Source organism: Nuphar pumila, chromosome 13, assembly GCF_984573655.1.
Source record: "Nuphar pumila chromosome 13, dmNupPumi1.hap1.1, whole genome shotgun sequence".
Lineage (NCBI taxonomy): Eukaryota > Viridiplantae > Streptophyta > Magnoliopsida > Nymphaeales > Nymphaeaceae > Nuphar > Nuphar pumila.
Window position 1 is genome coordinate 66930846 of NC_143261.1, and position 111540 is coordinate 67042385.

The following is a 111540-nucleotide window of genomic DNA, read 5'->3' on the forward strand; positions in this document are numbered from 1 at the left end:
TATGTAATCTGAGCTCACTTCGATCTAAATTTTTTACTGAAACTTCATTCATATGTCTTTATGCTCTCCACTAAAAATCAGATCATTCTGAATTTGTTTGACCGACTTTAAAAATCGAGGTTCAGAACCTATTACTTTGCATCGTCAGGATTTTAGCAGAATCAGGACCAACGCGCGAGAGTGATTTCTCCCTAACCAAAGATGATCTTTCCAATCCGTAAAAAGGGTTGTTTTTTAAATTGAATCTAATTTGTTCATACCAAATTTCAGCGATTTCTATGGTGTTTCCATAACAGTTTTGGGTCAAAACCACAACCCTGTCACCGTGTGTCATTTTAACGACTCAGATTTTGATCCATTTTGTCAGAATTTTATTTCGCTAATGAGAGATCTTTTTTCAATTTCGTAAAACGGGTTCTCTTTGTTTATGTGTCTAGTTCATCTCTGTAAATGTTCAGAATTTTTCATGATCAATTGCTATTTTATTTTGATTTAATACCAGAACCCTGTATCCAGATTTTGTAAATATTCTGATTTTGGCCCCCATATCATGACTGTTGTAGCCCTCCTTCAACAAATCGCTATTTGATTGACAATATTCTTTAGCAAATCGCTGTTATGATTTTTTTGGGTCTCTAATGTGTCCCTACTATGATTTGTAGTGTTTTCGGGTCTCCAACGACCCCTACAATGATTTATAGTGTTGTCTGGTCTTTTAACAACGATTTGTAGTATTTTTGGGTCTCCAACGACTCCTACAACAATTTATAGTGTTTTCCGGTCTTTTAACTACGATTTGTAGTATTTTTGGGTCTCCAACGACCCCTACAACGATTTATAATTTTGTCTGGTCTTTTAACTATGATTTATAGTATTTTCGGGTCTCCAACGACCCCTACAACGATTTATAGTGTTGTTAAGTCTTTTAACTACAATTTATAGTGTTTTCGGGTCTCTAACGAGACCCACAGTGATTTATAGTGTTGTTGGACCTCGCTATAGCGATTTATAGTGTTTTCCGCTAAACACTACAGCGATTTGCGACACAAATCGTTGTATATCGCTACCAAAATTAGGACCAACTTGTTAGGGCTATATCTCCCTAACTAGACATCGGATTTCAAATCCGTAAAAAGTGTTGTCTTTGTTATAAAGTATAGTTTATTCCTGTAAATTTTCAGCGATTTATATGGTAATTTGATACTCCATATGGATAAAAAACTAGACCCCTATCAGTTTGCCTTATTTGAATGACACAGTTTTTAGTTCATTTTGTAAGAGTCATATCTCCCTAACGGGAGATCATTTTTTAAATCCGTAAAAAGGGTTTTTTCCTCTATGTGTCTAGTTTATATCTGGAAAATTTCATAACTTTCTATGCTCATTTGATATTTCAAACCTGTTAAAAACTGAGACTAGTTACAGAATTTTAAATTCTGTAACAGGTTTATTTTCTGTTTGGAAACAGTGACTTCTCGAAGTCACCATTTTCAAACCAAAATTGATTTTCAATTCTGTAAATTGGGTTGGTTTCTTGATTGAGTTAAGCAACTTCTCCCTCAAATTTGGGATAAATCAAGTCTGTTTAGCCTCTGCAACATTCCGTTTACTGAAACCTGTCTGTTAAAATCCATATTTTTGTTTCTGAAATTAATGCTCTGATGTTTGGATTATAACTCTAGTTTGAGAAATGATTTTAATATTTTATAAAAAAGGAGTGCTTCCTTGCTGAGCTGTGAGTCCATGAATTCATTTTAAGCTAAACTTCGATTGTTTAAGACTCCCATCTATCTAAAAATGATCTTTCAAATGCTTTTACAAAATCATGCATCATATATGTTTATTTTGTTTAATTTTCTTTATCTGTGAGGCATGAAAGGCTAATTTTGGATGTATTCTTCAATTTTTCAAGAATTGAGGAAAAATCCATAAAGGCCTACACTTATTTCTAACAAGTTTGCTCATTTTGCAGGATTTTCTATTTTTGTTATTTCTTTTTCAATTGTTGTATCAATTCAAATGTTGTAATAAATCAATTAATGAGAAGTTTACTTTATGCTTAGATTAGAATGAATGAGCATGTAGTTTAATTTTTCATTTTTCATAATCAATATGTTGCATTTTTATTTTTATTTTCAATAATACTATAGTGAAACACGAATGGCACAAGCACCATTCTAATAAAAGGTGATTAAATCCTAAGTTGACGATACCAAATTTTGGGTCAAAAACCACAACCCTATCACCACAACAGGGTGACAAGTTGATCTTTCGCAAATCGCTATAGCGATTTATAGTATTTTTGAATCTCACTATAGCGATTTGTAGTGTCTTTCGCAAATCGCTATATCGACTTATAGTGTTATTCAGTAAGCAAATCGCTGTAAATCGCTACCCGAATTAGGACCGCTTGTTAAATTTTATAATTATTTATACATATTTGATATTTTAAATTTCTTAAAATTCAGGAGTGGTTACAGATTAATCTTATTTAACCATGATTAAACAAAATAGTTCCGGTTTTTTATATATTTGAAATATCAAATAAATATATAAAGTTATAAAAATTTCCAGATATAAACTAGACAAATAAAGCAAAAAAACGCTTTTTACAGATTTGAAAAATGATCTCTCGTTAGGAGATATGACTCTTGCAAAATGAACTAAAAACATGAGTAACTCAAACAATATAGAGTGTGATAGGGTCTTGGTTTTCGACCAAAAATAGGTATGAAATGACCATAAAAAATGCTGAAAATTGACAGAAATAAAATAGACTCAATAAGAAAGACACCACTTTTTACGGATTTGAAATCCGATCTCCGGTTAGGGAGATACGCCCCGACAAGTTGGTCTTGATTCAAGTAGCGATTTACGAATGACGGCTATAGCGATTTGTAGTGTTAATCGCTATAGCCAAGACGCATAAATCGCTATTTGAATTTAAACCAACTTGTCAGGGGCGTATCTCCCTAACCGGAGATCGGATTTCAAATCCGTAAAAAGCGGTGTCTTTCTTATTGAGTCTAGTTTATTTCTGTCAATTTTCAGCAATTTTTATGGTCATTTGTTTTCCCATTTTGATTAAAAATCATACCCCTATTATTCTGCATTATTTAAGTTGCACATATTTTTAGTTCATTTTGCGAGAGTCATATATCCACAATGAAATATCATTTTCCAAAAATGTAAAAAGGGTTTTATTTTTTTAGGTGTCTAGTTTATATCTATAAATTTTTATAACTGTTTATACATATTTTATATTTTAAATTTGTTAAAATTCAGGACTGATTACAAATAAATCTTATTTAACCATAATTAAACAAAATAGTTTCAGTTTTTTATATGTTTGAAATATCAAATAAATATATAAAGTTATAAAATTTCTAGATATAAACTAGACAAATGAAGCAAAAAAACCTTTTTTACAGATTTGAAAAATGATCTCCCGTTGGGGAGATATGACTCTTGCCAAATGAACTAAAAACATGAGTAACTCAAACGATATAGAGTATGATAGAGTCTTGGTTTTCAACCAAAAATAGGTATGAAATGACCATAAAAATTACTGAAAATTAACAGGAATAAACAAGACTCAATAAGAAAGACACTGTTTTTTACGGACTTGAAATCCGATCTCCAGTTAGGGAAATACGCCCCCGACAAGTTGGTCTTGATTCAAATAGCGATTTACGTGTGACGGCTATAGCGATTAACACTACAAATCGCTATAGCCATCACACGTAAATCACTATTTGAAACAAGACCAACTTGTCGGGGGCGTATCTCCCTAACCAAAGATTAAATTTCAAATCCGTAAAAAGCGGTGTCTTTCTTATTGAGTCTAGTTTATTCTTGTAAATTTTTAGCAATTTTTATGGTCATTTGTTTTTCCATTTTGATTAAAAACCAGACCCCTATTATTCTGCATTATTTAATTTGCACATATTTTTAGTTCATTTTACGAGAGTCATATCTCCCCAATGAAATATCATTTTCTAAATCGGTATAAAGGGTTTTCTTTTTTTATGATTCAAATAGCGATTTACGCGTGACGGCTATAGCGATTAACACTACAAATCGCTATAGCCATCACGCGTAAATCACTATTTGAATTAAGACCAACTTGTCGGGGGCGTATCTTCCTAACCGAAGATCGGATTTCAAATCCGTAAAAAGTGGTGTCTTTCTTATTGAGTCTATTTTATTACTATCAATTTTCAGCATTTTTTATGATCATTTAATACCTATTTTTGGTCAAAAAATAAGACCCTATCACACTCTATATCGTTTGAGTTACTCATGTTTTTAATTCATTTTGCAAGAGTCATATCTCCTCAATGAGAGATCATTTTTTAAATCTGTAAAAAGTATTTTTTTGCTTTATTTGTCTAGTTTATATCTGGAAATTTTTATAACTTTATATATTTATTTGATATTTCAAATATATAAAAAATCGAAACTATTTTGTTTAATCATGGTTAAATAAGATTAATATGTAACCAGTCCTGAATTTTAACAAATTTAAAATATCAAATATGTATAAACAGTTATAAATTTTAACAAGTTGGTCCTAATTCGGGTAGCGATTTACAGCGATTTGCTTACTGAATAACACTATAAATCGATATAGCGATTTGCGGAAGACACTACAAATCGCTATAGTGAGATTCAAAAACACTATAAATTGCTATAGCGATTTGCGGAAGACCAACTTGTCACCCTGTTGTGGTGACAGGGTTGTGGTTTTTGACCCAAAATTTGGTATCGTCAACTTAGGATTTAATCACCTTTTATTAGAATGGTGCTTGTGCCATTCGTATTTCACTATAGTGTTATTGAAAATAAAAATAAAAATGCAACATATTGATTATGAAAAATAAAAAATTAAACTACATGCTCATTCATTCTAATCTAAGCATAAAGTAAATTTCTCATTAATTGATTTATTACAACATTTGAATTGATACAACAATTGAAAAAGAAATAACAAAAATAGAAAATCCTGCAAAATGAGCAAACTTGTTAGAAATAAGTGTAGGCCTTTATGGATTTTTCCTCAATTATTGAAAAATTGAAGAATACATCCAAAATTAGCCTTTCATGCCTCACAGATAAAGAAAATTAAACAAAATAAACATATATGATGCATGATTTTGTGAAAGCATTTGAAAGATCATTTTTAGATAGATGGGAGTCTTAAACAACCGAAGTTTAGCTTAAAATGAATTCATGGACTCACACCTCAAAAAGAAAGCACTCCTTTTTTACAAAATATTAAAATTAATTCTAAAACTAGAGTTATAATCCAAACATCACAGCATTAATTTCAAAAACAGAAAATTGGATTTTAACAGACAGGTTTCAGTAAACTGAATGTTGCAGAAGCTAAACAGACTTGATTTATCCCAAATTTGAGGGAGAAGTTGCTTAACTCAATCAAGAAACCAACCCAATTTATAAAATTAAAAAATCAATTTTGGTTTGAAAATGGCGACTTTGAGAAGTCGCTGTTTCCAAACAGAAAATAAACCTGTTACAGAATTTAAAATTCTGTAACCAGTCTAGGTTTTTAACAAATTTGAAATATTAAACGAGCATAGAAAGTTATGAAATTTTTCAAATATAAACTAGACACATAGAGGAAGAAAACCCTTTTTACGGATTTGGAAAATGATTTTTTGTTAGAGAGATATGACTCTTATAAAATAAACTAAAAACTGTGTCATTCAAATAAGGCAAACTGATAGAGGTCTAGTTTTTTATCCAAATAGAGTATTAAATGACCATATAAATCGCTGAAAATTTACAGGAATAAACTAGACTTCATAACAAAGACACCATTTTTTACGGATTTGAAATCCAATCTTTGGTTAGGGAGATATGGCCCTGACACATTGGTCCTAATTTTGGTGGCGATATACAGCGATTTGTATCGCAAATCGCTGTAGTGTTTAGCGGAAAACACTACAAATCGCTATAGCGAGGTCCAACAACACTATAAATCATTGTGGGTCTCGTTAGAGACCCAGAAACACTATAAATCGTAGTTAAAAGACCGGACAACACTATAAATCGTTGTAGGGGTCGTTGGAGACCCGAAAATACTATAAATCGTAGTTAAAAGACCGAACAACATTATAAATCGTTGTAGGGGTCGTTGGAGACCCAAAAATACTACAAATCGTAGTTAAAAGATCGGACAACACTATAAATCGTTGTAGGGGTCATTGAAGACCCGAAAATACTACAAATCGTTGTTAAAAGACCAGACAACGATATAAATCATTGTAGGAGTCGTTGGAGACCCAAAAACACTACAAATCGTAGTAGGGACACATTAGAGACCCAAAAAAATTATAACAGCGATTTGCTGAAGAATATTGTCAATCAAATAGCGATTTGTTGAAGGAGGGCTACAACAGTCATGATATGGAGGCCAAAATCAGAACATTTACAAAATCTGGATACAGGGTTCTGGTATTAAATCAAAATAAAATAGCAATTGATCATGAAAAATTCTGAACATTTATAGAGATGAACTAGACACATAACAAAGAGAATCCGTTTTACGAAATTGAAAAATAATCTCTCATTAAAGAAATAAAATTCTGACAAAATGGATCAAAATATGAGATGACAGGGTTGTGGTTTTTGACCCAAAACTGTTATGAAAACACCATAGAAATCTCTAAAATTTGGTATGAACAAACTAGATTCAATTTAAAAAACAACCTTTTTTACGGATTGGAAAGATCATCTCTGGTTAGGGAGAAATCACTCCCGCAAGTTGGTCCTGATTCTGCTAAAATCTTGACGGTGCAAAATAACAGGTTCTCAACCTCGATTTTTAAAGTGGGTCAAACAAACTCAAAATGATTTGATTTTTGGTGGAAAGCATGAAGACATATGAATGAAGTTGCAGTAAAAATTTCAGATTGAAATGAGCTTCGATTACATATAAATTAATGGATTTAAAATACACCAGAATTGAAAGTACAATCTAAAAAACAACTGAAAATGATAAGAGCCAACTGCACATTGAAAAAGAAATAACAGGTTCCAATGAATCCGAGAAACATCTTTGTATTCTCCTATACATATCAACTCTTCAAGTTAAACGATGCTACAGTTAGTGTGCAGGTCAGTCGGTGTTTGATGAAGCAATGCAGGATCATTTGTTGGATGTGCACAGAAGTAGAGAGAGAAGGGAGAGAGAGTAAGAGGGTTGATGTTCATGGCTTTCTCCAGGGAGAACTCTTTGCCTCAAGACCCCCCTCATGTAAGGGCAAAATTTCTGAATCAGGCTCCACAACTCATCAAGTTGAGCCTTGCTACAGTCAGTGTGCAGGTCAGTCGATGCTTGATGGAGCAATGTAGGATTGTCTGCTAGATGTGCACAAAAGTAGAAAGAGAAGGGAGAGAGAGAGGGTTGATGTTCATGGCCTTCTTCAGGGGGGATTCCTTTCTCTGATAATCCTGCAGTGCATCAAGTTGAATGATGCTACCCATGCTGGGAAGAGCCCCGATACCCCCCTCCTGTAAGGGCAAAAACTATGCTACCCACGCTGGGAGGAACCCCCAAACCCCCCCTCCTATAATGGCAAATACTCTGAATCATGTTCCACAACTCATCAAGTTGAATGATGCTACTCACGCTGGGAGGAGCCTTCAGACCCCCCCTTCTGTAAGGGTAAAAACTCTGAATTAGGCTCCACAACTCTTCAAGTTGAATGATGCTACCCACGCTGGGAGGAGCCCCCAGACCTCTCTCCTGTAAGGATAAAAACTCTGAATCAGGATCCAGAACTCATTTAGTTGAATGATGCTACCCACGCTGGGAGAAGCCCCCAAACCCTCCTCCTGTAAGGGTAAAAACTCTGAATCAGGCTCCACAACAGTCAATATGCAGGTCAGCCGATGCTTGATGGAGCAATGTAGGATCTTCTGCTGGATGTGCACAAAAGCAGAAAGAGAAGGGAGAGAGAGAGTGAGAGGGTTGATGTTCATGGCCTCCTCTAGGGGAGATTTATTTCTCGGATAATCTTACAGTGCAGAGACTGGGTCTTAAATAATCATCTTCGGGGCACTTAAGTCTTTACAACCACTCCTTTTCTAGAATCACCATTTTTTTTGGCACCAATGGAGGAGAGGGTACTTAAGTCTTTGCAATCGCATCAAACTCCAACGCTAATTAATGCTGACAAACATGGGGATACGAGACGCACATGCTTACATACGTGGTGCTCTTTGGCCCCCCCGAACATGAGATGTAGCTAACTGCCCTGTTCGGGGGGGGGGGGGGGACATATAACCTGCTTGGTTTGAAGTATACCCACAACCTTGGATTCAAGAGGTTCCGGATAGCTCTAGCTATTTTTGATATGGGGCATCTGATTCAAGGGTTGGCTGAAGACTGGTTGAGAGTTATCCCAACACCACTCCCTGCTAGAAGAGGACAGCACAACCTAATATTTGTGAAACTCACCAGTTCTACCATCAAGGTGTGCGAGCAGTTTGAGGGAGAGCAAAGACTAGATGTCAGCTGAGAGAGGAGATGGACTTAGAACATGAGCCTGCTCTACCGTTCCACCGAAGTGCACGAGTACTCCACATGTCTTGTGCAAGTTACTAAGCTGAGAGTACCAAGCCGAGCGGAGTTGGTAGCCCGAGCAATGGAGCTGCAGGCTGAAGAAAGGAGAATGTCAGCAACACTGGTAGTTATGCCTCTTCTACCTACTTTTGTTCCCTTATCAGGCACAACAGCTACAGCCTAGGCTGAGGTGCACGCCATGGAATGTGGTCCTGTACCATCTCGAGTAATGGTGAACCCAGAGGAACTCGTTAAGGGAACCAAGAGATGAAATCCTACACTCCAAATTCTTTCATCTATACTCCAAAGTCTCCCACTTACACTCTAGCTTCACCCACCTACAGTGCGAATTAGATCTTTAGTGCTACACCCTCAGCCGATACATAAAAAAAAAATTAGTTTTAGTTTATTTCATATCACTACAAGAAAAACGTGAATTAGAGACAAAAATTTGTGACGGATTTTTTTCGTCGCAAATTTATGACGGATTAGCTAGAGAAAACCAATCGTCGCTAAAATTAGAAATAAAAGCGGGATTAGCGACGGAAAAAATTGCATCGCAAAATCCATCGCTAATTAGTCATGATGAATTAACAACGAACAAATTTCATCGCAAACTACGTTGCAACGTAGTGACAGAATTTTTCTGTCGCTAAGTGCAACGGATTTTATGACGGAAATCTTTGTCGCAAATTCGTCGCTCATTTTCGATAAAAACTGTTCGTCCAGGGCGCAAAATTCTTCCTCCCTTTCTCTCTCTCTCTGATTACCTCCAAGTCGGCTTCCTGACTGCCACCGTGACACCTCCTCCTTTCCCCATCCGCAGTCGGCTGGAGCCAGGTGCTATCACTGTAACCACCACCGCCTCCGCCTCTTTCTCTTCTTCTCCTCCCCCTTCTCTTTTTCCTTTCCCCGTCTGTGGCCTCGTTGGAGCAGCGTCGTCGCTAACACCCCCAGTCGACCCCTCTGCTCACCTTCTTCTCCGACGACGACAATGGCTTCATCTACAAGAGGCGAAAGAGGGACTACAACGACGAGGATGTCGTCCGGCTCGTTGCTTTGGATTCCTTCCTTTTTTTCTTCCGTTTCTAAGATCGATGTAAGACCAGGGGAGATCTGCTTTTTCTGGCATGGTTTTCTTGTGGCGAGGGCGGATAAGGTTGGGATTTCTCTTGAAAAAGTGTTGGGGGTTCATTGCAGATCTATTGTGTTCTCTCTTCCTCTGGCTCCTTTTTCTGTGTTGTTCCCTGATTGTTGAGGTGGTTTAGGATGTGCGTTTTAGGTTTTCGGAGGAAGCGTGGGTGAGCCGATGAGCCCGGGCGTTGGTAGCATGGAGGACGTCAAGCCATCCATCTCGTTGACGAGTAATTCGCAGCCGGATGATGCCGGGATGGAGGCTCGCCTTGTTGATTTCTGCAAGGTTTTTCTCAAAATTCTCTCTCTCTCTTTCCCTTTCTATTTATCTATAAGACTTCTGATCTGTAGAATCAGTGCCTTAAGTTGGTGTATTTGTGTTCCAGGGTGGATTGTCGCTTGATGAGAGCATGACGGGGCACGCGATAGCGTTGTTTCGGGAGAGCAAGCATCTTCTTCTGTCAAACATGTCTGCTCTTGGAAGCGGAAGCGTGCGTCTCTTATTTCTTGATTTGATATTGATATAACGATCTTTTGTTGTAAATCCATCAAATTTTTTAGTGTTAATCGTTGGATTTTGTGTGCGAGAGTGTTTGGAACATTTTTTTGTGCAGTGCTTCTCTCTGATCGCTCGATGTGCTTTTTTGTTGATCTCAGCCTGATGAAACGGAAAAATTATGGTTTTCGATCATTTTGTACATTGTAAAGAGGCTTAGCAGTGGGAGTTCTGCCCAGACAATTAAAACCGAAGCGATTGATGCTGGTTTTACTTTATACCAGTTGTTAAAAGCTGCTAGGATCAAGTAAAAATTCATCTGTTGCACTCTTTTTTTCAATCTTAGTCGAGTTTGATTTGCTTCATCTTGTAAGTTTATGTAATTTTCATGATCTGTTCATCCAATGTCGTTGATTTCTTTAAAGCGATGTCTCAATTTTGCCTCAAAGTTGGCCCTGCTTTAATCAATCTTTATGGATCTGACTGGAAGAAGAGACTACAGGTATTGATATCACTAGGGTCCCTTGTTGTTGATTGTTTTCTATTTAGCTTTAAATTTTGGCCAATTGGGCTTATTGATTGATGAATTAGGTAAAGGACTTGGTGACCTATACAAATGGAATAATTTCAATATTGGTTCGTTATTAAAAACTACAAACTTGCTTCTCTTTTCTTTAGCTTTTGATATTTTTTTCAAAGTTCTTTTTCAAATCAAATCTACTGAAAGAAACCATTATTTTCCATGTTGTTTTCACAGTACCAGGATAAGCGCTAAATTGTGTTAACGATATTTCAGGCTATTCTCATAATTCATGTTCCTGTTCAATTCAGAAAATTTTCCCTTCATGATACTTCACGCTTTGGTAATCATCCTTAAACTCCTTGCATTTGTGTTGTAACTTTTCTAATTCTTGGTTAAAAGTTTTTTAGGGTTCAACCAAAACTTATGTTGTGGTCTATTAATTGCAGTGAGGAAGTATGACAAGGGTGTGAATCTTCTTGCCTCTCTATGTAATACTTATCATACCTCAGAGGATGATATGAAGAAAACCATGGAGAAAGTTAATAATTTAATATTTGAAATTTTGAAAAAAAAAATTGTCCTGCTTTAGAATGCAATGCAGAGTCTCTTGATGATATTGTTACTGGTATATTATACTTTGCCTTATTATTTCTTAAGCACATATGTGTCTTGGGTAGAAATCTTTTAAATGGTGATTTGTTCTTCAGATGGTTTCACCTATTTTGAAGATTTTAATGGAGGATCACTTGTTGTCATCAAGTATGCAAATTCTAGAAAAAGATTATGAAGAGTCAATTCGTGATACTGGTGAGATAGATGAGCGTGTGTTTGTGGATGAGGAGGACAGTTTATTTGGAACTGAAAGTTTGTCAGGATGTGGTATGAACATAAGTTGGTCCAAGGTCTGTTGCTTTGAACTAATTCTTGCTTCCAGGGTTCGATCATGGCTTTGTGCATTTGAATCTCAGTTATCTTTGGGTGTTGTGCCTTACACATCTATTGTCTTGGTATAACTATAAAATTTAGTTATGCTTTTAGATCATGGTTTGTTCAGGTGTGTGCTTTTGAATTTATGTTTGTTTAGTAACTCTTAGATTCCAAATGTTACAGGAAACAAGAAGAAGAAAAAGAGACTCAGAACACCTTCTAATTGTAAGTCGCTAATACAGAAGAAGATGCAGTTGGTCAGGCAGAGATGGGTATTTGTGCTTTAGGTTCAAGTGTATCATGTGCTCCAGAACTGCATATGGATGAACAAATTGTAGTAGCTAATAAGAGCCTGGATTTGGAACTTCAATCTACTGGTGGGTTATGCACGCATGCAATGAATGGAAAAGAAAATGGTTTCAGTGATTGTCATGCCTCATTCGGGCTAACAGAGGTTGTGAGCCTTGATTCTTTAAGCATTGTTGATAAAAGTGGAGAAGCAACTGCACTTTCTTTTGTATTCACTTGTAGCTCTATATGTTTTTGTGATCTAGCTGGCACTCTTTTGTCATGTTAATTGCTTGGTCTTTATTGATTTCTTTTTTTACCCCACTGCACCCCCAAAACCAATCGACATTTTTTTTTTTTAAATTTTGTGACGGATTAGCGACGGATAATATTCGTCGCTAATATTTAGTTTTGCGATGAAATATAATCTGTCACTAAAATAGTGATGTATTAGCGACAGATTACATATCGTCGCATAACTAAATTCGTGCTTATTTAGCGATGGACATGATCCATCGCTAATCCATCATAAATTAGCGATAGATCTGTTCGATCTCCAATTAGCGACCAGGATTATGCAACAGACACTATCCATCGCTAATTTGTCTTCAATTCATCGCTAATTTGTTTAGCAACGGATAGCGTCTGTCGCTAATCTACGTTTTTCTTGTAGTGTATATAAATAAACCTAAGTGATGTTGGTATTATCCAGTTAGTGTTTTGATGCTTCTACCAATGTGCTGCATTAAAATTTTAATAAAATGCTTGATTAAAAAAATCTTTATGATGTTGTATGTGCATGTTGTATGAATCTTCTAGTATAAATACAACTAAATAGTTTAATAAAGTGAACTTATAACAAATTTCAATGCAATATGTAATGGTTACTCATAGAGGGAATTCGTATTTGTCAAAAGAGACATATGCTGCTATACGCGAGTCGGTATAATAGGATGTGGTACAAAGGTGTAGAAAGCATGGAGATGCACCATTCAGGAGAGCACCCTCTTCATCTCTCACATCTAGTAGTCGTGTTTCGCATTGTTACAGAGTAGTGAGTATTGAATCTCCATCAGTCTTTTCATAGAGGAGTCCTGCAGAAGTGAACACAAGAGTACCTCCTGAGTATACCACTAACTAGATCCTGTATGAGTTGTTGCAGGCCACACGTGCACAACAAGGTCAGCCACAAATTGTGAATATGAGTGTTACTTTTTGGGCCGAAAGGTTCAAGAATATGCAACCCCCACTGTTCGATGGCACCCCAGATGGTGTTATGGTAGAAATTTGGTTGTTATAAGTAGAGAAAGCATTGGATGTCATTCAGTGCCCGGAGGAGCAGCGAGTCTGTGTGGCTATGTTCAACCTTACGAGTGACGTTGAACACCTTAGAACTACACTTGTTTTGATCCATTTTTATGAGAAAGTTCAACATGCAATTCGTCTCAAGGAGCAAGAAAATAGAGAAAGATGAGGAATTTAGGAAGTTGCGCCAAGGGAGCATGACAGTGACGCAATACATGACCTGATTCAATTCTTTCTTTTGCTTCACAAAGTCATTGGTGGCGGTAGAGAAGGAGAAGTGCAAACGTTACGAGAGGGGCTTGAGGCCCAAACTTTTGTGGTTGGTAGGGTCATTGCAAGTCAATAAGTTCAGTCGACTTGTGGATCTTGCATCGAGGTATGAGTTTTGGGACCAAAAAACAAAGGAGAAGCCCAAGATGGAGGAAAAGCCCAAGAACATCACCCACGGTGTGCCCGAGACTTCTCACGAAAAGTCTCAATATGGTGGATGTTACCATCAAAAGCACAAAAAGTCTTATGGAGGTCAGAATAGTGGGCATGACAACAAATAAAAGGATAACACTTCTGGTGAATATCATACAAAGAGGCAGAGGGTGCAAGACTAGAGTCATCCTAGTGACAAGTGCATGACTGATGGCCTGCGAAAGCATGAAGGGTCATGTGAAGTAAAGAATGTCAGATGTTATAATTGCAATCCAATAGGTCAATGTGCCAGCAAATATCCTCAACCTGACTGAAAGGACAACGAAACCTATAAGCAGAAGTCAGCAGTTTCTGGTCGAGTTTATATTGCCACCTTTCAAGAAGCCCTTGATAGTCTTGATGTGGTGGAAGGTATACTCTTTATCTCTGGAGTTTTTACACGTGTATTGTTTGATTCTAGAGCCACAGATAGTTTCACCACCTCATTTTTTGTAAAACTGTTACCAGTTGCACCATCACAATTAGACATTCCTTATCAAATAGAAACACATATAAAAGATTCTAACATGTAAACATTGAGAATAAGAACTGTGTTGTGTGTATAGACAAACATGAGTTGTCTGTGAACCTTCTCCAATTAGAATTCAAGGATATAGATATGGTTTTAGGAATGGAGTGATTGTCCAACCATCATGCCACTATTGACAGTAGAAGATAGTGTGTGAGTTTTTAAAAACCCCAAACTCTAACTTTCACATTTTAGGTTTTAGAAAATTAGCTAAACCAATAATCATATCATACATTCGAGAATGATGTGTTGGAATTTTGGCCTACATGAAGACTGAGGAAAGAGACAACCTCACAGTAAAGGACGTAGAGGTAGTGCAAGAGTATGCAGATGTATTTCCAGTGGAACTTTCAAGTCTTCCTCCTGACCTAGAGATTGAGTTCCAGATCAATCTTATTCTGAGAACAACACCTATCTCCAAGGCCTCGTACCGGGTGGGACCTATAGAACTTTAAAAACTCAATAAACAACTTCAAGATATATTAGACCCTTTGAGATAATTACAAGGGTTGGACCGATAGCATACCGTTTAGCTTTGCCACTTTCTTTGTCTAGAATTCATAAATGCGTTTTATGCCTCCATGTTGTGAAAGTATGTGCTAGATCCCTCGCACACATTTGATACATTTGAGTCAGTGTTAGAAATCCAAGATGACTTGAGCATTAGTGAAAGACCCATTAAGATTTTTTACTCGAATAAACAAATATTAAAAAACAAAGTCATACCACTAGTGCTAGTTAGATGAAAATGTCACAACAGGAATGAGGCCACTTGGGAGCGTGAGACAAACATCCGAGAACAGTTTTCACATCTGTTATTAGGTAAGATTCAGGATGAATCTTCTTTTAAGAAGGGGTAGAATTATAAAACCTATATCGTGGAAAAAAATGGTTAAAGATTTAAAAAAAATAATAGAGATAAAGATGGAGATGAGGAAACCATTTCTCATATTGAGGAATGATTTCTAATTACCATTGTGAGGGGAAAATCATGGGAGCCTTCCCATGATTTTGAATGAGTGGGGAAAATGGGGGACTCCCACAATTGTGAGATCCCTATTTAAGGGATTTCACAACCCTCTCCACCCCACCATATTCTAAAAAAAAGGAGAAGAAAATTTGCAGAGAGAAAGGGAGTTGCATAGAGGAAGAGAAGTGAAGGAGAGAGAGGCGTTGTTCGACGGGGAAGAAACCACAAGTAAAACCCCTCCCCACCTTTTCTGCTATTCTTTTTAGAAGGAGAGAAAGAGGGTGAGAGATAGAGGTCGTCACCCACTGTCTCCACCGCTGACAACCAGGGGGTTGCCGACATTCTCTATTATAGAAAAAAAAGACACCAGCAACCATGGTTGCCGGTGTTGGTGGATTCAGGAAGAGAGGAAGAGAAACTGACAACCATGGGTTACCAATGTTAGTGGAGCCATTGAGAGAGGAAGAGAATCGACAACCAGTGGTTGCCGGATTTTGTGAAAAAAAAAGAGAACAACCATCTCGATCGTTCTCAGTTGGGAGTCTGACCGACTTGGTATAGACTGAACCAAGCTGAGTCAACCCAACCCGAACCAGTCTAGGTGTAAACCCACACCAGGTCAAGCTAGGTTGATGATCGACTCAGTCTGGGTGCAGCCCAGACCGAGTGTGGTTAGAGAATAAAAAAATGGCTCTTTCGATCATATGTCGGCCGACTTGGTCTGGGCTGAACCTGGCCAAGATGGCCTCACCGAACCGGTCTGGGTGATTGAGGACCGACTCGGTCCAAGTTCAACTAGACTGATTCTGGTCATAGAATAAAAAAAGAAAAAGAAAAATGAGAGAGGAAATGTGCCTTGTCTCAGTTTTATATGTTGAACCGGACCCAGACCAAACTAGGTCTGGGTTAAGCTTTTGTGAGCCTGCGAGACAGAGTCTGGACCCTCTATCTCAGGTCCAGATCCAAACTGAAATAAGTCTAATCCAGTCTATGTCAATAAAGACTAGATCTTTGTTTTAATCTAGTTGATTCAAACCCAAGTTAAATTGAATCTGGATTAATTGAAGCATAATTGGATCTGAGTTCAGTTGGTACCAAACCCATTTTGAATTGGATACGGTCCAGTTGTATCAAATTGGATCCAAACCTAGTTTGTTTACTTGAGAGTGAGGTAGAGAGTGGATCTCTGTCTCATGTCCAGTTTGAATCCAAACCGGGCCGAACTAGATTTAGTTCGATTTGTATCAAACTGGATCTGGATCCAGTTCACTTAACTAAAGAGAGAAAGACTAGGACTAAAACTAGATTGAGCTCAGACTAGACCTGGACTGAGTCAAGTCAAACTCGCAAGACAATAAAAAGATCAAAATACCCTTATGTCATGGAATTAGTAAAACAATCATAACTTCTCACTTAAAACTCAGAATCGGGTGAAGTTTGGTTTATTGAAATCGATATGCAGAGAGGAATCTATCTATTCTGATCTCATGACTAAACACATAGCACAAAAATCAAGGTCTACAAACCACTTTAAGAGGGGTAGTTTGGTAATTTTATAAAATATAAGAAATGTGGTTTAATAATTAAATGAGTCTTTGGGTGGTGTATAAACTCGACTACTACTGTGAGAGACTCAACTGCAGGTTAGAGTTCAACGCTTGCGTTTGAGGTAAGGGATATTATAAGTATGCCTAGTTAATAATAAGCAAATATTTTTATTTGCATATATGTGATAGTTGCATGAAATTATATATGTTTAAGAATGTAGTTTTTACCTTGCATGTTATGTAGTTGTATTTCTAGAAATTATGTATCTTTGAGAGATAGAATGAATGCATACAAGTTAGCTACCATGCAGAAGATGATTTCATGTATTTTTGAGCTTCAATATGATATGCATGATTAGAGAAATGTTATATTTTAGATAAAAATACATATTCTGAGCTTGAGAATATAAAAATATATGCATGAAAAAATAACTGAGTATTTGAGAGATTTTTTTGAGTCCCTTTTTTCAATTATATTTATTGCGAGATTCGAGTTATCTTAGCATGTTAGACTTAATCCCATGAATTTTAGAAGAGGCGATAGATGAAAATGGCTACCTTATTGCCATCAGAGTGAGAGCCACCATAAGCGTGGGACAATAGTGATTTATTGATATAGAGACACTTCATCTTCTGCATGCTTAGATATTTATGAATATCAAAACCCTAGAAATATTCTGAGAAATTTACTTGAAATAGAGAGCAAATGAACTTGAGGTAGTTCATGTGGGAACGAGAGAGTTGCATAAAAATATCTCTGGGGTTATTTTTACATAGTGAGTGGAACTCTAGGAAAATCATAATGTAGGATGAACCATGCACCTTAGGAGCAAGTATAGCTCCTCAATCTGACTTTCCGGCTAGCTACCAGTGGGTCATCTTTCACTGCATTGCCTAGTGATCCTAGTCAGGATCGCTCATAATGGTTCATAGTCTAGCCAACATCATAAAATTGAGGTATTCTACATGGTTTACTATGCCTATAATAGGCTATTGCCGATATATCTAATCTAGTGTAGTAGTTAGCATTGAATAAATGCTAACTTGTGAGTTTGAGAAAGTTAGTGGAGGAATTTAAAGGAGACAAACTTGTGTGTTCTATGATAAAAATGAAACTAAGACTAGGGGCTTAGAGTCCACTACAGTTACTCACCTCCTTAATAATTACAAATATAGGTTTCAGAAGATCTAATTGAGGTAGGTTGGCGTAGCTGCTTTCGTCTACAGGTATTTGCAAATGATCAAAGACTTTTACTTTACTGTTTTTATTTATTGAACCTTATGAAAATATGTGTTTTTAAGTTGGATGATGTAGATGATATGACCATGGTTATAAGATTATAATGTTTTAATTTTGAAAAAAAAACATTATGCCATGTTTTCTCTGCACTCACTTTGTACTTTTCCCTCTGGAAAGTAATACTCACAAACCCGAACACGAGAGGTCCTGGATCAAGTGTTACAGAAAAATACTTGATTACCCTTATCCAAAGGAGAGGGGCACTGCCCACAAGGGCTCCCCTCATCTGGTAGGGGTAACTTGTGAACGTCACTAAGTAGATGGGATGTCACAAGTTCCAAACCCACAAGTTGTCAAAATTGAGTGTGATCCCTAAATGTGCATAGTTGATTAGGGGTTTGCCCTTGGCCTAGTCAGAGAGAGAGAGAGAGAGAGAGAGAGAGAGAGAGAGAGAGAGAGAGAGAGAGAGAGAGAGGTGTATTATTAGTTGGTTCAACAAAACTGAAATTTGACGAGTTAGTGGACAATGGTAAGCATAGGTACTTGTTTGGCAATTTTCAAAAAATGACAGGCCTATATCAAGATAGGTGATGCCCAATTTTGAAATTAGGAGAAAAAAATGATTCAATTTAAAGAAAATATTATAGAACATGTTTTTTTTCCTACAGTATAAGATACTATTGCAACCAATATTATCCTTATTTGAAAATTTGAAATACTATATTGGATATCATCAACAAAAGTTTGTCAAGTGTATGAAAATGAGAGTGGATCAGGTTAGAAGTGAGGTGCTTTATGTTGGAAAAAATTCAATCAGTGGGCATGTCAACTGAGCTTGAACTAGGTATGCTCAAAAGCAAGTGTTAGATGCTCTATTTTCATGCGATAGTTGGCTCACTTAGGATCAAGTCCTTGGTGAAATGTGTATTCGTACAACTTCGCTCTTAGGATATAATTGAGTTTTTGCCTACTCATAGAGGTTAACCCATGCCTTTCATTGGATAATACCAAGCAACTTGATATGACCACCTTGAACCTGTTCACTAGGTTAGATAGACCTATGCTCAACTTTCGGCTACACCTTTGGCTTGACTTAGGTAGAGCCTTGACTAGTCAAAGTTTGAACCCACTATAAAGATGAATAAGATGAGCTAGATAGCATAGGGGAGTAGAGAGCTCATGGAAGAGAGGTCTCTAGCTTGAGAGCTGATGGAGGAGAAGAATGAGAGAGGGTTGGGTATATATAAATATTGGCTACTAATGAGTAAAAATCACTTTTTTCTTCAAAAATTTTCAATTTTTTGTAAATCAAAATGTTACGGATGTGATCTACATGGTTTTTTTTATTAAGAAACTTGTTTTGAATCAGGTGATTATGACAAGTAATTAGGTTTTTAAAATGGTCTAAATCAATGGTCCACAATGTGCCAAAATTTCATAACTCAAAAGATTACATCTTTACATTAGAAAAACATGATCAAAAGCTTGATCCTTAGTAAACAAACCATGTTGAACACATCTATGTTGTTAGATCGAGTTGGTACAACTTACACCTATGATTTTTTACTCCGTAAATAGCAAATATTTTACATATATATACATATATATCCAGCTCAACAATTACAAATAAAGAGGTCAAGGCTGGTTAAACAACTAGCAATAAATGACTTAAATGGTTAGGAGGGGCCATGCATGGACCAAAGGTAGAAAATCTGGTCACAGGACAAAAATGGCCCAACCAAGGTCAAGAACATTGGAGCAAGGTCAATGGTCAACAAGACTGAAGTAAAGAGGGTGGTTGGGAACATATATAGGACTATAAAAGCAAAAGCGTCGAAGGACGTTGGACAATTCCATATCAAAGTAAAAATGGTTCTAACGGGTAGGATGACTAGGTCAAGGTCTAAATTGGTTTGGTCAAAGCTCATAAAAGGTCAGTCAATGACTAATTTTGGTCTTGGGGATAAAACCATCCAAAGTAAAAAAATAATGGTAAAAAACCAAAACCAAACCAAACCGCGTTAGGTTGAGTCGGGCTGGACTGAACCTAAATACAAAATCCAAGGTCCAAAGTTCAATTGATGTCTCTAATGAGAAAGATTGGGTCAAGGTCGAATTGGTTTGGTCAAAGCTCAAAAAGGGTCGGTGAAAGATTGGTTTTGATCTTAGGGATAAAATTATTTGAAGTACAAAAAAGAATGATCAAAGATCATGACCAAACAACATCAAGTCTAGTAGAGTCAAGCAAAACCAAACCTGAACCTAAACCCAAATCAAGCCCAAATCCCAAGTCTAAAATTCAAAATTCAGTTGATATGTCCCCATTAACCCTTGTCCCTTTTCCACAATATAAACACAAGTCTTGAATGTGAGACTAAACTATATAGGAATTAATGAAACCTACTAAGACCCAAGGGGTTGTCTATTATGGGGCTTAGAACGTTTGATGAGCAGTCTAGGTTCAAATCCTATGGGTGTCACCCCCTGCATAAGCAGAAGCTTTGTGACGAGGGTTAAGCCTTAAAAATTTTGGAAGCAGATCACGTCATGCTAAAAATGAGCATTTTTGCTCATGCGGACATCGTGACCGTCTGTTTGCAGGATGAGCCAGCGCTGTTAAGTCACTGTAAAAATACAAAAAATAAATGAAACCTACTAGCTTAAGTAAATGTAAAGTAATGGGTAGGCAAACCTAGGTTCTAAACAAAACCCAACAACTTGAAATGCCCTTCATGATAACAGCTGTCATTCATCCGTTTTAAACCCCTCCAATGCCGTTCATCCAAAGCATAAACGACATCTTTAAAACGGTGGAGCCCATCCAAAAAATGGGCATCCCACCCGTGATGAATTGGATGCGGGTCATTTTAAGATTAACGGCATCCAAGGGGCCCCTCACGGTATTACCCTCTGGGGCGCTCCTACCTGATCCCCGGCTCTAGGAAAATTGGCCAGATATTTTTAGCCGTTACATAGACCACCGGCAGTCGGCAAATGTGCTCCACTGTCTGCAGACTGCACAATGTGAAAGCCCCACTCTGTAAGTTCGCTGGAGTGGGACCCACCACCCCAGCTAAGTGAAAATAAAAAATAAAATCCAAATTAATTCAGGGAGTGGAATCCGGTCAGACCTCACTAAGTCTCATTATTGTAGTGTGATTCTTTCTTCTCATAGTTAAGCTGTCATCTCTCGAGACAGAGAAACACTCACACCCACTTCAACCAGTCTCTCTCTCTCTCTCTCTCTCTCTCTCTCTCCAGGAGAGGCCGTTTCTCTTTGATTCTGTTGCAGAGAAGAGGTCTCTGAAGATGGCAACCTTCGCTGGTACAACCCAGAAATGCAAGGCCTGTGACAAGACCGTTTACTTGGTGGATCAGCTCACTGCAGACAACAGGGTCTACCACAAGGCCTGCTTCCGTTGCCATCATTGTAACGGCACTCTCAAGGTATATATACCCACCCATTTTTTCCATTGTTATTCGTATATATCATGTATAGATCTCTGCTTTGGTGATCATGGTAATTGATGTTTCTTTTGGGTAGATTCTTAGTGATTTTGGTTTTTGGTATCTGATGTGATTATGGTCTAATAGTTTTTTAGTTCATTTGTTTGGTTTGTGCATTTTGTGTATCTGATGGGTTCTTCTTGGATATGGTTTCAATTGGTATTGTGATATCATTTTCCTTGGGTACTTGTTGTGGTTCATGGCTGTAGATGGTGCTACTAGATTTTGCTTTTTGGGCACCTGATATGTTGTTGTGAATTGCCTTTTTTCTGTTGGGTTTGGTAATTGCCCTTGATCTGTGGTGCATGAGAAATCGTTTTGAATGGTGTTTTTCTCTTTTAACTGATAACTTTTTCTTGTTCCAATTATTTATGGATTTCTCTTTGCATATATTCTTATTGCTTTCACCAAACAAATTCCGGGTGCCTGACAGATAGACGGTTTGGTAGTGTATGTTCTTTGATGTATTAGTGTTGAATTGCTCTCTTTCGGATCAGCGACAGTGGAGTGTGTTAATTCCTTATCTGACTAGAAATATGTCCTGGGATTCCTTTGCTTTTAGGATCTGGGTACCTTACTTTTGAAATGTATTTTTTTCCTTACTTTTGCAGTGTCTTCAGGTTACGTCTTTTATTGTGACACAGATCATGATATATCATGTTCTTCAATTTTGTTCCAACACAGTGAGAATGAATTGGAGTGTAATGTTCTTTGTTTTCTCTTACTTCTGTCTTTGTGCTTCTTATTCGTGAGAAGTTTTTGCCATAGAGAATCCCTTAAGCATCCCATATAAGTCTTCGTTACATTGTGAAATGCTACTCTGCCATGATGTGATATGCTTCCAATGCCAATAAAAATTAACCCATCTGATGGTAACTGCCAAAGAAAGTTCCAAGCTAAAATCTCACAAGTAATACTTTGCCCTGGATCATTTCAGGTTTTTCTTTTTTCTTTTATAATGCATGAAAAGGAACCATGTACATTAGTTTGTCATTTATGCATGTTTTCACTTCATGAATGGAATCCTAGAGCCTTTATTTTTGGTGATTTTTATTTTCTTGGATGTAAATCATTGTTGATTCAGTGTCTGGAGGCTACAAATGTGTTTTTTCCCTTTCGTATCATCTTTCTGTCATTCTTCATAAATTATAGCTTAAAGAAAATGAAAGAACTTTGTAAATCTTGTGATCTTTTTTTTTACAAATAATAGAATTCTTCATAAATTTTATGATCTTTTGATTTTTCTATTAGAATTGTAGTTAGAGATGCAGATGGCATGAAATATATCAACCAAAAACTGCATTAGTTTTTTTACTAGCTCATCTAAGAATATTAGTTTCAATTGGTACTCGCCTGAACTCAACCAGATTAATCAATTTTTGGTATGATCAACAATTAAGCACATACCATTTCAAAAATTCGTGGAAGTTTTCATTTATGAAAAACTGATCAATCATATTGTATTGTTTGTATCTCATGTGATTATATGTATTATGTATACCATGTGAAAAGAATTCCACTAGAAATGCAGTTAATCTCGAGAGTAAATACCCTCAGACTGCCTGATGGATGTTTACCTTTTATATATAGTGATCTCATCAACTTGAGTCATAAATATCATTAGCATGGAGAATATGTGTAGAATTTTATATACATTAACAAGAGCCGTGATCGGCTCTGAAATTAGTCATGTTTATGATAAAACAATCTGGCCCTGTTGAGCAAACTGTTCAATTGGAAGCATGATGGAATTGTTAAAATGTATTATATATATATATACACTTTTCTGTGTATGTAAACTGAAATACCCATCAGGGATATTTTAGTCATTTCATCATTGTAATAGGCGTCACTCCCCTAGAGACTGACGACTTCTTTTTTATTTTGTTCTCTTTTCTCTTTATTTATTTTTTTACTGTTATAAAAGTGTTGTTCGGAGCTGGTCTAACTAGCTGTAAACCTGCCCCCAACTGCTAGAAATCTAGCTATTGGGTCTGGCCCAACTAGGGAGTGCCTATTTAAAGACACTCCCTCCTTTGTATTATGTTATGCTTTTTTCTAAGCATATTTAAATAAAGCCCTATTATTTTTACTTGTGTTTGCTCTATTTTGAGAGATTGTGTGTTAGCCCTTAGTGACTCTGTGTATTTAGCCCATTAGAGGCTTTTGTACTTGTGTGTGTGCACCTTTGTAGCCACTTTGTGGCTTTGTAGTTGTACACTTGTTGTTTAATTACATTGTATCAAAGCTTTTGGTGCTCTTGGGTGAAAGCTTGAACGTAAGGAGGAGGATCGTGAGATTGGTGGAGCATTGGTTTGTTGGCTTGTTGCCTCGAGAAGTGTGCCATCAAACTTCTTCAACATTTTTTTCTTGCTATCTTCTCCTCTTCTTTCTTCTTTTTCTTATTTCTTTTCTTTCTTCCATTATAGCCGATAGAGAAATTGTGACGGTTGTTCCCATCAAATTTGATGGGAAAAACTACAACATGTTGGCCGCGGCGGTAAAAAAGGGTCCTCATGGGTAAAGATTTGTAGCACTTTGTTGATGGATCCGCATTGGAACCACAACCAATTCTCACAAAATTAGTTGTTGGAACCGATGGTGAATCTAAAGAAGAAAGCCTTAAGGGGATTGAAAGAGAAAAGGCTATGCTTGAATACAAAAAGGCCTATAAAGAGTTGGAAGTAGGCCATGCGAAGATTATTTTTCTCTTTATGTGTAGTATGCAAGAGGAGCTTTTCTCCGATATGCTTGAGTTTAAAAGAGTCCATGAGGCTTATGAATATGTTAGATAAACATATACCCAAAAAGATGTGGCACACAAATAGGACCTCAAAGACAAAATACATAGTTTCAAACAAGGTGTTAAAATCGTGAGGGAATACTATATAGTACCCGTGTGATGCCCTGAAATTTTACTGAAAATTTTTCTTTTTAAATATTGACAGCAGAAAATGATTTAATATTGAGTCCAGATTTGAAAATTTTGAGCGAGCCATATAGGTCAAAGAAGATAAAGTTATTATCAGAGTAAAAATAAAAATATTATTTATATCATTTTTGACAAAATGTACAGATAGTTCAAAACTTGGGAATACAAAATATTATGAACAAAAGTCCCAAGTTGGACCCTGGATCCTCCGAAGAGTACTAGTCCTCGATGTTGCTCCTACCCCGCTGCATTCAGTGATTTATACCTAAACAAAACCCATTAAAGGGTCAGACTTAAGTCTATACCAATTCTGGTAATTCAGAATATTAAACATAATCAATTTAGATGAAGCTTTTCATCGAAACATAATGCATATGCTTGTATTGTTTTGTTCAAAGAATGATTATTTTATTTGAGGCTTGATACACACACACACACACACACACACACACACACATATATATATATATATAATTTTATTTGAAAGGGATATACGCAACGACTATTTATTTTATTTGAAATATAATTCTTTTTCTCAAAGTATGGTACGTACCAAAACTATTATTTTATTTGAAATATGATTATTTTATTCCAAGTATGATACATACCAAAACCTATTATTTTATTTGAAATACTTGTTTTATTCAAAATATGATACGTACCAAAAAACTACTTTATTCAAAATCCAATGCGTGTATATATAAGTTATTTTATTTGAAGTACCCTGTATATATATATATACATATACATATACATATACATATACATATACATATACATATACATATACATATACATATACATATACATATACATATACATATACATATACATATACATATACATATACATATACATATACATATACATATATATATATATTATAATGATTCAAATATAAATGAACATATATGTCTCGAATATACATTTAAATATTCAGAGATCACACGCATTTGGTGGTAGAACTTACTTCATAGAGTGCGGTGATAAGAAACGGAAAATTCCCAAAAATCCTGGGGTAATTTTGCTCCAAATAAAATTCTAGCGTGTGATGGTGATAATAACGACCGAATCAGGAAGTGCGAGGAACCCGAGTCGGTAACTTGGTCAAACTAGACTAGGGTTAGTTCGAGCACGCCAACCGGTGGACAGAATTGGGTTAGTGAAGGTGGTGCTGGTACTGAATTGGGGACACCTAGATGAACTGATTACGAGGAGTGTGATCGTGGTCAGTCTTAGGTGTAGCGAACAAGTGAACCGGGCCTAGGTTAGGCTGGGTCGAATTAGTGAGGAGGTACGGTGGCTGGGTTAGGTGGTTGTAAGTGGTGGTGGTTCAGCTACCACCAATGGTAGTGATAGAAGAAAGAAGAGGGTGGCTGCTGGGTTAGCCACCAGCAATAGTGGTTTAAGGAGGCTAGGTGGTGAAAGGGAGGGGGTGAAGAAGAGTGGGTGAGAGAGTGTGAAGTAGATTGGTGAGAATGAATTCAGATAGTGGGACTGACCCCTATTTATAGGGAAGAGAGGAGGGACTTGTGAGTTTTGGTGTTGCCAAATGGCAACACCAAAGACCTCACGTTAAGGCCTTAGATATTACAAGTGTTGAACTTAGTTCAACACTTGTAATATACCAAATACTATTGGCTGAAAATGATGTGCGCCCCTTGCTAGGCCTATATGGTCCTTGGGTTTGATCTAAGGTGATCCTGCCTAAAGTCCAAGGCCCCTGCCAGTTCAGTTGGTTGAACTGAACTGGCCAAGCTACTTAGTTATATTAACTAAGTTCTAACCTATGTATTCAAAGATATATATATATATATATATTCATTATTTTACTTTATTTTATTTTTTTTATCAAGCCATAATTATAGTTGACTGGCTTAGTCAACCCATGGATGGACGAATATGACTGTACTGGTCATAAATATCCCTGTGATATTTATAAAATGACTATTTTAGCCTTGAAACTTGTCGAGCATGTTCTGAATGCATTACAACTCTGATTTCAACAAAATCAAGATCAACTTTCTTAGAATTTTGATACGAACGAAATGTGTTCGAAACCTATAAAATAGATCTTAAAAATTATGATTTTGCCCTTGGGATTGCCAGGCATGTTTTGCGAGCGTACGAGCTTCCATTTCGACGAAATCACTTGCGTTCTTTTCAGATTTTTGATGTGGTCACAATCGTGATATCTAAAATCATAAAATAGGTTGCCAAAAATATTTATATTCAAACAAAAATCTCTGAAAAATTATCAGGTATTACAACCCACAAAAGGCTTTGGGATCAATTGGCTAAACTTGAGCCTATATGGGAGACTCCTAATGATGCTAAAGAATGAAAGAAATACAAGCATGAGGAACAATTGTTCTAATCTTTTAGAGGTCTTAGATCCGAATTTGAACAAGTTCGGGTCAATATTATTCATAGAAAAAAACCTCTTCCCTTACATAAAGTCTTGGCTCAAGTATGCATGGAGGAAACTAGATTAAAATCTATGTTTAAATCTAAGGAGATAAAAGGATAATGTGTTGGCCGTCTCAAAACCGGGTGCCAATACAAATGTTTATAAACCACCTCTTTTTTCAAAACCTTACCATGAGAAGTATAAATATGATGACAACAAGAAGAGAACTATATTGACTTGTCATAATTGTGGAGAACCAGGCTATATTATACCATTTTGCCCCAAGTTCAAAGAAAGAGAAGACAAAAATGTGGCATCTGTGGGAGCGTCTCACGAAGAAAGAAGTGAAACCAATGAAGATTCAAAATTTATTGTAACCATGTTCTCTCAAACATAGTGGCAATTCATCTACTAATAAAAAGCTCCTCTTTTCGGTGCCGCGGTCTCTATATCATCACCTTCCGGTAAGGTTTCATGGCTTTTGGATTCGGAAGCCTCATTTGATATGACTCCACATTCTTTTTTACTTTCCAAATATTGCACTAATTCAACACAAAATAATGCTTTTACCGCCGATGGTTCTTCTCTTAGCATAAAAAGCATTGAAAATTTTGAAAGTACTTCAAAATTCTCTATTCCAAACTCTTTTTTGTTTCACAAATTACCGATCATGGATGTAGTGTCTCCTTCTCATCCAAAAGGTGTTTTGTGCAGGATCTCCAGTCCAGGAAGTAGATTGAAGGACATCTAGAAGGATACCTTTACTATATGGATCGTTTTCTTCTTCCAAAAAGTAATTTTTGTTATAATGTTCAAAAATGTAAATTTAGCTTTATGACATCAAAGATTAGGATATCCTAGTTTATCAAAGTTATCTCATGTACCCCATTTAAACAAATTTTGTAATGAAAAATTCTACTGTAAGGATTGTGTTCTTTGCAAAATAAAGGCTCTATCCTTTCCAAAAAGAACTTTTTTCTCCTCTAAACTATTTGAATTAGTATAGTCGGATGTATAGGGACCTTCTCCTATTTTATCTAAAGGTTTCGCTTATTATGTAATATTTATTGATGATTATACTATATACTCATGAATATACTTTCTTAGGCACAAAAATGAAGCTTTTGAGAACTTTAAAAAATACCATAACTTCATCAAAAACCAATTTAAGACCAAAATTTCTATCTTCCGCTCCGACTCGGGGGGAGAATTTATGTCAAACGATTTTAAAACTTATTTTAAAAATAAATGAAATTATTCATCAAAGATCATGTGCCTATACTTAACAAAATGGATTAGCTAAAAGAAAATATAGGTACATAATTGAAACTACTAGAACTCTTTTAATCGCAAAAAATGTTCCAAAACATTTTTGTGTTGAATCATACTTGACTGCTGTATATCTCATCAACCAACACTTTCGTTATCAAAGCTTCAAAATATTTCTCTTTATGAAAAACTTTTCAAAATCTCTCCCGATTATCTTAGACTAAGACCTTTTGGATATAAGTGCTTTGTTCTCACCGACAAAAATGATAAACTCTCTTAAAGCCATACCGTGCACTTTCTTTGGATATGAAAAGACTAAAAAAGGGTTTAGATGTTTTGACTTCAACAAGGAAAAACTATATATATATATATATACATGAATGTTCGTTTTCTAGAAAATAAAAGTTTTTTTCAAAATGTGCCTAAGAAAGACTCTGAGTATTCTTTTTTGCTTGAATTATTGCCTCAAAATAAGGATAATTCTTTATTTAAGAATAATAGAAATGAAGAGATTCAATCAAATTAGGTTGATGAAAATATTGAAACTGGAAGACCTAGCACAATTCATTATAGAAACGAGAAAATGATAGTCAACCAAATGCATTAGAAATATATTCCACCTTAGAAAATCAACAATTTGAAGGAGTTAGAAGATCATATAGGACTTCTAGACCCCTTGATAGATTTGTCTCATATGAGTCTTAATTTCATGAAGGGATTGTTATTCTTCTCCTTTATATTAATGGCAGGATCATTACAGGTTAAGACAAACATGGAGTAAAGTATATTAAATGTATTCTTAAAAAATATTTTGAAATGACTAATCTTGGATTTCTTAGATTTTTTCTTAGAATTGAGGTTGCCTACTCTCCTAGAGGATACTTGCTTTCTCAAACCAAGTTTGCTAATGATATTATTGACAAGTCAGATATTACTAATGAAAAAAGGGTGGACATATTTGAAGTTATTAATGCCAAGATGAAGATTAATGATGAGACACATCTGGATGATCCTACTCCATATCGCCAAATGATTGGCGCCCTGACTTATTTAACTATTACTAGGCATGATATTACGCATGCAGTTCATACTGCTAGCGAATTCTAACCTTCTCCCACCACAGTTCACATGAGTATTGTGATGAGAATTGTTAGATATTTACAAACCTCTACTTCTAGAGGTCTTGTGTTATCCTTCTCTTCCTCTCTTGAGTTGAATGCTTATTCTGACTTAGATTGGAAGGAGATTCAAATGATTGATGTTCAACTATTGGTTTTTGTACTTTTTTAGGTAATTCTCTGGTGTCGTGGAAGTGCAAAAAACAACAAAAAATATTTTTATCATCGACTGAAGCCGAGTACTGTGCAATGACTATGACAACATTTTGTAAAGATTACTTGAAGACATTAGCGTTCATCTTCAGACACCTTCCTATTGTGATAATAAAAGTGAAATATACATAATTGAGAATCATACGTTTCATAAAAGAACCAAGTATATAGAAATGGGTTGCCATTGTATGCATGAAGAATTTCTGAGGCAGACCTTTACCCTACCTTATGTTACTTCTAAGGATCAACTAGCATACTTCTTCACTAAGGCACTTTCATCGTTTCGATTTTATTTTCTTGTCAAACTTTTGGTTATCACACCGTAAGTTTGAGGGGGTGTTAAAATGTATTATATATATCCTTTCTATGTATGTAAACTGAAAAACCCATTAGGGATATTTCAGACATTTCAGCATTGTAATAGGCATCAGTCCACTAGATTGACTTCTTTTTTATTTTATTCCCTTTTTTTTTACTGTTGTAAAAGTGTTGTTGGGAGCTGGTCCAACTAGCTGTTGGACCAGCTCAACAGCTAGAAATCTAGCCATTGGGGCTGGCCAAGGGCCAGCCCCTTGTGTATGGGAGTGCCTATTAAAGGGCACTCCCTCCTTTGTATTATGTTATGCTTGTTTCTAAGCATATTTGAATAAATCTCTATTATTTTTACTTGTGTTTGCTCTCTTTTAAGAGATTGTGTGTTAGCCTTTAGTGGCTCTTTGTATTTGGCCCATTAGAGGCTTTTGTACTTGTGTGTGCACCTTTGTTGTAATACTCGTAAATTTTATCAGATAAATAGACTTAAAATTTACATCCTTAGGTTGTTACAAGGATATTGTAATGTTTTAATTGTTTATTTGTATTTAGACCTCGGATATCCTATTTGGAACTTTAATGTCAGATCCATAAATATCCTGTTTGGATCTTCGATAATCCGATACGATCATTAGATATCGAATCACGAACCTTAATTTGAAAATTTAATAATCAATTTTCAGTTACCCGTAAATTTTATCAGATAAATAGACTTAAAATTTACATCCTTAGGTTGTTACAAGGATATTGTAATGTTTTAATTGTTTATTTGTATTTAGACCTCGGATATCCTATTTGGAACTTTAATGTCAGATCCATAAATATCCTGTTTGGATCTTCGATAATCCGATACGATCATTAGATATCGAATCACGAACCTTAATTTGAAAATTTAATAATCAATTTTCAGTCAAGGTGATCGGATTTGTGGTTTTGGATCCGCAAAATCCTGGACATAGAAGATTTAAATTGGTTTGGATCCAATTAGAATTTCTAATTGGATCTGAGATTCGCTGATTGAAGTCCATAATAGTTGTCTTGGACTCGTAAATATTAAATTTAAAGCCATGGTTCCAAGTCATGGTACGATGAAAACTTTGGATCTTTGGATCCAGATTTATTTAAAGGGTGTATGAAGCATAATGGACCCCAGATTCATAGTAAGTCAGTAGATATTTATAATAATGTAATTGGATCCACAACATTTTTAATTTGTGTTATACTCAATATTTAATAAGTTAAATATTTAGATGTGGGTCTGGATCCTCAGATGGATCCGGATATGCCCAGGACATGGACCCAGCTGTGGCGGGTTCGGGTTCAGCCGAACCAAACATGCACCCGACAGCACGTTCAAACCAAGTTAAAAAAAACAAAAAAACAAAAACAAATGCCCTACCCGATAAAAACGAGTGTTAGGGTTCGTTTTTGAACCCTAACACAGCGTGGAAGTGAGGAAGCTGAGGAAGGGGAGGGTGAGCAGCCGCCGGGTGAAGGGGAGGATAACGGATCCCCTTCCGATTTTCGTGGCACCCTTCCACATCTCGCCTCCTTCCTCTCCCATTTAGCCGAATCTCTCTCCTCCTCCTTCACTTTCTCTCTCGTCCCCCTCCTTGTTGCATCTCCAACGAGCCTTGCACGATCCTTCCTCGACAGCCGCCGCCGCCGACGACAATCCCCATCGGCGACCCGCGACCAAGTATCACTGTTGGCCAACGTTCCCTTCTCCGGTAGCCTTGCCAGCGACCCCCAACAGCATCAGCCTCCTCCCTCTCGCCGGACAAGGTAGGAACTCCGTAGCTTTTCCTGTTGGGTTATGGATTGGGTTTGGCTGGGAATTGGGTTTGTCATGGGGGTGAAGAGAAAACCTATTATCGTAGGTTCAGTTGATCCTGATGGGGCTCTTGGCTGCCGGAAAACCCAAGTAGGTGAGTGGGATTTTCGGCAGCTGCAACATTTTGATTTGGGGAAACTTCTTGGTAACCCCAGATTTTTGGGGGGGTTTCCGATGGTAGCATTAGATAACTTAGATCTGAGGATTTTCAGTTGTAGCATTCGGATAATCCCAAATTTTGGGGGGGGGGGTTACTTCTAGTTTTGGTGGAAGGGAATGCGTATTTATGTCAACAAAGCATGTTGTGTCTGTTCTATTTTGTAAATTGTAACCTGAGTATGATAAATCGATGTTGGCCAATAACATATGTTTTGTTCTGAAAAATATAATATGGTTATATTAATTCCCATTAGCCGATTTTTTACTGTTTCATTTTGCAAAACATAGCATGTTTAGGTTGGCCGATTGTGTCTATCTCATTCTGAAAGAAATCGTAACGTGGTTATGGAAAATAAAAATTATTGTTAACAACATGCCTAGTTAATCAGTTAGTGTTAACTGAATACCTTGGTACATGCTGATTAGTTCATGTTAATGGATTACCAGGTTATGTGCTGATCCGTTAATATTACATGTATACCCTATTATATTCTGATTATTATACCCTGTGATACATTGACTAGCATACCTTGTTATTCTCTGGTGTCGTGACAGATCTACATGAAATACCATATGCTTAAACTGTTTTTTTTGTTGTTGTCAGAAAATGTATTATTTGAACTGCTGGAATGTTGTATGTTAGTTGGGTTGAGGAATGGGGTTGTTAAATTGGTTTCACACATACGATGGAGTATCTAGTGATATATGAATATGTGCTTTGCCTAAGAGGGCAATATATGAATGAGTTACCCGACGTGGGTACTTGAGTTATTGGCTTGCGTGCTATGTTAATAAGAGTGATAAAAACCTATTTGTAATTAGTGTGCTAAGTATGGCTCTGAAAATGTAGACTTCTCTCAATTGTTGATTCCTGTAAAATGGTCATACTAGCTATACTAGTATTGGATCTCAAAGGAGGATCAATGTTAATATATTTTGTTGTTTCATCATAGGATTCTGAAAACTTTAGTTTAACTAGCCCTGTATGTGATATCAGTGATCTCTGTTAAATGAAATCTATAGGTTCACAACATCATGTGATAGGATTAGGAATCAACATGCTTATTTTATGGGATCGTTAAAATTGTTTAGAAATGGATTGAAACAATTGCTATTTCTGAATATACATACCTGGTAATCTGTTGTGGGAGAAATCTTGGAAGCAAGTATACATGAGAATCTAGTTGGATTCATGTTAAGTTGAAATTTAAGTTAACATTTACATGCATATTCAGTTGATATGCAAATTCCTATTTAGATGCTTATAGGTGGATGCCCGGGTCCATATGAAGCTGCATATTAGTTAGATGCTCAATGCCTATGTAACTGCATAGTAAATGTATGTTCAATTTCGTACAAAGCTGCATATCAAGTTGATATTCAATGCAAACTTAACTGCATATTAGGTTGTTATTCACTGTTACATGAAGCGGTATATTAAACTAATGCTCAAATGCTTATTTAGCTCAAATGATTGTTTAGCTGCATAGTAAAATAATATTCAATTTTATATACTAAGCTGCATAAGTTAGTATGTTTAAATGCATATTTCTTAAAATAAGCAAAATGCCATTAAGTGTATATCATCTAGAAGGTTCAAATGGCCAGGAAGATGTTTATTCTCCAATGTTCATATGCATGTTAAACTGTATATTTTTCTGAAGTACTATTGCTTAACACTACATATTTGCTGAAAGTATCAAATGCTAACTAAGCTGTATATCTTGTGGAATGTTCAAATGAGAATGTGTTTGGAGAAATGTATATAGTTGTATTACCAAATCTCTAAGATTACACTGCATGCTCAATAAAGGACACCAACAGTGTCTCTACTTGTATAGCAGAGCTTTTAATACATGCCACCCTGTATTGGGATGTCACAAGTCAAAACCTAATGGTACGTTGAGGCAATTTGTTGTCGAAGAATAAATAAATAATAATAATGGTGATGAATGATGATCTGGTAACAGAACCTATGGGTCAGTTGGTTGTGGACATATGAATGTCAAGCCAGTGTGTTGAGGGTCATGCATAGACCATCAAAGTTATGATGTGAATCCATATGAAAATGAAAATATAATATTGTTGCCCGACTGGTTTAAAGGCACCGGGGCATTCGTGCTCAACTGGTTTAAAGGCACCGAAGCACTTTGGGTAATAACCATAACATTGATGAGAAACTTAAATTTAATTTCTATGACCTGACTGGTTTAAAGGTATCGAGGCTTGTGTGCTTGACTGGTTTTAAGGCACCGGAGCACTTTGAGTGGGTTTAAGCAATCAATATGGGAAAATGATTTGGATGGTTTATTCACCTTGGTAAAATGACTAAGGTTGGGATTCTATTGCTATGAAAGTAGAAGGAAGTTGGGGAAATGCCTCATACTTCGGGAAAATAATTAAATGAAAAGATTAACCCACTCAGATTCGGGCTTACCTTGGAGAGGGTAGGTGGTACAAAACTCCGGGGACATGTGTTTAACTGTTTCGAGCTAAAGTGACTCGATGGTCCCCAGTCCTCGGAGTTGGGGGGGGACCCGGACTACCAATATGTCCTAGGTGGTAGCACTTTGTTCTTCTGCAGAAGTTAGGGATGCATCCTGTTTTGGTTTTGGCCTTTGGGAGGTTCTCTCGGTCACTGGCCGCTCCCTTTGGATTTCAGTCACAGTTAGAATGTTCGGGTTAATAAAACAACTTTGAATAATATACCCCCGAACGTTCTCTTCTGTGATGGTTGCCTCGACCCGTATGTACCCGCGGGATAAGAAAATATAAACATCAATTAGAACATTTAGGTATCACAGTGATGGAGTCATTAAAGAGAAAATTTCATGTTCTTTCTAACATGCTTTATGTGCTGAGCGTGTGATGAAATGCAAATACTGAAATGTGTGGATATGAAGTAATTGAATTCGTATTGTGACTATTACCTGAAAGATATGCATGTTACTGTTATTGCTGTTGCATAACCTGCTTACTTACTTAGATATATGTCTGTTGCATAATCTGCTTTATGTGCTTTGGTATATGCTAAAGATTCACACTTGACACTCACGTCGCATGCGAGATTCATGATATACCCGCATTAAGAGTTACGGTTTTCCTACTTAGACGTAGTAGTCTAATTCCAATCAATTTACTATTTTTCAGGTAAAGACTAGGATTTGTGAGCGGCTGCTGGATGAGGCATCGGATCGAGATTTTTGGATTTATTGTTCCAGGGATCGCTTGGGTTATTGAAATTTTTAACTGTTCATATCATTTAAAACTCTGATGATTTTCATTGATATTGAAATGAAATAAATGTCTTGGGTTTTCTCTCCACCGTAATGTCTCGAAATGCTTAACCCTATTTTATTTCTTGTTTCCGCTGTTAAAAAAAAAAAAAATTTCCTCTTAAATTTTGGGGCGTTACATTTGTAGCCACTTTGTGCACTTGTTGTTTCATTACAGGAATCATACTTCTTCGTTGTGATCTATTATTTTTCTTATAACTTGAGCACCACTGCAAAATCATAGATTCTTGCTTCCAGCCTTGTGATGTTGATAGTTTCTTTCAATAACATGGAAAATTATCTAACAAGGCATGGGACCTATAGATGCCTTGTCTTCTGCGTAGAAGCTATTGTTTTGCACACTAGTGAGATATATGAACATGGACAGATTCATATATGCAAACAATACTATGGAACACTATCTTTACTTGCATGATTTGGGAACTTCTGGTAGCTTTCTGATAATTTGTAGTTTAATATGAAGTTTCTTTTGTTATGGTTACTTGTGTAATTGATTTGCTTGATATATTGTGGAATGTAATAAATTTGGGAAGATAAAGTATATGGTTTGAATAATATTGTTATTTTTCTCTGGTCAGATCATAAGATCTACTGTTCAGTTTTTTTCATTTTCATCAGTTTTTCTGATCATTTTTCAATATGCTTTTGACTCCATTTGCAGCTCAGCAACTACTCTTCCTTTGAGGGTGTTCTGTACTGCAAGCCACACTTTGATCAACTTTTTAAGAGAACAGGCAGCTTGGACAAAAGTTTCGAAGGTGAGGAACATTAGATAATTGATTTATGTTGCTTTTATCATGCAGTAAATTGACAGAGCTATTTACATCTGGATTCATCTAGGTACCCCAAAGGTTGTTAAAGCATCCAATGATCATGAGGTACTTAAAAGGACCAACTTTTATTACATATGCTAATGATATATGTAGTATTGGCACTCTTGGAAAAATATTTTATTTACACTTAATCCTAATGTTAATATTAATTCCACTCTAGAATATAATCCACCTTTGACTTTGATTTTTATAGGGACATTCCAGCAAAGTATCAAGTTTGTTTGCTGGAACTCAAGAGAAATGTGTTGCTTGTAAGAAGACTGTGTACCCCATTGAGAAGGCAAGAGCAGATAACATTACCTTGTGCTTACTTGAAGTGATTTAATTTTATTTTGATATCTGGCAAACATACATCAGGCATGTCTTGGATGGTTGTTGGAGTTACTTGCCATACAGTAGCCTATTATCTGCATTTTTTGTTTGAAAAATATTTATTTTGTCAGTGCATATTTTTTTAGGCATTATCATTGCCTCTTTACTGTGCTTAATGTAGCTCAAGTGTTCAGACTCTTACTTTGCTGGGTGCTGGGTTGTGCTAAATTATAGTTCTATGTTACCACCAAGGTGGTATCCCATGTGGTAAGTGGGGTCCTTTGTCAAGCTGAAGACCCAGGATCGAATCCCTCTGCCACATGGGGCGGCTGTTGTTCTGGTAGGGGTCCGCCTAACCCCAGCTTGCCTTTCAAAAAAAAATTCTAGTTCTATGTTGACACTGAAATTTTGCAGAATCATGCATCTTCTTTGTTGCATGCGCTATGTTGGATCTTATATGTCTTGTCACATCATTATGTAAAAGATGATGTGGCTTAGATCTCCATGGTGTTTGCTGATTTGTAATTGTATATCTTAGATCTCCACTAAGATGGGTTATACTGATTAGGTGATGAAGGTCATATTGAAAATTAAATTGAGCACATCTTAAGGCAAATTAGCTGGTTGTGCTTGTGATGGAATGAGATGGATGGATGCTTAGGTCACATTGTCATAACTGAGGAGTCTCAGGTTCGAATTCAGGGGGTTATCTCCTAACTTGCCTCTCCAAAAACAAAAGGGATGATTGTGCTAGTACAGGTCAATATCTTCCAATACGATGTCTTATAGATGAATGTGGAAGTTATTTTCAGACTTCAACTAAAGCAGTTATTTCTTGTATCTTTGGAGCCTAATTTGGTTTGAAATAGGGTTAGATTTCAATCAACAAAGAGTTTCTTTATAAGGATCACGACAAGCACTAACCTTCCCAGTCCAGTGATCACTATATTCCTAACAAATCTTTAGGTGCTTCATGTGCATGTATAGAAATGGTCTATTTCCTATGCAAGGATGTTCCTCTACATATGATAGGCTAAGAACTGTGGTGAATGGTGCAGTTTTAAAAGTGAGGGACCTATTGAGACATGATTTGGATTTGGATTGGGTTTCCTAGTTGGATATCCAATTGTATTTATAACTGTTATATCTGTATTTTTTTGTTCCGTGATTGCCCCTATTTGTATTTTATTGTATGCTGTTAATACAGGGGTAATTCTACAATTGAAACATGATGTAACAGTTTGGAAATATATAGAGCCATACCCCACGACTTCCCACATTGGGAATCGTGTGCTTTCAGCCCCTTCTCTGCGTCTTCTCATTTTTTTCTACTGCATAAGAGTTCTGGAACAAACTGCTGCACGTTCTTACATGGTATCAGAGTGCAAGGATCCACATCAGGTACATCAGGAGGCCTTGAAAGGTGTTCTCCCTTCTCTCTTTTTCTCCTTCATTCTCTTTCTTCCTGAAAATCTCTTTCTTGTCCCTTTCTTATGGGGTTTCTCTCTTATTGAAATTTTGACCTGTTATTGGCTTCCTTGATTCCCAATCAATCTTTCCACAAACTGTTGGTTCTGATCTCATTGGTTTTAATCCTCTCTAGACTTGTTTCTTTTGAAAATCTGATCTGTTTTAATATCCATATAGATAAGCTTGGGTTACTCATTGACGTGAAATAGGAGATCTTGGTTCATGTCATATATTCCTTTCTTATTTTGGGTTGTGGACTTTGTTGTTTTTGGGCATTACTAGTTATTTGATTTCATTCTCAGATCCAAGTCAGACCTGTGACTGTTTTCTAGTATCTGCGATCTTAAAAAAAATGCAGATCAGCCCGAACGAATTGGTTTTTGAGAATATATATATATATATATATATATATATATATATATATATATATATATAGTCTATCACATATCAAAATTTAAGGTGTGAATTCAAAACTTTTGTGTCGTTCCCTATTTTTTGGCTTGCCCCTGACCTGTCTGGTTTTATCCATTTTTGTCTCGGTTTCCTCCTTTCTTTCCTTCTATTTTCTCTTTTAGTCATTGTTGATTGTTGACATGGATTCAAACTCCTCTTCATCTATTCTATCTTCTATTTTCCTCACCTTGCTTGTTTCCAAGAAACTAAATCACTCTAATTTCTTAACTTGGAAGTGTCAAATCGTTCCTTTTATTCGTAGTCATGACCTTTTAGGGCATCTTCATTGGACCATTCTGATCCAACTAGTGTTTCTTATGCAGAAAAAGAAAGATGACAAAGGGGTTGTTGTGCCTACTGTTGCTGTCAGAAATCTAGATTATGTGGCTTGGATGAAGAGAGACCAAGTTTTAGTTGTTTATATCACATCTATTTTATCTTAAGAGGTTCTTTTGGGAATTCTTGATGACCACACTGCCATGGAGTTGTGGGTAAAATTGACACAAACATACTCTCAGATTTTTGAGTTGAGAGTTATGTTCTTTAAAAAGGGGTTTCAAAGCCTCAAGAAGGGTTCAATGTCGGATCTGGAATATTTTAATGAGGTGGGCATGAGGTTTCGGTGAAAGATAAGATTTATCAAGTACTCAATGGTCTAGGACCTAAGATTCATATTCTTGCTACGACCATTCAATACTCACAATTACCTTCCTCTTTTGATTATCTTAAGGGAAAACCATAGTTGGCAAACTCGTGACTCAGAGTTGGATTGCCCAACCCTTGACTCACGAGTCAACGGGTCGACTCGGTAACTCGGACGAGTTAGGACTATACATTTTCTAGTGTTAAGATATGAAAAAAATCAAAATTTATATTGTATAATCACTAAATTTAGCACATGACATCAATGACTAATCTATATAATTATTTAACTATACATAATTATTAATATTTATGATTTAAAAACATATAATTGTTTATAACAAGTATTCTTTTATGGGAATTATGCATTAAAATCACAAAATGCATGAAAAAACATTGTTTTTGCATGTGGATTGGCAGTCCTAAATCGTGACCCAGTTGGGGTCTGATCCGTGTTGACTCAGGTGATTCCTGAGTAGACTCTCCGGGTTTGCCAACTATGGGGGAAATTGCTTCATTATGAAATATCTTTAAACAATGTGGTGGAATCTTCTACTGGTTCAGGGGACTCACATGAGGTTCTTGCTACTGGAGTATTTTGTGGAAGAGGAAGAGGAGGCCCACGGGGTGGTAGAGGCCGTGGACATGGAGGAAACCAGGGAAGTTGTGGTCTATGCCCATTGCCTAACACACCTCTCATTGGAAATAATAAAAGAAGAGGCATTCCTACTTGTTTATATCTACAAGAACCTGTACATGTCAAAGCCAATTGTTGGTATAAGGATTATCCACACTACAATCCTCAAGTTATTGTTCAGAATAAGAGTCAAAATAAAGCTTAGATTGCTTCCCAAACAAGTGAAGGGGAATCCTCTACAAGACAAGTAATCGGGGATAAGCAACAATTATTGTTAGCGGCTCTTATAGGACTTGATTTGAAGTGAAACGATTAAGGCGTATGGTACATAGATTCTAGGGTTGCCAGCCATATCATTGGGGATAGAGGTAAGCTTCTTAAGTTGATTCCTTATTCTAGTAAAGATAGAATTATTACTGGATATGGGTCTCATCATTCCATCACGCACATTGTGTATGCTTCCATTCCTTTGTCCAATTTTAAATCCCTTGGTTTATCCAGTGTTTTCTTTGTCCTAAATATTCGAAAGAATCTTGTTTTTGTTTCTAAGTTGGTTGATGATACCAACTCTTGTGTTGTATTTACTCCCACATCTGTTTATGATAAGGATCTTCACACGAAGAGGGCGTTCGCTAAAGGAGAAAGATGGGGCAATATCTACATCTTCAGAGAGGATCCATCATCCAAATCAATCAGTATTGTTTCAAAGCCATATTTAAAGTTGTTGAGTTCACAAGTGTTTCTTAGCGTGTTTGAGTCCAATAAGGGCAATGTTTGGCGTAATTGACTTGCCCATTGTAGTCGTGGTTTTGTTGAAAGATTAATTTCCAATAGTCTTATTCTTAAGTCCAGTTTATGTTATGAGTCTATTGATTCTATTTGTCTTAGTTGTCAGTTATCAAAAAGTCATGTTCTCCCTTTTAATTGATGAAATAAAAGGGCTTCAAAACCTTTTGAAATTATGCATTCCAATATTTGGAGATCAACACCCATTGCTTCATCTTCTGGTAGTCGTTATTACATTTCTTTCATTGATGATTATTCTCGGCATACTTTAATATACTTCATGAAGTTTTTAGTATATTCAAGAAGTTTCATGCTTTGGTTACAAATCAATTTTCTATGCCTATAATTTTCAGTGTGATGGTGAGGGTGAATACTCTTTGAAGGATTTTATAAACTACCTTGAAAGTAATATAATCAACCGAAGAATGTCTTTCCCTCGCACCCTACAACAAAATGACATTGTTGAAAGGAAACATCAAAATATTATTGAGTGCATTGACGATGATACATGCAAGTAGTGTTCCTTTTTATCTCTGGATAGAAAATTTTCATTCAACCGTGAATATCATAAACGTGATGCCCATTAGGATTTTGGGTCACAAGTCTCCTTATTAGAATTTGTTCATTAAATCCTGATTATGATTCATTGCGAACATAGGGATGCATTTGTTATGTTCATGTGGATAAAACATTGAAAAATAAATTTGAAGCTCGTGCCCATGTTTGTAAATTTATTGGCTATACTGATGATTGCAAGGGTTTTGGATGTTATGACATAAAAAATAAGTGCATCCATATTTCTAGAAATGTTATACTTGATGAGACTTGTTTTGAGTATGACTCAAGTGCAGATCAAAGAAAGACCAGTGAAAATTACTATCAACCATGGTTAAGTGAGGAGTTATTCTCTACTACTCATAAAACCTCAGAAAATCATGGGCAGCAAGTCCAAGATTTGGATGTTGGTGGAACTCAAACAACTACAAACATGTCTTCAAGGGAATAACAAGGCAGATACAAAGAAGAAATGATGTATACTTGAAGAGAGAAATACAAAGGCTAACAAAGAACAAGTACAACAATTACACGATGAAGATCACATGGCCAGATATCATTAATCAGCCCCAAATGTGCCAGAGCTACTAGAGTTTTAGCATGGACCATCAAGCGTTTCTTATGAAAATTAAAAAACAAGATGAACCTGTTTCTTATATTCAGGCAGCCCGAAATAAGAGGTAGATTGAAACAATGAATGAAGTGATGAAAGCATTACATGAGTGTTAGACATGGAAAGTAGTGAGTCGGCCCACTGATAAGAATGTTCTAGGGTCAAAATGGGTTTACAAAATTAAATATAAGCCAAATGAAAGTACAGAGAGATACAAAGCACAGTTGGTGGCCAAAGGTTTTACATAGGAACATGACATAGACTACGAGACTTTCAACCTAGTAGTGAAAATGAGAACCATCCGCTTTATTTTATCTCTGGTTGTTAATCATGATTGAGTGTTGAATCAACTTGATGTAAAAAATGTATTCCTCCATGGAGATCTAAAGGAGAAAGCCTATACGGAGCAACCACCTAGCTATAGTGAAAGTGATCTGAATCAATATGTGTGCAGATTGAAAAGAGCTATATATGGCTGAAGCAGGCTTCATGCTCTTGGTTTGAGAGATTTTCATTGGAGATTCAAAACATGGATTCTATAGATCTTCTCTTGATCACTCTCTATTTATTCATCAAGGTAAGGGATACATGATTGTTTTGCTTATCTACGTGAATATTATCATTGTCACGGGTAGTTCAGAAGATCACATCAAGAACATAAAAGAAGTGTTGAGCAAACATTTCCTTAAGTACTTATTGGGTGTTTAAGTAGATAGAAGGGAAGATGGGATGGTGTTGACTCGATATAAGTATATGGTTGACCTCTTGCATAAAACATGTATGAGTGATTGTAAGCCCTTGATGATTCTTGTTCTAATACATCAACATCTTAATGCGACTGATGGAAATTTATATGAGGATGCCACAAAGTATCGAAGTTACAATGGGAATGTTGCGGTACCTTACATTTTGTTAGAGCAAACAGGTGACAAAAAAGGATTTAAGGAAATGGAGAGCTCAAGCCTAGAGGCACGTTCTTAAGATCGCTATCTTTAGAACTTCAATCGCCCCACTCCCGGAATTCCGAAGATGCGAAAAGGGGTTTGTTGCGATTGAGTTCCCGTGATACAACTAGGCTTGAACCTCATAGAGTCACTGCTTCGCAAGAACAAATTGTTAAAATGTAATATAGATATATATAATAATATATTATTATTTATTATTTTCTTTTAATTTATTGTTTTGGGATGAAGGCGTAGTTGTTGTTGTTGTATTTTCTTTTAATTTATTGTATAATAAATATTATCTAGTTCGTATCGAACTAGATAATATCTAGTTTGGTTAAGTTCCACTTGGAACTTAACCAAATACTAGCTGTTGGAACTAGTCCAACAGCTAGATTTCTAGCCGTTGGACTAGTCCAACAGCTAGAAGGGAGAGCTCTTTATGAGCTCTCCCATTAGCTCTTGTATAAATAGGGGTGCAGCCCCCTTGTAAACTTCACTTCTTGTAATGATTTTCAAGCATCCTTTTTATATAAATAAAATTATTTATTTATGTGTTGTTCCTATTTTACCCTTTTTAAGGGCTTTTCTTAAAGTGTCTTTTAGACACTTCGTTCGATCATTCCAAGGGAATTTGTGGAATACCGCCATTTCATTACATGGTATCAGAGCTACGGGAATATTAGATCTTGGAGAAAAGCTGTCTCGGTTTCTGTGCCCTTTGCAAAAGTGTTTTGCCGCTTGAAGGGAAGTGTTTTATCACTTCATTTGAAGAGCTCCCACATCTTGTATCCCTTTCCTTTTTCATTCTTTTATTGTTCTTCTCTTCTATCCCTATTCTCTCTCTCCCCTTGTAATCGATGGATGACAATGATAAAGTCACTATCATTCCCATGAAGTTAAGTGATACGAATTATGTAACATGGGCTTCTATCATGAAGCACCATATATGGGGAAAAGGTTTACGGGGGTTTGTGGATGGTGCTGATTCAGAACCTAAACTATCTCTTACCAAAAAAAGAGGGAGATAAATGAAAAGAAGTCATCATGGTGTATATGTCTGACCCGATCCATTTATATATTGGATCGGGTCCAGACCCAATTAGTGTATATGTATATTAACATGTTCAAAGGGGTATTTTTGTAACGCCCCAAAAATCCAGGACTTGTAACTTTTTAGAATAGTTTAGAAAGCTTTGAAATCATACAATAATCAGAGTTTGAATAGTACTTCAGCGGAAAATGATGTTTTTTAAAACCACAAGTCGATGGACCTTGAGGGCATTACAGCTTAAACTTTCCTTTTGTCAAATCCCGCACAACCATTGAAATCAAATGGTTTAGAAACGGAGTTTCAATAATTAAGAATTAGTTTGTTGAAACAAAAAAGAAGCTTACTAAAACAGTTTTATTAACTCACGGTTTAATAAAAGAGAAATTTTGAAACACACTTTATACCAAATTTACCAACATGTCCTCAGGAGCGAAACGTCAGGGAAAGAGCTATATCTTGAACTCATCGCGCCATTGTGTCATTGCAGAGTGTATCACCTATACATCACCTGCCCATAAAATGGGTCAGTTTCACTAACAACTGGTAGGTGCACAGACATGACAATATATAACATAGTTAAGTAAAATAATTTAATATGTCAAGTAGACAGACAATTAAATAGCAATTTAATTTCAGCAGAGTCATAGCGCAAACTATCATGAGCATAATGCTAAAATTATTACTAGCATTTTACTGACACACGTAAGCTAACTATTACAAGCAAAGCACTGCACAAGAAAGTTAACTAGCAAAATACAATGCTTCATCAACCACACACACACTTCCATAAGTATTGAACATATTGTACCCTATAACTTTCATACGTGCATAACTGAACACATTGTGTAATCGGATTTAAATTATGTTTCGATATTAACTGGCCAAGCGGGTACGCACAAGGCACGACTCTAGAAATATAGGGATGCAAGCAAACAAGGGCATATGTATTTCAAGAAAATACGAAACCACACCTCAACTCATAATCAACTTATGCAAAATAATGATCGAAGAATGAAAATGTACATCGACCCATAGGAACGAACATGCAAGCATATAGGCAAGCAATTAAGGGCATAAGTATTGCAAAAAGTACGAAACCACCTTCAACCACATGAGCAAATACACAAATTAATACTCAAAGAGTAAAATCATACATCGACTCATAAATATGCAGACAAGAAATTATGTAACGCAGAAGCAATATAATTCAAAGCATATCTAGCATGGGCATCTTAATTATTTCAACTTAAATACGTTCATCAATTGCCCTTTTGTGCGACTTTACCCTACCTCGGGATGTCGTGCAGCTGCGTATGTCTACGGGTGTGGATGATACGAAGGTCGGGCCGCGGAGCACGAGTGGGATCGGTCTTGCGAACTGCAAGCAATAAAAAGTGCTTATTAAAATATAGGGAGTGTTGATCGAGTTGGGGTCGATCCCTCGCAGTGGAAGTTGGTGGTGACACGAGTGGGTTCGGCGACCTGGCTAGCCCAGATCTGCCCAGCTAACCCGAAGGCTGGGGTTAAGCAAACCCTTACCAGTTATACGACCATACCATTTGGGGTTCGAACTTGCAACGTCCCAACACAAGGAGACGTGCACTAACCACTCCTGGCAAACAAGCAGAGACCTCGCTGGTCGGCAGAAGGAGGCAAAGGCTGGGGCTTCGCCCCTACCTGCCTACCGAAGAACAAACAGGCAGGGGCATCGCCCCTGCCAGAAACAGGAGAGGGCTTGACCCCTTTCTTCCCAAAAGAGGGCGTAGGGAGGGGGCTCGGCCCCTCCCCTGTCAACAGAGAGTGCAGGGAGGGGGCTCAGCCCCTCCCCAACATACAAGTGAAATAGGGAAGGAGCCCGACCCCTCCCCTGCACATAGAGGGAACAGGGAGAGACAGAGAGCGTGAGAAAGAGGAGGATCCAGGGGGTTACCTGAATGACTACGGCATTGGGCTTCGGCAGCCTAAAATCAGAAGCGAAACAAGGGGGTCGGCGATGATTGCTGAATGGGAGAGGGTCGGGTTTCAGAGGTTTCACAAGGGGCTGCCAGACTGGGTGATGGCAGCAATCACCCTCAGTGCCTGTCAAAAAATGCTATAGAGGGGGAAAGAAGGAAGGAGGGGTGCCGCAGGGGTGACTGGCCCTCTGCAGGCTCACCTGCAACCTTAAGAGAGAGGGGGAGGCGACAGGGGCCCCGTAGGTCACCTGTCAGGCCTCCGATGGGTACAGGCGAGGCAGGAGGGCGCGGCAGGGGCCGTGCGCCGCCTGTCAGCCTCCCGGCGAGGTGACAGAGAGGGGGGGGGGGGGGGGGGAGGAGGAGAAGAGGGAGTACCTGGAAGGGGGAAAAAGAGGGAGGTAAAGAGGGAGGAGACGACGTACCTGGGAGTGGTGGCCGGCGTCAGCGGCGTGCGCAGCAGGGAGATCGGCGCAAATGGGGGCGAGGTGGCTGGCGGCTCTGGAGGCGTGCGCATGGAAGAAGGAGACACACAGGGGGGCCGAAGGGTTGTGTGCCTTCCCCCGCCCCCTGCAGTGCTTTTAAAAGCCTCAGGGGGGCGACGAATGGGGAAACTTCGATGGGTTTCCCTAATCGTCCGAAAACGAAGGTGGAAGGGGGGGCGGCGCTCGGGAAGAGGATTTAAAATCCTCTTCCTGAGTCGGGTTATTAAAACCCTATCGCAGGCGGTCCCGGGTCGGGTCCGATAAAATAAATTTTTTTTTTTTTAAAAACGTGGGTTTTACATTTTTTGTACCCTAGTTTTTACTTTCTTAATACATTAAATAGAACGATAGGGTCAACGGATGATCGACTGAACCCCTTTCTCTAAAACCTCTCTCTCCCTCTCTCTCCTCCATCTCTTTCTCTGTGACTGGCAAGGTGAGATCGAAGGCTCCTCGAAGGCTCCTTTCTTTCATGATATCAGAGCCAGCGTGACGACTGTGCCTGAAGAACTGTTTTCGTTTCACGGTGGCTCGATCTCACGGTAAAAGACAAAAGCTTTTCACGGTGAGTTCGTGATTTTAAATCGACCCTCTCTGGAAATATTCACGGTGAGTTCGTGATTCTGAAATATACATCTTTGAGTTCGTGATTCTGAAACTGCTGCTTCGTGGGTTCTGGAAATCGACCCTTTTTGGAAGCATTCACGCTGAGTTCGTGATTCTGAAAAAGGATATTTCTGAGTTCGTGATTCTGAAATTGCTGTTTCGTGGCTTCTGGAAGTATTTCTGCTGTGTGATTTTTTTTTCTCTGAGTTCGTGATTCTGAAATATGTCTCTGAGTTCGTGATTCTGAAACTGCTGCTTTGTGGCTTCTGGAAATCGACCTTTTCTGGAAGTATTCACGCCGAGTGCCCTGTCAGCCGAGATCTCGGCTGTGATATACCTAAAAAAAAAATCTGTTCGTGATTCTAAAACTGGTGTTTTCGTGGATTCTGGAACTGGTGTATCTCCCATTTCTGCTGTTGTTTTTGTGGGTTCTGGAACTGCTGTATCTCCCATTTCTGCTGATCTATACCTAAGTGTCAGTCCAGGTTTCCATGGATTCCTCTTATGGACAGTCATGCCTGGCCTCAAGCTTTCTCAGTCAGTTAGTCTCTGAAAAATTGAATAACTCCAATTTCTTAACCTGGAAAAGACAAATCATTCCATCCTCTCTGGTCATCTGGATGGATCTGTTCCACCGCCTCCGGAATTCCTCTCACAGGAAAAGGCGGACGATAAAGGAAAACAATCTATTGTTCTTCTTAAGAACCCAGCATATGTTACTTGGATGAAGAGGGATCAATCGTTAGTGGCCTACATCACTTCAACTCTCTCACAGGAAGTCCTCATTGCTCTTCCTGATGATTGTTCGGCCAAGGAACTGTGGGATGAGTTAGTTCAGACGTATTCACAAATTTCTGAGGCAAGAATTATGTATCTTAAGCGAGAGTTCCAAATGCTGAAGAAAGATTCCATGTCTGTTATGAAATACTTAAACAAAATGAAAGGCATCACAGACCAGCTGGCTGTTGTTGGGTGTCTTGTCAGTGAAAAGGATAAAGTACAACAAACCTTGAGTGGATTGGGGTCAGACTATCATGTTATGACGACTACCATATTATGTTTACCAGAACTTCCAAAGTTTGAAGATCTTCGTGCGAAATTATTGCAATATGAGATGACTCTGAAAGGACCTTCTGAAGATTCTCATGGGAATTCAGGAACACAAGATGCGTTGGCCATGGGAATGAATTATGGTCGAGGAAGAGGAAGTTCTTTTCGAGGAAAAGGAGGCCAAGGGAGAAACACCTATGGAGGTCGTGACATACTTCCGACACCCAATATACAAGGACAAAGACCCATTCCCACTTGTTTTCTATGCAACAAGAAAGGACACATTAAAGCAAATTGTTGGTTTAATCCTCAAAACAAAGGGAAAACTCCACAAACAGAGTCTAGGAAGGATGGCGAAGTAAAGGAGTTGCTGTTGGCAGCCTTGGCAGGATTGAATATGAAGCAAAATGATAAAGGAATTTGGTATGTCGACTCTGGAGCAGCCACTCATGTCACAGGTGATGCAGGTAAACTCTTGACTCTTACTCCTTATGTTGGTAAGAATAGCATAGTCACAGGAGATGGATCTCATCACTCAATCTCACATACTGGAAATGCCATTATACCAATGTCAAAGTCGTCTCTTAATCTTCCAAGTGTCATCCATGCACCTAATATTCAAAAGAACATTGTTTCTGTCTCAAAACTTGTTGATGATGCCAATGCTTCAGCTGAATTTACTCCCTCTTCTGTTTATGTCAAGGATCTTCGCACGAGGAAGACATTCGCTGAAGGAAAACGATGGGGCAACATGTATATCTTTCAAGAAGATCCTTCCTCCATTCATTCTGACTATTCATCCTTGAAGCCTCACCAACGTGAATTTTTTTATTCTTATTTCATATTTAATATTTCTGAATGTAATAAGCCAAGACTTTGACATAGTCGTCTTGGCCATTGTGGTCGTCATTTTATTGAAAAACTTGTCTTGAATAATTTTATTCCTAAGTCCAGTCTCAGTTCAGAGGTCGTTGATACAAAGTGTTCCAGTTGTCTTTTATGTAAGAGTCATGTATTACCATTTGCTTCCATCAATAAAAGAGCTTCAAGGCCATTTGAGGTCATTTGTTCAGATGTCTGGGGTCCTGCCCCAATTACTTCCCTCTCTGGCAGTAAATACTATCTTATTTTCATTGATAGTTACACGTTATACTTGGATATTTTTTATGAAGCACAAATCAGAAGTTTTTGGATTGTTCCAAAAATTTCATTCTTTTGTTCAAAATCATTTCTCTACCAACATTTTGAATTTCCAGTGTGATGGAGGAGGTGAATTCTCCTCGAATGACTTTGTTGGTTTCCTTCAACATAATGGGATAAAGAGAAGAGTGTCTTGCCCGCATACACCTCAACAAAATGGGATTGCTGAGAGGAAGCACCGACATATTATAGAGACTGCAATGAGCATGATGCACGGGAGCAATCTTCCTGTATCATTATGGACTGAGGCCTTTCACTCCACAGTCCATGTGATAAATCGATTGCCCATGAGTATCTTAGAAAATAAGTCACCATATTTCTCTCTTTTTGGCATACAATCTGATTACCATGCATTACGTGTGTTTGGGTCTGTTTGCTATGTTCACATTGACAGCTCACTCAGACACAAGTTTCAAGATAAAGCCTTAAAATGCAGGTTTATAGGATATGCAGAAGACTACAAAGGGTACAGGTGCTATGATCCTCTGAGTAGGCGTGTCAAGGTATCAAGGAATGTAATTTTTGATGAGATGAACTTTGATGCTCAGGATGCTAATTCAACCCTTCATACTGATAACTCAAGCCCCAACATTGAGATATACTATCCATGGTTAAATTCAGAACTTTTTTCAAATGGTAAAGTAGACTGTCCAGAAAATTGCAGTCAGAAGGAAACCCATGAGGAATCAGCAAATGGAACTCAAACGGAAGAAATTGTTCCACATGTCTTGGAACCAGCAAGGTATAAAGGTATTATGTACACCCGGCGAGAGAAAGAGCCCTCATTCGTCTCTTGTACGAGTACAGATCCATCTTCACAGACAATGGATATCAGAAGATCCTCACGGATTCGACATCCACTTGACAGGTGGATAAGTTATAAAAATTTTTCATTGGATTTTCAGTTGTTCTTGACATCCATAAGTAAAGAGGAAGAGCCCCTCATGTTCTATCAAGCTTCGAGTTCTAGAAGATGGGTAGAAGCCATGAATGAAGAAATGGAAGCTCTACATGAATGTGGAACATGGGAGATTGTACCCAAGCCACAAAACATAAATGTTGTTGGGTCAAAATGGGTGTACAAGATAAAGTATAAACCAGACGTGAGCATTGAAAGGTACAAGGCTAGACTTGTAGCCAAGGGATTTACACAAGAGGAAGGCCAAGACTTTGATGAAACTTTCAGTCCTGTAGTTAAAATGGGGACCATTCGCATTGTGTTGGGTCTAGCCATTAAATATGGATGAACATTGAGCCAACTGGATGTAAAAAATGCTTTTATACACGGGGATTTAAAAGAAGAAGTTTACATGGAACAATCCACTGGATATGCAGAACGAGAAGCCAAAGAATATGTATGCAAGTTAAAGAGAGCACTCTATGGTTTGAAACAAGCCTCTCGTTCCTGGTTCGACAGTTTTTCTCTAGAGATACAACGGCATGGCTTATCTCGGTCCTTTCTGGATCACTCATTATTTATTCACAATGAACAAGGAGTCACTACTTTACTATTAATATATGTAGATGACATCATCATCACAAGGAACTGTAAAAGTCACATTGAGCAGGTGAAGAAGTTATTAAATCAGAGATTTAAGATGAAAGATTTGGGAGAGCTGCGATATTTTCTTGGGGTAGAAGTTGATAAAAGAAATGATACACTCACCCTTACTCAGCACAAATATACGTTGGACATTCTCAGCAGAGCAGGCATGACGGATTGTAAGCCATTGACAACTCCAAGTGTCATTCATCAGAAACTGAGTTCAAAAGAAGGGGACATATATGAAGATCCCACTAAGTATCGCAGCTTAGTTGGCATGTTGCAATATCTGACTTTTACTAGACCTGATATAGTATATTCGGTTAATCAGGTATCCCAGTTTATGCATGAACCTCATATGTCATATATGGAGGCAGTTAAACGTATACTTCGTTACCTGAAGGGTACAATTGGTGATGGGCTGGTATACAAGAAAAGGGAATTAGATCCAGGCGGGGGCCATGAGGGCCATGAGATCGTCACCTATGCTGATGCTGATTGGGCGGGTGATCCAGACGAACGACGATCAGTATCCGGTTATTGCAGCTTCATTGGGCCAAACTTGATATCCTGGAGCAGTAGAAAACAAAAAGCGGTTGCTAGATCTAGCACTGAGGCTGAATACAGATCCATGGCCGCTGCCACGGCCGAGGCTACATGGATAAGACATCTCCTGACAGAAATGGGAGAATCGATTGCTCAGTCACTGTTGTTGTGTGACAATCAAAGTGCCATCAACATGTCCTTCAATCCCATCCACCATAGTCGAGCAAAGCACATTGAAATAGATCAACATTTTATTAGAAAAAGGTTGAAAATAAAGAGATTGAGCATATGTATGTGCCAACTGAAAAACAAGTTGCTGACATTCTCACTAAAGGGTTGACGAAGAACAGATTTTGGTTTCTGAAAAGCAAGTTATACATGGTTCAGCACCATGCACAACTTGAGGGAGGCTGAAAAGAAGTCATCACGGTGTATATGTCTGACCCGATCCATTTATATATTGGATCGGGTCCAGACCCAATTAGTGTATATGTATATTAACATGTTCAAAGGGGTATTTTCGTACCCTAGTTTTTACTTTCTTAATACATTAAATAGAACGATAGGGTCAGCGGATGATCGACTGAACCCCTTTCTCTAAAACTTCTCTCTCTCTCCCTCTCTCTCCTCCATCTCTTTCTCTGTGACAGGCAAGGTGAGATCGAAGGCTCCTTTCTTTCAATAAAGAGGTTCCTTTATCGGAAGAAGAGAAAATCAAAGCCCTAGCCTCTTATGAGAAAAAATGGAAAGAGTGGAGAATGGCTCATGCAAAAATAATGTCATGGCTTATCAATAGCATTGACATTAAAAAATGTTCAAGCCTTGCCAAATTTGATCATGCCGATAAGGCATGAGAATACCTTAAAAATATGTATTCCCTTAAAGATATTGCACATGTGTGCAACCTCCAAGAAAATGTTCGAATAATGACTCAAGGTGATAAAATGATTCGTGAATATTACAATGGGTTGTCGAAACTTTGGGAGAAACTTTCTCTCTTAGAACCAAAGTGGCATTGTGTCGAAGACATTGAGCTTCGCCAAAAGCAACTTGATGCTGAACACTTTTACCAATTTATAACTGGGTTAAGGACAAAATTTGAAACCACCAAATCGGCCCTCATTCACCGGGAAAAGATTCCTTCCATTGTTGAAACTATTGAAGAACTAACAATGGAGGAAAATCGTCTTCGAAAAGGTTCCTCTAAAACTAATGATGATTCCGTCCTAGCTGTATATAGGCTTGGGAATTACACTCGCACTTACAGGCCACCTCATTTTGGGAGGCAAAATGACGAGTTTGATAAAAGAAAGGTGATTTGTCATCATTGTCATGAACCGGGGCATTATAGGCCTCAATGTCCAAAATTAAAGAAAAGAGATGAAAAGAAGGTTGCATCAGTTGAATAATCAAAAGATCAAGATGCACCTGTTTCTATGGCTCAACTTATGAAGATCTTTCAGCCTCTTCTTCAAGGGGTCTCTTCTTCTGCTGAAGCCTCAATTGGAGCGGCAGTTGCATCTGTTTCCAGTCTAGGTAACTTTCCTTGGCTTTTAGATTCTGGTGCCTCATTTCATATGACCCCACATTATAAATGCTTATCTGAATGTCTTAAAAATAACTCAAGTATTTCAAAAGTCTTTACAGCAGATGGAACATCTCTTGAAATAAAGGGAATTGGGTGTTTTGAAAAACACAAAACTTTTTGTGTTCTAGAAGTTAGATATATCCCAAAACTTAATTTGAATCTCTTATCTGTTTCTCAAATTTCTAATTATGGATGTAATATATCCTTCTCTTCTGATGATTGCTGGATACAGGATCGCCAGTCAGGGAAGCTGATTGAGGAAGGCCATAGAGAAGGAGGACTATATTACATGGATTTTTTGGAGCTACCTAAGAATGTTTTTTGCTTAAATGTTCAGAAATTGGAAACAGACTTATGGCACAAAAGACTTGGCCATCCTCGTATGTCTAAAATCCAATATTTTCCAAATTTGGGAAAGTTTTGTAAATATGAAAATTTTGCTTGTAAAGACTGCATTCTTGGAAAAATGAAAAGATTACCTTTCTCTAGTAGAACTTTTGTCTCTTCAAAACCACTTGAGTTAATACATTCGGATGTTTGGGGACCCGTACTAGTAATTTCTAAAGGTGATTTTGCATATTATGTCATATTTATAGATGATTTTACTAGACATACTTGGATTTATTTTCTTAAACATAAATCCGAAGTTTTTACTCACTTTCAAATATTTCATAAAATGGTCACAAAAAATTTTCAAAGTAATGTCTCCATTTTTCGCACTGATTTAGGGGGAGAATTTATGTCTAGAGAGTTTAAAAACTATCTTATTTCGTATGGCATTGTTCATCAACGATCTTTCCCAAACACCCCGCAACAGAATGGTCTTGCAGAACGCAAACATCGTCACATTATGGAGACCACTCAAACTTTGCTAATAGCAAGCCAAGTGCCAAAAGGGTTTTGGGCAGAAGCAACTTTAACTGCTACTTATCTCATAAACCGAATGCCATCTTCTTCTTTAGAAAACATATTTCCGGTTGAAAAACTTTATACCTTAGCTCCAGACTACTCCAGACTAAGAGTATTTGGTTGCAAATGTTTTGTATTTACAAACAAAAATGATAAATTCTCCCCTCGTGCAATCCCATGTACCTTTTTAGGATATGCCGAAACAGAATGGTCTTGCAGAACGCAACAGAATGGTCTTGCAGAACACAAACATCGTCACATTATGGAGACCACTCAAACTTTGCTAATAGCAAGCCAAGTGCCAAAAGGGTTTTGGGCAGAAGCAACTTTAACTGCTACTTATCTCATAAACCGAATGCCATCTTCTTCTTTAGAAAACATATTTCCGGTTGAAAAACTTTATACCTTAGCTCCAGACTACTCCAGACTAAGAGTATTTGGTTGCAAATGTTTTGTATTTACAAACAAAAATGATAAATTCTCCCCTCGTGCAATCCCATGTACCTTTTTAGGATATGCCGAAAACCAAAAAGGGTACAAATGTTACGATGTTCAAAATAATAAATTATATGTGTCAAGGAACGTGACCTTTCTTGAAAAGGAGAATTTTTTTGAAAGTGAAAAACACAAGAATATTACTGAATATTCCTTTTTAATTGACTTAACTTCCAAATCTGATGAAGAGGATTTTGAATATAGAGGATTTTGAATATAGTTTTGGCAATGACCAAAGCCCTACTAACTTTGATCTTGATACTGAAGATCAAACTAGTAGGGATGTTAGTCTTCAGTATTCAAGACGAAGAATTGGAGCAACGCCCTCCATGCGCGTTAGAAAGATTTTCTGAAGTTCCTCCTCGTAGGACTTGTAGAATCTCTAGACCCCCCGGGAAGTTTTTGTCCTATGAATCTTTTTCACCCTCATATAGGGTAGCTCTTGCTTTAATTCAATCCTATGTTGAACCTTCCTCATATTTTGAAGCCAAAAATCATGCAGAATGGATTGAAGCTATGAAATTAGAGCTAGATGCTTTAGAAAAAGCCAATACTTGGTCCATCCAAGACCTACCTCTTGGAAAGAAACCTATAGGTTGTCGATGGGTCTATAAAGTCAAAACTAAAAGTGATGGGACCCTAGAAAGATACAAGGCACGTCTTATAGCCAAAGGCTACGCTTAAGAGTATGACATTGATTATGAGGAAACCTTTGCTGCTATGGCTCAAATGACCACAGTTCGAACTTTAATTGCCTTAGCCTCTATTAAGAAATGGCCTGTATTTGAAATGGATGTTAAAAATACATTCTTAAATGGGAGCCTTGTTGAAGAAGTATACATGGAAGCTCCTCCTGATATTAGTCTTCCTAAGGGTAAAATTCTTCGTCTTGAGAAAGCGCTTTATGGTCTTAAACATGCACCAAAAACCTGGTATGACAGGTTTAGTCATGTTATGATTAATATTGGTTTCCATTCTTGTTTGACTGACACTGCCTTGTTTATTAAGCAATCTGATGCAGGTATCATTATCCTTCTTTTTTATGTGGATGATATGATCATCACTGGAGGTGACAAATAGGGAGTTGCTAATATCAAAACTCTTTTTAAAACTCATTTTGAGATGTCTGACCTAGGACTATTACGATATTTCCTCGGCATAGAAGTTGCTTATTCCCCTAGAGGGTATTTGATTTCTTAAACTAAATTTGCTTTTGACATTGTTTGCAGGTCTGACATCTCAGATGAAAAGAAAGTAGATACTCCAGAAGTAGTTACTGTTAAGATGAAAATTGCTTATGGAGAACGACTTGAATATCCTACTCCATTTAGACAACTTGTTGGAGCTCTTTCCTACCTTTCTATCACTCGGTCAGACATTGCACATGCTGTCTACACAGCTAGTCAATTTCAACATGCTCCCATCTCTGTTCACATAGGAGCAGTCTTACGCATTATTAGATATTTAAAGAGTTCTCTTTTACGAGGACTTTTCTTGTCTGCATCATCTTCTTTAGATTTAATTGCTTATACTGATGCTGATTGGGGAGGTGATCCTAATGATAGGCATTCAACCATTGATTTTTGTGTGTTCTTAGGTGAATCTCTCGTATTGTGGAGGTGCAAGAAGCAACAAAAGGTCTCTCTTTCCTCTACTGAAGCCGAATATAGAGCCATGACAACTACCACAATGGAAGTTGTTTGGCTCCGAAGATTGTTAGCTGACATGGGAGTTGAAGCAACACAGGCCTCGCGCATGTGCTATGACAATGAGAGTGCAATCTACATTGCAAGCAACCGGACCTTTCATGAACGCATCAAAGACATAGAGATGGATTGTCACTATGTTTGGGAGGAGTACATTGATCTGCCATATGTTACATCTGAGTACCAACTAGCAGATTTCTTCACCAAACCTCTTGCGGCTCCCAGATTTCACTTCCTTTTAGACAAACTTTCGCTCATTGTACAGTAAGTTTGAGGGGGATTATTAAAATGTAATATAGATATATATATAATAATAATATATTATTATTATATATATTTATTATTTATTATTTTTTTAATTTATTGTACAATAAATATTATCTAGTTTGTATCGAACTAGATAATATCTAGTTTGGTTAAGTTCCACTTGGAACTTAACCAAATACTAGCTGTTGGAACTAGTCCAACAACTAGATTTCTAGCCGTTGGACTAGTCCAACAGCTAGAAGGGAGAATTAGCTCTTGTATAAATAGGGGTGCAGCCCCCTTGTAAACTTCACTTCTTGTAATGCTTTTCAAGCATCCTTTTTACATAAATAAAATTATTTATTTATGTGTGTGTTGTTCCGATTTTACCCTTTTTATGGTCTTTGCTTAAAGTGTCTTTTAGACACTTCGTTCGATCATTCCAAGGGCGTTTATGAAAGACCACCATTTCATTACATAGATGACCTCTCCCCACACTTGAACTCTGCAAGCCAAATCAGGAAGAAAGAAAAGAGAAAACTGGAGAGTCAGAAATTCGTATCTACAAAAGATGAGAAAACAAATAGATTTATAGACTTCTAGTAAGGCAAAAATGTTTTGCGATAAATGAGATTAATTGCCATAAATCTGACGATTTGAAAAGGTCCCTGAATGGTCACCCACCTTTGATTATAGATTAAAGGCCTTCAAAATCGTCCAACTACCATAATGCACCATAAACTTAATGTAAATGCAATTAAAACCTTTCAAAATGTCAGACATCTCAAAACCGAAAAGACAAAATGGACATTTGCGCCTCATATTGTAAAATTGTCTATGAAGAGACAATACGCATACAAGCATAAATACTTTATAAAAAAAGTGCACAAAAGCACTCTCACAACACTTGAACACAATACGCAAAAAGCGTAAAAATAATAAACATGCAACAATGCATGTATTTCATAAAAGGAGCAAATGCTTGAGACTCTCAAGCTTAGGAATTACAAAGGAGGAACACCCCTATTTATACAAGTGCCAAAAGGTACAAAGGGGGGGCTCCCAAAGGAGTCGTTGGGAGCCCCCAACGACTCTATTGGGGGACCCCCAATGCACTTTAAATAATAACAAAAAAAGAAAAAGAAAAAGAAAAAGAAAAAGAAAAAGTAAAAAAGAATAATAAAAAATAAATAAGAAAATTACAACATATTCCAAATGGAATATGCGTAAAACAGGAAATTACAAGAATACCCTTTTTGGGTAAGAATATATAAATATATATATTTATATATATAGAGATATATGTACATATAATATATTATATGTAAATGTATCTCTATGTATATAAATATATATATTTATATTTACAATAATGATTTTAGGAGACACATTTTAACACCCCCCCTCAAACTTACGGTGTGATAACCGCAAGTTTGTCAAGAAGGAAATGAAATCTGGGCGAACATAGAGCTTTTGTGAAGAAGTCGGCAAGTTGATACTCAAACATCACATATGGTAGATCAATGACCTTCTTCAAGTATTCTTCTCTGACATAATGATAGTCCATCTCTATATGCTTTGTTCGCTCGTGAAAGGTGTGGTTCTTGGCAATATAGATTGCACTTTTATTGTCACAGCATAGCTTTGTTGGTTCTCTGATAAATACTCCCATATCTTCCAAAAGTCGTCGAATCCATACAATTTCCATGGTGGTAGATGCCATGGCTCTATATTCGGCTTCAGTGGATGACAGAGAGACCTTCTGTTGCTTTTTACATCGCCATGATATCAAAGATTCTCCTAAGAAAATACAAAAACCAGTGGTGGAGTGACGGTTACTAGGGTCACCTCCCCAATCTGAGTCAGTATAAGCAAGCAGTTTTAATTCAGAGGAAGAAGATAGAAATATTCCCTTGTTCATTGTTCCCTTCAAATATCTGATGATGCGAAGGACAACACTCATATGAACGGTTGTAGGAGCGTGCTGGAACTGACTGGCGATGTGAATAGCATGCGACAAGTCAGGTCGAGTAATGCTGAGGTACATTAGAGAGCCTACCAGCTGCCTGTAAGGAGTAGGATCGGTTAGGGGAACACCATTGTCAATCTTTATTTTTGATCCCACGACTTCAGGAGTTTCGCATACTTTGTCATCAGAAATTCCTGATCTGTCAATAATCTCACAAGCAAGCTTAGACTGAGATAAAAAATAACCACGTTGCGAATAAGCAACCTCAATTCTAAGAAAATATGTCAGAAAACCCAAGTCTGACATCTCAAATTTTGAAGTCAAGACAGACTTAATACCCTTGACTCCTTGAACATCATCACCTGTAATTAACATGTTATCAACATAGAGTAATAGAATCACAATTCCTGCATTAGATCTTCTGGTAATTAGAGCAGTGTCAGTATAACATGAGAAAAAACCATTTTCCAACATTACACCGGTAAAACTGTCATACCAGGCCTTGGGGGCCTGTTTCAAACCATAGAGGGCCTTACGAAGACGAAGAACTTTATCTTTAGGAATCTTCATGCCTGGTGGAGCATCCATATATACTTCTTCGTTAAGATCATCATTTAAAAAAGCATTTTTCACATTCATTTGAAAAATGTTCCAATTTTTAATAGATGCAATAGTAATAAGACATCTAACTGTAACCATTCGGGTTACAGGGGCAAAAGTTTCTTTATAATCAATTCCATACTCTTGCCCATACCCTTTAGCAACTAAACGAGCTTTATACCTTTCCAAGGATCCATCGCTTTTAGTTTTAACCTTACCCATCGACAACTTATAGTTTTCTTTCCTATGGGTAGAGTTTAGAAATCCCAAGTTTCAGCCATTTTAAGGGCATTAAGTTCATTTTGCATAGCTTCTTGCCATTCTATACATTTTTTGGCTTCAAATTCCTTGGTTCAAAATAAGAGTGAATGACACTAAGGCAAGCCCTATATCGAGGTGAGAATGAATCAAAAGAAACAAAACGAGTTGGAGGTCTTCTATTCCTTTGGTTGATAGTAGAAACAAGCTCACTATACTGGTCAATAGCACTTCTAAAGGTGTCTTGGTTTCTAGGAGAGTAGGTTATTGGATCACTTGAAAGTCTACTTTCTTGTTCATTGAGTGAGTTATGTTCACCAACGTCACCATCATTTTCCTCATCGTGATTTGATAATACATTATCATCACTAGATATATCATCATTACTAGACAATAGATCAAATAAGAAGGAATAATCAAAATTTTCTTGTTGAGAAACATTTTTTTCAAAGCCACTTTCATTTTCCAAAAAAGTTACATTTCTAGAGACATAACTTATCATCACGAAGATCATAACAATGAAACCCTTTTTGAGTTTCAGAATATCCAAGAAAGGCGCAAGGGATAGCCTTGGGAGATAGTTTGTCATTCTTATCAAACACTTACACCCAAAGACTCGTAACCTATTATAATCCGGTTCAAGTTTATATAAAATCTCAAAAGAGGATATTTTTCCTAATATCCTAGATGGCAGACGATTTATCAGGTAAACAGAAGCAAGAGTTGCTTCTGCCCAAAAATTTTTAGGAATGTTTTGGGAAATAAGAAGGGTCCTAGTGGTCTCAATGATGTGCCTATGTTTTCTTTCGGCCAACCCATTCTGTTGAGGGGTTTTAGGACAAGACCTTTGATGGATAATTCTATGATCCTCAAGATATACTTTAAATTGACTGGAGAGATATTCCCCTCCAGAATCACTCCTAAATATCTTTATATTACTGTTGAATTGATTCTTGATCATTGAATGAAAGGTTTTAAAACACGAAAAAACTTCATGTTTGAACTTAAGAAAATAGATCCATGAATATATGGAAAAATCATCCACAAAAATGACATAATAAGAAAAACCTCCTTTTGAAGTCACAGGTGCGGGTCCCCAAACATCCGAATGAACAATTTCAAAATTTTTAGAAGAGAACATGGTTCTTTGCTTAAAAGGTAAACTTTGTATTTTTCCGAGAATACAATCATTACAAGAAAATGAACTTTTACATAGGTCTTTTACAAAATGCAAATAAGACAACTTGGTGATATTAGGATGACCAAGTCTTTTGTGCCATACATTTATATATTTGTTTTGGGCCACATTACAAAAATATTTTGGAACTCGAAGAGATTCCATATAGTATAAGTCTTCTTTTCTAAAGCTTTCTCTAATCAATTTTCCGGACCGACGATCCTGTATTAAACATTTATCACAAGAGAACTTAATATCGCAACCATGGTCCGAGAGTTGAGAAACAGAGAAAAGATTTAAGTTTAGTTTAGGTATAAATCTAATTTTTAGAATAAAAAAATCTTGAGATTCAAAATTACCTATACCTTTAATTTCAAGAGATGTTCCATCCGCAGTGGAAACAAAAGAGGGAGAAACATTTTTTGAGAAATCGGAAAGTGAAAACATGTTTGGGGACATATGAAAGGATGCACCGGAGTCCAAAAGCCAAGAGACTTTACCTGGAAGCGATGAGGTAGACACGGCGGCACCGGAGGTAGCTCCCTTGAGTAGGGGTTGAAGGGCTTTCACTATTTGATTTAAAGAGAGTGAACCACTTGATGATGCCTCCTCCTTTTGTGGAACACCGGTGGTAGCCATTGCGAGAAGCTTTTTCCATTTGGGACATATGGGTTTGATATGTCCGGGTTCTTTACAAAAATGACAAATAATTTTGCTATAGTCCCTTTTTCCTTTTGGCCCGCCATTTTCACCTTGATTTTGTGGTTTAAAATGAGGGGGACGATAGGTTCTTACATTGTTCCCGGGTCTTGATACGACATTGACCTCATTACTTTCTTCATGATTACAAGAAACCATAAGAACACTTGATCCTTGTTTACATAAACTCATACGAGTCTCCTCACCACTTAATTTGGTGAGTACATCTTCAAGAGAGGGAGGAGAAAAAGAGGATAGAAGAGAGGATCTTATTTGCTCAAATTCGGGCCTTAGCCCATTCAAAAAGTTGAAGAACCGATCTTCTTCAAGTTGCTTGTGACGGAGCTCAATTGCTTCTCCACTCCATTTTGGTTCAAGCATGGCAAGCTCATCCTAAACGAAGGAAAGATCGGCAAAATATTCCCTAATAGTCATTTTACCTTGAGAAAGAGAGAGAGCCTTTTTTTGAAGATAATACTTATGAAATAGGTCCCTCGATGTATACATTTTTTCAAAAAAATGCCAAGCTTCCGATGCATTTTTGAATTTAATAATGTTGGCATTAATCTTGGTTTCAACGGATGAGAAGAACCAAGAAAGAATCTTGAAATTCTTCATTTCCCACTCATCGTGCTTCTTAGAATACTCTTCAAGAGCTCTAACCCTTTCTTCTCCTTCAAGAATCTTGATCTCACTTCCGTTTACTACGGTTATCTTGGGTTCCGGTTCCGGAATTGTGCCTTGCACATAACCCCATAGCCCCTTCCCTTTTATGTGAGCCTCCATGTTTTCGGCCCAAATATGATAGTTGGACCCATTTAATTTGAAGCCAAGAGTAAAGTGAGACTCTTTTTCACCCATTATGAAGTAGAGAGAAAGAGGAAAATGGCGTACCAACACAATATCCCAAATGCTAGCTTGCGCAAGATTCTTCTAAAATATTTGAGAAGCAAGATCTACCACTTCAACCTCCAAAGGTCCGAAGGCACGCTTTTCGAGGTTCTTGAAAAGAAAAGGATCCCACAATCCTCTATCACCAACCAAGCTCTGATACCATGTAAAATTGTCTATGAAGAGACAATACACATACAAGCATAAATACTTTATAAAAGAAGTGCACGAAAGCACTCTCACAACACTTGAACACAATACGCAAAAAGCGTAAAAATAATAAACATGCAACAATACATGTATTTCATAAAAGGAGCAAATGCTTGAGACTCTCAAGCTTAGGAATTACAAGGGGGGAACACCTCTATTTATACAAGTGCCAAAAGGTGCAAAGGGGGGTCTCCCAAAGGAGTCGTTGGGAGCCCCCAACGACTCTATTGGGGGACCCTCAATGCACTTTAAATAATAACAAAAAAATAAAAGTAAAAAGTAAAAAAGAATAATAAAAAATAAATAAGAAAATTACAACATATTCCAAATGGAATATGCGCAAAACAGAAAATTACAAGAATACCTTTTTTGGGTAAGAATATATAAATATATATATTTATATATATAGAGATATATGTACATATAATATATTATATGTAAATGTATCTCTATGTATATAAATATATATATTTATATTTACAATAATGATTTTAGGAGACACATTTTAACATTGCACCTCGCACCGCTGCGAGCGTGCGAAGAGCAAAGTGCGCCATCAAAACGCCACATTGCGCTTCAAGCGCCCTTGTACACACGCACGCGCGCGCGCGTGTGCCCGAACGGCGCGTTCGTTGTTGCACTATGCGCAACAACGTCCGCAAGCCACCTAAAGACTCAAGGCTTACCAAAGTAAAGAATAGATAACAAACCCTCTATTTAAACCACTTGAAAAACTTTTCTCTCTTAGATACGGGACTAAACATTTTCAAAACACTTTTGGTGGGAAACAAAACTTAAAAGGATTTTGTATTTTAAAACTTTTCTAACAATCCCCCACTAGTTTTAAAATGTACTTGGCTTGCATAGAAACTTATGCATCAGTGAGAGTAAGACTTGAACCCCCACTTATTGAAAGAAAACCTAAATTATCCAAGGTGCTAAGTGGACTTACCTTGAACTTAGCTCCTTATATTGTTAACGAGATTTCAATCATATGTTTCCAAAAAGTTCAATTGTGTGGATTTCATGTTGGCACATTTTGAGCCTTGTGCTTCCTTGGATTTATGAGTGCTCTAGAGAATTGTCAAATATCATAAGAAGCGACTCACATTTCTACACTCACATAGGTGAGTTTGTCTAGGTGTACTGTAACACACACCCTAGCCTTAAGGCCTACAAACTCATTAAGAGCTATTAGCTCAACCCTCACATTAGTTACAGCTCATGAGCAAACATCAGTAATGGGTTCACATAAATATGCTCAATATCTGTCATTCACCAATTCGTTTTCCATTAAACCTAGGCATGTGGGATTTCCAACGCTCTAGGTTGGGTATTCTTAGGTGATGACTTAATTAGCTTAATTCCCATTCCCCTCGATGTTTTATTGATGACATTTCTAGAAAGGCCTTTCGTAAATGAGTTTGCCAAATTTTGACATGACTTCACATATTTCAATGATATAATATTGTCATCAATCATTTATCTTATAAAACTGTGTCTTAGACTAATATGTCTAGACTTCCCATTGTATTTCATATTACCTGCTTTACATATAGCTGATTGGCTATCACAAAACATTGAAATAGCAAGTATAGGCTTCTCACATAGTGGAATATCAACTAGCATATTCTTAAGCCATTCAGCTTCTTTACAAGCAGATGCCAAAGCAATAAACTCAGATTCCATTGTAGAATAAGTTATACAGGTTTGTTTCTTAGACCCCCATGCAATTGCTCCTCCACCAAGGGTAAAAACCCAACCACTCGTAGACTTGGAATCTTCAAAGTCGTTATTCCAACTTGCATCACTATACCCTTCAATAATAGCAGGAAACTCGGTATAGTGGATTCCGTAGTCTAAAGTATGCTTAAGATATCTAAGAATCCTGTTCACTGCATTCCAATGTTGATGACTAAGATTATTAGTATATCTACACACTTTACTTATTGCAAAAGCAATATCAGGCCTTGTGCAATTCATTGCATACATAAGACTACCTACAACACTGAAATATTTTAATTGTTGAATACTTGCACCAACATTTGGAGTCAATTTCATATTTGGATCATATGGCATGCATGCTGGTGAACTATTAATATATCCATACTTTGTAAGAATTTTCTCAATATAATGTAATTGACATAATGCAAAGCCATTATCATTTCTTATAATTTTGATTCCTAAAATAACATCTGCAACACCCAAATCTTTCATACAAAATATGAAAGATAAATATCTTTTTGTTTGATTTATGCATTCACTATTGGAACCCAAAATAAGCATATCATCAACATATAAACAAATAATAATAATTGAGTTACAATCTACTTTACTGTAGACACACTTATCAGCATCATGTATTTTAAAATCATTATGTACCAGAGAACTATCAAATTTTTCATGCCATTGCTTAGGGGCTTGCTTTAATCCATATAAGGATTTCTCAAATTTGCAAACTTTGCGTTCTTGCCCTAGCACTACAAAACCTTCAGGTTGCTCCATATATATCTCTTCATCTAATTCTCTATTCAAAAAGGTTGTTTTCACGCCCATTTGATGGATTTAAAGCTTATATATGACAGCCATGACAATTAAAATTCTAATAGTAGATATTCTGGTTACATGAGCAAAAGTATCAAAATAATCAATACTTCTTTTTGTTTAAAACCTTTTGCAACCAAACGAGCTTTAAATTTATCGATTGTACCATCAACTTTTAATTTCTTTTTGAAAATTCATTTGCAGCCAATAGTTTTGCAACCAACAGGTAAATCGACTAATTTTCAAACATTATTAGACATAATTGATTCAATTTCACCATTTACAACTTCTCTCTAAAAGGCAACATCTTGAGAAGACATTGTTAAAATATATATATATATATATATACTTATATATATATACATCCGTATATATATAAGTATATGTATATACATATATGTATATATATATTATTTCTCATTTAGATAAATACCCGATAGGGGTATTCTTGTAAAACCACTTATGTATTTTTCTCTTTTTTATTTTTTCTCTTTTTCCCTTTTTCCTTTTCTTTTTTTCCTTTATTTTTCCTTTTTTGAAATGACCACAAGGGGGCCCACACTTGTAGTCGTTGGGGCTCCAACGGTCAGATTTCTGACCGTTGGGGCTCCCAACGACTACAAGGGAGCCCCCCCCTTGTGGTTCCTTTAGTGCTTCCCTCCTCTATAAATAGAGGAGGTCTTCCCCTCTTAAATGTATGGGTTTATACCCCTCTCTCTTCTCTTCTTCAATAATATCCAACTTATGACTTTAAGTCATTTCCATATTTGAGAGTTTTTGTGTGTGCACATTTGGTGTTTGTGTTCTTGGCTTTAGTGGTCACTCTTTAAGAGTGACATTTGCTCTATTGGTGCTTCCGCCTCTTTTCATTACATGGTATCAGAGCTCGGTTGGTGATTGGGCTTCTCTTTTGTCATCTTGGAACGCGTGCCTCTCAAAGTTTTTTTGAAGAAGAGAAGAATAGTTGGTGCCGATGGAACGTGACTCTAAAGTGGAGCTCTCTTTTAAGCTAAATGGGTCCAACTACCTCATGTGGGCCTCCGCGATGGAAAATCACCTAAGAGGTAAGAAACTTTGGGGTTTTGTTATGGGAACTACTCCCGAACCCTCTCTTGTTCTCACCAAAATGAAAAACGAGATTGAGAAGGCTTTAGATGGCGATGAGCGCATCAAAGCCATTAATGAACATCAATCCAAAATTGAGGATTGGGAAAGTAACCATGCCAAAATTTTGGCATGGTTCATGAACAATGTAGATCTTAAAAATTGTGCCAATATTGCCAAATTTAGAAGGGCCAATGAGGCTTGGTTTTTCCTTAAGGGTATGTATACCCAAAAGGATCTTGCTCGACAATTTTTTTGTCAAGAGAAAATCCGTTCTACCAAACAAATGGACATGAGTGTCCGGGACTATTTTAGCTCTCTAACCCCCCTTTGGGATGAGCTTGCTCTTCTTGAGCCTAAGTGGGTTGCTCCTCAAGATATTGAGCTAAGAAGGGAACAAATTGAAAAGGAGCACTTTTTTCAATTCCTTCATGGTCTTCGCCCGAAATTTGAACAAGGGCATCTCTTATCCATAGAAGCAAAGCCCTACCTATTGAAGATGCCCTTGCCGAGATATGTCAAGAAGAAACTCGGCTTGGTTTAAGCATTAAGAGTGATGATGTTTTGGCCGTTACTAGGCCCGGATCTAATGTTAAAGCATATAGACCTCCCCACTTTAACAAAAATAACTATGGACCTAGAAAGGGGATTATATGCCATTATTGTAATAAACCGGGGCACATAAGACCGGTTTGCCCAAAGCTTAAAGGAAAAGTTGCCGCCGTTGGAGAAGATTCTCCAAAGAAGGAAGATTGCACAAAAGAAGGAGATATCAAAGAAACTCTAAATCACATCTCCGAAGCTCTCCAACATCTACTCAAGGCTTCTCCTTCAACATCCGGGGCCGCCATTGCCTACTCTTCATCTCCTCCAGGTATGTGGATACTAGATTCCGGTGCTTCTTTTCATATGACATCTCATAAAAATTCTCTTTCAAACGTTTTTTCCGAACCTATATCTTCTTGTGTTTCAACCGCCGATGGTACATCATTAAAAATTAAAAGTATTGGATCTCTTAATTTTAAAAACTTTTTTGTTCCTAAAGTAAGAATCGTTCCTAAAATAAATTTAAACCTTTTTTCCGTATCTCAAATTACCGATCATGGATGCCAAATCTCTCTCACCCAAGGATTGCACCGTGCAGGATCTCCAGTCAGGGAAGCTGATTGGGCAAGGCCATAGAAGGGGTGACCTCTATTTTATGGATTTTTTGACTCTTCCATCTAAGCCATCATGTAATCTTGTAAAGGACAAAAGTATTGGAATATGGCACGAGAGACTTGGGCATCCAAATTTTGTAAAAATGTCTCTTTTTCCGTTTTTGAACAATACTTGTAAAGACAATCACATGACTTGTAAAGATTGCATTTTTGGGAAATCTAAAGCTATTCCATTTCCACAAAGAAGTTACTTTACTACTCGGCCATTTGAACTTATTCATTCCGATGTGTGGGGACCTTCCCCTATTTTGTCTAAAGGTGGTTTTTCGTATTACGTGGTATTTATTGATGATTTTACTCGATTCACATGGATTTACTTCCTAAGTCGTAAATCCGAAGTTTTTTCCTTCTTTAAAGAATTTCATGCAATGGTCAAAAACCAATTTTTGGGAAATCTATCTATTCTTAGATCCGATTCGGGAGGCGAATATATGTCCAATGATTTTCAAACCTATTTGAAAGAAAATGGAATTCTTCACCAACGTTCTTGCCCTAACACTCCACAACAAAATGGCCTTGCGGAAAGAAAGCATAGGCACATAATAGATACTACAAGAACGTTATTGATCTCAAGAAACATTCCAAAATCTTTCTGGGCCGAGGCGGTTCTAACCTCTGCGTATCTTATCAATAGAACTCCTTCGTCCTCCTTGAAAAATCTTTCTCCTTTTGAAAAACTTTACAACATGTCTCCCAATTATAAAAGACTAAGAATTTTTGGATGCAAATACTTTGTTTTAACCTACAAGAATGATAAACTCTCTCCTAGGGCTATTGAATGCATTTTTTTGGGATATGGCGAAAAACAAAAAGGATATCGATGTTTTGACATACTTAAAAACAAGCTTTATATTTCTAAAGATGTCACATTCCTTGAAGAGGAAAGTGGTTTCTCGCCCCAACCAAATGAAAATATCGATTATTCATTCTTATTTGACTTATTGCCTAAAGATGATCATATTGATCCTAATGAATTTCTTGGTGAAGATCTTGTTGAACATTCAAGCGATGATCAAAACTTAGAAGAAAATGGTTCAAGACAAATACAAGTCTACTCTAGAAGGAATGAAAGGAATCCTCCTTGTGCCCTTGAAAGATTTTCCCAAAATGAGTCCATCGAAGATTCTTTTTCGCCTAATTTTCGAGCATGTCTTCTTGCTCTTCACTCTTTTCATGAACCATCTCATTACAATGATGCTAAGCAATATGCTCATTGGAATGATGCTATGCAACTTGAACTTAATGCCCTCAAAAAGGCACAAACTTGGGAAATCATTGATCCTCCCAATGGCAAGAAACCCATTGGATGTAGATGGGTTTTTAAAGTGAAAACTAAGAGTGATGGTTCATTGGAAAGATATAAGGCTAGGTTGGTAGCCAAAGGATATGCCCAAGAGTATGGGGTAGATTATGATGAAACCTTTGCCCCCGTTGCTCGAATGACTAGTGTTCGAGCTCTTATTGCTATAGCCGCAGTTAAAAAATGGCCAATTTTTCAACTTGATGTTAAAAATGCCTTTTTGAATGGTAATTTAAATGAAGAAGTGTATATGGAACCACCTCCAGGTATGGATTTAAATGGAAAAATTTTGAAATTAAAAAAGGCTTTATATGGTCTTAAGCAAGCACCTAAAGCTTGGTATGATAGGTTTAGTAACGTATTAATAAATTTAGGCTTTTCTTCTTGTTATACTGACACTGCTCTTTTTGTGAAGAGAACAGGTGACTCCATTATTATGCTTCTGTTGTATGTTGATGATATGATCATCACTGGGAATGACAAAAAGGGAGTAAATGATGTTAAGTCTATGCTAAAAGATACCTTTGATATGTCTGACCTTGGTTATTTACGATATTTCTTAGGTATTGAAGTGGCTTATTCCGAACGTAGATACATCTTATCTCAGATGAAGTTAGCTGCTGAAATTTGTACCAAATCAGGAATATCTAACGAAAAGAAAGTTGAGACTCCAGAAGTTATCAATGCAAAACTTAGACTTGAAGATGGTGTTCTTCTTGAAGATCCAACTCCCTACCTTCAATTAATTGGATCCCTCACTTATCTATCCATCACCCGTCCTGACATAGCTCATGCGGTTCATGCAGCAAGCCAGTTCCAGCACGCACCTACCACAGTTCATATGGCGGCCGTAATGAGAATTGTGCGATATATCAAAAATACCATCTCAAAGGGACTCTTCTTATCCTCTTCCTCATCTCTTGAATTGACTGCTTTTACTGATGCTGACTGGGGAGGCAATCCCAATGATCGTATCTCAATTACGGGTCTTTGTATCTTTTTAGGAGAATCTCTCATCTCGTGGAGATGTAAGAAGCAGCAGAAAGTCTCCTTATCATCTACTGAAGCTGAGTATCGGGCTATGGCGATGACAACTATGGAAATCGTATGGCTCAGAAGTCTCCTTGCCGACATGGGCGTTCTCATTTCCACTCCTACCAAGCTCTGCTGTGACAACAAAAGTGCGATATACATTGCCAGCAATCACACCTTTCATGAACGTACAAAGCATATCGAGATGGATTGCCATTATGTTCGAGACGAATATCTCAGAGGGACTATTTCGTTACCATATGTTACTTCAGAATATCAGCTGGCTGACTTCTTCACCAAAGCGCTTCCAACTCCACGATTTATGTTCCTCCTTAGCAAACTTTCGGTCTTCTCCCCGTAAAGTTTGAGGGGGCGTGTTAAAATATATATATATATATATATATACTTATATATATATATATATACATCCGTATATATATAAGTATATGTATATACATATATGTATATATATATTATTTCTCATTTAGATAAATACCCGATAGGGGTATTCTTGTAAAACCACTTATGTATTTTTCTCTTTTTTATTTTTTCTCTTTTTCCCTTTTTCCTTTTCTTTTTTTCCTTTATTTTTCCTTTTTTGAAATGACCACAAGGGGGCCCCACACTTGTAGTCGTTGGGGCTCCAACGGTCAGATTTCTGACCGTTGGGGCTCCCAACGACTACAAGGGAGCCCCCCCCCCCCTTGTGGTTCCTTTAGTGCTTCCCTCCTCTATAAATAGAGGAGGTCTTCCCCTCTTAAATGTATGGGTTTATACCCCTCTCTCTTCTCTTCTTCAATAATATCCAACTTATGACTTTAAGTCATTTCCATATTTGAGAGTTTTTATGTGTGCACATTTGGTGTTTGTGTTCTTGGCTTTAGTGGTCACTCTTTAAGAGTGACATTTGCTCTATTGGTGCTTCCGCCTCTTTTCATTACAGACATTGCCTCTTGAAAGGACACATGTTCATTCTCAATTAGAAATGTATAAAAGTCAGAACCAAAATTAGTTGGTTTTCTAATGTGTTTACTGTGTCTAACTTCGATTTCTGGTTCAGCAGTACAATCATCAGAATATTCAATCATGTCATTAACAAGATGTTCATCTACTATAATATGACTGCCATCAAGAAGAGAATCAAATGCATTTTTTATGTTTTATGAAAGATGCATATCTAGATTCTACAATAACATCATTAACAATGTCTAGAAATCTATATGCTTTATTATGTTCAACATACCCAACAAATGCACATTTAAATGCTTTAGGTCCAACCTTCTTTCTTTTATTTTCTGGAATTTTAACATATGCTAAACAACCCCAAACACAAAATAACTAAGATTAGGTTTCTTACCAAAACACAATTCATAAGGTGATTTTTCAGATTTGGAATAAGGAACTCGGTTAAGAATATAACAAGCAAAAAATATAGCTTCTCTCCATAAGTTGGAATGCAAACCTGTATTAAGAAGCATAACATTTATCATTTCTACAAGTGTTCTGTTTTTTCTTTCTGCTACTCTATTCTGTTCAAGAGTTCTAGGAGTTGATGTTTGATGGATAATACTATTATCTCCACAGAATTTATCAAATTCTCCACCTAAGTATTCACCTCCTCTATCTGTTCTTAAATGTACAATCTTTGTTTTAAATCTATTTTGTACTTCAGCGAAATAAAGGAAAAATTTTGAAAATGCTTCAAATTTATGTTTCCTTAAATAAACATAACAGAATTTTGAATAGTCATCTATAAAGGTAATAAAGTACCTATTGCCGTCACGACTCAAAACATTATCCATCGTACACACATCAGAATACACTAATTCAAGCAATTTATAATTCTTTTATACATTGAGAAATGAGAGTCTAGTTAGTTTGGTTTGAATGCATGTCTCACACTTGTGATTATGTTTTATTCTAACATGATAAGGAAGAAGACCAAAGTTATTCATATTATGAATGCAACGAGAATTTATATGTCCTAATCGTGAATGCTAAAGAAAATAAGAGTCAATCATATAAACAGAAGTAATAGCTTCATTTATGCTCATCTTGAACATACCACTAGTGGCAAACCCTTTTTCTACAAAGATTTTTCCTTTGGTCACAGTTACAATCCCAGACTCAATAACAATCTTAAAACCATTTCGTGAGAGAAGATCTACAGGGATTAAATTTTTTCGAACTTCTAGAGCATAGTGGACATTCTCAAGTGTTAGGATTTTTCCGGAGGTGAAATTAATTTCCACACACCCTTTTCCCAGCACTCCATAAAGAGATTATATCCCTCCCCTACTACTTCATACGACTTGAATAAGTTCCTGTCGTTTGCCACATGAACAGTGCTTCCATTATTCAAGTACTAGTCCTTATTTGCTGCCACCATGAAGGTTTTAGAGATTACAACAACAAGCCTCTCCTCTGACTCATTTGGCTTAGGACTAGTCCTCTTCCTTTCTCCGCACTCTGTAGCAAAATGGCCAAACTTACCATAAACATAACAACTTATTTTTTTTTTATCAGTTGACTTTTTCCCTTTCACGAAATTCTTTTTGATTTTCTGGGTTTTCATGATTTTGCCACCCTTGTTACTAACAAAATTCACTTTAGGATAACCCTCTTTAGGACTTGAATTCTTTTTGTCACGAAGACGAGTTTCCTCCTCAATTCGGATGTCCTTAAGAAGACCATCTAAAGTGATTTTCTCATTTTTATGTTTTAGGTGATCCCTATATTCTTTTCAGGAATCCGGTAGTTTCCCAATGATGACAGTAACTTGGAAGTCATCATCAAGATACATACCTTCTTCTTTGATTTTATAGGCCAATATTTGTATCTCATGAATTTGAGCAAGTATAGGCTTATCATCAACAATAGAAAAATTAACATACTGATCTACGATAAACCTTTTGTTACCAACATCTTCTGCATTGTACTTGATCTCGAGAGCATTCCATAACTCTCTAGCCAACTCCAATGGTGAATACAAGTCAAAGAGAGAATCAGCTAAAATATTCAGGATATGCTCTTTGCATCGGTAGTTGTCAGTATGCCACTTCTCTCGCTCTTTCTTCTGTTCTTCTATCTCAACTTCTCTAGCAACAACAGTGGGACATGCCTTTTTGAGGACATAGTCGATATTCAGTCAGAACTTAGACGATTGAGTTCCCTGTTATCTATTCACACCTGTGTTGTTATTGATCGACACTAAGTCTGGACACTTATGTGTTAACTACCCGTACTAGACTTGATCCTAATCAATCCTGTGTTTGTATGCTCTCTTGTTATGTTGATCAGCCAGATAAATGGGAGCTAAATATTCATCTGAACCTAATAATAGACCCTTTATTTGGACATGTGGACTGTTATGAAGCAATGTTGCCGGTCCCGAAATCAGTCCTGATTTAACAGGTACCCACTGTTATTTCGGGACATACTGTCTATGCCCATGAGTTGTTTTAAAGTAGCTCAAGCTGGTTCTTGAGTGTGGCTTAAGCACCAAATTTGTAAGATGCAACATGGAATTATTGAACCATAACTTGAAAATTTCAGCTATGTCTAATAGTGTTCGTTATACACTGTTCAGGAAGGATGGACACATAAAATTTGAAATTTTATACGTGAGGTGTCTTGCCTTGTTGTCTCTAGTTGACCATTATGTTCCTGTTTAGAATTCCATATGTTATTTAAAGGCTTGCTTATTGGTTTGCTATGAAAGTCTATGAGTACCCTTGACTGATATGAATTAGTTTTAATAAAAATGTGTTCCAGCTTTAATGAATATTGTGTATGATCTAAATTCCGATATGAATAAAGGAAAAAAATCTTGGAACCTACATACACTTATATATGTGTCAAGAACAGGCTGAAATGTTATTTAGAAGAAGGTTATGTAACTGTTATTGTTATGTTTATGGTACTCATGAATGTGAGCATGATCCAGTTATTGATAATTCTTCTTAGGTAAGAATACTTGAATTGTGCACTCACACACTCAAAGAAGACATACTTTGATTAATATCCGTATGTGATGTAGGTGACACACACATAGAGGAAATGCATCTGTTTAATAAACGACATGCATATAGTTGGATTATGATTGCATGAGTGCACATGCTTTTGGCATTTTGGCTTAGTGTTATGAATGAAACACTAATTTGGTTTTATTATGTGGTGCATCGATGGCCTAAATGGACCACCGGCCTGGAGAGTCGTGGCTTTGGTTTGCTTTCACGTATGTTTTAACTGCATCATTTGAACCACATAAGATGGTTTGGCACATTACTACACTGTTCTAGTTGATTATACGGGTTGGAGTTCCGTAAGGGTCCCCGCAAGGGAGGATGCGGGTTTTCACTTTACTTTTGCATATGGTGTTGCAAACTTAAAGAATTAACTTTAATAAAAATATAATGAATAAGAACAGTGTAATATACATTCTGGGATATCTCATCTGGAATATGAGAATCTTAGATATCCGGTCTTGAGAGACTGTGAGGATACAAAAACTCTGTGTGCTGTAATTTTGTCCCTTAAAGCCGATATTGAGGTTCTTTCTCCTGGCCACGGTTTTAGGGAGAGTCCGCCACTTTACCCGAGAGTGGTGTGTTTGACACAGCTGTTGTTTATGGTACCAAGGAAGTGACACATGTGGGTATCAGATTTTATAACATACCATGCGATCTGCAGGAAACAGGGCGAGAGAGAGAGAGAGGGAGAGAGAGAGAGAGAGAACTCAATGGCTGGGGCGGCTCACAATGCACGACCACCAAGCCCTAACTATGTTATATAAAACAGCAAGTATACAACTATCCTTGTAATATCAGAGATATTACAAGGATGCCATTAATGAAAGTAAACAGCATGTGTTTCATTAACATACCATGCGTATGGATCTGGATCCATACGCAAGTTATATTTTAACACCCTCCCTCAAGTTGTACGTGATTTTGGATCATGTACAACTTGCTCTTCAATAGCCAAAATTGACGTCCTGTTAACCCCTTGGTAAACAAGTCTGCCACTTGATCTTCTGTTCGAACATGACGTAGTTCTATCTCTTTCATCTCGACTTTCTGCCGTATGAAATGTTGATCAATCTCAATGTGCTTCGTTCTGCTATGTTGGATAGGATTACATGCAATGTTTATTGCGCTTTGATTGTCACATAGAAGAAAAGATCGAATAATTGTCTCCCCAAGATCACTCAATAAGTGTCTAATCCATGTGGCTTCTGCCGTGCCTGCAGCCATCGATCTGTATTCAGCCTCTGTACTCGATCGTGCCACTGCCTTTTGTTTTCTGCTGCTCCAGGACACTAAATTGTGTCCAATATATGCACAATATCCAGAGACAGATCGTCTCTCATCTGGATCCCCTGCCCAATCTGCGTCTGTATAAGTGATGAGTTCATGTCCTTTATGCAAATTATCGTTCTTGCGATAAACAAGTCCGTCTCCTATAGTTCCTTTTAAATAACGTAGAATGCGCTTCACAACTTCCATATGACCCTCCGTTGGAGCATGCATAAACTGGGATACCTGATTGACAGCATAAACTATATCAGGTCTGGTAAAGGTCAAGTACTGTAACATTCCCACGAGACTTCTATACATTGTAGGGTTGACACAAAGATGACCATCTTCAGAGCTCAGCCTTTGATGTAATACACTAGGAGTACTGACTGGTTTGCAATTCGTCATCTCGGCTCTTTCCAGAAGATCAAGAGTGTATTTTTGTTGCATGAGTGTCAATGTGTCTTGTTGTCTGTCAACTTCCACACCAAGAAAGTACCTCAACTCCCCTAAATCTTTCATTTTGAAAGTTTTCATTAAAAACTGCTTCACGTCTTGCACATGATTATCTGAACTCCCAGTGATCACAATGTCATCAACATATATAAGAAGAAGTATAACAATGTCTGCCTTTTGGCAAATAAAGAGTGAATGATCCAGAGAGCATCTTCTAAAACCATAACTCTGAATTTGCATAGAGAAACTTTCAAACCAGGAACGGGACGCCTGTTTCAACCCATACAGAGATTTCCTCAGTTTGCACACCCAGGCAGTAGGGTCCTTCTCGGCATAACCAGGAGGTTGCTCCATATACACTTCTTCCTTTAAAATTCCATGCAAAAATGCATTTTTAACATCCATCTGGCTAAGGCTCCAACCTCGATCGACTGCTAGAGATATGATGACACGAATAGTACCCATTTTGACTACCGGACTAAAAGTTTCATCGTAGTCTTCACCATATTGTTGTGTGAATCCTCGAGCAACAAGTCGTGCCTTATATCTGTCAATGCTTCCTTCAGGCTTATACTTGGTTTTATAAACCCATTTTGAGCCAACTACATTCTTTCCTTCTGGCCGAGGGACTATTTCCCAAGTCTGGCATTCATGAAGGGCTTCCATTTCTTCATTCATAGCTTCAGTTCAATGACGAGATTGAAGAGCTTGGTTAAAACAAGTGGGTTCAGCCTGTTTTGTGAGCTGAGACATAAACAACTGGAAATCAAGGGGAAGGTCTCATAACTTACCCATCGTTGAATAGGATGCTTAATGCGTGACGGCCTTTGAGCTGGATCATTGGCGATGCTTTCCACATTCCTTGGCTCTGTATTTTTGTCCCGTCTAGTGTATACCTGCCCAGAGAAGCGTTCTACTGGGGGTGGCTCAACTGGAGATGATTCAACATGTATTTGTGAGTCATTCAACTCCCTACTCAAGCCGAAGGAAGGACAATTTGTCTGACATGTTTTTCCTGTATTAGCAAAAAGATTTGCGCTCATCCATGGATCATATACTTCTAATTCTCGAGATGGCACCGCTGCAGAGTCATTGGTCTGAAAATTTCGTTCGTCAAAAACAACATTTCTAGAAGTCCTAATACGTTTTGTAGTAGGATCATAGCATCGATAACCTTTGTATTCATCTGCATACCCAACAAATTTGCACTTGACAGCCTTGTCCTGAAACTTATTTCGCAGAGATGAATCAATATGTACATAACATACACAACAAAAAACACGCAGCTCATCGTAAGAGGGATGTTGCCCGAATAAAGTATAATAGGGAGATTTACGATCCAAAAGTGCCATAGGAAGACGATTTATGATATGAACAGATGTGTGAAAAACTTCTGTCCAGAGACTAACGGGCACATTGCTATCATGTAACATGCTCATCGCGCTCTCAACAATATGCCTGTGTTTCCGCTCTGCAACCCCATTTTGTTGAGGAGTATGAGGGCAAGAAACCTGTCGACTTATTCCTTTATCCCGAAGAAAGGCAATAAAATCGTTCGATGAATACTCTCCTCCACCATCACATTGTAAATGCACAATATCACAAGCAAACTTTGTTTTGACCATCGAATGGAATTCCCGAAATATTTGAAAAACTTCATGCTTGTGTTTTAAGAAATATATCCAAGTATAACGAGAATAGGAATCAATAAGGATAACATAGTAACGACTGCCAGAAAGAGAAGGAATAGGTGCGGGTCCCCAAACATCAGAACAAATAATCTCAAATGGCTTTGAAGCTCTTTTATTTATAATATGAAAAGGAAGAATATGACTTTTGCAGAGTTCGCATGAGGAACATTTATGATTATTATCAGAAAATGAGCATAAACTAGACTCTGGAAGGAGACCATCAGATACAAGGTTTTCAACGAAACCTCGATTACAATGTCCCAAACGACTATGCCAAATATCTGGCTTATTACAATGAGATGAATTAAAAACTGCCAATGAAGGAAAAAACAAAGACTCTGAAGGCGAAGACACTGAAGAATGCTTGGACGACTTCAACTGGAGAACTGGGACTGAAGACGAAGACATTGAAGGAATCTCCTTGAAGACGTACATGTTTCCTTGTCGCTCCCCCTTAGCGAACGTCTCCTTCGTTCGTAGATCCTTAACATAAACAGAAGAGGGAGTAAATTCGACAGAAGAATTCATATCGTCAACAAGTTTAGCTACAGAAACAATGTTCTTTTTAATATTAGGAGCAAGAAGGACATTGGATAAGTGAAGTGAGGACTTTGACATAGGGATATGTGCATTGCCAGTATGACTAATGGAGTGATAAGTTCCATCTCCCGTAACTATACTACCTTTTTCAAAATAAGGCAATAAGTGAGATAACTTACCCGCATTACCCGTAACATGCGTGGCGGCACCTGAATCAACATACCATTCGCCTTGTTCATTTTGCTTGATCGTCATCTGTGACAATGCTGATAACAAAAGTTGTTGCACATCTGTGGATGGCCCTTTTGTGTCCACAGCAGTAGTGGATTTATTTTCAATTTTGTTTAATTTTCCTCTATTCTGTAGATTGAACGAACAATCAGCTTTCACATGTCCTCTTTTGTTACATAAGAAACAAGTGGGTACTCTCCTCTGATTCCCTGTGTTAAAACCCCCTGAAATATTAGGTGTAGGCAAGATACCACGTCCTCCCTGCCCAAAACGTCTGCGGCCTCTGCCTCCTTGATGCCCTCCATTCCATCGTCCAAAACCTACAGAAGTGTCCATGGCCAAAACTGAATGAGGATGAGCTGATTCATGTCCTTCTGCCCTTTGCTTCATAATCATCTCATGCTGGAGAAGTTTCGCTTGGAGGTCCTCAAAAGTGGGCAAGTGAGGAAGACATGATAAAGCTGTAGTAAACATGTCAAAATCAGAACCCAATCCATTGAGGAGTTGTTGAACTTTATCTTTATCTGCAATAACACTTCCAACAACAGCCAATTGATCAATAATACTCTTCAAGCGGCCTATGTATTCCATGACTGTCATGGAGCCTTTCTTCAAACTTTGAAATTCATTTTTTAAGAACATAACTCGGGATTCTGATATCTGAGAGTAAGTCTGTGACAACTTACTCCACAGATCCGCCGCAGTGCAATCATCTGAAATAGTAACCAACACTTCTTGAGAGAGTGTTGACGTAATATAAGCAATTAAAGACTGATCCCGCTTCCTCCAAACTGTATACTCTGGATTCTTAATGGAAATGGTAATTGTGTCACCTTTCTCATCCTTGGTTTCCTGCAAAAGAAGCCGTGGTGGTATAGGAACTAAACCATCCAAATGTTCATCGAGATCCTGACTCCGTATAAAAGGAAGGATTTGCCTTTTCCACGTCAAAAAATTAGAATGAGTAAGTTTTTCTGTAACAAGCTGACTCAAGAAATTGGCAGAGGGACCGGATGATGAAGACGAAGAGTAATCCATATCAGTAGAATAATGAATAAGCAAACAAGATGAATAAAAAGAAATAAACAGATTTGAGATCACTTAATCAATCAGAAAACTGTAATAAGGCAGATACTTGTACGACCAAAAAAAAAAACTGCACAAAGAACACTAAAACAGCAATGAAGGAATGAAAGAAAACTTGTGGAATCAAAACTGGTTTGAAATAAAAAGGGAAACAATAGTCGGTGATGTGTTAAAAAAAAATGGGAACCAACACAGATGATAGAGTAACAGAAAAGAGAAAATTTAGGATGAACGGAAGATGATCGATGGGCACGCTGAAGGAGGAACACGCTGTTGCTGTTCCAGAGATTTCAGAAGAGGGAGATACGCTGCTGCTGTTTCAGAAGAGGGAGATACTCCTCTACGCTGAAGGAGGAACACGTTGCTGCTGTTCCAGAGATTTCAGAAGAGGGAGATACGCTGCTGCTGTTTCAGAAATTTCAGAAGAGGGAGATATGCTGCTGCTGTTTCAGAACTTCTTCACGCACAGGGAGTTCTGCTGTTCACGCTGACCCCATCTCGATGAACACGTTGAAAGAGGATACGCTGTTTCAGAAGATTCTTCACGCACAGGATGGCCTGTGCTCTGATACCATATCAGATTTTATAACATACCATGCGATCTGCAGGAAACAGGGCGAGAGAGAGAGAGGGAGAGAGAGAGAGAGAGAGAGAACTCAATGGCTGGGGCGACTCACAATGCACGACCACCAAGCCCTAACCATGTTATATAAAACAGCAAGTATACAACTATCCTTGTAATATCAGAGATATTACAAGGATGCCATTAATGAAAGTAAACAGCATGTGTTTCATTAACATACCATGCGTATGGATCTGGATCCAGATCCATACGCAAGTTATATTTTAACAGTGGGCGTGGGGTGTCCCTTGTGTCCCCGACATTAGATGTGGAGGTCTAATATTCCGAAGGTGATTGGGTCTAGGGCTAAGTTGGAACCCAGTAATAAAATACAAATTGTGTGCTAAGCTATCCTGGGAACCTACTTGACCTCGGGGATTGTACCCGTTTAGTGTATCCGCGGGCAACGGTAATTAAAAAGAGGAACTTAAAGCTGCGTGCATTTAATAGGGCATGTATATGGAAAAATGAAACTTAAATGAAAGATAACAGAAGAAATCATGCATTGCACGTAATCATGCATTTTCCTGTTATGCATTAGATCATGCATGTTTGAATCATTCTCTATATCATGACATGATTTGGTGGTAGCATATGATTTACTTCTTGAAATCATGCTACAAGGTTTGGTTATTTAGTTCTTAATATATGGTACTGCTTTACTGTTCTTGACTGGTGAGCATATGTAATTGTTGGTAGGTATGGATATTTGAATGCTGCAAATTTTATATATGCACTCACTCAAATCATTGCATGAAATCTTATCCATGTTCTCTGTCTTACCTGATTTCTTTAGAAGTAGTTGTGCTCAGAATTTCGGTTCTGACACTCTACTTTGTTGGTTTTTCATAGAATAGGGTGAACAGTGAGGTTAGACTGACTACTGGGGATGGATGAGAGTCATACTTGAGCTTGTCAGCTTCAGCAGGGGACATAGTAGCTCTATTTTTGCTTCTTTTAGTCTTTTTAATTTCTGCAGTTGTTACTTCACTTTTGAGTTGTGTATGAGACTCTTATTGGTTCATTAATAAAAGAGTTTTAGTTGGTTCTTATGGATGATGGTTGCAAGTTCGTTTGTGGTGGTTGGACTATCCAATAGAAATTGGAACTGTGAGGACCCCAGATCTCTAGGAAGGTTTCCGAATTGAAAAAAAAAAATTCCGCATTTTCAAAGGGTATGGATTGGGGTCATTACAATATATATATATTGGGGACTAAGTCAAACAAGTTGACTTAGTCCCAACGGCTAAAATTCTAGCCATTGGGAGGCTTCTTCTTTTTTGGCTATTGAGAAGACTTCCTCTCCTCCTCTCCTTTACTTCTTCCTCCCTTTCTTCTCTATAAATAAAGGGTGTGTGTATGTGTAAAGTTGAGAGAGTAATGGGTAGTATTAAGGTAGTCTATTATTATTCTTTGAATTATTATAATGAGGTTTGAATGTAATTTTATTTTGTATTTCTTTTCATGACCATTATGAATAAAATTATTTATTTACATTTTGATGTGTATCCTTTAAATCTCAAGTTTGTTGTTCAAATGTATAATGTTTTGAGTATTGAAGATTATCATGGAGTGCATTGGAATCCGCACCATTTCGTGACATGGTATTAGAGTGAGGCATCGGGGTCTTGGAAAGGATTTCATATTCTGGTATGTATCTTTAGCTTCTTGCGTTTTATATGTATGGTAAGTTTTAAAAGGAGTTATGTTAATATATATATATATATATATATATATATATATATATATATATATATATAAGTATGTGAAATTTTTTTGTGTTTTGATGTGTCTTAGATTATGGATTTGTATAGTGAAAAACTATATTTTACAAAGATATATATGCTTTTACACAACTCATCATTTGAATAAATAAATAAATAAATATATATATATATATATATATATATATATATATATATTGTGTCTTATTGTGTATGTAACGACCCCAACTCATCCCCTTTGAAAATGCGGAATTTTTTTTTTTTCTAAAACAGTGCGGAAAACTTCCCAGAGACCCGGGGTCCTCACAGTTCCAATTCCAACTGGATAGCCACAAACCACAAAGGAACTTGCAATTAACATCCATAACTAACCATTACCTTTATTCATGAATGAAAAACTAATCTCAAAAATAAAGTGTCTGACTCAAGTAACTACTGATGACAATAAGCAAATAACAAGAACACTAAATAAAAACAAAACAAAACAAAGAGCCACTCTGTCCACATAGAAGACTGTCAAAACTCGTTGTGACTCTCGCGCCCTCGCAGTAGCTGTCGACTTCACTGATCACCTGCTTCTGCAAAAAACCAACGAAGTAGGGTGTCAGAATCGAAATCCTGAGCACAACTACTTCTTAATGAAACAAGTGAGATAAAGAATGAAGATGAGATATCATGCAACAATTAATGGAAATACATACAAGACAGTTTATAGCAATTGAGGATTTATTCATGCAACAATCATAATTGCTAAGCACGCAAAGACAGTAAAGCAGTAGCATCTACTAAAATTTCAGCATGCAACAAGAATTTAACATTCAACATCTACCCTCATGTACTGAGTAAGGAAACCATTAAAGTATGCATGAACTAATGCATAACAGGAAAAATGCATGTCTTTTATGCAATGCATGAATCATTTTATTATCTTCCATTTAAGTCTTTTGTTTCCTTATGCATGCCCTATTAAATGCATACAACTTTAAGTTTCTCTTTTTAATTACCGTTGCCCGCGGATACACCAAACGGGTACAAACCCCGAGGTTAAGTTAGGTTCCCAGGGTAGCTTAGCACACAATTTATATTTTATTACTGGGTTCTAACTTAGCCCTCGACCGAATCACCTTCGGAACATTAGACCTCCACATCTAATGTCGGGGACACCCCACGCCCACAAGTGCCACTTCCTTGGTACAAAAAAAAAACAGTTGTGTCAAACACACCACTCCCGGGTAAAGTGGCAGACTCTCTCTAAAACCGTGGCCAGGAGAAGGAACCTCAATATCGGGTTCAGGGGACCAAAATTAAGCCCACGGAGTTTTGTATCCTCACAGTCTCCCCAAGACCGGATTTCTAAGATCCCCATTCTCCAGATGGGTGATCCCAGAAGGTATATTACACTGTGCTTTATTATTTCTTTTATTTAAAATTTAATTTCTTAAGTTTTGCAACATCATATGCAAAAAGAAAGATAAAAGCTCGCATCTACCTCGCGAGACCCATCACAGGACTCCGGCCTGTGGAAACATATAGAACAGTGCAATAAAACTGAAATATTAATAAGGCATGATCTTTGCAATGCATTGAAATGAATGAAGAAAAACAATTCCACAACTCGGGTTTACCAAACCCTCGATGATTCATCATGATCACCGAAGCACTGATGCAAGAATCATAATCATAAGTATGCAATGGTATTAACATGCCTGCAAGGGATAGGCATATACGTACCAAATTAACCCATTGACAATAAACATGAAATATGACATTCCCATATGCAGATTACACAACCCATGTTATACCCCATTTTTCTATGCATATGCATGGTATGCGCATGCATGCCTCTATGCAATTATCACCACATATGGTTCTAATCATGAATTGTAATGAGATGAATAAAAGAGCATTCATGTGTTTATGTATATGCAACCACACCTGTTAAGTCCATAAATAAGTAAGCACTCAACAACTTTGTCATGGAATAAAGTGTAAGCATACTCAAACACACATATGAACCACATCAACGCCTAACATATGTGAAAATTAAAATTTCAGGTACATGACTTATTCCCAAGGTTTAACATGCCGTAAGAGATTTAAAAGCCTAACTTTACTAATTGCAGCCAGCCCTGTTTTTATAATTTAACACACTTATATCACTAGCATGCTACAATACCCACATGAGAAAAATTTTGTATCTAACAGCGCAGCCCAGCCGACCCGGTCGGCTGGGTCTGACAGGGTATTCACAGGCCTCTTTTGGGCCTGTGTAAGCTGCCAGGAAGCCCCTCATGTACAGAAAAATTTTCTGTATAAAGTATACCCAAAAGTTTTCTCAAGGCCAAGGCCCAGGCCAGCACCCTGTGACTGGGTCGACTGGGCCTGCCCCAGCCCTGCCAAAACCATCCACACACACCCAGCCAAGCACTTGGCTGGGCCTGTCGGTTCGGCCAGCAGCTGACAGTCAGCCGAGAGCCACTTGGCTGGCTGCCAGCCAGCCAAACCAACAGCCGAAACCTCACTAAAAACAGATTTCACAGTTTTTTTTTTGTGGTTTTATTTACTTGTTATATTTATTTACTTTTTTTTTTTTTGAAAGAACAATGCCCAGCCCAGCCGACCCTGTCGGCTGGGTCCACCAGCATGTGCACAGGCCCAGTTTGGGCCTGCGTATGCTGTCAAAAAGAACAGCCTACCTGCCACAAGAAAACTGATTTTTTTTTAAATGTTTTTGTTGCAAGCCTGCCCAGCCCAGCCGACCTTGTTGGCTGGGCTTAACAGCATATACACAGGCCTAGTGTGGGCCTGTGTATGCTGTCAACAATAACAGCATAAAAGAAATTTTATTTACGTACACTACCTGTTAAAAATATCATGTGTATATTTTTTTTTTTTTTCGAAAAGGGGAAGATCGGCTGGGTCCAGAAGCATACACACAGGTCCAGTTTGGACCTGTGTAGGCTGTCAAAGGTGACAGCAAAACCCACCCCACAAAAACTGGATATATTTTTTTTGTGTGTGAGAACACATACCTGCCCCAGCCGACCCTGTCGGCTGGGTCCAACAGCATGTACACAGGTCCAGTTTGGACCTGTGTATGCTGTCAACAACATCAGCACCACTTACTTTGCAAAACTGCAATCTTCCCTTTTTATTTTTTTTTGAAAAGGATACCCAGCCCAGCCAACCCTGTCGGCTGGGTCCAAGACATGTACACAGGTCCAGATTGGACCTGTGCATGCTGTCAAAAAGAACAGCAAAACACCTCTTTTGAAAATCTGCCCCCTAGTATATCATATATATGTATCTATATATATATTTTTCTGAAACAACAAAAATACAGCCTACACGAATGGAATCACGGTGGAAATCGAGGGTCCACTGTTCCTCTATGGATTTCCACCAAAAGAAGCATGGAAAATCCAATCTTTACCCTATTTCTCATTTATTTCAAGAAGAAGTACCCGTACCTTTTTGGAAAAAGAAAAGAATAGAGGCTATGGGGGCGTGTGGCTGAGCTCCAATGCTTCCAACCTCCTCTTCTACCTCCTTCACTCCTCTTTGCTTTCTCCTCTTTCTCTCTCTCTCCTGTTTTTTTTTTCTCTCCAGCCAAAAGAAAGGAAAAGGGCTGCCGCCCCCCCTTCCTTCTCCTATTTAATCCTGGAAACTCATTAGTGAGTTTCCAGATTTGGGTCTCCCACATTAGGGAGTTTCCAAATTCTAGACTCCTTCCCTAATGTACATTTGGTTGACTATTTGACCTCCTAATCCTAAAAGGTATGGAATCCTCAATACCCTTTTTTAATTAGGGAAGAGGGCTAACCCTAAACCCTCTTAACTCTATTCCCGAAATTAATAAAAATCATTAATTTAATAAATACATTTTTTTGAATTTACTTATTAATAGGTACTCAAAAGTTCCCAAAATTGGTCATGTTGACCCTGAAGACTTTTTATCTAATAATAACCCCAATTTAAAACTCCCAGCTGAATTTAAAGTCATAAAAATGTTAAGCTTGGATTTTGGATCGGATCCGGATCCAAGATCCAAACCCATACTCATACAAGATTTGGATTAAGACTTATATCCATTCCAGATTTTTGTAGGACCTAACTAGGACCCAAATCCATAAAAATTTGGATCCTATACCTTGGATTCAATCCGATCTAATTTCGGATCCATCCCAACAAACTGCTAAAATTTTAGAAAAACGTGATTTCTGGGCCAACCGGAACTCGGATTTGAAAAAGTAAAATACCATTGCACTAAGAATTTCAAGACGCATCCAACGATATATTACATGAATATTAAATTTCGAATTTCGCCCGAAAATAACCCGAACTTCGCTTGAATTTAAAGGTTGAATTTAAAACTCTTTGCCACACATCGATTGGCTTGTCTAGACCCTGATGATGAGACTTGGGTCAAACCCAAACTCTAAGACCTTGGTCTAAACTCGAGCCTCAAACGATTTTCTTACCAGACTTTGCCAAATTTCAAAGTTTTTCATGAAGTGACTAAGGTCTGAAAACACGAGATCTTACAGTGTATCCCCTTTATGGGATTTGTGATTGTGTTCTTTTATAACACCTCTTTTTTTATTCCTTTTATAGGTATTATGAGTGTGTTCCTTAGAGAACACCATTGTAGTTATTCACTCAAGTTGAATATGTGGCTTCTTAAAATATTGTGTTTTTGCAAAATACTAAAATTCATATTTCTTAACATATTATGTTCTATCTTTGGAATTTTTAATATATTATAATATGATCAAGAATGATCTTTTATCGTGATCTATTTTTTAATATGTTATTTCATATATATTGAGCAATATTGCTCTATTAAGTAAAGATTATTTTTAAATGACACATGTTGGATTAAGATTTTCTTTTTGGTATATGCCTAAAGAAGACTTTATTGAATGACATAAGCATGACTTGTCGTATAAAAAATAAGTTTATCTTTTATGATTCTCTATTGCGTATAGATATTCTACATCATGCTTATTGGATAATGTTACATTATGAGAAAAATCTCTTGTTTAGTGTGATCATATATATGTGGATATATGTAGATTTTTACGGCTGTTAGGGAGTATTTTATAAAAGACATCTATATTGTGTTTATGTCTCTTGTTTCTCTTTGTGAGGATTATATGTAGCCCTTAGATGGCTCTTTGTATTTCACCTACTAGTGTTTTTTTTATTTGTGTGTGTGTGCACTAGTGCACTTAAGTTTTTTTATATAACTCTTGAGAATCTCCATTTGATTGTCTTCAATTACTTTATAGTAGACTTATGATTTAGCTCTAACTTCTTGTCATATGTATTGTCTCTTTAAAGAGATTTATTGATCTTTTGTATGTGATGTGCTTAATGCACTTGTTTCTCATTTGTAGATTTATGATCTTTTGAAGGATTCTCAAACTTAATAATTCCGTCACTTCTACGAAGAGTGCTTATAATAGGCTTGACCCGATATTTGCTTATTCAAGTTTGTGAAAATTGTCATAAGACATCATGTATTGCATATAATTGCATCCATTGACATATTGTTGTGCATATGATTGCACTAAGTTTTTTTTAGGGTAAGGTTTTTACCTAACTTATACTGATTTTGATTTGAAACTTGTCTTTTCAAATTGAATATTTGATATGAACTTACCTATTTGAAAATTGAATTATATGAGTATGTATTGCCTTTTTATGAAATTTTGATTTGTCCATCACAAAATTTTAGATGATGCCTCATCTCTCTTGGCCTTGTTATTTTTTATTTAAAGATGTTGGGGTGAGTTGTGTGCACCTCATTTTATGTCAATTTAGATTGTCAACTTATGGTTTGAATCTAATTGACAGTTGTTTGATTTATGGATCTTAGTGTATTGTATCACTTATTTGTTATATGACCATTGTTATTATGGATGATTGTAACTCTGTTTATTTGCGATGGCTATTTATTTATGAAACCATGGAGTTTCGAAAGATTGTTAAAATCTTTATTTTTATTGATAGCATTAGTTTGCTTTCCATTACAAGCTCTCTTACCTTTCCTCCTATTGCGGTTCTTATCTAAGTGTCATTTTATGTAGACAAGAGATGTTTATTCACACATTCGTGTGTGATTTTAGCATATTGTTGGCATTATATTCATGATCTAGTCGCTGATACACTTGATTTCTAAGTGTCATTATATGTAGACAAAAGATGTTTATTCAACCCTTTGTGTGTGATTTTAGCCCATTGTTGGTATTATACTCCTGATCTAGTCGCTGATACACTTGATTTCTAAGTGTCATTTTATGTAGACAAGAGATGTTTATTCACAGTGCGTGATTTTAGCCCATTGTTGACATGATACTCTTGATCTAGTCGCTGATACACTTGATTTTTAACTGTCATTATATGTAGATAAGTGATGTTTATTCACATTGTCGTGTGTGATTTTAGCTCATTGTTGGCATTATACTTTTGATCTAGTCACTGATACACTTGATTTCTAAGTGTCATTATATGTAAACAAGAGATGTTTATGTTAAAACATATGTAATAATACCATAATACCCGATAGGGGTATTATGGTCATTCCACAAAGTACCCCATAGGGGTACTTATTTTGTTTCTCGTATTTCATTATTTTTTATTTTTATTTTTATTTTTATTTTTGTATTTTTTGGATACCGAAAAGGGGCCCCACAATGGAGTCGTTGGGGCCCCCAACGGTCACATATGTGACCGTTGGGGGCTCCCAACGACTCTATTGGGAGCCCCTTTGGTCTCCTCTTCTTATAAATAGGGGGAACCCCCCATGTATGTTGTATTGCTCTTGAGAGCTCCTCTTCAATAATAGTGATATTATTTTTCATGTGTGTAGCCTTTTTATAAGGCCCTTTGTATATCCCTTAGTGGATTTTCTCTCTTGTGCTTGTTGCATTTGTCCGTGTGGGACATAGTGAATGCTTTAGCATTCTTGGTTTCTTCCGCTTATTTCATTACATGGTATCAGAGCCATAAGATCTTCTAAAGGTAAAATCTTGTCTCTCTCTACTTCCTTTCTTTCTCACATCTTCCTTGTGTAGCAATGGAAGTCAAGATCGATCTATCATTCAAACTCAATGGAAAAAATTACATGATGTGGGCATCCGCAATGGAGAATAATCTCAAAGGCAAGAAGCTTTGGGGTTATGTAATGGGAACCGTTCCGGAACCCCAACTTAAGCTCACAAAGATGGAAGGAGATCAAGAGAAAGCACTTGAAGGCGATGCTCGTCTCAAGGCCATTGAAGATTATAATCATCAAATGGAAGATTGGGAGAGCAACCATGCAAAAATCCTTGCATGGTTTATGAATAATGTCGAACTTAAGGTATGTGCAAATATTGCAAAATTCCGCCGGGCAAATGAAGCTTGGTTTTTTATGAAGGGTATGTTTACCCAAAAGGATCTTGCAAGAGCTTATTTCTTGCAAGAAAAAGTAAGAACCACAAAACAAGGCGACATGAGCATACAAGATTACTATAGTGCTCTAAATCCTTTGTGGGATGAATTGGCTCTTTTAGAGCCTAAATGGGTATCTATGGAGGATGTGGTTCTAAGACAAAAACAAATGGAACAAGATAGATTGTTTCAATTTTTATTTGGGCTTCGTCCCGAATTTGAACAAGTGAGATCCTCACTTCTCCATAGATCCACGTTTCCTCCCTTAGAAGAAGCTATTGCCGAGATTACTCAAGAAGAGACTAGGCATAGCATGGGTAAAAGCATAGAGGAAGTTCTTGCCGTATCTAAACCCGACAATCATGTTAAAACATACAAACCACCTCATTTTGGTAAGCAAGGGAGTGGTGGAAGAAAAATGATTATATGTCACCATTGTTATGAGCCGGGACATATTAAACCCGTTTGCCCAAAGCTAAATGGGGCATTCAAGCCAAAGGTGGCTTCCGTTGAAGAATCCACCACCAAAGAAGATGACGGCAAGAACGGGGATCTCAAAGACACTCTTGGACAAATCTCCTTGGCTCTTCAACAAATCTTAAAGGTCACTTCTTCCACCTCCGGTGCCGCCATTGCCTCATCATCACCTCCCGGTACGTACTCTTGGATTTTAGATTCCGGAGCTTCTTTTCACATGACCCCTCATGAAAATGCATTAACCAATGTGCACACCAATTCAAAAATGTCTTGTGTCTCTACGGCCGATGGAACTTTTCTCAAAATAAATGGTGTTGAAACTCTTGATTCTAAAAATGTTCAAAATTTCCTTGTTCCAAAAGTTAGAATAGTTCCAAAATTAAATCTTAACCTCTTTTCCGTTTCTCAAATAGCCGACCATGGATGTGAAATATCTTTCTCATCCCAAGGGTGCTTTGTGCAGGATCTCCGGTCCGGGAAGTGGATTGGGCAAGGCCATAGGAAGGGAGACCTTTATTTTATGGATAATTTAATGCTTCCAAATACCTCATTTTGTACTTATGTCCAAGACAAAAATATTGAAACTTGGCATAAAAGGCTTGGACATCCAAGTTACTCTAAAATGTATCTTTTTCCTTTTGGACACAAGTTTTGTAAAGAAAAAGATATCAATTGCAAAGATTGCATTTTTGGCAAAATGAAGTCTACTCCTTTTCCTATTAGATCCTTTGTGACAACAAGACCTTTTGAATTGGTGCATTCCGATGTTTGGGGGCCATCTCCGGTTCTATCTAAAGGTGGTTATTCATATTATGTTACTTTTATTGATGATTATACTAGATATGTATGAATTTATTTTCTTAACTTTAAATCGGAAGTTTTTAACTTCTTTAAAGAATTCCATGCAAAAATTCAAAATCAATTTCAAAGTCAAATATCCATTCTTAGATCCGATTCGGGTGGAGAATACTTATCAAATGATTTTCAAGCATATCTAAAACAACATGGCATTTGTCATCAAAAATCTTGCCCAAGAACTCCTCAACAAAACGGTCTAGCGAAAAGAAAACATAGGCATATTTTGGAAACCACTAGATCCTTACTCATTTTTAAAAATATTCCTAAAAATTTTTGGGCTGAAGCCGTGTTAACCTCCACCTATTTAATCAATAGGATGCCATCTTCAAAATTGAATAATATCTCTCCTTATGAAAAACTTTTTAATATGACACCCGACTACAATCGTCTTCGGATTTTTGGGTGTAAATGCTTTGTTCTTTTACATAAAAGAGATAAATTGTCACCTAAAGCAATAGAATGTGTATTTTTAGGATATGGTGAAAATAAAAAAGGCTATAGATGCTTTGATCATAAAAACAATAAGTTATTTGTCTCCAAAGATGTAACCTTTTTAGAAGATGAAAATGGATTTGACATATTGGAAAAATCAAATGAAATTGATTATATGTTTATCAATGATCTTTTAGAAGATTCAAATGATGACTCTTTGAGTCATCTGGAAATTTTAGAAAATACTCATGATTCTCATGATGATGATGTATCACCAACTAATGGTGACAATCTCCAAGTATACACTCGGCGTGAGGAAGCCCAACCTATTAGTGCTTTAGAAAAATTCTTGCGGCTTAATGAACCCCTAGAAGAAACCTCCCTTAGGCGTTCTTCTAGAGAATCAATTCCACCTAATAGGTTTGTCTCATATGAAACTCTTTCACCTAAATATAGAGCTTGTCTAATAGCCTTGCATTCTTACTATGAACCCTCCCATTATAATCAAGCAAAAAGTATACCTCATTGGGTTGAAGCAATGAAAGTTGAACTAGATGCTTTAAATAAAGCTAAAACTTGGGAAATAGTTCACCTTCCTCCAAATAAGAAAGCTATAGGATGTCGATGGGTCTACAAAGTCAAAACAAAAAGTGATGGTTCTCTAGAGCGCTATAAAGCTAGATTAGTTGCTAAGGGATACTCACAAGAATATGGCATCGATTATGAGGAGACTTTTGCTCCCGTGGCTCGCATGACAAGCGTTAGAACTTTAATTGCGGTAGCATCATCTAAGAAATGGCCTATATTCCAATTAGATGTTAAAAATGCCTTTCTTAATGGTCAGTTGAATGAAGAAGTATATATGGATCCTCCGCCGGGAATCAGTGTTAACCAAGGTCAAACCCTTCGGTTATTAAAAGCCTTATATGGTCTTAAACAAGCCCCTAAGGCTTGGTATGATAGATTTAGTGCTATCATGTTACAATTGGGATTTCGCTCATGTTATACTGACACTGCTCTTTTTGTTAAAAATGCAGGTAATAGTATCATCATCCTTCTGCTTTATGTTGATGATATGATCATCACTGGCAATGATGAAAGCGGTATTCTTAAAGTTAAAAATATGTTAAAACATAATTTTGATATGTCTGATCTGGGTTTTCTCAGGTACTTTCTTGGCATAGAAGTTGCATACTCTCCTCGAGGGTATATACTGTCACAGATGAAGCTTGCTGCAGACATATGCTCCAAATCTGGGATTTCAGATGATAAAAAGGTGGAGACTCCCGAGGTTATCAATGCTAAACTACGACTGGAGGATGGAGTTCTGCTGGACGATCCTACGCCCTACAGGCAACTCATAGGCTCCCTCACCTATCTGACTATCACCAGGCCCGATATTGCTCATGCTGTGCACTCTGCAAGCCAATTTCAGCATGCTCCTACATCTGTGCATATGAGTGCTGTGCTCCGGATCATTCGATATATTAAAAATACTTTGACTAAAGGGCTATTCCTATCCTCAATCTCTTCCTTAGATTTACTAGCTTATACTGATGCTGACTGGGGAGGAAACCCAAATGATCGAATCTCAACTACTCGCTTTTGTGTATTCCTAGGAGATTCGCTAATTGCTTGGAGGTGCAAGAAACAGCAGAAAGTCTCATTGTCTTCTACTGAAGCAGAATACAGGGCTATGGCAACCACTACAATGGAGCTGGTGTGGCTTCGAAGTCTTCTTCAAGATATGGGAGTCGAAATTACCGGGGCTTCGAAGCTTTGTTGCGACAACAAAAGTGCTATCTACATTGCCAGCAACCACACTTTCCATGAGAGGACGAAACATATTGAAATGGATTGTCATTATGTACGTGATGAATATCTTCGTGGGACAGTAACACTGCCATATGTCACTTCAGAATATCAACTTGCTGATTTCTTCACCAAAGCCCTGCATGCTCCTCGCTTCTTGTTCCTCCTTGGCAAACTTTCGGTCATTCCCCCGTAAAGTTTGAGGGGGGGTGTTAAAACATATGTAATAATACCATAATACCCGATAGGGGTATTATGGTCATTCCACAAAGTACCCCATAGGGGTACTTATTTTGTTTCTCGTATTTCACTATTTTTTATTTTTCTTTTTATTTTTATTTTTGTATTTTTTGGATACCGAAAAGGGGCCCCACAATGGAGTCGTTGGGGCCCCCAACGGTCACATATGTGACCGTTGGGGGCTCCCAACGACTCTATTGGGAGCCCCTTTGGTCTTCTCTTCTTATAAATAGGGGGAACCCCCCATGTATGTTGTATTGCTCTTGAGAGCTCCTCTTCAATAATAGTGATATTATTTTTCATGTGTGTAGCCTTTTTATAAGGCCCTTTGTATATCCCTTAGTGGATTTTCTCTCTTGTGCTTGTTGCATTTGTCCGTGTGGGACATAGTGAATGCTTTAGCATTCTTGGTTTCTTCCGCTTATTTCATTACAGTTTATTCACACCTCCGTGTGTGATTTTAGCCCATTGTTGCATTATGCTCTTATTCTAGTCACTAATACAATTGTTTTTAAGTGTCATTATATGTAGACAAGAGATGTTTATACACACCTTCGTGTGTGTCTTTGGCCCTTTAGTGACATGATGTTTATGCTCTTGTTGTAGTCGCTGATACACTTGATATTTGAGGTTTGAAGGCCTAGGAGGTGATTGCTTGTGGTGGTCAAACTAGTGTTTTAATTTGCAAAATTTATTCATTATGATGTATGAGATTTTTAAAATCTATTCGTAATTTTTCTAAACTCATTTTCTCTTTTATAAGAAATCGTTGTTGAAATAGTTTTATGCATTTTGCATTGTATGTGCTTTAGTTGCATGAGTTATCCCATGATTAATTGTCTTGCATAATTTGCATAAGGTTATGTTTTTTCAAGTATATATTCAATAAACAAATGTATATATATATATATTTGCTTGTGTTGCTCTTTGTATTGTCTCATAGTAGACTTGTGCTTATGCACTTTTGTGCTTTTATTGTGCCTTCGTATCTTTGTGTTGTCCATGCTTGGACTTGTATGTGCTTTTGCACTTTGCTTTTTTTGTAATTCTACATATTTCATTGCATGCTTTTCTAAGCATTTCATTAGTGCAATCTCTTATATGTATGCCTATAGTGACTATTGTGTGTATTTGACACTTGGTATTATATTTTAAAAAATTAATGCTTCTTTTAACACTCTTGTCTTTTATGCCTTCTGCTATGTAAAATTGTTTTGTGATTTTAACTCTTTTGTAAGTTCTTTCTTTAATAATGATGTCTTTTATATGATAAATATATGTGTATTCACTTTAAATAATGCATATTTTTATGTATGATTAAATGATAAAAGTTTATCTTATTTGAAATTAATGTTGTGTTCTCTTTAAATGATGTTAAATTAAATAGTTTTTATATTGTGTGCTTGGTCATCCTCTCTCCATGATAAATAGCTAATATAATTATCCTTTGAAATCTTCTTACGATATATTTTTTTATAGTTGGGTATTTTGTTAGCTCCATTTACAAGTTTTCAAGGATTGATGATAATTAAAGATCCCCTATGTAATGGGTCGTATGATAGAGCACCGCCTCAAAGAAGCAATAAATGAAAGAAATTGATGAAGACAAATGATATTTTATGTAATGGGTTGCTTATTTTTATTAGCAAACTTACGGTGTCTCACTGTAAGTTTGAGGGGGGGGGGTTAAGATTAAATATCTCATTTTGTATATATACATATATAAATACATATATATGTATATTGTTATTTGTACATATACATACTTATGTATATAGTATAGTATATACATATATATTTACATGTATACATATATATATTTTTGTATACGTACAATATGTATATATTATATATATTTACAATATATATATGTATATTCGGTGAAGGCCTAATGATGCTCCAGTTAGAAGGATGGAGAAATGGGAAAATATATTAGTTAAAAGAGGTCGGGGTAGGCCTAGGAAGACATGGATGGAGATGATAGGAAAGGATATGAATGCTTTGAACCTCACCGAGGACATGACATTGGATAAATGATTGGAGGAGAAGGATTCATGTGGAAGACCCAAAATGATTTTCTTTTTTGGTTCATATCGCCGACCCCAATTGTTTTGGGATGAAGGCGTAGTTGTTGTTGTTGTTGTTGTATATGTATATATTATATATATTTATTCTAATATATATATATATATATATATATATATATATATATATATATATATATATATATATTGGGGACTAAGTCAAACAAGTTGACTTAGTCCCAACGGTTAGAAATTTTAGTGGTTGGAACCTAGTCAAACTTGTTTGACTAGTTCCCAATGGTTAGAATTCTAGTCGGTGGGAGGCTTTTCCCTTTTTGGCTATTGAGTGAACTTCCTTTCCTTTACTTCTTCCTCCCTTTCTCCTCTATAAATAAAGGGTGTATGTGTACATGTAAAGTTGAAAGAGTGATGGGTAGTATTAGGGTTGTGTATTATTATTCTTTGGAGTATTATAGTGATGCTTGAATGTAAATTTATTTTGTATTTCTTTTCATGTCTATTATGAATAAAATTATTTATTTACATTTTGATGTGTATCCTTTAATTCTCAAGTTTGTTGTTCAAATGTATAATGTTTTGAGTCTTGGAGATTATCATGGAATGCATTGGATTCCGTACCATTTCGTGACAATTGAAACATGATGTAACAGTTTGGAAATATATAGGGCCATGCCCCATGACTTCCCATATTGGGAATCATGTGCTTTCAGCCCCTTCTTTGCGTCTTCTCATCTTCTTCTACTGCGTAGGAGTTTTGGAACAAACTGCTGCATGTTCTTACAGGACCTTACTCTGAAAAACATGTGACTGCCTCTTTCAGTCATCAGGAATACCTTTTCATTTAAGCTACAATGGGGCTAAAAGGTTTTATAATAATCTAAACAGACTGTAAATTTAGACTTGATTTGTGTTGGTGCCACTTGGTCTCAATAGCAATTTACAAATTTAGAGTTGGTTTGTAATGCCTTGCATTTTTTACTTGATAATGTGAACAACTATTGTAACGACCCCAATTCATATCCTTTGAAAATGCGGATTAATTTTTTTTTTTTAAGAGTTGCGGAAAACTTCCCAGAGACCTGGGGTCCCTACAGTTCCAATTTCAGTTGGATAACCACACACCACAAACCAACTTACATTTATCATTCATAACCAACCAACTGAACTATTTTATTAATGAATCAATAAGAGTCATATTTAATGTCAAAAGTGAAATAACAATTTGCAGTAAATAAGAAGAACTAAAAGAAAATAACAGTAGAGCCACTCTGTCCGTAGGCGAAGCAATCTGAAGCAAATGTGACCCTCGTGTCTCCTCAGAAGCGAGTCTATTTCACTGATCATCTGTGTCTGAAAAAAAAACAATAAAATGAGAGGGTCAGAAATCCGAAGAATTCTGCGTACAGGTTTCCCTAATGAATCAAATAAGAAAAAGAGCATAAATAAGATCCATGTAATATTTTGAGGGATATGGTTATAATCAATTCATAAGACACTTAACCATTCATGCAGAATTAAACATTGAACATGAGAGAACACGAAGAAAGTAACAGTGCTCACAATTTAATCAATAAGGTAATTAAATGCAAAAGAGATCAATAGCATGCAATGATCAATATATATCAACCAAGTGAACAGGTAAACATGCATGAACTAATGCATAGCAAGAATATGCATGATTTCTGTGCAATGCATGAACCCTTATTATCTTTCAGTTAAACTCCCATCTTTCCATATACATGTCCTATTAAATGCACACAATCTTTAAATTCCTCTTTTTAATTTACTATTGCCCGCGGATATACCAAACGGGTACAGTCCCCGAGGTCAAATAGGGTTCCTGGGGTAGCTTAACACACAATTTGTATTTTATTACTGGGTTTCACACTTAGCCCTCGACCGATATCAGGAAACAGCACCATCCATCGGAACCTTGGAAAACAGCATCCAAAGTGGGGGACACCAAGGAAAACAGCATCCACTGGCGCCACTTTCTTGATATACCAAAACAAACTCACAGTTGTGACTAACACACCACTCCCGGGTAAAGTGGCGGATTCTCCCTAAACCGTGGCCAGGAGAAGAACCTCAATATCGGGTTCAGGGGCAACAAAACGCACACGGAGTTTTTGTATCATCACGGTTTCCCCTAAACCGCAATATCCAAGATTCCCACGCTAAAGCAGGGACATCAAGGATAAAGTGAATTACACTGTTCTTTACTTTCTTTTATCTGGTTATTAATTCACTTCTTTTACATTTGCAAATTTACATGCAGAATTAATAACGTAAGCTTGCACATCAGCATGCTAAGCTTTTCACGGGACCACAGCCCGTGACAACATAGAACAGTGCAGTAAAACAACAATCTCACATTTGATTTGTTGCAATGCATCAAAATAACTAAAACAGAGAACAATTGGTTCTCGAGGCTCACCCAGCCCCTGATGATCCAATTTGATCATCACCGCATTTATAAAAAAAAATCATAAAGAGTATGCCACTTATGCATTCTTTTCACATGCTTTCATTCAATTCGCATATTCATGTCAGTTGTATACCCTAATTCACATGTTCATGCCACATGCATGCTTTCGTGCAATGCCCACTTTAATCAAACATGTGAACATTCAAGTAATGGTGCACGTGCCAAATACCTCAAGTTAGTGTACGATATGCATAAGATGTAACTTTGCAGCAAATACATGCAAGAAAACAAAACACATCATGCTCTTACACACATAGGTCTGAATATCAGGTAAACATAAATATGAAAACTTCAAGAAGAACTGAACCTTACACAAACTAATTTAACTCAGCCTAAAATATTTAGTTTAAGCCTTGGAAAACAGTCTGTACGATAACAACCGAAAACATTTACATGTTTAGCTAAATTATGATAACCAAAAGCTTCATAAGACATTAATTGAAATCCTGAATATATATATATATATATATATATATATATATATATATCTTGTTTGTGATCTACCCATCCTAATGCAAAACAGGATTAAGGACAGGGCAGTAGACTCATTCAGTAGCCCCCTCCACAGACCAACCCGAAATCCAAACCCATTTTTCCTTTGAATTTCAGTTGTACCCTTGGTTCCGACATACCCAGCAAGAGCTCGGTTCAAACCGACTCTTGTGCTCAGCTGGACATGTACCCTAAACAGATTTAGTATAAGAGAACTTTAAATCTGTAATCTGTATAGATACAGAAACTACATGAGTGGTCAATTTAAATCCATGTCCAACATGCTAACCCCAAAGAATTCAAGGTCTTTTATAATTAAATATACTAAAAAGGAAATCTGCGCATGTAAATAGGTCTGAGTTCGTTCACAAATCTAACCACGTAAATCTTTTAACATGCTGTCCACCATATCAGCAATTAAGTCATGGAACAACAACTGTACAGGCCATCAAATTTGGATTTCGTGAGGTTCTGTTTATACCTCCAACAAAATTTTATCACAGCAGAACAACAATTTCTTAACAAGAGCACCACACACAGTTTTACTTTTTCTTTTTACCATGATTCGAGACTGACAGTCTCACCCAAACACAAATACCGTGTGACATATCAATTTGTAAATACCTACCGGCTGCTTTAGCAACAACCAACATAGGCTAATTTTTCAGAGCTGCTAGACCTGTTAACTAGTTTCATTTGTTTTAAAAAACAGATTCAGCAGCACAGGACCCAATATAGAAAAAATATTGATTTGACAATATAAATTTATGATTGTGCAACGAGCCTGTAATAACATATACATATATATACATAATATGTCATAAAAAATTTCTTTCAAGAAGCTGCCAGCACACGAAAATGTTATGTATAGACATCTAAATTCTGTTTTTCTCTTCTTTTGAGGATATGTGACCCCAGTCCAAAATGAAGCCACACCAGGCCCAAAATCGTTATCCAGCCGACATGTAATCGGCTGGGGCTAAGGCCGAAAAATGCCCAACTAATGCACTCGGATGAGTCTCGGCCACCACCATGCTCGACCCTGAAAACTAAATGGGAGCAACAAACATAGGAAAAATAAAAGAAATAAAATGCTAACAGGTAAGCAATGCTAAACACTACAAACCAAACACGAGTCTGGGTTTGGGCAAATTCTTGGCTTCAAGTCCGAAATGCAACAACCAGTAAAAAGAAACACAAACAACCGAAATAGAGTGGAAAACTGTACATACCACAAAAAAAATCAAGATCTACAACACCCCTTTTACGTATTTTAGGGTAAACACCTAGAGTTACCCTTTTTCCCAGGGATTCCTCTCAAAAACACCACATGAAAATCAAACCTATGATCTAATTCTCATCCGAAGCAAGAGTGGAACCCGTACCTCTAAAATCCAACATTTGGGGGTTGCGGCTGTCATGAGAAGGCGAGCTATTCCACCAGCCTCGACTGCTCCGGTGTCGTGGTGGTCGCACGCAAGGGAAAGGACAAGAGAAGGGGGCTGTCGTAGCCTGCGGTGGCTGCAACCTTCCAGCGACCTCCAGCCTTCCGCTGCACGCCCACACGAGAGAGAGAGACGAGGGAGAGAGACCCCCTCTCCACTCCCTTTTATCGGCTGAGTCCCCCCCCTCCATGCCGAGATGGGTGGGGATCGGTTACGCCAGCCGACCCCCCCTACCTTCCTTTCCCCTTTAGAAACAGCAGGAATCGTGCCCTAGGCACGATTCTTGCTCTTCCCCTCTTTTAAAACAACTGCAGCCCGATATTGGGTTTTAAAAACCCTATCGGGTTACGGATCCGGGTCGGGTCCGACCCGGATCTAAGGCTTTCCTTGCTTTTAAATTAACTTTTATTTTTTTTCTTTTAACGAGAGGGCCGGGTCCGGGTCTGCGACCTGCGGCTCAGGATCCAAACCCGACCGGACCCTTGCCTTCCACTTGGTATGGATCCACGGATTGGATCCAAATGGATCCAATCGTGGATCTCCTAAAAATACTCATATAATATATATATTTTATATATATTTAATCAGGTATACGAATATATAGGGTATTCTACCTATATCCATATGGATCCTATCTGGGTATTGGATCCGAAATGTGGATCCCAAGCCCATATATACATTATATACAGAGTTATCTCTTGAATAAATTGCCTAATTAAATTTTTTTTGCACTTATGTAAGTACATATATGTTTTACGAGATAAATACATATATAAAGACCCCTTTATGGGTCCCGGATCCACGACTTGGATCCCAGGCCTAAATCACATAAGCTTTAAAAAAAAATCGTGGTTATTACAACTATGGCTCATTTTTAGATTGGAGCAGGTTGCCAATTCAGCCAATTCATCATAATTGTGTGCATTCTTGCTACCATTCTTTTTCGGTATGCTTATGATATATAGATTATTGAACTTCCTTCCCATAAATCATGAAGTTCTTGGCTATTGATCAAGGTCTCTATTGGCGTAAGAGACTTGCCACTTTTCCAATATATCTTTTACTGCCAAGTGGCTTGCAGCCTATCGTTTTATGAACTTTGTCTTTTGTGGGTGTCTGGTCTTTCACTTTGTGATGGAACTGAGAACAAGGTTGGACAGAAAAGTAGATCATGAATGGCTAGATGTCTCTCTTTGGAGGCACATTGACTTTGATCAAGTCTATCGACTTTGTACTTTTCACCCAACAATATACCATCCTCACTGTTGATTTGACTAACTGATACTTGGCATTCTCACTGTCGCTCAAGCATAAGAAAGATAGGCTTTGGTTTAAAAGAAAGCATCTACTTATCCAGGCCTTGACCACTAAGTGGTAGTCCCGCCAGTTATGCCTACATAATTTTCTGTTTAACCACAGACTTGGTAATGCATTGTAACTGCTGTGACGATTGGAGCCTGCAGATCTAAAGGATGTCCTCTTCCAATAATATGAGATGCCTAACAGGTCATACCTAACTCTGATCAAGGAGATATATAGTTTATCCTATTTGTGGAAGGCCATCTTGAGTCCAGACCATTTGAAATGCAGTTCAGTAATGTTAGGATTCCAAGCCACTCTTTTGGTGTCCATAATGATCCGTTAAATAGATATCTCCCTCCTCCTTTGGGGCTCTTTGTGCAGTAATGGAAGTATCATGGATTTTAATGAGAATCCATAATTTATCTTATTCATTGAATACCCACCCTGACCTTTTGAAAAGAAATTCTGTTTCACTCCTTCGAATCTAACTTTTAGCCCTTATTCTCTGGTAGGTACAGTGATATAGTATATTGGTAGGTTTCAGGATTAGATTGACACCCATAAACTGAGATTGCCAAGTATAGTCATGTAATTCTTCCAAGCTTTTCATTTTGTATTAGAAGCCTGTTAAAATGTATCTAATATATATATATATATATATATATATATATATATATATATATATATATGTATATATTCTGTATATTACAAAATACCCGATAGGGGTAGTTTTGTAATTTCACATAGTTGTTTTAGAAAACAACTATTTTCAGTTTTCATTAAAATGTATTTTTCTTTTTTATTTTTTCCTTTTAATTTTTGTATTTTTTAAATAACAAAAAGGGGCTCCAACATAGAGTCGTTGGAGCCCCCAACGGTCACAAATGTGACCGTTGGGGGCTCCCAACGACTCCATGGGAGCCCCCTTTTGGGCTCCCCTTTTGAGGCATTTTGCCTCCTCTTCTCTCCTCTCCCTTTTGTATAAATAGGGGTGATCCCTTTGTATATTTTTCATTCTTGAGAGCTTTCTCTCTTCTCAATAAGAGGCTTTTTATATTGTTGCCTTCTTAAAGGCTTATGCTTGTATTGTCCCTTTCTGGACTTGTGATATTGTCTCTTTTATTCATTGTTGTAAGTGCTTGCATGCACTCTTTATATTTCCGCAATATCTCATTACATGGTATCAGAGCCACTCGATTCTTGAAGGAAAGGTGTGGTTCGTGTTTTTCATATCTAGTAGATATCTTCTCACTTCTTGGCAACATCATGGAGACAAAGATTGACCTTTCTTTCAAGCTCAATGGAAAGAATTATATGATGTGGGCATCGGCAATGAAAAATAATCTCAAAGGGAAGAAGCTTTGGGGTTTTGTCATGGGTTCCGTTCCGGAACCTAAGCTTATGCTCACGAAGATTGAAGAAGGTCAAGAAAAGGCTCTTGAAGGAGATGCTCGCCTCAAGGCCATTGAAAGTCATCAAAAGGAAGTGGAAGATTGGGAAAGCAATCACGCAAAAATCCTTGCGTGGTTTTTGAATAATGTGGAGCTTAAGGTATGTGCTAATATAGCTAAATTTCGTAGAGCCAATGAGGCTTGGTCCTTTATGAAGGGTATGTATACCCAAAAGGATCTTGCAAGAGCATACTTCTTGCAAGAAAAGATTAGAACCACCAAGCAAGGTGATTCTAGCATTCAAGACTATTATAGTGCTTTAAACCCACTATGGGATGAATTGGCTCTCTTGGAGCCAAAATGGGTTTCTATGGAAGATATTGATTTAAGGCAAAAACAAATGGAACAAGAGCGATTGTTTCAATTTCTTTTTGGGCTACGTCCCGAATTTGAGCAAGTGAGATCTTCACTTCTCCATAGATCTATTTTTCCTCCTATTGAGGATGCTATTGCCGAAATCACTCAAGAGAAGACAAGGCTTGGCATGAGTAAGCATGTTGATGAAGTCCTTGTCGTATCCAAACCGGGTAATAATGTTAGAACCTATAAGCCTCCTCATTTTGGGAAACAAGGAAACTACAATGGAGGAAGAAAAATGATTGTTTGTCATTATTGCAATGAGCCGGGTCACATTAGACCCGCTTGTCCTAAGCTTATTGGAACCTTCAAGCCTAAAGTGGCTTCTCTTGAGGAAACCACCACCAAAGAAGATGAAGGCAAGAACAATGACATCAAAGAAACTCTTGGACAAATATCTATGGCTCTCCAACAAATGCTAAAAGTTTCTTCTTCCACATCGGGTGCGGCTATTGCTTCATCATCTTCACCCGGTACGTATTCTTGGATCCTTGACTCCGGAGCTTCTTTTCATATGAATGTTTGCACCAATTCAAAGGACTCTTGTGTCTCTACGGCCGATCAAGTATTGGCTCTTTTAAAGATTCACAAAAATTTTGTGTTCCAAAAGTAAGAGTTGTTCCTAAACTAAATTTAAACCTATTTTCGGTTTCTCAAATTGCCGACCATGGATGTGAAATATCTTTCTCATCTAATGGTTGCTTTGTGCAGGATCTCCGGTCCGGGAAGCGGATTGGGCAAGGCCATAGAAAGGGAGACCTCTATTATATGGACCATCTTGATCTCCCTACAAACTTTTTTTGTTCTTATGTCCAAGAAAAAAACATGGAAACTTGGCATAAAAGACTTGGTCATCCAAGTTATTCCAAAATGTATGTCTTTCCTTTTGGAAACAAATTTTGTAAGAAAAAAGAAATTAATTGCAAAGATTGCATTTTTGGAAAAATGAAGTCTATTCCATTTCCAACTAAAACTTTTCTTTCATCAAGGCCTTTTGAATTGGTGCATTCGGATGTTTGGGGGCCTTCTCCGGTTATGTCTAAAGGGGGTTATTCATATTATGTTATGTTTATTGATGATTTTACTCGGTATGTTTGAATTTATTTCCTTAGTCATAAATCGGAAGTATTTACTTTCTTTAAAGATTTTCATAAAAAGGTTCAAAATCAATTTCAAAGTAACATATCTATTTTAAGATTCGATTCCGGTGGCGAATACTTATCTCACGAATTCCAAAACTATTTAACCCAAAATGGCATTTGCCATCAAAAGTCATGTCCTAGGACTCCCCAACAAAAATGGCCTAGCGGAAAGGAAACATAGGCACATTATTGAAACCACTAGAACATTACTTATTTCTAAGAATATTCCAAAGAAGTTTTGGGCCGAAGCCGTCTTAACCTCAACCTATCTAATCAATAGAATGCCCTCTTCTAAGTTAAAAAATGCTTCTCCCTATGAAAAACTCTTTAAATTTTCACCCGATTTCAATCGTCTTCGTATTTTTGGTTGCAAATGTTTTGTCCTATCACACAAAAGGGATAAGTTATCTCCAAAAGCAATTGAATGTGTTTTTCTAGGATATGGTGAAAATAAAAAAGGATATAGATGTTATGATTTTAAGAATGATAAATTATATATTTCAAAAGATGTAACATTTCTAGAAGAAGAAAACGGTTTTGATAAACTAGAAGAAACAAATGAAATTGACTATATATTCTTATATGATCTTATTGATGACATACAAGAAGATTTTCTTGAAAACATTGATGATTCTCGTGAGGTATCCCCTCTTGACATAACACCCTCAAATGATAGTGATTCTAATGTTCATGATAGCGATACCAGTATAAATGTTTACTCAAGAAGAAATCAAGAAAATCCTATTAGTGCCCTCGAAAAATACTCTCAAATTTCTGAGGAACCACAAGTTAGTCATTCTTCTAGAATATCAATACCCCCAAATAGGTTTGTATCCTATGATTCCTTAACTCCCAACTATCGGGCATGTTTAATAACCTTACACTCTTATTTTGAACCGGCACACTATAATCAAGCTAAATCTATACCTCATTGGGGTGAAGCAATGCAAGTTGAACTTAATGCGCTAAAAAAGGCCAATACTTGGGAAATAGTTAATCTACCCTCACACAAAAAACCTATTGGTTGTCGCTGGGTCTTCAAAGTTAAAACTAAAAGCGATGGCTCTTTAGAACAATATAAAGCTAGATTAGTTGCTAAGGGATACTCCCAAGAATATGGCATTGATTACGAAGAAACATTCGCTCCCGTAGCTCGAATGACCAGTGTTAGGACTTTAATAGTTGTTGCATTAACCAAAAAATGGCCTATTTATCAACTTGACGTAAAAAATGTTTTTTTTAAATGGAAGTTTAAGTGAAGAAGTTTATATGGATCCGCCACCCGGAATAAATATTAAGCAAGGTCAAACTCTTCGGCTTTTGAAGGCATTATATGGCCTTAAACAAGCTCCTAAGGCTTGGTATGATCGTTTCAGTGATATCATGATAAAGTTAGGATTTCACTCTTGTTATACTGACACTGCTCTTTTTGTTAAACATGCAGGTTCTAGTATCGTAATTTTGTTGCTTTATGTTGATGATATGATTATCACTGGGAATGATCAAAATAGTATTATTAATGTTAAAAATATGTTAAAAAATAATTTTGATATGTCTGACTTAGGTTTTCTCAGATATTTTCTTGGAATTGAAGTTGCATATTCTCCTAGAGGATATATTTTGTCACAGATGAAGCTTGCTGCAGATATATGTTCTAAGTTTGGGATTTCTGATGATAAGAAAGTAGAGACTCCCGAGGTTATTAATGCCAAATTGCGGTTGGAGGATGGGGTTCTTCTGGAAGATCCTACACCTTACAGACAACTCATTGGGTCTCTTACCTATTTAACCATCACCAGACCAGATATCACTCATGCGGTTCACTCTGTTAGCCAATTTCAGCATGCTCCTACAACTGTGCATATGAGTGCTGTTCTCCGAATCATCCGCTATATTCGGAATACCATCAATAAAGGGCTATTTCTATCCTCTTCTTCCTTGAATCTTCTTGCTTATACTGATGCAGATTGGGGAGGTAATCCCAATGATCGAGTCTCAACTACTGGTTTTTGTGTTTTTTTAGGAGACTCTTTGATTGCCTGGCGATGCAAGAAGCAGCAGAAAGTTTCACTATTATCCACTGAAGCTGAGTACCGGGCTATGGCAACCACGACAATGGAACTTGTATGGCTTCGCAGTTTGCTTAAAGACATGGGAGTTGATATCACCGAAGCCTCAAAGCTATATTGCGACAACAAGAGTGCCATCTATATTGCGAGCAATCATACTTTTCATGAGCGTACAAAACATATCGAAATGGATTGCCACTATGTCCGTGACGAATTCTTGCGAGGAACTATTGCTCTTCCGTATGTCACTTCAGAATATCAGTTGGCGGACTTCTTCACTAAAGCTCTTCCGGCTCCTCGCTTCATGTTTCTTCTTGGCAAACTTTCCGTCATCTCCCCGTAAAGTTTGAGGGGGGGTGTTAAAATGTATCTAATATATATATATATATATATATATATATATATATATATATATATATATATACTAAGTCACATGGGTGCGGGTGCGGGTACGGGTGTGGGGATTCGGCACTTCCAAAAAACCCGGGTGCGGGGGTGCGGCAAAAAAAAAAAAAAAAAAAAAAAAAAATATATATATATATATATATATATATATATATATATATATATATATATATATATATATATATAAGGGGTCCGGGTTCCCCCGACGCGGGTCCTGGGCAAGGCCGTTCTATATCTTATTACCCACAATAGGGATTGTACCGCCTCCGGCCATCTTTTCTACTTTTACATTTTTAGATTTCTTTATGACATATAATAAGATATGTCAGTTCTTTATGACATAATAAATGTCAGTGCATCACGTGAAGTGGAGGGGATTTTGTGTTTTGCGCTTTTTCCTTCTGGAAGTGGAGGGGAGACTAGTTGGGGGCAATTAGTTAGTGCATCACGTGAAGGAACTTTGGTTAGAGTCCCCAACCCTGGTTGGGTGCAACACTCGAGACATGTAAAGGGTTAATGTGATGTGATTTGAAGTAATAAGGGGCAGCAACGTTAGCTTTACTAATTTGTCCCAAAGGCCGAATGTTGGAAGCATGGGGGGGAGATTGGTTGCGCATCAGAGACGGGCAGTAGTAGCGCAGGCACAACAGGGAGCTTTGCAGGCGCAACAGCAACAGCCTTGGCCGTGAATGATTCCCTTTAGGTTGGTGGCTTCAAAGGAGAGCTGAAGAGAGGGAAGGTATTAGTCCGGCGCCTCAAAAGCTGTCTCGCACCGACGCGTTCCCCTTTAGGATGCCTCCCTTCTCCCGTTGTGACAACAGCCCCACCTTTTATAACAGTGAGGGCAGGTTGAGCGATTTATACGATGTCCCCGGTGGTGCAGTTGCAGCAGGAGCTACTGCAACAATGACTCTGCAACCTTTTCCTATTGCCTTCAAATCCCTAGGTATCAACTCTAAAACAACACCCCTTCCAAAACACCCTTTGCATTTTTCCGGCACCTCTGATTTGTCCAAAGAATCACCCTTGTACCATTTCATAGGGCAAACTAAAAAAAAAAATAAAAAAAATGTATCAAAATGACCTTGGGTGCGTTGACCGCACCCAGGGTCGTGTTGACCGCACCCGCACGCGCACCCGCGTCGAGTCGCGTCGACGTGGGTGCGGCACCTGCTTTGCCGAGTCCCTGTGACATAGTATATATATATATATATTATGTATATTACAAAATACCCGATAGGGGTAGTTTTGTAATTTCACATAGTTGTTTTAGAAAACAACTATTTTCAGTTTTCATTAAAATGTATTTTTCTTTTTTTATTTTTTCCTTTTAATTTTTGTATTTTTTAAATAACAAAAAGGGGCTCCAACATAGAGTCGTTGGAGCCCCCAACGGTCACAAATGTGACCGTTGGGGGCTCCCAACGACTCCATGGGAGCCCCCTTTTGGGCTCCCCTTTTGAGGCATTTTGCCTCCTCTTCTCTCCTCTCCCTTTTGTATAAATAGGGGTGATCCCTTTGTATATTTTTCATTCTTGAGAGCTTTCTCTCTTCTCAATAAGAGGCTTTTTATATTGTTGCCTTCTTAAAGGCTTATGCTTGTATTGTCCCTTTCTGGACTTGTGATATTGTCTCTTTTATTCATTGTTGTAAGTGCTTGCATGCACTCTTTATATTTCCGCAATATCTCATTACAAAGCCTTCACTACCATGGGAGTTGAGGATTTGTACAATTTCCCAGTATTTTGTTGGTGTAGATATGAGGCAAGATTATAATCCTTGCAAATGACAACTATGATGAATTCTCTTCACATTTGATCTTCAAAGTAAGTTAGCTTAAATTATGTTAAGGGAGTTAACTAGCTCTAGAATATCATGTGCCAAAGGAATTGTTGCATAGCATGGCTTGCTTTTGTCATAGTTTGACATAAATCTTCTATCTCCATGAATAAAAGAGAAAACGAGATATACAAAAGTACCTCCTGAATCCTGATAGATATTTTGATCCTTAATGTCCAACCTAACCTTGATCTTTTGGTTTTTTTTCTTTGACTTTGCTTGACACTTTGAACTCTCTCTCTATCTATACCCCTACAGTTCTCCCTACCAAGGTTGTTCAACATGGTATCAAAATCATTAATTTTCTATAAAATAGAAAAATAAATCTCAGACGCCGCATGAATTCTTCTTAGAATGGATCACTTTTATTTCTTGACAAATCAAGATTAAAATCCTAACGACAAATGAAAATGGGTTTTAGCATTTCATGAGACTGTTTTTGAAAGCATTAATCAGAAATTCAGAACATTCTCCTGAGTGAAATTATGCTTATCCTGGAAGGCCTGATCAAAGAAGTCATCCCATAGATATGTATTTGCTGAACAAGGCCAGACCTTGCTCTCCAGAAATTTGGAACCCAGTCAACAACATATAGTAACCAATCGTAATGATATGTTGCTCTGAAAAATGTGAAAGCTCAAAATAAATCCTTGTGGTTCAGCCATGAGCTATTTAACAGAATGGTTAAGGTGACCCGTAAAAAATATACTATACAATACACAAGCTGGTAACAGAAAAGTGCAGCTCCAGCTACTTTTTGTCAACCGGAGTTTGTCATCAGGAAGTCATTTTGAACCTACTTCTTGCTAAGCAATAAGGAAACAACAGAGAAGCTCTTGTATGAAAGGGTTAAACCTAAAACATCCAAAAACTTGGTTAAATTTGGTAAAGTCAGCACTAACTGGTTACAAACTTGAACGCATTTGGTGAGGTGTTGACTGCACATACATCGATTATTGAAACCTAGAAGCCTCAATAGACTTGTACAAAACCAAAGTTAACATTGACTGTATTCATTAGACAAAATTAGCCAAATCAATGTTGAAAAATGGGAGAAATTTGGTGGAGGATCTTCTTGACTGATCTGTGTGCATCCACACGGAATTGTTCCTGGACCCACCTGGGTTGCACTGTGTTGACATGGATATGATTTCTAAATTACCCATCTTAACCCTATTATCATTCTTGTCCCATCGAAAAGAAAAAAAATATTGCCATTTTGGTGGTTTAGATGCTTCAACATTTATCATTTATGATGGTTGAAATTCAACAAATAAAACTATGCTAGTGGAGAAGATGCTTTGTAGTAAATTGAATGATCTAATTCTAAGTGATAGGATTTATGGATTATACCTGAAGAAGCATTTGCTCATCTTGTCATGTTTTATCAATACACACGCATGCACACACGTTTATGAAATGGACAACAAGATTCCTGTTTGCAAGACAATTTGGTGCCTAGCATCGAAAGGTCTTATATATTAGTTTTTAATCTATTTTGTAATTCTTCCATCTTCTTGGTTGCAGTATTTGCTGTTTATCTGTTTTCTACTTTATCAAAGATCTCTCATTTCCTAAACACTATGATATAGATGCAAAACTTATTCCCCCATTCATGTTTCTTAAGCAAACAAGGGGTCATAGTCATAGATGGGAAACAGTCCTGTAGCTATAACCTTGCTGGTCATACTGCTAAAGCTGGTTTTTGGCTTTGCAAAATTCATTATTGTTTATCATCTCTTTTATCTGCCTGTTCATTTTCAATACTTTTGTTGTCTTGGCATTACTTCTGGCTGCCCCAAAGTTTGTTTTCTTTGTGATCCTTTGACAATTTCGTGCATGGTACTCGAGACTTTGCATGCGGTTGACTGTTATCTTTTTCTCTCATCTCATGAAAAGTTTTCTTGTATTGGGCAGGTTGCAGTTGATGGCGCCTCATACCACAAGTCTTGTTTCAAGTGCAGTCATGGAGGCTGTGTAATCAGCCCATCCAACTATATTGCTCATGAGCATAGGCTCTACTGCAAGCATCATCACTCACAACTTTTCAAGGAGAAGGGCAACTTCAGCCAGCTTGGTAAGCAGGAATGAACATGGGAAAGGGGTGACTGAGAACACGGTGACTGAATTGTGAGTATCTGCACCAAGTCTGTTCTATAATCGGATAAGGAGGGTGTCTTTTAAGGAACTTGTGGAAGGCTTAATTTAGAATATGAATTTTTTGGTGCTTTTGAGTTGATTCTTTTATGGTGTGCTGTTGATATATATATTTGTAGAATGCCTGAATAAGATGAATTGCATCCTCTGTTGTGATGAACATGTTGAACAGGGTTCTTTCTTAGATGATCTTCTACTTTAGTCTTACAATAAGATGTCACATAAATTGTCTTCTCTGGATGGTGCAACTCTCTTGAGTGCTCGTAATATTGTTGATGTGTGTTACTACTTAGTGGTGGCCTTAAAGCTTGTGATACACAAGCATCTGTGTAATTAAGGTGAACTTTTGGCTTTGCCTTTGGTGCTACTGCTGTTGAACAACAGTGATTTACAGGCGTACTTTGAATACTTCCCATAGATTGAGAAACAAGTTTTGAATGCATTTGCGTCAGAAACGGCTTCTAGGTAAGCGAGTTGAGTTGAATGCTTTGATTTGATGCTTTTGTCCAATTTGTGGGTTATATTTGATTAGTCCAATTTGTTGAGCCCCACTCACATTTGATTAGATGAGTTGTGATGTTTTGATTTCTTAATCCAAACATAATCCAAAGAATGCCGGTAACAATCTTAATGGCATGCGACATTTCACGATAAAAGTTTAGAGTTAACCAGACTCGTATTGTCATGAAGGCTCAGCTAAATTTGTGGGCGAATATGAATCTGAGAACCATGGTCATTCCATGTCAGGTGACAAATCACATTGCTGGTAACCAGGAAGGCAGAGCCCTTATGAGCGAGCATTCTTAATGCTACGCTTACCAAATGAACGACTTGTGGCCAAGCTGACCAAGTTGAAGCATTAAATTGTGATGAGCAACCAGTTTGTTGAGATTAGAATGTGTCTGGATTTGCTGATATTCATATGCTGTGTGTGTGTGGCTGGTTAACGAGTCAAATGAACAGAACATAAGGTGTTCACAGTTTCAAACTCCCTCTGTTTTACAGCGAGTTGAGTTGAGCCCGAGCTCATGACAAACCCAACTGAGCCAAGTTTGAGCCTTTTTTTTTTACTAATGCGGGGAAACCACCCTTGGGATCAGAGACCTAGTCGTGCTGGCTAAGCCTGCCTTACTTACGGTGGCTTTTTGATGGTGTAAACCTGTGGCACAACCCTTGCCCCCAGGGAGTCGCCTGGCTTCGGCTGAGCAAGGGCTTTCCCTTGCCCAAGAGGTTTGATACTTATGGGAATGGAACCCTGGGCACACATCTAGTGGCGAAGGCCCCCTTCATTGCACTAAATCCCTCAGGGCTCAAGTTTGAGCGGGTTCGTTTCCAAAAAAATACATTGTTTCAAATCAGAAAGTAATGGAATTTGGGCTGAAACCTGTCGACCAGAGCTCAAGCTGGCTTGTTTAAAATTAAAATACATTATATTAAAGCTAGAAGCAAACTCTAAACCTATTGCTTATTTTTCCTACTTGACATTATATGATAAACTGTATCTAAACTATTACTATTATTATCACCTAACGAGCCTATATGAGTTAAGCTGAGCCAAACACATCTATTCACCTTTGGCTTGTCGAGCTTATTTTATGGGTTTAAATGAGCTCTTTATGAGACGAACCACTTGCAGCTCGTTTCATTTTCCAGCCCTATGTGTGTTATTCCAAAAATTAGCATGGCTTCGGATTTTTCTACAAGCATATGAAGCCTCCAAACAGTTCAGTGCCAGTTGTTACAAATGCCTCTCTTTTTTTCTCTAATTCTCTTATTTTTTGGTTTTTTTTGTGCTACATGATTTTTTAGTGGGACTCATCTCTTAAATCATCCAATTATGACATGCAGGCAGGTTTTATTAGGCTCAAAAATCAATAGCCTACAACGTGCAATACTTTTCTAAGACATAAAATTGTGTTTTTCATGGAAAACACAATTCAAAAACTGAATCCTACTATTCTAAACATGCTGATTCTATCTATAATGTCTGATTGAATCAAAATTATCTGCACTACAGTGATCTACAAGTGCTTGTACATACAAAAGTTTGTAGCAAACATTTTCTCCAATGTTGTCAAAATTGGTATCGACCCTGAATAGATTTTGAAAACGGTTCAGGGAATCAGCCAATACGAATTCTGAACCGAATCGAACTAAATCAGCCAATTTTTAACCAGCAGATGACGTGTGTAAAAAAACACTAAAAAGATATTTTAAACTATTTGTAAAAATTATTTAAAAATAAGCTGATTCAACTTGGTTTCGTATCCATTTCTGGCCTATACGATATGAATTGGCTGAATCAGGCTGATTCACAAACAACATTGTTTTTCTCCTCAGACACGCCTCTCGGTTCCACTAGTCTCCTATATCATCCCCATTTTCATGCCCCTCTTAAATTTTATGATGTAAATTGTTTTTTATCAAATCTAACCTTATAGATGAATTCATCATGGTCGATTTAATAAGAAACAACTCTTAGATCACATTTTGTGGATGAAAAACTGACTTGTTAAATCACAAAGTTTTGTGTTTTGCCAACCGTTGATATTTTAATAGTAAAAAAAATCTAGCATACAAGTGAGATTTCAGGCATTTAAACGTCGATCTTCACTAAATGAATGATGTAGATCATATCTGTGGACTATTTGATCAAAACAACTTGTATGAATGAAATTTCAAAGAGGTGTATGAAGTTAGGGATGACGTAGGGGATGAGTGCAACCGATTTGCTTTCTTTTTTTTTTCTTTC

The 111540-nt window shown here is 37.2% G+C and overlaps 1 protein-coding gene and 1 pseudogene across 3 annotated transcripts; both read left to right on the forward strand.

Annotated features, from left to right (window-relative positions):
* The first annotated feature begins 10485 nt into the window (after positions 1-10485).
* On the forward strand, positions 10486-12180 carry LOC149818573 (retinoblastoma-related protein-like). Of its 2 annotated transcripts, none has more exons than XM_089985726.1 (4): positions 10486-10530; positions 10649-10725; positions 11454-11648; positions 11857-12180. In XM_089985726.1, exons 2-4 carry the CDS (start codon positions 10651-10653, stop codon positions 11908-11910), a joined length of 324 nt encoding a protein of 107 aa, XP_089841852.1. In that variant the 5' UTR covers positions 10486-10530; positions 10649-10650; the 3' UTR covers positions 11911-12180. The 2 variants fall into 2 exon arrangements, with proteins under 2 accessions (XP_089841852.1, XP_089841851.1); XM_089985725.1 differs by having other exon boundaries at positions 11454-11625.
* A 9024-nt stretch (positions 12181-21204) lies between these two features.
* Positions 21205-109021, forward strand: LOC149818574 (LIM domain-containing protein WLIM1-like; annotated as a pseudogene). Its single transcript, XR_016427309.1, has 5 exons — positions 21205-21461; positions 35726-35822; positions 35905-35942; positions 36091-36177; positions 108549-109021. The product of XR_016427309.1 is annotated as an LIM domain-containing protein WLIM1-like (transcript).
* The last annotated feature ends 2519 nt before the right edge of the window (positions 109022-111540 follow it).

Excerpts from the sequence above, each read along its gene's own strand:
- LOC149818573 (XM_089985725.1), top strand. The coding sequence starts at position 10,651 with ATGTCTCAATTTTGCCTCAAAGTTGGCCCTGCTTTAATCAATCTTTAT. Across the intron at positions 10,726-11,453 it reads ACTGGAAGAAGAGACTACAG|ATGGTTTCACCTATTTTGAA; the intron begins GTATTGATATCA and ends TTTGTTCTTCAG. Across the intron at positions 11,626-11,856 it reads TGAAAGTTTGTCAGGATGTG|GAAACAAGAAGAAGAAAAAG; the intron begins GTATGAACATAA and ends CAAATGTTACAG.